The sequence below is a fragment of the Biomphalaria glabrata genome, chromosome 6 (assembly GCF_947242115.1).
Source record: "Biomphalaria glabrata chromosome 6, xgBioGlab47.1, whole genome shotgun sequence".
Classification (NCBI taxonomy): domain Eukaryota; kingdom Metazoa; phylum Mollusca; class Gastropoda; family Planorbidae; genus Biomphalaria; species Biomphalaria glabrata.
In genome coordinates this window covers 38822885-38949943 of record NC_074716.1, presented here as the reverse complement: position 1 = coordinate 38949943, position 127059 = coordinate 38822885, and the positions used below count along the sequence as shown (strand labels likewise).

The window sequence follows — 127059 nt, the reverse complement described above, 5'->3', positions numbered from 1 at the left end:
TCGGCAAAATAAACAATTTGAAATAAGTGTACCCTGTGGCAATTACTGCTCAAACTTACAATTTGAAATTGAGGCAATTACCAAAGATAGCATTGCAGACAGTCGAAAACAAATTATATGATATTGTTGTCTTTACAGAATCCCAATCTGCTCTGCTAACACTTAGCAGCACCTCAACCAGCCCAAGAGAATTGACAACACTAAGCAGGATAATCCATCAGACGATGTCAAAATTAAATATAAAAATCACATAGGATCCCTGGACACATTGGCATCATGGGAAATGAAAAGGCCGATAAACTATTAAAGGTGGCATCATCTACAGCAAAACCAGATAGACCTGTAAACTACCTAATTCTAAGGTCAATGTTAGTCAACAACCACAAAGAGATCTAGCTCAACCAATGGGCATCAGGAAACACAGGCAGCGCCATGTACAAAGAAATTACCATGCAAAAAAATTGGACATTATTAACTTCCTCCCCCTGCAAAGAGCAATCTACAATCTTTTACCTAATAACAGGACACACACGTCTGTTAAATTACCATCTTAACAAAATAAATTTCACACACTTACTCCTTTGTAGACACTGCATCCTCTTTGAATGCCCCTTCCTAATCCACCTTAGGCAGACCCTACTACCACTACAGACCAACATAACCAACACTGTATAGCTGAACAACTGAAGAGAACAGCATACTATTTTTCCTTGGCACAGTCTGCAAAAGAGCTGACAGCAGCAAAAAGCTGTCTAGAATCTAGCATCAATACCAGTACATAAGATTTTTTTGAATGTAATGCATACAAAATAAACATTTTGCTACAACTCTTTAAAAAATCCTGTACATCAGGCATGTCAAACTCATATGGTGTATGGGACACATAAATAATTACTACGACATGAGGGGCCGCAGCAAAAAAAATGCTACTAGTAAATTAGAAAAAATCAATAGAATACAATAATTAATAGCATACCTGTCCCTTAGTTAGCTAAATTTGTAGTACTATTTTGCAATTAAAAATTATAATGATTAGCATTATTTTGTTTGTCCTGATGCTTGACATTTTTTCTGGGATACAAGTTCATGAATGTCAGGTTGAAAGTTTGTTTGCCACTGACACTTTAATCACTGATGACAAATTTTGATCTGATAATCTCGAGTGGTGAAGTGTTTTTGTAGCTTTCATTATGTAAACAAGCTGCTCACAGAGATCAGTGCTTGCAAATATAGCAAGAATTCTGGCTGCAAATTTCTTCTCAGGTACTGTAAATAAATGTAAAATTTTGGTTAGCCAATTCTAGATACTTCGATTACAACAAAGAATCTGACTGCTATTCTATCAGCTCTAGTTGCATATTACCAGCAGCATTTTCAGGAGCAATTGAGAATGGAGATACTAACAACGAAAATTCTTGCTCGTATGAAACGAAGTCACGAAAACTAACGATTCCAGGTGTAGGACATATTTACCAAATGTTGCAGCAGTATTTAATCTTTTTAGTTCCTGACATGCTGTGAAGTGAACAAAGTTTTCTCTTCATATTTGGAGATACTAACAACGAAAATTTTTGCTCGTATGAAACGAAAGTCATGAAAACTAACAATTCCAGGTGTAGGACATATTTACCAAATGTTGCAGCCGTATTTAATCTTTTTAGTTCCTGACACGTTAAGAAGTGAACAAGATTCTCTTCATATTTGGTTTATCCACAGTCGCAATTTTGCTTGAAAGCACTTCACATGATTACACGCAGTTGTTACAATTTTATCTTTACCTTGAAGTTTCAAATTCAAGTCTTGCAGGTGACCAGTGGGATCAACTGCCAGTACCAAATCCCGAACCTATTCGTCAGTTTGGAAATGTTCAAGAGGTTCACCTTTCATGTTCAGAAACAATACAATTTTCTCAAGCAGTGCAAAAAATCTCTTCAATACTTTATGACAAGAGAGCCAGCGGACTTCGGTGTTGTAGGGAACACAATCAAATTTGTGTCCAATGTCATCCAGAAACATTGAACATTGGCGAGGATTTAAAGAGAGCGACTGAAACCAGTCTTATGACATATTGCAACTGTTAATTGCTTTGCACATAATGTTTCTTGGTGAATGATAAACTGAAAATTAGCAAATTTAAAATTAACATTCTCGCTTGTTGTGGTGTTATGCAGAGAACAGAGCTGAAGTATCTCCTCATGTATCTCAAAATTCCTGTCACAAGCCCTTATGAATATAGCCAACTGTGCTATACCCGTTACATCAGTTGACTCATCGAGAACCAATGAAAAGAATTCAAAATAAACTTTTTTGCTCCTTAATTGTTCACGCAATCTGGCTGACATGTTATTTATTCTATCTGCCACAGTGTTCCTAGTTAACGCTATTTCTTTGAATGTTTTCACCTGTTCTGGACAAATTACTTTGGCAGCTTTAACGACACACTCCTTCATAAAATCACATTCACTAAATGATTTGCTATGGCTTGCAATTAAGTTTGACAAAATGAAGCTTGCTTTCACTGTAGACTTACTCTCGTTGTTTAGTTTAACAAATACTATTTTTTAATTCAAGTAGCTTGTCATCTCTTGTTTTCCAGCGTAATAGTTTAGCATTATTTTGATAATTTTTTAGGTGATCAATCGGGCCGAATGCGCCCCCTGAACGCTGTGTTTGACTTGCCACATCTTAAAGCTTTTGTCTAATGGAAGTGACTTAAGTTTTTCTTATTTTCTATACGGTTAGGAAGAAACTAGAAGATCCTCTATGAAACAACAGATTTTGATCATGCAATTTTAAGGAGGTGACATAAAAGAGCTGTCATTTTTTTATGTTGAACTAACATTGACGAAGTCATCAAGGTACAACAGCTGTGCTCTTGGAAAGTTAAAGACCAGAACAGATGTCATCTTACTTATGCTTTCATTCTGAAGAACTCTTACAACACAACATTAGTGAGACCCTAAGTAAAAGTTACTGCCAAAGATAATAAAAAGTGAAAACAATGAAAACCAAGTGGGATCAAATATTTTTAATGAATTGCTAAAACCGCACGTTTCTTTTTTTTCCTTTTGACTGTAGCGTCAGCAAACATTTTGATTCCTTTATTCTCTTCAACATATTTTTTCATGAACGCCAAACCTGCAGCATTAAATGCAGTTAGATCCTGGGGACAAATAATGAACAATTAGACAGACAAAATGGCATCACCTTAAAAAAAAGCAAAAAATTGTCCTGTTCAAGAAAACACTTTGTAGTAGCTGAATAATGTCAAAATATAAAAAGTTATATTTTAATTGTTAAAAATATAATTTCTCTTTAAAAAAAAAAATATGTAGGATCTATTCAAATTGATGATAGCGAAACTAAAATATATATGTCTCAGATACTTGTAACATGGGTCATTAGTTTATGATTTTGAAATTTCTCAGTTGTATCATTCTTCACCCACAATTGCCCATGAGGTTATAAGGCAATTGTTTTTTAAAAAGACTATCACAAAAAGGCACACTTTTTTTTTATTGCCTTTGAAGGTAAACACAGCAGATAGTGTTTATTGTTAAGTATTTATACAAATGCAGATGAATGTGCCTTCTGTACACAGCCTTACAATCTTTGGGAAATATTGAAGAGGTGAAAGAGATTCTTAGACCAATGATATAATAGTTAGTATTCATCAACTGCTTGCTTCAGAACTTCAGAGAACATAGATGTTTGAAAGCAATGAAATACCCTTTGTTTTTTAACAGCCTGCACTGTATGATCTTTTAATTTATCTAGAATCTTGGCTTGACTTGGGTTGGAAGTTATTTCCCCTTGATGTATCCTATAATTTAAAAAAAAGATATATATATCACAAAATCAAAATATTTTTGTACCATTTTTCAACATTACTTTTGAAAGAACTTTTTTTTTTTTACTGTCAATATTTATGACAAATAAGTATTTACTGTTTTAGGCACTGATAAGAAAGAAGTTAGTGTCATGCAGAAAGGTGTGGCTGGAGAGGGATATGGCATAGAATAGAGGGCTAAGAAGTTTTTTAACAAGAAAACAAAATCAACAACCTAAATCTTCAGGAAATGTCCGTACATGCATGCAATAGGACCAGTGTGCACTGGGCATATTAATGCAGAGACGGACTGCTCTTACATATTTAAAAAAAAAAATTAATTTAATAAAGAAAAAATTATTATTTCGAACAAGGTGTTTGAAAAAGCAATGAACAACTTACTTGAGCAAGAAGTTGACACACTTGGACATAAGCTCAGTTTCTCTCTGCTGTGACAAACAAATGTCCAGAATAGGCAACAGTTTAGAAACATCAGAAAATGGTAAGGCCAATAATGAACCCATCAATTCACTGCCAAAGTCAATGGTGAAAAAATGCAGTGAAAATAACTGAACAAATAATTCCTTAAAAACTACAATCTTTTTTATTATGTTAAGTTGTCACTACTGTAATGACACAAGATGCGTAGAAGTTGATGTGAATCGGGTTTTTCCTAAGTAATGTGACGAGTAAGAACAGAGTAGGATGATGAACAAGAAGAATAACGGACAAGACGCCTAAGAGGACGACGCTAGGCTAGCGACGACAGAGGACTGTGCCCTTTTTATTGTTTATTAAATTGTTGAAGTTATCAGCCTGCGTTATTAAGTATATTCTTGATTCATTCTGTTGTTGTGTCATATGGACTCGCATGCACCAGTAACATATATATACTCATCAACAAAATAGACCATCAACAGATGTGGCGACCCACGACGGCCAGGGCGTCATTTTGATCTACAATCTAGTTAACTTCATGTTCTGGATATATCTATCTACAATTCTACACTTGGCGAAGTACACTGGAGAAGTACTGGATTAACATTCGTTTATTTCTACTAGATCTACCCTACGTCTGTGCTAATTATCTGGACTGCAGCTGGATTTTGGCATCTTTGTTCCAGTGGATCTAGACTTTCTATTAGAGAAAATTCGAAACCGTTACCAGCGTCTAGCTTTGTCAGCCATGTTGGATATTTTTAGATTGAACTTGGATCTATATTGACTAGATCTATATCTATTGTGTCTGAATCCAGAACTATTTCGTCCGTTGAAGTGATTTAGGGCAGTCCGTCGTCAGTATACCTCTACCTATATACCTCAAGAGTGAAGATACCTCATTGTCAGGTTTATCTGTTTATTGTGAGTACGGAAAGTCATCTGAGTCTACATATCTAGTATCTACAAGCTGACCGTTGGATCGAGTCACCTTGTCAGGTTTGTTTTTCAAGCTATTAATTGACTGTTGCAGTGTTGCTGAGCTTACAATCTAATCTACACACGAGTGATGGTATACCCTACTACCACACTGCGTGACCATCTAATCAACTTGTAAAGTTGACTAATTTATATTCATCAAAAGAGAGAGTTGGACTTTGTCATTTTTTTTACCTCTCTGGAGACAGCACCACCAGCTTGTCTCAGTATTGACTTATGTTCCTGACCTGAAGACAGAAGCCAGCACCAACAGATCATCAAGTGGAACCGGAACCTTGGAACCCTACCAGAGGACTTTATCTGAGAACCGTACCATACTGTGGCAGCAACAGGAGAGATTGGCCTAACTCAGTACTGCCTGTCGAGTAGCCATTGTGGGAGCACACCTTGCCTTGCCTAAGACAAAGACAGTGGGGAACTTGTGTGGAACTGACCGTTGTAGCTCCGTGGACTGAACAAAGGGGATCTAACTAAAGATAAGTTTATTTTTTCTCTCCATTATTATTAAACTAAGTCTATTAGGGACAGTAGATCTTTGTTAAGAGCAGGTTGCCTGATAAGGGCGTCATTATAGGACACATTAGAAAGTGGACCTGCTCCATTTAATAAAGTCTCGATGATTGTTTAGATTGTCTTGTTTTGTTCGTATCCACGTACATTTTATTTTTTTTTAGAAGTCAAGTGAAGTTATCTTTATTTGTCTCTTTCAGTGTATACTTCCTCTAAAAAGTCTCATCTCATTAGAATAGATTTATTTTTTTTTGTGTCTTATTACGTTTATTTTACACTATTCTTATTATATATTAGTAATTTTATCTTAAGTAGATAAGGTAAGCCACGTTTAATCTAGATTATAAATTCTAGATTGTTTCCAGGTATTAACTAAATTGTTATACCTATGAGAGCCTTAGATCTATTTTATCCTGAGGACAACTGAGTCTAAGGAGTAATTATTTATATATAGATCTTTTGTCCCGATTAATCGGTTGACATTATTTTATAGATGTGTTTAAACACAGTCTAATTGGTCAGAATAAAATTTTTTGTCAGTATCACTGGATTGTGATTTACTGTTGGAGGTATAATATTGATTTATCTATTTGAAGTTGTATTGAATCTAGACTAGTGACTAGAATAGTCCTAGGGGTATTTATTGGCAAGAAGTAAGTCCATTGAATTAAGTATTGAGGTATTGATATTTGTTTATGTGGTCTAAAGTAAGTCCACTGAATTAAGGTGATATAAAATTTTGAGTTGTATTCAAGTATTGTGGCTGTGAGTAAGTCCACTGAGGTAATATTTGTTAATATAACATTGAGCAAAGGTATTTAAATATATATATATTACAAGAAGTATTTGAAAGTGAGTTTTTGTGAAAACTAAATTGGGATATTTAGGCCAATAGGGAGGCCATATCAAAACTATATCGAGACATTGTTTAAAATAAAATAAGCATAATGGCAACAGCTCCAAACTTTGATTATATGGAGACTTTTCGCCAGCAAATTATTGCTGAGGCTAAACAGCTAGAACTTAAAGGGAAGGACCTAACTAGCTATGTGCAGCAAATGGTGACAATAGAGAGAGATAGAATAGATAAAGAAAGAAGAGAAGAAACAGAGCGTAGAGAGAAAGAAAAGGATAGGGAAGCACAATTAATAAAAGAAGAAGCAGATAGGAAATTACAATATGATCTTGAGAAATTGAGAATTGAAGCTGAACAAAATAAACAAAAAGTTAATAGCAATAATACTAATGATAGATCTAATACTAATACTACCAATGCCCCAGACAATCACATTGAAACCAATAATTGTAATAATCACACAAACAACACTAATATTTCAAGTGATAACAACCATTGGTTGAGGAAAAAACTACAACCCTTTCAGGAGGCTAGAGATTGCATTTCAGACTACCTAAAGAGATATGAAATTAAAATGGTTAATTGTAATATAAGGGAGGAAGAGTGGTCTCAAATTTTGTTAGACTTTGTACAAGGGCAAGCTCTTACAATTTGTCAAAACCATAATCATACTGTACAAAATAGCTACCAAATTTTAAAAAAGGAATTGCTGAATGCATATGGACACAATGCCAGCACATTCAGAAAAAAATATTTTGAAAACACACCTTCCAATCAGATAGAACCACAAACCACTATAAATTTGGAAAAAGACTATTTTAATAAATGGCTGGGATTTGAGAAGATTGACAGTACCTTTGAGGGATTAAAAAATTTTATATTGCTTGATAATTTTGTAGCTAAGTGTGACCCGCAATTACAATCATTTATCAAAGAAAGGAATCCCAAAGTTTTGGATGATGTTACTGAGATAATAAGAACATATAAAAATGCCTATCCCAACAACCTTTTTTCATGTAAAGATAAAAAGAATATTGATCTAGTGGGATATACACAGGAAAACAATGAAAGAAGTAGAAATAGAAGTAGGGATAGCCAACATTTTAGATATAGCAATAGTAGAGATAGGTCAAACAACAGGGATGTTACATGTTATAGATGTGGGAAAAAAGGACATATGGCTATGAGATGCAGGGGAACACAAAACAGGTCAAACAGTAGGAATAATTATAATAGATCAAGTAGTACACATAATTACAATAGGACAGATAGTAGAAATAATTACAGAGCAGACAGTAGGAATAGGTACAGCAATTACAACAACAATTACAATAATAACACATACAATAGGAGTAAAAGCAGGGAATATAAAAATAGAGATTCTGACAGAGTGTTTTTTGTTAGGGAAAATAAAAACAATTTTGCTTTCTACCCAGCTTTTATTAACAATGTTCCAATAAAGGCAATCCGAGATAGTGGCTGTAACACACTCGTGGTTCGGGCTGATCTCATTGAGGCGCAATATTATAGGGGATATACAAGGAAAGTGGAGTTGGCAGATGGCAGTATAAAGGAATTTAAAGTATTTAAAGTGTTTATTGAGACACCTTTTTACACTGGCCATTGTGAGGGAGTAGCCATGCCTAACATGAGACATGATATGTTAATTGGAAACTTAACAGGTTTGAAGGAATGTTCAAGACAGGAAATTGAAGCATGGGAAAAGAAATATGAAAGGTTACAGCAGAATAGGAATACTGAAACAGATAATTACATTAGTAATATGGTAATAACCAGATCTAAGAACAAGCCAAAACAAGAAACTCAGGAACTTATTGATATGAATGATGAAATAGTTAATGGTGAAGAAGATAAAGAGAAAGAGGTTGAAATACAAGGTCAAAAACAAGACGAAACGCAAGCAGAAAAACAGAAAGATGAGAACTTAAATGAAAAAAGAAAATTAAGAACATTGGAGGTAGGAGACAAGGTATTACTTTTGGTAATTGACTTAAAAAACAAATTAGGAAAACAGTGGAAGGGTCCATTTGTTGTTACAAATAAAACAAGTGAAGTAAACTATAAGATTAATATGAATGGAAAAATAAAAACATATCATATAAATAATTTGAAGTTATACAATGAGAGAAATGAAAATCAATTTCAAAATTTGGATACAGAAGTAAACAATGAAAATCAAACTCAAAAGTTAGATACAGAAACTGTGGAAAATGAAAATCAAGTAGATGAATGTTTAATTGTTTTAATCAATGAGGAAACTAATGAAAATGATATTAAAAATATTCCTATACTAGAAACTAAAGATAACCAAACATGGGAAAAACTGAATTTAGAAAATTTATCTCCAGAAAAAACAAAAGACATAATAAATGTAATCAGTGATTTTAAAGAAATTTTTTCCAGTTTGCCAGGAAAAACAAATATCATAAAGCATGACATAAAGTTAACTAGTGACAAACCTATTTTCATGAAGCCTTATAGGATTCCATTACACTTACAGGGAAAAGTTAAAGATGAAATAGACAACTTATTAAAACTAGGAATAATAGAACCATCCAATTCAGCTTATGCTTCACCAATAGTTATAGCAAAGAAAAAGAATGGGGATATAAGGTTATGCATAGATTATAGACAGTTAAATAAAATAACTGAATTTGATCCTTACCCTATGCCTAACATTGATGACATATTACACAAATTGTCCAATGCTAAAGTATTTACAAAATTGGATCTGACAAAAGGATATTGGCAAATTCCTTTAACCAATAGAGCTAAACCTTATACTGCATTTATCACTCCTTATGGAATATTCCAATGGAACTTTATGAGCTTTGGGCTTATAAATGCTCCAGCTACCTTTAATAGGATGATGATGTCGGTTATGGGTCATAGAAAAAATGTAATCTGTTACTTAGATGATATATGCATTTTTCATGAGGATTGGAAAGAACATTTAAAAGGAATTAGGGAGATTTTTGAGTTAATTAAACAAAATGGTCTAACAGTTCAAGCAGAAAAGGTAGAGATAGGCTTAGAAGAAATCACATTTTTAGGACATAGAGTTAAAAATAATACTATCAGTCCCATTGAAGATAATGTAAAGAAGATATTAGAAATAGAAATACCAACAACACAAAAACAGATTAAATCAATACTAGGGATGATAAACTATTATAGAAAATACATACCAAATTTAGCAGAGATAGTTGATCCATTAAACCAGTTATTAAAGAAAGGACAGCCTAGAAAAGTGACTTGTAATAGAAAGTGTGTAGAAGCTATAGAGAAAGTTAAGCATATTTTTTCTACAAATTTGATATTGAGATTACCGGATGTTTCTAAAATATTCTATGTCACTACTGATGCTTCTGGTAGTGCTATAGGAGGTTGTTTGATGCAACAGTATGATAAATTACACCCAATAATTTATGTAAGTAGGAAATTATCTGATACTGAGAAGAGATACAGTGTCATAGAGAAGGAGGCTTTAGCTGTTGTTTGGGTTGTAACTAAGTTGGAAAGCTATTTACTGGGAAACAAATTCATATTGTTATCTGATCACAGGCCTCTTAAGTTTATGCAAGAAAAAAGTATTAAAAATGGTAGATTATACAGGTGGTTTCTAATTTTACAAGAATATAATTTTCAATTGGAGGCTATTAGGGGAGAAATTAATATTGTAGCTGACATGTTGTCAAGAGTTACAGTGAGATAAACTGTTGTAAATAATGATTATTCATTTTGATTTGTTTATGCATGTATATATATGTATATGTTCTAGTCAATGGGTATGAATAAGTTGTTTATATATGGACTATATATATTTTATTTCCTTTAAAGGAAGATAACTCAGTAAAATATAAATTGGGAATTTTATTAAATCAAGGGAGATAACTATAAAATTTCAATAATTGAAGTCAAAGGTGTAAATTAAAGTAAGTATGATCATCTACAGTCATATTTTTTTATATAATCATTATCATCCATTAGTAAAAGGCTAGGTCAGTTTGGAAATGGTAAGTGGAGAGAAAATATACTTATTGGTACCCAACAAAAAAAGTTAGGTAGAATAATTTGGAAAGTTGTTTTGACACAAATATTACATTTTGTCTGACAGGAGGGGTTTGGTGTGATATGAGGCGACCGCCAACGTACACATAGCCAATAACAGTATTTACTCTGAAAAACTCTGTTTTATGCCTATGGAGTCAGCAAAGGCATCTTCGTATGTGGACTATATACATGTGTATTTACTCTGAAAAACTGTTTTACGTCTGTGGAATCGACAAAGGCATCGTCGTATGGGGACTGTATACATGTCTTGATGGACTTAGTACTATTGGTTGGTGAAACTATTACACTGTACTATACTATTTTATCGTCAATGAGTGATGATTAGAACACCGCATACCAGATATTTTCTTACTAATAACTGTATTGGAACTGTATTGTTTTCTTGGTGTCAACATTCAACTACAGTGTGAACTTTGTGACATAGGAACATGGACAATTTCACCAGGGAACTGATGAAGATGGGAAACATGATGATGTCCATCAAGATCAAGATATATGTTTGTTTTGTCTTTCCCCAAAATTTTGGCCATATATATTGTACAGACATGACAGTAGGGATAGTGTTTTAGACTGAAAAAAAAAAATTGACAAAATTTTTTTTTTTTTGATAAAGGGGGGAGGAAATATGTAATGACACAAGATGCGTAGAAGTTGATGTGAATCGGGTTTTTCCTAAGTAATGTGACGAGTAAGAACAGAGTAGGATGATGAACAAGAAGAATAACGGACAAGACGCCTAAGAGGACGACGCTAGGCTAGCGACGACAGAGGACTGTGCCCTTTTTATTGTTTATTAAATTGTTGAAGTTATCAGCCTGCGTTATTAAGTATATTCTTGATTCATTCTGTTGTTGTGTCATATGGACTCGCATGCACCAGTAACATATATATACTCATCAACAAAATAGACCATCAACACTACAATTACCTGGCACGAATGCGCCTGATAGTTTCTAGAACAAAATCAACTGGAGTTTCACTCTGATAAGCCATCATCATAGGATGGGGGGCTGGTGGGGCAGACTGAAAGGGAAAAAAATCACAATCATAATAGGCAGTCAAGGAAAAGCTCAAGCTTGTTGTTTCATAAAATCATGTGAATGTAGGTCCAGTTTAGATTGACCTCACATTCTGAACAAGAATGCAGAAAGAGAATATGGATGAAGAAAAACAAAATAGCAGAAAAGTTCAAAGTGCAATGATAACAAACAAAATGACTAGTCATTCTGCATCACAGACATAATGTATCCAGTTAGACTACAGTTTGTCTGCATATTATTGAACTAGAGTACAAACAAATAATTGGCTTAATATTACACACAAGATCATCAATGCTAAAACAGAAAAGCAAAATGAGTTACAAATTTGTTTACCTTCTTTGTCTTTGCTTGCTGGATTGCTTCCAACTGAGTTTCATAAATTTCTAGAGCTTCCATTATTTTCTCTGTCTAAAAGACAAAACAAAACAAGGTTACAGAAGACAGTTTGTGTGGAAACACAAACTCAAAATCGGCCCCCGAAGAGGTCCACCCAGGCAGGCTTCAATATTTTCAGAAAGAACATCCAAATGAAATTATATCAAAGACAAATGAGAGATAAGAATGGAGAAAGAAGGTTGACAGATCTTGTGTAGTGCCCCAACGGTCTATAGGGCAGATGATGTAAAGTTCATCTGTTTTTGTGGCCTACAGTTAGCGAGGGTGTCATGTAGCCAGCACAATGACCAACCGCCTAAACTTTTCCCCAACTAATGTCAGGTACCCATTAGAGCTGAGTGGACTCAGAGGCCCCCAAAGATTTCAAAGTTGAAAATCCCAGTCTTCACCAGGATTCGAACCCGTGACCCCCGGCTCGGAAGCCAAGCGCTTTACAGCTCAGCCACCGTGCTCCCCTAGCCTAACTGATGTCTTATAATTGATCTAATTGTTTTGAAAAGGCTCAATCTTTTATTCGAATCCAAAAAAAAAAAAAAAAAAATTCCGCAATAAAAAAAATGTTCAGAAAAATGAAGTTTATAAGATTACTATTCATTTTAAATTAGGTTTTACTTATAATGCATACTAATTAGCTTTTTCTCTTTAAAAAACTGCTTGCATAACTGATTTTAAAAATTAGATTTTTCACTTTCAGAAAAAAAAAAGAAGTAGCCGTTGCATCAGAACTTTGAATGGTCTAAAATATTGTGATGTCGGATTTTCAATATCTTTTCTAGTTTACGAGATCTAAACGGGACGGACAGACAGACATTTCGCACAAAACTAATATCGTCTTTTCCCCTTTTGGGGGCCGCTAAAAACAGGTAAATTTCTCAAAATCAATATATATAAATATAGTAATAATAATAATAATCCTTGTCTTCAAGTCCGAAGATTAATGAGGAATGCAGTATTTCCCATGGCTATGCAGCCCTAGCTGTGACCTACACATTTTGCCACATCCATTGTCCGCTTTTCATCGATATTAAGTATGGAGTTTCAAATCTTTATATATATATATATATATATATATATATATATATATATATAATTAAATTTCTAGACTATTTGTATGTTAGAAGAACTTTGCAAGTAGTTTTAAGTAATATCAAGAAAGAAAAATGAAACATAAACTTGATTCATTTGTAAAAAAACAACAACAACAAACAAAGTTAATTGCAATGCTACTTAATTGAACAAACAAAAAAGAATTCATACATACCCCTTTAATACTTTCTAGTGTTTTCTTTCCAGCCATTTTGACTTCTTCTGTAGTCTCACCAGGTACCTATAGACAACAAAGTCTCAAATTAAGAACAGGAACTCAGTCTAAAACACATTCAGGGATAGGTCAAAGTTATTATGTCTGTATTTGATAGATCTCTTTACATATCAGCATTAGATTTCTTGCCACTTCTTTAACTTTATATGACCAGTACTCTGAAGTGCTTGCTGTAGATGACATGAGATTTTCTGAATTTCTCAAATGTAGGAAATATCTGCCTAACTGGTTAAAAGAGCAGCAGACATAGCTTGTTTTCAAGTGTTGATAAAAGGTTGATAATAAAGGTAGGTAAACTGTCTGATTAAAATAGTTACACTGTAAAAGTCTTAAATCAACACAACTCACAACTTCTCCAGTTTGTAACAGAGCCTCATCCTCCAGTTTCTCTCTCTCCATCTCTCTCTCCTCCTCTAGGACGAGGGGCTCCTCCGTCTTCTCCCATATCCTGAGACTCTTGTCACTAGAGGCAGTGACCACAGTATTCCCAGATGGGCTGATGGCCAGACTTCTAATTTCACCATGATGACCCTGGTATAGAAACACATTAATAAAATATTTCTGGCTACAAGTTTTCAGTAAAATACCATTAACTGTGTCGGTTCAGCAGCTTGTGTTAATATTGACAAATAAACTAATGTTTCAATGTTTCAATCTAACACTAAACAGTTTTAATAATAATACTAATAATAATAATCTTTATTATCCATAAGGAAATTTGTCTAACAATTTGTGTATTACACCAAGCAAAACATTATAACTATAGAAAACCAAAGTATACATTCACACCAGACTCACTCATAATTTACTTGTGAAAAGTTGATATAGCAGTATGGTACAATATTTTTTTTAACAATATGATAAAAGAACTGAGTTTTATTTTTTAAAAAAACAACAACTGAAAAGGAAAAGAATCAAGAATAAAAGAAAAATTCATATAAGACCATCACTTTCTGTGAGCATTGACATATGTAAAGTAAGAGTGTCTAGTGATAAATGATGATTACTTAACCAAGTCCAAACCCTAACCAAGTGTTAAGTCCATACAAGATACCAAATTAATTCTGGCTTGGCTAGATTTAAGTTTTTCATTCCCAAGTTAAAATCTCTGTCAATATAAGAATGCATATGAAATCTCCAAGAAGCCTTCTACTAAAACATAAAGTAGTGTGAAGTATAAAACTTGTCCAGTGTACTCACCACAAGGGTCTGGATGTTCTCAAAGTTATCTGCATCCCACTGTTTGATCTTCCTGTCTTTACCTCCTGAGTAGAAGAGGTGAGTTTTGGGAACAAAGGAAATGCAGGTCACACTGGAGAGATACAAGAAGCAACATAGAAAGAATATTGCCCTGATAAACCACTTGGTAGAGACAATTGATACCTACAGCCTTGTGGCCAAACATTAAGAAGCATGAAGCCTACCTTTCATCATGAGCAAATATAGATTTGTGGCAGTCCCCAAAATCTAATCCCCAGATTTTGATGTTTCTGTCTGCAGAGCCTGTGACAATTAAAGTGCTGTCATATGATATATCCATACACACCACAGGCAACTTATGACCATACAGGGAATTAAAAAACTGAAAACAAAAATCAAATCAAATACATTTGAATAACTTGGTCCTCATTAATTTAAGCAATACAAGACTAGTTCCAAGTATAAATGAATTTATGATAAACCAAAATTTAACTCTAAAAATGTAATGCTTACAAATATATGTTAAAATAACAAAACAAAAATAATTCACAATTCTACAATAGAGTGTTTTCAAGAAGCCCTACATAAAGAATGCAGTCAAACCTCATCCAACTTAATCAGACTACCTCAATAGTTATTTTATTTGATTTTCACTATAATATTAAAAACACATTTATAACCATATAGATGTTGTATGAAACTTATAGAAAACTGTGAAATAGAAATGGCTTTAGTAGTCTAATAATTATAGCTGAACTGACAGAAAGAATTGAGAGCTTTGTTGATAACCACAAAGGAGCTGAAGGGTCCAAAGAAAAATCACAGACTGATAAAGTTTGGCATAGTATCTGTCAGAAAGTAGTACAGTGTGTGACAAACAGGGAAAGAGTTACTGGCTTCTGATTTTGGTTTTGCTGCAAGGCAGTGAAGTTTTGAATTTAGGGTTTTCTCTCTCTCTCTTAAGCAGGTGGCTATCCAAGACCAAAGAGCTTCTCCTGCCTTTATAAAAACCCTGTTTGATATAATCAAAAACTGAAGATGTAATTTAAAAAAAAAAAAAAAAAAAAAAAAGAAATGTATAATTGATGAATTCCACATTTTCATTTTCCACATTTTGAAAATTGGTAGCATTTTTACAAAGCTTATATCAACTCACTCAATCTGTCTGTTAAAAAATTTGTACACGTTATTTCTCTCACACCCTATGAACAGGCTGAAATTTCGCACAATTATTTCTTTTACCTGACAACACAAGAATCAATTTAAAAAAATTGACCAATTAGGTAATTAACTATTTATTATTAATTATATTGTTTGGTATCTCAAACAAGGGAAAGAAATTGTAATTGACTGAAGAGGTAGTATAAGCTGAATTAGACCCCTTTACAGGGCATCCTCTGAGTCTCAGTGAACACAAACCTGAAAAATAGGATGAGACTATAGAAACCATAGATAACTATACAATCTTCCATGTTTATAAGCTCTTCATCAGCAGAGTGGTTACCGTGTTAGCTTGAAAAGCTTAAGAAGGCTTGAGCCATGAATTCAAATTCAAGTTGTTCCTCCACCATTTTTATTTTTATAACTGTTTTTTTTATTGTTAGTCTATATCTAATTACATGACTGATCCAAACTAATTGATACAAGTACACTTAATTAAAGCTTTGTTTAAAAATTATAATTAATTTATTTTTTTTACATTTTCTTGTTTAGGGGGTGCATTACTAAATTGATGTCAATAATGACTTTTCTCTGTACCCCTTACAATTCATTTAGTTTAGTCAACATGAACAGATGAAAAGAAGAGTGGTAACAGAAAAATTGGTGAACTAAATAGAACTAAGTCTGAAAAGCACTGACTGCTAGGGTGCAGCAGATAAACTGATCACATGTAAGAAGATGAAACTTAAACTTAAGAATAAACTCTACAAACCTTCAAAGTATCTGTAAAAAAAATCTTGACTGTACTGTCCAACAAGGCCAAGGCCAGCAATTTTTGGTCAGGTCTGAGTAAAACAGATACAAATACTCATTACTGATTGGACATCATGAGACTTAAAATGGTTCCCTTGCAATACAGTACAGAGCAACTTACGTAAACTTGACACAGAGAACATCCTCATCCATCTTCAATGTCCTTGTGTGCTCGAGAGACAAAACTTTCCTGCAGACAGAAAATAATTTATTCAAAAATAGGATTTAAGAAGCAAATAAACAAACAATTACAGTTATTGCTTATAGGGAAACATGATTCATGAAATGAAACACATTTTTGCTCATTTTTATACAGACATTGGTTCAACAGAAAACTGCATCTTCAAGGGTTAGGGTTAAGTCCTCTTACCTTTTAGATTGTGAATCCATGGTAAGTTCATAATTCCAGAACTTGACCTCATGGTCAGCACCTCCAGATACAAGCCCTCTCTGTAAAATAAAACAAAAACCCATAGATTGATGTATAAATTTACTGTTCAAACATGTATAAACTTTTTCTTTTTCACACTGCTAATCTGTGATAAGACATACAAATGTAGGGGTCAGTGACACTAATAGTGAGAATTTTTGTATTCAAGAACTTGTAGGATACCAAACAGAATGCAACTTTTACTTTTCTCTTTCCTTTACTACACAATTTAAGTTCAAAAATATAGAGCCCTATAATTTAATTATAGTTAGAAATAACTTATGTAAACCTAACCTTAACTGTTTTTAAATAAGATAGATGTTAAACTTTAAGCTCTTCATGACACTGCTTATTGCGTTGTGATTTATTTGAGCATTGATTAAAAAAAAAGACTTTGAATCTACATTATTACAATGAAGACAACTTTAGCTTTAACACAAAGAACAAAAGTATCTTTCTAGATCTATCTCTTTATATTCTATAAATCACCAGAATCTATATTTTCAAATTCAACATTAGACAGATATTGCAGTAAGACTAAGAAGTTGCAACATCCATCTATCTAGATTTGAACTTTTTGAAAGCCAAGACTACATCTAATATGTAAAACTCCCTAACATACTTTATCTAATAAAAATCTAACTCCCTGTCACAGGCAGATTTGGCAATGAGCAAGAGGTGTAGCCTTGAACTTATTATCACTGAAAAGTCTAACTACAATGACATCATAAGCTTAAGTATCATATTATTTTCAGTGGAAATTCTTGTATGGTCAAGACACTTGCAGAGATTGAGAATGATAGAGGAGAGACTACAAGATCAAAAAAATAAAAAATAAAACCTACATAAGAAAAGATGAGAATTGAGATTCATTTTGATTCAGATGAATGGTATGACTAAGTTAGGCTAGAAAATTTGAATTGAATATTGTTATTGTTTAAATTTCTTTAATTATTATTAAATAGTCTGAATTTATTCATTATGGAGTTGTTTCAAGTCTATATGTGAACAAAGAATAATTTTGATAGGATCATCACAAATAAAAACCTACATAATTCAACACCCTTTATAATGACATCTTACAATTGAAAGTCCACTAGACTCAATATCAGATAAGCCCTAGTATTTAAATACGAAGTTTTGTGGGTGAAAGATAAAATCTATCTTAAATACCTGCCTTTCAATAACAAAAAAAACAATGGGCATGTTGCTTTTTCTAATTTTCACATGGAACTCAAAAGTTGTCAACTGTCAACATTTTTTTTTATATCTAAAAGATATCCTTGGGTGAAAAATAAAAATGTATATGAGCAAATGGGCTGTATTCTTATGTAAAGATTGCCTATAAATATAATTGTATGAAATGCCTGGTGATCTCTTCAATCACAAGTTTAGAGTTACAAGTTTAGAATGAGTAGATTTATAGGAATTCAAGAATTTGTTGAAAGTAGAAAAGTATAGCTAGTTAGTTACCATACAGACCTTATCTGGCATTGGGGCCACAGACCAAACAGCTCCTTGGTGGGCTTCAAAAGAATGCAACATTATGCCTCCATCAATATCAAATAACTGTAGTTTGCCTGTCTGTAGAGGGAAGACAACAAAAATATTTCATCACTCATAGTTCACATTGATTTAAATATTCTGCACAACTGTTAAAACGTCTTTATTTTGTTTCATACAAGATTTGCTAAATTAAAACAAATAATTCTGCTAAACTATGCAATAATGCATCAAATAATTCTACTAAATTAAGCAATATTAAATCATAAATCCACTATGTTAAGCAATAATACATAAAATAATTCTAGTCAAATAAACCATTAAAAATTGAACTATTATTTGGCAAGTAAAAACTTAAATAATTTAAAACAAATCTGAGAAAGTTAAACTGATTACTTGGAAATCTCAGGTAAATTGAGATCCAATGTAAAGAAGTGATAAACTATGGGATAAGGTGAAGCATGTATATATATTATATATATCCAGGGGTGCCACCCATGAGACCAAGTAAACCCTGAAACCAGAATTTCCAAATTTGACAAACCCTGAAATCATAAACCCCAAACTTTACCAACCCTGAAACGTACCGCATATACAATTTAAGCATCAAAATTTTACGAAAGAAGAACAGTATTAAATTACTACCTAGATCTGTATCATAATATGCCCCCCATGTTTTAAATATGTAATTAGTAAGCCTATCATTATAATAAATAGAGTTTGTGTGTATTTATTGATAAAGCTTGTAATACAAGTTAAGAGGATTTAGTACAATTTTATATTAACAATGTTTGTAAACCCCCCCCCCCCCCCCAAACACACAGTTATTTTAAATGATGTTTCTCTCTTAACATTTTTTCCCTCATTATTCCTTTGAAGCAGCCTACTTTAATCAACATTGATAGAACTGATTCCATCAATGTACATGCATGGACCTGTAAATCTATTGCAACAAGATAAAATTGATTTTGAGATTTAGTACAGATCTACTCCAAAATGAACATTACGATTTAGTTTCTAATATTTAAATGTAGACCTAGATGGCTAGAATGTGCTGGACTGCCTATACATAATTATAATTTATTTGTATAAATCTATTGACCAATCGATCTATTTTTTTTAGCCTTCAGGGGAACGCAAACTTACTAATTTAATTCTTCAATCATTGATTCTAGTTCTGATCTAAAAATGATGTAAATATCCTAAATCTAGATCCTACTTCTATAATACTCTTGACATAGGCTAAGGCTCTATGTCTATATGGAACCTATACAAATTTTAAAATATAAAACACGAAAAAAAAAAAAATTCTCACTCGTGAATTTTTTTTTCTTTCTATTTCTAGATCTAGGACTAGCCGCTAGGTACGCGAGTAGATCTAGACTATATCTATACTAAATACAAGACTTTACAGTCTAGATCAGATCTAGATTGATCATAGAAATAGATCTAGACTCTAAATCGAGCCGATTCGAGGCGCGTTCCGTAGATCTAGAAATTCTTTATAGATCTAGATCTAGAATGTTTACACTTTTTTGTCACTTAAAAAAAAAAAAATACTGTACCGGTAAATAAAGCTTAGTGCGCATGCAAAGTGAAAGTCTCGCGAATAGCGAGATATGAGACTGGTCGATTTTGTTTAAAAATGGCGGCTCGCGCGATCGGAACTAACAAACTAAAATTAACGGGGGAAAATGACCAGAAATTTCGAAAAAGTCTAAATCAACTAAACCCTGGATTTTTACAAAATTGTAGAAGGCAAACCCGGAGGGGGGGAAAATCGGACCCCTCAAAACCCGGATTTCCGGGTTATTCCGGAAAAGTGGCACCCCTGTATATATCTGATCCTAACAATCAATACTTTATAGAGTTAAAGCAAACAGAGCTAATTACTTAACCAACTGAACTAATTCTAGTTAAATGAGGAGTATTATAAAGGTCAAACCTTTTTAAAACTGTAATAAAAAAAGTAACTACACAAATTCAAATAGCAGCATATAAGGAAAGACAAGAATAGACTCAGGATTCACTTTAGTTCAGATGCTAATATGGCTTAATTAAGCTATTACATTTGAATTGAACCTTTCTATTTAGAAAAAGAATTAATCTGAATTTCTTGTATTTTGAAGTTCAATTACAACGCTATCAAGTACTAGTGAAACTAAGAAAAAGAAAAAAACATTTACCTTAGTTCCTATAATAACATGCTTGTCGTTAGCTGCAAACATATTGCACAGAGCATAGTCACATTGAAATGTGCGAATACATTGTTGAGTATCTCTGTAAAGTAAGTAATACAATAAGAAAATATGTCAAAACTATATGGGAGATTACTGTCAATCAAACAGTCAATTTGCTGGTGACTGTCTTAAAAATTATTAAATAATTTACTTCAAATATTAATCAATTTAAATTACAAAACTAGGTTCTACACTGAAGGTGAAGGGAGTTCACTCATTTCAGTGTTTAATGATTGACATGAATGAATTGCATCTCGTACAAAAACAGATTTACTTTCAAAGCTAAAATAAGGTACACATTTATAACTAGATAAGATCAGGGTTTTAAAATTTGACCATGTCAGTAGCAACAACCATATCTTCACCTGGACATGAATCAAAGATTTTCTGATCAACAAACCAACAACAGATAAATTGTTATTACCTGTTCCACAACTTGGCCTCCTCAGAGCTGGCAGACAGAATCATAAAATTGTCCGAACTGAATCCTAAAGTTCTAACATCAGAACGGTGTCCAGTATGTGTGTAAGCCACAACATTGTTTAAACTGATTTCATGCTTAGCATAAGTGAATGTCCCAGTCTCTAGTTTGTTGTTTGCAAACAGTGCACTAAACTGAAACAAAAAGAACATAACAATTGAAGCCTGAAAGCTTGTGTAAAAAGATTTAACAAAGAACTTTTGAAATATACGGGACTCCACATTGTCCAGTAAATGGTTGAAGTAGGTCAGAATAGAAAGAAAACATTAAGGTCAGAATAGAAAGAAAACATTAAGATCAGAATAGAAAGAAAACATTAGGCCCAGAATAGAAAGAAAACATTAAGGTCAGAATAGAAAGAAAACATTGCATTCAAGATGTCCAATGAAACTTAAAAGTTGTTATGTAAACAGTTTTGCTGGTAAGCAGAAAAAATGTTTCAAAGAATATTTGGAGGAAGGGTCATGAATAGTTGCAGTATTTACAAAGATCTTAATGGGAGACAATAAAAGAAAAACAGGGCAAGATGTCATGGTTCCTTGAAGTTCATATGAAGGTTCATCATAGTTCACTGTTACTATTAATCATGTCATATTGCCAGTGAAGCTACATTTTGGTTTTAATACTTAGATTTACATCTGTGGTTTTAGAGCATGCAATTTATGCTATTGTTGGATGTCTATTCATTGTCTGTTGATTGACTTTGAAAGATATAAACATCCATCAACTTCAACACACCATGTCACTTCAATGTATCATTGAAAAGAACTAACCCTAACCCTAACCCAAAATTAAATGAACAATGCTCAACTCTCAAAAGAGAAAGCCAAACTATGAAAACAAAAACTAGCATGTCAATTTTTCAATTTACAGCTAAACAGAAACCTATTTTTAATATTGATAGCTTAGTCTTAAAGATAAAATAATTTGATCAAATTCTACAAAGTGCATTAAATTAAATGATACTAGAGACAAATAAAAATGATTTGATTGTTTACATACACGCAGGTCATGTCCAGTATCGGAACAAATGTGGACTGACCAGAGCTTAGATGAGAAACGGAACGTCTGTAAATGTTTCATTTCGTCATTCAGTTGAAGTCTGACATTGCTGGTGTCCACCTCAGCACCTGACTCTCTGAGAAAGTGCAAAGTAAATAATGGTATTTAATAAGTTAAAGTCCACACTGCTTCCTCTTGACATTATTACAAAGGTATCTAACTAAAAAGTTTTAAGGAAGAAAAAGAAGTGGGCTACACAAAAAAAAAACAGATACATGTAAATTGCCAACTATAGCACTAGAGTCAAACAAGAACTTTGGTTTCCTCTAAAGAAAAATAGCCATCACGTTAACTGGATTGATGAAATATCTAATTGATTTAATACTTGTCACTCTCACAATGGTTTACAAAGACTTTCAACCAGTTACACAAATTATTAAAGGTTAATTATAAATTATCAATAGCAGATGCCAACTCACAAATGTTTCTTCCTTAATTTTTTTATTCTCTTGGCTATAAGTTTGTTCAACTCATCATCACTTGGTAACGCAAACACTTCCAAATTTTTGTCATTTCCCTAGAGAATGTCAAAGTATAAAATCAAAAATAATTAAAAGTTCAGTTTCATCAACAACAGTTCAAGGTGTAAGCAGGTGGGGAGGAAAGGGGGGAAACTGATTAGATGAAATCAGCATGAATTTATCCTTGACTGGATTAGCAGGAAAACATGGCCAGAAGTTGTGATCAAGTTTACAAGAGAACCTTGACTGGATTAGCAGAAAACATGGCCAGAAGTTGTGATCAAGGTTCCTGGACTGGAAATGATATACACAAGATGTTACTTCAAAAAAAGAAGATAATTAATTACATCCTACGCATTTCATGTTTCAATCTAGTCATGTATGTTAATCAATGACTTAAACTCTCTTTAGTTATTGATTTTCCTGGCTGATTCAGACAACCCATTCCATTGTACAAATTTTTTCTAGCGTATGGAATAAGAAATTTGCCTCTATCTTTGTGTCTTTCTGAGTGTTTCAGTAGGTTTTTTTTTTTTCATTTGTAAATTATGGTTCAATGTTTTATGTATTATAGCTACTTTATTTTTTATTTTTCTGTCCTGACGTGTCTCTTAGTTTAAGTGATTTTATTAAAGGTGTTACTCTAATCAAATTGAAATATTCGTTTGTTATAAATCTCACCACTCTATTTTGTATTTGTTCTAGTTTCTTTGTGTTTTCTTGAGTTGACGGGGTCCCAAACAAAGGATGCATATTTTAATATTGGACTAACTAAAGTTGTAAATTAGAAGCAGTAGTGGGCCTAAGACTATTCCTTGAGGTTCACCTGAGTTTACTATTATAATTGGTTTTGATTTAGAGACATTTATTATTACTTACTACAGTTTGGAATTCATGAATTCATTGATGTAATGAACCATGCCTTAGAAAAGTCTAATAAGATTTCATCTACTTGCTCACTATTATCTAATTCCTTAGAAAAATCATCAATTAATCCTATTAGTTGAGTTTCACATGACCTATATTTCTTAAAGCCATGTTGGTATGGAGTGAGGACATTATATGTATTATATGTTCTAGTATTTGACATGTGATACTAATGAGTGATACTAGTCTATAGTTTTCTGGATCCAATTCTCATTTTTCAAATAGGGGGGGAGTGACATTAGCTGCTTTCCAGTCCCTCTGTACCCTGCCCTGATTTAGTCATGCCTGAAAAAGTATTTTGAACACTGTGCTAGCTTATGGCTTAGTTCTTTGAGCAATCTAGATGGAATACCAGTCAATAGAAAAAAGTGATGCATATTTTACTTACATGACAAAATAAAAGTTTTTCTTCAGGGTCAGTGCACATTGTAACTAGCCTTGACCTTCCCTGTCTCATCACTGAACCAAGTTTCTTGCAAGTTAAGATTTTCTTTAATAAATCAAATCAATTAATGAGTCAACTTCTATAGCAATCCATTGTTACAAAGTAGATGTCTTTTAAATAATTAAAAAAAGAAATATGTACATCTACTGTAAAATATAATAAAACTAACTAGATATTTAACAAATTAAATTATTTAATAAACACAGACACCTGACAATACATAGTATTAGGTGGAAATAAGCAACAGAATAAAGAAAAAAAATAGATGATTAATATCAAATGAATGGACCAGCCTATACTTTGCAGACACAGTTGTGAAAGAGTCCACAAAGATTCCTAAACCTCCATTTGGTCTAAGTATAGAAGAAGTGTCCTACCATTGCTTCATCTTCTGCTTTCTCAGTCTCATCTCTTTCATCAGAACTACTTTCATCTTCTTCAGTCAACTTTGGCTTTTTGACAGGAGGCCCTGAAGTGCTTTCAGAAACCTCCATTTCTTGTTCCTAAAAAAAAAAAAATAAAAAAAAATTGCCATTTTTGTCAACTTTTGGTTCAAGGTTGAGGATAAAAGATTCCTTATTTTGTATAAACTAAACTAAATTGATGAATTTTTAATTTTTTGTTTTTCATTTCATACATAGATTATTGAGTCTTAACAAAAAAAAAAAAAGCTATTTTTGAGGTTAACTCACCTGAGATTCCAAATAGTTTATTTCCCAAACCCTGAGTTCGCTATCCGCTGATCCAGACACCAGTCTTGTTTCATTTCGCAACAGAAGAAATCCATAAACTTCTGTTCTGTGACCAACTACAGTGTAGAAACAATGCTGCGTTTTTAAATCCCAGAATTTTATAAATGTGTCTTTAGAACTAAGAGAATAAAAAGAAAATAAATCAAGCTACAATCAGAAAGTTGGCAAATGTGACAATATGTATGCATGATATGAAGCACTTTGAAATTGACACCATCAGTCGGAACAAAAAAGCATAGGACAGGCTCTCATGGAGGTCGTGGATCGCAGATGGTGAAAATTCAATGAAACAAGCAATAGTTTGAAAATGCTGCAGACTCTGGTATTTTTGCACTTGTAACCATGCATGTGTGATTGACAGGATACATTTGATAGTTATTATATTAAAAGGAGTAAAAATTAATATACAGATCTTAAACACATAATTTTGACTAAGCTAAGCATTTAAAAGCTCTCCTAACAGTAGCAGTAATTCAAACCTAATCCAAATACTGACAAGCACTATACAGAACTGTGTAGTATGTTGCAAGACATGTAAGAAGCACTCAGGTTTGAAATTTGGTTTGAACTGACCTAGATACAAGTATATCTCTGTTTTTCAGAAACAAAACTTGAGTTATCTCCATCTTGTGTCCTTTCAGTCTGTACAAACCTGACTCACTGACAACATCCCAGACAATCACATCAGTGTCCTGCAGACAAGATAAATAGGTCAACTTGTTAGGGAGAGATTCAATTTCAAATAGAAATAACAGAGTCAAGAACAAAATAATAATGGAGCTCTAAACCCATAAAAAAAGCAATCTACTATTTGCACAGTGGTAATTTGGTTATCACTGTAGTATAAAAAAAAGCAGTTTTGTTTAAAAACAAATGTTGACATTAAATGTTACACATACTTTTGATCCAGAAACTAATCTCAGTCCATCTGTATCATAGGATAAAGTAGTCACAGCAGATTTGTGACCCTGAAAAGTGACTTCACACTGGCATGTGTCCATATTGAAGACACGAATACTGCCATCCATGTAGCCCACAGCTAAGTGTTCAGATTTAGGACTTTTAGCTAAGGAGGTGACTTCAAACTTCTCACCAGCAAGAGTCAATACCTTTGAAGACAGAAAAATGAAAGTATTATTTTAAAACTACTTTTAATAATTCAATATTTAAACATAATCAAAAGATATTGTCACTTTCTCATGTATTCAATATACTAACATTTATTTATTTTTTTCAATATGTGTTTTGTTAAATTTGTTTCTTTGGTCTTTTCTAGAATATGTGAATCCTGTCTCCTAGAATATGTGTATCTTGTCTCCTTGTTACTAATAAAGAACCAACCAACTCCTGTAGAAGAAGAAAGCATAAAGAAAAGACGGGGCTGGATTGGGCACACTTTGTACAAATCGTCAACTAGCATTACAAGGCAGGCATCAAAGTGAAACCTCACAAGACAAGAGAAAGAGAAGGCATCCTAGAAGCACCTGGCAATGAAAACTAGATGCAGACACATTAAAGTTTGGTTACACCTGGAATAAGATGGAAAGGATAGCACAGGGCAGGGGACTACGTAGATCTATTTTAGGCAGCCTATACTCAATAATGGTGGTGGGTTGTAAGTAAGTAATAACTATCAGAGCTCAATACCTCACACTGGGATCGTCCTTACTTTATGGTGATGGTACCTATTTCAAGTAGAATGGAAAAACTAAGACTAAGTCAAAAAAAAAAAAGTCCACTACTAACTAGATTTAGTACAATCAAGTCCACCCTGCATTTTATATATAAGTTGGAAATCAATACCTAGCTCTGAGATTAGGAACCTATGTTTTCTTTTATTATTATCAATTTCCTTCTTCTGAATCCTGTTGTCATGTATTCAAATGTTACCACCAAAATGTGTGCTCTTAAACAAATATATATTTCAGGGTTGTTTTTTCATCCCTATAGCAAATTAAAACTATCTTACAGAACTAATGGTTTACAAGAGTAATATGTGAATTTATGGAGAAAATAAGTCTATTGAGCTTGTTTTATTACAATGATACTTGTAGTTTACTTAAATTGTTTTAATAAACACATTATTTTCCTATATAACTCCCAAAGTCTTTAATTCTTTAACAAGCCTAGACTTGTTTGTTTATTAAGTCTTAATAAAAGTTTAAGTCAGGAACTTACAACAGATAAAAAAAAAAAGTCAAATAAATAATAACAAATACATAAATATATAAACATTTAGGAAAATAGAGTAATAAATAAATCTAGTATAATGAACCAAATGATGCAATTTTATAACTAAAATAGTTACTTTTTCTTTAGTTGTTAGATCATAAATGTAAACATTTTCACAAGCACCAACAACACATCTGGATGACTTTTCTTTTCTTCCAGGCAGGCTGATAATGTTGGAGCGTTGGCTAGCTACCACACCAAAAACAGGGCCAGGGCAAACTCTCAAATATTGTTTGGTGAGCCCCATGACTATGAAAGCCTCACAACAAACTGCAAGACAAACAAGAACATGTAATATTGTAATGCTCTTCTTGAAATTATGATTTAAAAGCTTTATAAAAGTTATTCAGTTTGCAAAGTTAGTAACCAACTAAAAGTTAAAGCAATGGGCTGAATGAGTTACATCTTCTTGTCTTTGGCTGGCATTTAGTTTAATTTGAACTTATTTTCTGTATTATTCTATTACTATTATTTATATTATATTAAATATATATATGTAGTGTCTACATTTAGTATAACAGAACAGCATTATAACTTAAATATCACTATTGAAGTTCTTTACTACCAGAATGTTTGTTAGTTGTATAGCTATTTTCATGACTTTTGTCAATTCGGCTTATAGCATAAATATGGCAGAAGTGAGAAGTGGAACTTCCACTTCCACAGGAAGACAAGTCAAATGAGAATTTAGTGTGACATTACTTTACTAAATCATGACTGCAATGTCACAATGTCAATCACCAATGTGATTGAATGTGATTCAGTAAATGTCTTAGTCATCTAACTTTTACTACAGTAGATTCTTATATCTGAAAACAGACTTTTGGGAACTAGGTCAAATTTTTAGTATATTTTTTTATTTGGTGAAGGTTTAACTTACAAACAAAAAACTGAAAGCAGATTCTTATTCTTCAACTAATGGACAATAAAAATAGCTGTGTTTCTTTGAATTACCACTCATAGTCAAGATTTTATTTGAAAATAAATTGGGTCACTTCATGCTCAGATACTGAATGCAGTTTTTGTGCTTTCCCCTTCTTTGGACACTGAGCACAGTCAATGAACACCACTATGTAATTGCTAAAAAATAATACTTAATTATAATTAAAAATTATTTAGATTGTATTAAAAGAAGTAGATTCACTTCTGCAATATGTATTTATAGTATATTGCCTCTCTCTATATATATATATGCCAACCTATATAATCTAGTTGTAGAAACAGACAGAAATAAATCTATGTAGACTGTAGATCTATAAATTAATTATTATAATTTAATAAACATGATATTTTCAACTAGGCTACATGTATTCTCTCTCTCTCTTTCTTTTAATTCCCATCCATGGACCCTCTTCTTGTTTTCATAATTTGGATGTTCGTTTTGTGACACCTTAACACCCCCTCCCTCCCACAGATGCTTATAATTCTTTTCATGACTCTCTCCCCCTTCCCTCCACTGCCTGTTTGATAGGTAGTGACACTACATGCTCAGTGTATACATCTCCTCACCGCCAGCTCACCTGGCGTGATCATCTGCAGTGGGCATGGTCTCTGGCTTCAAATAAGCAGCCCGCACTTTTTCTTTCATTCATAAATTATTATATATTCTAGATATTTCAATCTAGGTCATGTTTATTCATTGAAAAATCATAGATTTATTAATCCCAATAATATTTCTTATTACGATTTTGCCGTGTCCAATGAAGGAAAATGAGTTAAATTCATTAATATTTGTTTGGACAGCTCCTTTTTTATTTTTATTTAACAGCTAACAGTATAAATGTGATTGGAATGTCTTTCTTAAGATGTTTGGAAGCTTATTTTGGTATGCCGATCAACCTACGATCAAACAGGCTCATAATATAGCCCTCATCCCATTATGGGTGTGAATTGCCGGGGAGGTTAAAACAATAGCTTTACATACATGGTTACAGAGAATCTAAAAAACTGCCATCTGGTTTGGAAAAGCGGAACAAAAATACAGGAACTTATCTAAAATTGGACATGCCAAGTCCCAAAATGTCGATTTTTGCTCCAAACATAAAAACAAATGAATTACAAACAAAAAAAAAGTGACGCGTTCAATGGAGGAGAATTTGATGGGGTGTCCAAAATATAAGAATAAGAGCCTCCTCTAGACTCTAGATAGTAGATAGATCTTAGTATCTAGAATCTAGATTCTACTAGATTATCTAGAATTCTAGATTTAGATTTATGGTAGATTCTTATAACTGAACACCAACTTTCTGGAACTAGGTCAATTTTTTATTTTATTTTTTTATTTGGTGAAGGTTTAACTTACAAAAAAACTGAAAGCAGATTCTTATTCTGCAACTAAAGGACTATAAAAATAGCTGTGTTCCTTTGTATTACCACCCATAGTCAAGATTTTATTTTAAAATAAATTGGGTCACCTCATGCTCCTATTTTGAACGCAGTTTTTGGGCTTTCTCCTTTAGTTGAACAGTGAGCACCGGTGTTGAACACCACTATGTAATTGCTAATAAATTATATCGGTGTTACTTAAAAATTATTTAGATTGTAGTAAAAGAAGTAGATTCACTTTTGCATTGTGTATTTATAGTTTATTTCCTCATATACTCTCTCTCTCTCCATATATATATATATACGATATATATATATATATATCGTATATAGTTTATTTATTTAAATACCTTCTATATAATCTAGTTGTAGAAACAGACAGAAATAAATCTATGTAGACTGTAGATCTATAAATTAATTATTATAATTTAATAAACATGATATTTTCTACTAGGCTACTTGTATTTTCTCTCTGTCTTTCTTTTAACTCCCATCCTAGGACCCTCTTCTTGTTTTCATAATTTGGATGTTCGTTTTGTGAAACCTAAACATCCCCTCCCTCCCATAGATGCTTATAATTCTTTTCATGACTCTCTCCCCCTTCCCTCCACTGCCTGTTGGATAGTTTGTTCCACTACTCGCTGAGTGTATACCTCTCCTCACCGCCAGCTTATCGTGCGTGATCACATGCAGTGGGCATGGTCTCTGGCTTTAAATTAGCAGTCCACACTTTTTCTTTCATTCATAAGTTATATATTCTAGATATCTCTATCTAGGTCATGTTTATTCATTGAAAAAATCATAGATTTATTAATCCCAATAATATTTCTTAATACGATTTTGCTGTGTTCAAAAAGGAGAATGAGCTGAATTCATAATTATTTGTTTGGACACCCCCCTTAAGTTTATTTAATAGCTAACGGTATAAATGTGATTGGAATGTCTTTCTAAAGATGTTTGGAAGCTTATTTTGATATACCCATCAGCCTACGATCAAACAGGCTCATGATATAGCCTTCATCCCTTATATGGGTATGAATTGCCGGGGGAGGTTAAAACAACAGCTTAACAACAGCTTAACATACATGGTTACAGAGAATCTAAATAACTGCCATCTGCTTTGGAAAAACGGAACAAAATTACCGGAACTTATCTAAAATTGGCCATGCACATTCCCGAAACGTCGTTTTTAGCTCCAAACATAAAAACAAATGAATTACAAACAAAAAAAAAAGCGACCCGTTCAAAAAGGAGAATTCGATGGGGTGTTCAAACTATAAGAGCCTCCTCTAGTAGTAATCTAGTTAATTAGACTAAGTAAACTAAGTTATGGATGGATGCCTGGTCATGCGGTTTGCGCGCTGGACTGTTGTTCAGATTTATTGATAGTCCTGGGTTCAAACCCTGCCCGCTGCCATCCCCCGTTGTCCTGCAGGAGGTTTGGACTAGTCTAGGAAGTAATTATCTTCAACTCTGAATGAACATCCAAAACATTTTACAAACATTTTTAGGCCCTAGGCGGCATAGGGTTTGATAGGGCTAGGTCCCGCTAGGGCCTAGGGCTAAGGCAACCACTATTACAGTGATTACACTAATTACACAGTATTTGAGTATTAAGTCTAGACTACTCTAGACTCTTCTAGTCCTCTAGTAGTTAGTAGGCTCTAGTGAGGCTAGTGTCGTGACAGTCCAAGTCTAGAACTAACTAGTAACTAGACTCTAGACTTCACACTTGGTGGTGGTAGATTCTAGATTAATGATTATTAATATTAATTTAATTATCATTATTTATGATTATTTATTTATTATGATCATTAAATTAAATTAATAATTCTAGTCTAACATAACTGATAACATTCAAATCATTCATAATAAGTATAAGTTAATAAGATAAAAAAAAAAAGATTAGATCTAGAAATCTAGACAGATGATATCATGATTGACATGATTATGATGATAATCATGAGTATCGAGTCTACTGATAGATTTCAGATAGATCTAGGCTCATCAGGAGCACAACAAAACTTCATATCTTCACTCTTTATAACTTACGTATTTTAAGATCAAGATTATTTCTAGACTCTATATAGTATATAGATCTAGATATAGAAATAATAGATCTACAACAAATAAAACAACCACAAAAAAATGTAAACAGTGGCCTAAACGTGTTTTACTTCATTTCCGGTGGAATCCAAGTTTTTTAAAGAAATTAAATCAGCTAAAATGTTGGAACAATATTTATTTGGATGTGATTTGGATCTATTGAATTTGAATAGATCAATATTTACCTATTGATTTCAATCTGGAGGATGGTTGTGTGCCTTCTCCACAGGGACGTGCTAGCAATAAGAGAGGGGGCGTAGTCTCTTTTTCATGAATTTCTTTTGAATTTGCACTGCAGTTATAATGATTGAGATCAGTAGGCCTATTAAATTTTTATTTTTTAAATATAATTTATTTCCATTGTTTTAGAACTTAAATTTTGACTTAATTATTACATTAAGTGACGTTGTTTTATCTTCCGTCTTTGCAGTAGAAACTTTCATATTATTTTCGCAAGAGATGTCTTCAGCAAGATCGGTTTGAAAGCACTTTTAATACAGACATTTTAATATACCTTCGCCAGTCAGAGTCTACTCGTCTTACGTCAAGACAGTGAAATCTGCTCCGCTGTAAGCACCACCATTCTATTGACGTCTTCTTTGCGGGAAAAAAAAAAGCCAGATACACTTTTTGCAGACCACGAGGATATTATTTCTTTCTTTCTTTTTGGCTTTGTCTTGTATTTTATATGTATTGTCCAAGGGGTGTAATCGTGATAATGCAAACAAACTATGATAATGTTTAACTCCCTGTAGAACATTTTTTGTAGCTCCTGTCGCTTTTCGAGCAACATGGAAGCAATGATGAAGTGCGTATCAATATCGGGCCTGGCCTTAAAATACAAACCGGATCCACATATTGCATATCTTCCTCATAATAGATTTTTTTTATAATGCCTCTTATATCTGTAAGCGTCACAGTTCTTTTGCTTAAATTTAGAATAGTTTATTAAGTTTAATAATAAAACTTGTCATAGATCAAAACAAGCAAAATACTTTTGTTTAAAAAGCTTTTATAAGAGAAATAACTGCACAATTACTGCTATATCACTCAATAATGCAAAACCTATCTCCCTTTTTCTGTATACAACAAAACGAATCAAATAATTCGTTCATTTCATTGATTCGTGTATTGCCATTGATTCAATAATTGTGTAACGTTTCAACTTGATCCGAGAATGGGAAGTGGGAGAAATAACGTGTTTACAAGATTTGTACCAGACAGACAGAGTGAGTTGATATAAGCTTTGTAAAAATTAAGGATGACTTCAGTATCTCACTTTGGTATGGGGGTTCTAGCCGAGATCTACATATTTTACCACGTCCAGAGCAGATGCCCAGTGGCGTAGTTGGGGTGGGGGGGGATGAGGGGGAGAATCTGAAAATCCCCCTTGAGGGGAAGTGTTTTTTTTTACATTAAATATTACGAAAATGCAGGGGCCCTCAAAGAGGCCAGGTCCCCCCGGGCCCACAAAAGATGGAAAATTCCTAGCTACGCCCTTGCAGATGCCAATAGTCATCTTTTTTCGCAGGCCTCTGCAGTAGAAGATTTACTTTGATTTCTCATTTAAACAGGTGTAATCAGATACAACATGCTATTTATAGTCTATACCATGTATTGTTTTATTGGCATTAAATGTCTTTAGAATTATCTTTAAATGTGGCTAATTCTTTTAATATTTTATCCTCTGCATAACTTTAACCAGTTGTTCAATTTTCCCGCATTTCTATTGCAGCGAAAAATATTTCCATTTCCTGCTTTATAGATTATTATAAAATGAAGGTAAAAACTATTAGTATAAATATTAAAGATAATGCCTCAATTGCATATACTGCATTAAACATTGTTTTTATTACCTCCCTTAGTCAATCAAACGATGAGAGATTCGTGAAGTGTTGAAGGTCAATGGTCGCCCCATGTCTGTGCGATTGAAGAGATGGTCCCTAACGCTGACTTTGACGATATAGATATTTATTCAATTAGGTTCTTGTGTTCCTCTGTTTTCCAAGCTTTAAACTAAAACAGTACACGTACATTATTTCTATTACTAATTTTAATCAAGCATTGTTTTATAAGCTTGTTGCTTACTAAGAAGTCATTTTTAAATAGGCCAGCAGGGCCGGCTTTAGGTAATTGGAGGCCCTAGGCGAGGCGAATAGGGAGGCCCTGAGTGAAGTGAACAAAGTGGCCCTGTGTGAAGTGAATAAGGTGGCCCTGAGTGAAGTGAATAAGGAGGCACTGGATGAAGTGACAAAGGAGGCCCTGGGTGAAGTGAATAAAGTGGCTCTGTGTGAAGTGAATAAGGTGGCTCAGGGTGAAGTGAATAAGGTGGCTCAGGGTGAAGTGAATAAGGTGGCCCCTGGGTGAAATGAATAAGGTGGCCCTGGGTGAAGGGAATAGGGAGGTCATGGGTGAAGTGAACAAACTGGCCCTGTGTGAGGTGAATAAGGAGGCCCTGGGTGAAGTGAACAAAGTGGCCCTGGGTGAAGTTAATAAGGAGGCCATGGGTGAAGTGAACAATGTGGCCCTGGATGAAATGAATAAGGAGACCCTGGGTGAAGTGAATAAGGTGGCCCTGTGTGAAGTGAATAAGGAGGCCCTGGGTGAAGTGAATAAGGTGGCCCTGGGTGAAGTGAATAAGGTGGCCCTGGATGAAATGAATAAGGAGACCCTGGGTGAAGTGAATAAGGTGGCCCTGTGTGAAGTGAATAAGGTGGCCCTGGGTGAAGTGAACAAAGTGGCCCTGGGTGAGTTGAATAAGGAGGCCCTGGGTGAAATGAACAAAGTGGCCCTGGGTGAAGTGAATATAGGAGGCCCTGGTTGAAGTGAATAAGGTGGCCCTGGGTGAAGTGAATAGGGAGGCCCTGGGTGAAGTGAATAAGGTGGCCTTAGGTGAAGTGAATAAGGTGGCCCTGGGTGAAGTGAATAAGGTGGCCCCAAATGAAATAGAAAAACGAAACAAACAAAAAATACGCAATGAATTACAAACTGTCCTGTATCACCTGCATCTAGATCTAAATCAACACAAATAGAGCGCCGATATCATGAAGGTGCTGCATGGACGATTCACCATCACCAGACAAGAAATAACGTTTTAACATTTCACCAAAAGGAAGAAGTAATGGTCGTCTAACATGGTATATGTAGTCTAAAGAGTAGATCTAAACATTCGCGAATACATTGTGAATCATAGTAGAGACTTAAAGCCAGGCGAGTAGACATAATAGAGCTAGGCGAGTAGACACAGAGCTAGGCGAGTAGACACAGAGACACAGAGTTTTGATGTGTTTGAGATTTGATCCACGTTTCACATTTTGTGTCATTAAAATCAACAATTCTCTGAGTCATGTGCGAGGCGAGGCCTCCTATATATACATCTATATTATTATATATATAAAAAAATGAGTACACGCAGCAGGCCGTGTAACCACGTGATGACGTTGATATGATTCTGGGTTGCGCTCTGGTGGCACTAACATTCAAGCGATGATGCAGATTCATTGTTGGAATAGAATTCCAGACAACTAGCACAAAGGTATTTCATTTTAGATGTTTATGAAAATTAAAAAAAAAAAAATGGCCTCCCCGGCGGGGAATCGAACCCCGGTCTCCCGCGTGACAGGCGGGGATACTTACCACTATACTACCGAGGATACAATGTAGTTGTAAAGTTATTTTGAGTCAACAAATCATTTCAACATCATTGTACATGTAAAGCCAATACATTGTGTACAAACCGGTATAAACTGCACATAACATATATATATATATACTTTCTTCTCACTCTTTTCTTGTCATCTCTCTCACTCTCTTGTGACTTTCTTTCACTCCATCTCTCACTCTCTTTCCCTCTCTCTTGTTTTCTTTTTAAATAAAAACATTTAAAAATAAATAAATATTTTAAAAAAAATCTTCTATTAAGTGTTTAAATCAGTCTTGGACTTCATTCACCAATCGTAAACAAACAACATTGAGCCACGTGATTCTCTGTCTCTTCGACACAAATTACAATTTAATTGTAATCAAGAATGATTATTACGTGACAGTTTTTTTTTCCGTAGTTTTATTATTATTATCACATGACCATTCGTTTTGGTGAATTGGTGCTATCAACCTAGACATAATACATCTGTGTGATAGAAATATTTTTACCAATTGTTTTTGTTTAGCTTTTAGCTTTCTCAATGCGCTCTGATCCTATCACTTGTCTGGACCAGTTGGGAAAGGAGGAGGGAGGAAGGGGGTATCATGATTTTTTTTTAATACATAAAATGTTTACTAAGGGTTCAAGAGTCCTCAAGGAGACTAATTCAACTTATATCACCACATCTGTCAAGTACGATTTCTTTGCCTTGTTCAAGATACCAAACAAAATAATTATTTACCAATAGTTAATTAAGTAATTGTTTTTTTATTTATTGATTCTTGTGTTGTCAGGTACACGAAATAATTGTGCAAAATTTCAACTTGATCCAAGATTGGGTGTGGGAGAAATAACATGTAAAAACTTTTTGACAGATATACAGACAGGCAGAAAGAGTGAGTTGATGTAAGCTTTGTAAAAATTCACCCCTAAACAGTCGGCTTTATTATCTTTCTCACCATTTTTTTGTTGTTGTTGTTGTTTTTGACATCTTCACTAAACGTTCAATTTTTCACTGACCTTTATAGACCATCAGAAACAAAAAAAACGAGCGAATGTTATGAAATTTAGGACCTCGAAAAATGGATGTGAAAAAAGAAAGATGATTTAGTTTTTTGTTTGATTCTTTAGGAAGGAGACTGATTAGACGCCTCGTTATTGAAACAGAGCAAAATACATGGCTGAAATGTTAGGATAGACTATTTCCTTGCACCAACACCGATGTGCATACACCGGATTATCAATCAGTTCTAATGGTTACACAGACTGGCTAGCCTTGATTCTGATCAGACACCCAAAACTTACATCGTGACGTAGAGATGTACACTTCTGCTGCGCCAGCTACAGAAGAGTCAAAATATTAGTATCATATGTCAGTCCATGGAATGGAATTTTCAATGCAAAGAAAACAAATCTATACCTCTACACAGAAATTATTGCCAAAATAAAAATTCTCCCCTGCGGGGAATCGAACCCCGGTCTCCCGCGTGGATACTTACCACTATACTACCGAGGAGTGATTAAATGATACGATAATAACTAGACTTGACTTAACTAGTAATAATATACAGTGTGTGATATGACGAGATCTTAACAATGACAGGATTTGAAGATATTGATTATTGTTACTCTTCTACTCGCGATGTTCATTTGCTTGCATTGTACCTATTGTACCTATGTGTAACCCAAGACCTAAAAATATGGTCCGTTCAATTTACTGTGAAATTTAAATTTTATCTTAAGAGGAAAGTTATGATAACTTTAGTTTAAGAAAACTGCCTTTTTTAGTCTTTATAATGTAACAATGTAAAATATGTGATATACAAACAAACAGATTACAGATTATTAACTCTAAATGACTAGATTATATTTAAAAAAAAAAAACTCTTTAAAGAATGAAATTGAAACATCACAGTTTCTCGTGTATGTGTATTCTGTTCCTAGACATATATGTCTATGATTCTGTTATAATTTTCGAAAACAAAAGTGAACAAAAGCAAAAATAAACACTTTATGAGGCTCTATCTCAATAGAAACCGAATTATCATAATGCAATAAATCAGATATTTGTAATATACTTATTTCGTTTAATTAGCCGGTGGAGAATGATAATTGTAAATAGATAGATATATACAGCCTATATATATGTAACTAAAATATGAACAAAACTTTTAATATATTTAGATTACAGATGTTGAGAAAAAGATAAATAGATGGCTCCCTCTTAAAAATTTCTTATCTGTAAATAAAAGGAAATGCAAACTCCGAGATTTCCTGTAAAGGATGATAATACTGAAAGTTCCTTTTGTTTCTGCCATATTGGAAAACTTTGGTTGATGACATCCTCTATAGATTGCGGAAATCGAACAACGGGCCACATTTTCTTAGGGCCCATCCCAAAACAAAAGTTACATTGACCCCGACAATCCTAAGCTAATAGTTTATCTGATTAAACATTTCCACCCGCCCCGCCTCAACAAGACGTCTTTGTCCAGCGTCTGACCACGGGGCAATAAAACACGCTCCAATAAGTCACCGCCTCGGACTTTGAAGAAAACAGCATCCACCACCACCACCACCCCTCTCTGCCCCTCCACATCTCCTCCGCGACCTGCTCGCCACGGATTACGTCCAGTTCCCATGTCTAGCGCGGCATCAAGGATGGTCATTGGGAACGGTGACTCTCAAACAAGACCACATGGGATGCGAAGCTTGCCCGGGGACGTGTTATCCTTTGATGGACTTATAGGAACAAATATCAATCAGCAATAAAGTTTTATTGGTGGAAGGTCTGTTAGTAAAAACCGTATGTCCACTGATTGGTATTTTACTTCATTCGAATTGATTATCAGAACAGTGGAAAAATGGACTAAATAGCTCCATAATGTAGTTTAAAATCTCTTTTTTTTTTAATGAGTTATTTTGTATGTTGTTGTATTTACGTTACGAATGTTCCTTCAGAAAGGAAGATCTTACATCTTGCAGGATGCCATGGTAACGGAAAAGGTTCCACAACTGATCACCATTGTGAGGGAACGTTGGGATACTACATAAACATAACGGCTAAAGGGTTGGGGAGTGTACAAATAGGATAGGATTTGTTACAAAGGGTGAGGGGAAGTCTTAACTCTTTCTCTCCTAATTGACGATAGCTTCGTTGTTTTAAACTCATTCAATTAATGTTTGATCTTATCAACTTGACTTTGTCTTATATAAAAAGAGCCTGCATGCCTCTTGGATTCGAGACCAAATAAAACATTTTTTGATAAACGAAAACGTTAGTGAAGCTTAATTTAAAAAAAGAGATAGTGAGATACTACTGAGCAAAGGAAAGATTATATACAAGGCGGAAACTAATGATGGAAAGAGTTAAGATTTGTTACGTAACAAAAGGAAAAAAATGTTCAAATAAAATAATAAGTACTGTGGTCCCTTGACGTTTGCAGATCTAACTTTTTCATAAGGGGTAAATCTCAGGTTTTAAAAAAATATGAATGAAAAAAAAAAAGTCCGCGTTTTTCTTTTAACTCTATGGGCTTTCCGGCCTACGCCGATGTATATTATAAGTATTGCGTAAAACTTGCATATAACGAAGCGCCGAAAGAAGTCGATAATTTTCCTATCATTTCTATCGATACCTTGATATGATTTGGAAAGATGATTAATCAATAAGTGTTTGGCAAAATTCAAATTTTCTTAAATAAAAAAAAAATTCTTGAAAAAATACATAACTTTTTTTGAAGATCGACTGACCTAAAAACGAATAATTGACCACTCAAACTTTGTAGACACATTAGATGTATGACATAATAGTTTGAAAACATCGGTTCTGTTAGGGTCCCGTCAAAACCAGGCAGTGATGCTGGTTGGTTTTATTAGACCCAGTTCATCCCCAGACCCAGTTACATCACACCGTTAAGGGAGAGAATTCGCAATCACACAAGAAGACTATTCTTTTTTTATGATCGCCGATGAGGATCAAAAGTTTGTTTGATTAATGCGTCTGAAGTTTGGGACTTTCTTTGGCACACAATCTAGTCTTTTTCATGACTCTAAGACATTATTACCAGAAGAGTCATAAAATCTGTAAATAGTATGTGTCCAGTCCAAGAAATCTTGTACTTGCTTTAGCTGGGGAAAGTGGGGGAAGTTGGGCTTACAGACTAACCAGCGCTTGATACTCCATTCTAAGTAGTCAGTCATTCAAAAGAAAAAATGAAATGATCTTTAAAATTAGTGTAGCATTAGTAACTGTAGACTATTACCACGGATATCAATATAAATACATTATATGTGCATTTGGGATGCAACAGTGAAGATAAACTGTGTGCACAGTCCAAAAGAATGTATCCTAAAACCAATAACAACACCTGATTTTAATATATTCCTTGATCTGAAAGGGTACTTTCCTTGTTCTCTTTACTAATATCTACTCCATTTCCAGCACAAAATTATAAGATTGGCGCATTGTAATTACATGTGTTTTTTTTTTCCATACGACTTAACATATAACTTCCAGGACTTAACATATAACTTGCAAGACTTAACATATAACTTGCAGGACTTAACATATAACTTTCAGGACTTAACATATAACTTGCAGAACTTAACATATAACTTGCAGAACTTAACATATAGCTTCCAGGAGTTCCTTTAAAAAAAAGAAAGACATATAATGACAAAAAGCGATTGATATTTAGTTAATATTAAGTTATTTTATTAAATAAGCCACTTATATATGAAACAATCGTACCTAATAGTGCTGAGTTGGCTGAATTAAGAACTTTTAAGTTTACAGAACCAATCAAGGTGAAAAATAAAAATTGGTACTTAAAATGAAATGTGATGGATGACACAGATATCATACCTCAAAAGATTAACTAAATTTGGACTTTTGATCATTTTATTTAATTTCTGTGCACTTATCTGAAGTTATTGTACTCTATGTGAGTCATACCATATTTGTTTAGAATAGATTTAGAAATATTTAATATTGACCAAAATATAAAAAAAAGGAAACATATACAGTCCGGACTGTCGTCACGAAATATATTTTTTAAAACTCATATTTCATTTTACCCTTGCGATAAACATCATAATGGTACAAGGTAAACAATGTACAACAAATACATAATAAATATATTTACTTGTCTACCTGACATTTAGAACACATTTCGGTATGGTTTGGTCACAGTGTATGTAGAGGTGTGGTCGGGTAAAGTCCCAGTTTTCCACTGTCCACATTCAACCTTTTTTAAATGAACACATGTCTTCTATGTTTTTGTAGACCTCCTTGATGCGCTAATTATTTATTTATTTATTTTTTTAGGAGGGATGTACGGGGTGGAAGTGACACAACATAAGAATAAGTTAAAATATTAATAAGTAGAAAAGTATATTCTACATTAATAACTAATTATGAACACAAAATGTAGCTTCGTCTTCACCCTAACCCCCACCTCTTTCCAAACCCGGTCCTGTTGATAATAGGACGTAAGTAGAAAAGAACACACTTCATTTGATGTACATCTCTTTTTAATTTAAAGGCGGTAGAGTCTTTCTTTCACTCTAGCAGCGTATACGAACCATTATGTTGTCCTCACCAGATACACAATTGATTATTATTTTTGTTTCTTTGTTGTTCTTATTGTTTTACCTCAGAGATCTAGAGAGTAGATTTGAGAGCAGATAGATCTAATTGTATAGGTCGTATTTATTTATTGTCTCACTTTGGCATGACTCAAGTCCTAGATTAACCCAACCAGCAGTCGTCACCCACCAGACGTATTGCCATCGCTTTAATCTGATCGGGTACTTAGGATAGATAAGTGATAGAGATAAGCCACGCAGGGCGTAAAAAAGACACAACGCTAATAGCGGTGGCGACAGCTAGGCGCCGTACTGTAAGAGGAGACCTCATTTATCGGTTACAACAGTGTCCGTCCGCCCCAACTCAGACAGGCCTTGAGTCTCAAGTACGGCTTTTTTTTTTTTTTTAAGTTGCCGGTCAAAGTCTTACGAAACACTTACTCTGTACTAGAAGACATTCTGAGACAGTAGAGAATTAAGTATAGAGAGTTTAGCATAGAGTGAGATCGGTTGAGAGCTTACAGTAGAATGGGCATACAATTATCTACATATGCATGCTGATTGTAGCCAAAAAAAAATTTTGAACATTTTATGTATATTGAATTGTGACAAAAACTTGTATTAGATATCATAATACAAAATGATCTGTAGTTTGGTTTAGCGTAAGCAATGACAAAACTATTATTGAAATTGTCAAAATTGGAAATATGGAAAGCAAAAAGGGAGGTAGGCGTCTCCCTTCGATCATGACCTTCATGAGATATTACTGGAACAGAAATTTATATTTTTCTTACTATTTATTTTTGCTAGGTAGCCAGCTCCTTACTCCTAGTTAGAGCTTGCATGGTCATTGCTAGGGATTCCGAAAGGGCTTGAACACTATTGAGTAACAAATTCTTGTTTATGAGAAATGTCCACATTATAGTTCAGTATATATGCGGTACCATGAAGTTATTGCAGAGAGTTTAATTTCACCACCATATCGCAAGGGCTTGGCACAACATGGCATGAATTGGCACAATATGCCCTAAATAGGCACAACATGGCATGAATTGGCACAATATGCCCTAAATAGGCACAATATGGCATGAATTGGCACAATATGCCCTAAATAGGCACAACATGGCATGAATTGACACAATATGCCCTAAATAGGCACAACATGGCATGAATTGGCACAATATGCCCTAAATAGGCACAACATGGCATGAATTGACACAATATGCCCTAAATAGGCACAACAAAGCATTCATGGCATATATATGATCGACATGGCCTAAATAGCCATTGCCTAAACAATATGTCAGTAACTAAAAATATGTTTTCACTCTCTTGAGGTACACGAAGGTTGTCCCCCGAGTTCCATCTACTGGCAGGTTGTGGTAGATATCAGTCACTAACCAGGCTCACTAGCCAGGTTCACTAACCAAACTCACCAATCTTTTCAGATAACATTAAAACAGGTGTATAATAGAAGGAATAGTTACAAGAGAGAAGGGGTGGGTTGCACGGGAGAGAAAAGGTTGTCGAAGTTGTTTGCGTGAGTTGTGGAGTGAGTGATTGTTAAGGTTCATAATAAACGCTGGGGCCACAGCCCTAAACGTACAGGCTAGTGATGGATTATGGCCTACGTGTAATGACAGTTGTGGATGTGTACCGCGTATGTATGTGAAAGTCAGGGTTGAAATAAAACAAGGCAAGCTGTCAGTTTATAACTATCTACCGGGGCGGCTTCAAAACGATTCGTTCTAGGCCCTCGGGTTGCAATCAATTATTTATAGCGGCGTTCTACCCAACTATTGTTTTATAGAGTGAAACATAATAATAATAATAATAATAATAATAATAATAATAATAATAATAATAATAATAATAATAATAATAATAATAATAATAATAATTTGATACCTAGGATGATTCTCTTTAACTGTCAGAGGACAGTACTGCAAAAGACTACAGACAATTCTTCAGTGGACACTATTAAAACGGATTACCATGAATTTTGTTTTCTGTTAACGAATCTTGATTCTAATAGTTCCAGAGAATATTAGTTCTTTGTGTGTTTGAAGTCATTATTATTATGTCTATAATTTCATCTATTTCTCGCCGTTAACTAACACAATGAGGTTTACGGAGCGCTGAGAACGTAGAGACACGCATTGAAAAACAAATTGCAGCAATTTTTGGAACAGTCTGAATGTCATACACGGACGTATTGATGAACATAAAATCTGAGGACAATGGAATTCCAAATACTGTATTTCTCTTAACAAGCTTTAAAGACTAGTCTCAAGACATATTTATATATGAACTGAGAGAAGTCCAATAACTAGATTAGAATGTTCCAGTGAATGTATGCCATTTCTTATGACGGGGGAACAGGGGCAGTGTCGGGGCTGTATTTCCTCGTCTCCAATAGAGGACAGGCAGAGACAGTGGGCGGAATGAAACAAAGAGATTTTGAAATCTTGAGATAGTGAAATGGTACTTCTAGAGAAAGGTCAGATATTTAGGATACTTAGACTTAACAGTTTGATGGAAAGTAACTTTGTGGATATTGAATATAAGACGAGACATCTGAATAATTTATTGGATGTAATTTATTGTATATCTAAGGTTGTATATCATACTATGTAGCTGAACTGCACGGATTGATTTATCATTCTCTATTTTATATCGAATGTTCTGTCATTTAATTGTATAAGTGTACTTCAATAAAGACTTAATACAGCCTTAAATTTTGGAAACGATTTTTACAAGTGTCAAGAATAGCCTGTGGTGGAAATCTTCTGTTTTTAAAAGCAAGTGTCATTAAAAATATAGAGAAAAAAATGGTTAGTATGGGAATAGAACCCACGACATTGTTGTTATTGCAAAACGCTCTAACGAGCGATCGATCGCGACTTCTGCAGCATATTGCATGCAAATCAAACCCTACACCCCAAAAAAAAAAACAAAAAAAAAAAACAACTATGACTTATGACCTACATGACTTTAAAATGGACATTGGTATTGAAGACAAAAAGCTATTTAGTGTCTATATAGATCTAGATGTAGAAATAACATCTAAATTAAATGGAAAATAAAATGGACTCCAATTTTGTTTTCTTGTACTTCTTTCCAGATAACGTAAAAGAATAAAATGGTTTAATTAACTCAATAATTAAATCTGAAATTGTAATCAAAAGTCACGCAGATCAAAATTGTATGTGTGTGAAGTGTCAGCTCGATAAGAGAATGTAAAGTTGTCCATAGAAACGACTCCAATCTTTGACTAGCATGAAAGTGTGAGTAGGACTTGAGCACAAATATAAACTGAGCCCAAAACAGAACGTAATACCAACCTACAAGTGAACCAACTGTTTCTGTTCTAGTGAGACAAAGTATCTGAAGCAATATGGAGAACTTGTGACTAATCACAAAATGTGTATCTATTGGATTATACGGAGTTTTGTGTTCGGGTACTCCTGTTATATACGTAGTTTGTATTTGGGTATTCAAGACATTCTGATGGCTTCCTGGTCATAATGGATAACAGACATCTTTTAAATATTGTTGAAATTTAATTTAAAAAAAGGGGGTGGGGGGGGCGGGGGTGGTTTGATCGTTGTGCTGGCAACACTACACGTTTATATTAATTGTCTATAAAACGTATACACCTAACTAATTTTTTTTTAATGAAGAGGAAGCTGGATATATAACTCATTGTTGTATTTCTGAGCAAGAAACTGAAACAGCCAGAAACAGAAACAGACAAAAAATAAAAGTCAGAAACAGTCAACACCCCTGTAACTCACTTACTAATGGATTATTGCATGTTGTCGTCCAGACCTCGTCCCATTCAGTGACTGACTTTAAAACCTGCTATGTGAACTGATTCACACCCAGACACCGCAAATCAAACTTTTATAGATTTGAACTCACTTTTTAAAACGTATCTCGGCGCGGGCGCAGGACTCTCTCACACCTGGTCGTCACATAAATGAACAGAGTTCGATAGATGTAGACAGAGATTATGTTGTAGTCGAAACCTATCAACTACTACATGCACGCAGCCACCGGACACTGAGTGAATAGAAGGGAGGGGGGTTAACAGAAGGCAGAAGAGGGGAAAGACATCTCAACAATAATAAAGATTTGAGGATGGGGGGGGGGGTGATGCAGCATTCGACAGAGAAGAGATTAAAAAAACAACAACATGAACCCTTAATAAATCCACCCCCCCCCCCAAAAAAAAAAAAAAAAAAAAAAAAAACAAACTAGGGATTGAAACGTCCTATAAAGGTGAGTTTGTGACAACGTGTTGGGTCTGTAAAAAAAGGGGGAAGGAGGTAATCGTAATAATTTTTTTTTTAGGAAAACGAAAGTGAAAAACTTATAATGATATAGACGGTTAGATAGAAACAACGGAGTGACACCTTTACCCACATGTGTGTGTACGTATCAACAGGGTTAGATAGAAACAACGGAGTGACACCTTTACCCACATGTGTGTGTACGTATCAACAGGGTTAGATAGAAACAACGGAGTGACACCTTTACCCACACGTGTGTGTACGTATAAACGGGATTAAATGTAAGTACAATAAAACTGTTGTAAGAACATGAATAGAAGAAAAACAACAACAATTTTAACCCAAAGTATTATATATTTATTTGACAAGTGTTATAGGCCTACGTTCCTTCCGAAATGAGGATTGTTACATTTCAACTCTAACCTCCTCAGGGTAGCTGGGAGGTGAAGGTTGAACTCTAACACCATTAGAGAATGTTGATTACGTCTTGCAAAGCTGCATACTTAATCAAGAGGCCAAACAAGCTAGTGACCCCAGAACACCCATTTATAAGTCTTACTGTCTGAAGAACTGCCTGATCTGGACACGCTTCAGTAAAGGATTTAACAGAATGAGACTTCACGTGTTCCGTAAGATGTAAATGGGAATTAGCAAAACATAGCCCATGTGATGTGTCACCATAGAATGCTGTCCACGTCCTGCATACTTAATCGAGAAGCCCGAACAAGATAGTGGCCCCAGAACACCCCTTTAGAAGTCTGAAGAACTGTCTGATCTGGACACGCAGTTCATCTAAGATTGAGGAAAAGTTATCCGAAGAGAGTTTCAGCTTTAGGATGAGATCGAAGAGGTAGGCCTAAGACGTTATCAGAAGAGTTTCAGCTTTAGGATGAGATCGAAGAGGTAGGCCTAAGACGTTATCAGAAGAGCTTCAGCTTTAGGATGAGATCGAAGAGGTAGGCAACAAGCATGTACATTATGAAATAACAGTGACTGAACTACCAGGTGATTATGTCAAGATGACCCTCTGTCTCTCTGAATGCAGACATCAAAGGCGGCCAGTCGATTCAATCAAATGAGGAGAGCACAACACACGTCCCAGAATTCTCAGAACCTCAACAGTTTATTGCTTCCCCCCCCCCCTTCCCCCATAACTTCCGGTTTCTGTGAACTGCGGACCAGCTAACATAGGCCCCGCATGCGAGGCGAACAATGGAGGCACAGTTGCAGTTGAAGTGAATGACACGTCTGTGTGTGTGGGGGTGTGCATGCACCCCTAGATGTAGATCTACTTTTGTTACATTTCATGGGATCAGGGTATCCGACCTCTCTTCCCTTAGATGCAAGGAAACATTTCTTTTAATATAGCCCGTGCCCTATTGTAGATTACTTTTACGGGGGGAAAAAGTGAAAAAAAAATGTACGTTCACACATAGAGGACTCCACCCCTCCCCCTCTCTATTATGAATGTAGTTTTAGTGTCTTGAATATCAACCCGTAGAAATAATGATTCGAATGTGCAAGTCTTAGCGGTTGAGAATGTAAAATAGAAAGTAACTGCATATGTATCTTAACACACAAACACACACACACATACACACCAATGATTGTGATAGTTGAAAGGATTATAAAATCCAATTAGACCACAAACATCGAAGTAAATCAATCAACGAGTGTAGCTCATAGTGACAACAGATTGCAATTTATAAAACTTTATTCTTCATAAAGGCGACAGACGGACCAGACATTACGCCATTACATTCATGAACATATTCGCACCGTTCTGCACCGTTGAAATAAAGGAAAGTAACATTAAGAAATGTAACTGTGGGGTGAAACATTGCACCGCAACACTGTGTTCATACAGTCTGAAACTAAACACGTAGGGTTACCAGACGTCCGGCAAAAGGAGGACATGTCCTATCTATTCCACCTTGATTATAACTCCATAGACTTCTATATGACCCTGATTATAACTTCATAAACTTTATATGATTTTACATACAAGGTTTCTCATCAGTCACGTGACGATACTGCTGCCTCATCATGAGACAAAACACCAGTGGACATTGGAAACTACTAAGAATTGTTTTTCCTTTTATTGAATCTTGAGCCTTCAATTGATAGCGACGGAATATTAGTTCATGATCGATTGTAGATGGTCAACTACTGCTACTATAACTAATAGCAATGATAAAACAATACAAGTTATTTCTATAGCTTATAATTACTAATTAGCGTCTCTGTGTTTTGTGTACAGAGAGACATAGACTTTAAATAAACAGTAGGCTCATAGTGAACATTGCTTCAAAATAAATGCATTGGACTACCAAGAGAGGGAGAGAATGAAGGAGAGTGAGAGATAGGAAAAGAGAGAGAGAGAGAGAGTAGAGGGAGATGAGGCGAGGGAAAGAGAAGAATAGAGAGATGGAAAGAGCGTTGGGAAAAGAGCTCATGGAGATAGACCGGGGTGTGGGGTGGAGGAGAAGTAGAGAGTGGAGATTACATAGAGAGAGAGAGAGAAGGTAGGGTGCGCAGTCTGTGACTTTTCTTTTTTTTTAAAAAAGGTATATTTTTGTTTTAAAAAAGTGTATATGTTTGAGTTGTGGAGGGCTAGCCCCCTGGTAGTCGCACTGCCGTAAATCCGGAGCTGAAGCGGTATTTACGTATTCCGAGCATGTTACAAGCGGACACTTCTAAATCACGACATTGGTGTCACCCGACGTAACATTTAAAGTGTTAGCCTTAAAAATGACCAAAAAAAATGTTTTCATCCTTCGAAATTTCGATATATTTTTCACTTTTGTGGAGTCATCTATCTATCTATCTATCTATCTATCTATCTATCTATCTATCTATCTATCTATCTATCTATCTATCTATCTATCTATCTATCTATCTATCTATCTATCTATCTATCTATCTATCTATCTATCTATCTATCGAATAACGAAAATATCGATCTCTGCCCCCCCCAAAAAAAAAACCATTTTATCAGTTATCAATATTATCAATTATATGTATTTCCATGAAGAAACAAAGTGTACACTTAAAAGTGTTAGCCTTAAAAATGACCAAAAAAAATGTTTTCATCCTTCGAAATTTCGATATATTTTTCACTTTTGTGGAGTCATCTATCTATCTATCTATCTATCTATCTATCTATCTATCTATCTATCTATCTATCTATCTATCTATCTATCTATCTATCTATCTATCTATCTATCTATCTATCTATCTATCTATCTATCTATCTATCTATCTATCTATCTATCTATCGAATAACGAAAATATCGATCTCTGCCCCCCCCCCCAAAAAAAACCCATTTTATCAGTTATCAATATTATCAATTATATGTATTTCCATGAAGAAACAAAGTGTACACCAGTTGTGTTGTTCCTAAGGTATCCACGTCATCTGTGGACCACGTGACCAGATTACCTTGCTTGGTAAAATCATTCACACTTTAAGAACATAAGATCTCACTTGAAGACTGGATGCTGCAGCTAGAGCAGCTGGCATGGAAATCACTGCTGAAAAGAGCACACTACTAGTTTGTGGTGGAGATAGGTGTACAAGATGTGGCATACTGTTTATTGACCAAAGGTTGAAAGAAGTTGACTCATTTAAATACTTAAGCCCAGACATAAAACTAAAGACGGATGACAAATAAGAGCTTTAAGCTTGGCATCAGCTGCCATGAGCAAACTGTGGAAAATATGGAAGAGTAACATCAGCTTCCCAGTAAAATTAAAAACATTGTATATCCGTAGGCCTATATGGTTGTGAAAGTTAGATAACGAACGCTGAAGCTGAAAGAAGAATCCAATCTTTTGAGAGCAAATGCTATAGACAAATGCTGGGTATCAGATATCAGGAAAAGAAGACAAATGAGTTTGTACTTGTACAAGTCAACACTGTGGCTGGCTAAAAGGACAAACTCCGCAATAGTATGAAGAGATGAAAGCTGAGCTGGTTCGGTCCTATTGTAAGACAAGACTCACTATCAAAAGTCATTCTTCAAGGTACAGTGGAGGGAGGACGAGGAAAGGGACGTCCAAAGAAAAGTTGGCTGGAGGACATAAAAGAATGGTCCTCTTAAGAGCAGATGACCGGGAAAAATAGAGGGATTTGGTTCCGCGAACTGTCACAGCACCCCTACTACGAACTGTCACAGCACCCCCTACGACGAAAGTCAAGAGACAGATGAGATGATGAGGATGTTTAGTTGACTGCAGTGGTTTAGTCTTGATTAGATAGCTGCCTATTCGTATAGTATGCGCTCTTTCTTTGGTCTTCGATGGACCCGGGCCAATCTGTCCGCTGCCCTGCGTGAGGTTTGAACTAGGATGTAATAGTCATCAAATGTAAAGAAACTTTGGAAAACATGCCAACTAATAGAACAAATGTCGTGGGGAGGCTGTTTTAGTGGTAGCAGTGTTTTGTCTTGTAATGTAGACATTAGGCTTCATACAGTTTTAACTAGACCACGACCCAGCCACTCCCTACCCAACGAATACTTTAGTTTCCTTCGCTTCATATGAGCATCCCACTACAGGTATAGACGCCATAATGTATGGACGACAATTCAAATATGCCAGTGGAACTGGTTCAAGAAGGTGTAAATTGACATTTCAGAAATGAGCAATCTACTTTCACTTCACTGGGTGAGCACGTGTGCAACAGCCCCCCCCCCCCAATCGCACGCCTCTTCTTTCTTTTCATTTCTATGTGCAAATGTCATTTTAAATAAATACAAGTAAAAATTCAACATGCCAATGACCGTGTAACCAAAAACTAACCAAACTTTAAGTTCCCAAGAATCGATTTTCCCCCCTTCCTTTTATTTTTACATTGTCAAAGACTGATTCCCGCCCTTTTTTTTTTTCCAGACCATAATTATTCTTTGGCTCTTTACTGGTAGAGAGCTTTCTGTCCTAATAAGAATGGGGCAGGATCGATACTTATGTAGAGTGGAGACTTGATCTGCTTGCTTGGTTGCGATACATGGGTAAAGTTTGGCAGAATTCTACCGAGTGGCCAGATCGAACATTTCTGATGATCTTTCCTGACTTCTTCAGACCACGATGAACGAAAAAAAAAATGGTTTCAATGGAGGGGGGGGGATTGTAAAAGAATGGGGAAGCGATTCGCAGTGCGCCGCGGCTAATGCCAAAGGTGACACACAAGGAGGCGGGAGACCTGGGAAGAAACTTTTTCTGACGGCCTCGCAAGTTTCTTCGAGCAGCCGACAAACTCTCGTCCAAAACGCCAATCATCCTCGCGCGGGGGGGCACTTCCAATGACAGGGCCACGCAGTGTGGAGCATAGCTCCGCCCACTTCCCCTTTTTTTTTTAAATCGCGTTCAGGTGATAGGTCGCAAGACGGTAACGAACGCCTGGCGATTAGGGATTTATGCCTTGAGGAGAGGGGGAGGGAAGCGAGGGGGGAGGTCCTTGACCACCCTTGTAAACACATGTACGTCCTTTAGGTACTTTAGTATCACCGTTTTCAGCGGAGGAGTCAAATCGTACTGTGTATCAAATCTTCACGATTCTCTGTGGACAAGACCATCCGTAGTTTTTTACGTTCAAATCTTATACTCTTCGTGTGTGTGTCTAGTTAGATCTAGTACCCGCGTTCGCCATATTGTGTAGTTGTTCTGGTCCAAGATTTGTGTTGTTTTGTGTGTGTGTGTGTGATTCGGGTGCGTTCGTGTGATGTGAATTTCGAAGGAAAATAGCAAGGCACAACGCTACTCTTGTATTGCAAGCAGTGACTCCATGTTAGATTCAACACTGAAGTGTGAGTTTTCTGACCGCAGCGAGGGGGGAATGAGCCTCAACAACAACATGGCGACGCTGCCGTCCATGGACATCAACCATCTCCTTAGCGCCGTGGAACAGGATTTACCAGCACAGCAGCAGCACGGAGACATGAAACACGGCGACAACAACCCGGAGAGGCATCTGAACGTGGTGCTGGAAGACCGGGAATTATGGGAGAAGTTTAAGGAGTTTACTAATGAGATGATCGTCACCAAAAATGGCAGGTCAGTGTCAATAATAAACAATTACATTAACATAAACCTGTATTGGTTCATGCAACTATAAAGTTATTATAATAATAATTACACCATACCTCAGGTCTTATCTTTTCATCAAAGTGCATTGCAGAGTCTATAGACCTGGTACAAAGTCAGATAAGAATGTCGAGATATTGCTCGATTCGCTCTGCCTGTTTCCAATTCACGCCAGTTACATGTGTTCTATTTTAAAAAACTGATGGCAGAGATTATATGTTGAATCAATATGTGCACTATGTCTAGCATGCCTCACCCCCCCCCGCTTGTTCACAAAAGATTTTTATATATAAATTCATGTCATACTCCCATATCGTTAATACTGAGTTACATCTGTAATACACTATTGGATAATTTGTCGAAATAAGTACTTCATAATGAATACGATAGATACAGTTTTAAATTTCAATGAAATAGTTTGAGGGTAACATAGTTATGATATTATCTCGTGTCAGATTGTGTAACACAGGACACGAGAGAACTTGAAATAGTTCTAACCTGTTTGGTTTTTTATGCAAGTTTCTGAGGTCTAGCAAGAGATTCATTACATTCTTATTTCAACGTGTTCAGGTCATCACACCTCGCCAACGACCGCTATGTATCGAATAAATACACTGTAAGGCATTGAATTGCAATAAACTTTTAGATTATGAGTTACCTAGTTGTGTAAAATATAAGATTAGCTTTATTGTATTAATTTGGTGAAACCTGTACGTTTAGAAGTACATTACATTGTCACATTAAAAAGGTTGTACTTGTAGTCCTTAGGTCTATGATGTTACAGTGTATTGTAATACTAAATTGAAAGTTTAATAATGCTTATTGTTATTACTTTAGTAGGTCCATGATATGTGTTCTGCTGGTTGGCGTACCGTAGATTTGAGTAGATCTATTAGGTCTACGGTTTTAATAAGAATTAAGTCAATTACAAAAAGTATTTAGTAAAAGCTTCCAGAATATTTTTTAAAAATATATAACAATTACGATATTACCATCCCATAATTCAATTATTTTAGGGACTATGATTCTTACGTAGAATTAGCTTTCTTACATATAATTCTTGCAATTGTCTGTAGTGAGATATGACGTCATAACTGGCTATGTGTTAAAATCTTTAATAATGAATTATAATAGAAAAAAAAAACAACTAACTTTGATGTAAAAATATGTATAGTGCTTAGGAAACTAGTTCAGTCTACAACATCTTCAGCTGCAGAGAATGCCATGCACTCAAACATCAACAAATCCAATTTCTCTTTGTAACAACAACAACAACAACAAAAAAGACCTCAGAAAATCAGAACAAAATCATGACCATAAGCAGATTTTAAAGATTGTTTTAAAAAAAAAAGGGGGGGGGGCTCGGTTAATTAAAGAACATGGCTGCCCATCAGTGTTGAATAATTGAAGAGAAGAGTGAGACAAGTCAGAGGGAGTGATCCCAAGTTCCCGACTTGTCACCTCAGCGCGAGAATATGTAATCAGTTATGACAAAAGAGAAAAAAGAACATTTTCTTGTCAATGTAATGGACCTTACATCCATGTCATTCGAGTATTTGGTGCTTACACGTAGGTCTTGAATTTTCATACATGGCACATACAACTGTTAGATCTATAGCATGTTAGAACATCCAGAGCTGTTGTTGTATAGCACTGTATTTGTGTTGGCTTAAGTGTTCCTGTGTATAGTGTTACGAAATAGTACTAACTGACAAAGCTGTCATAGTCTTATTTTTAAAAAATGAAAATCTACGGATGTAAACAAATACAAATACATAGTCTAAGCCCGAGGCCTAGAATTTATCATCAAAATTTCTCAAATATTTACTTGACATGACGTTTAGAATCTGATTTGTTTCTTTCTGTTTTAATGGAATTATTGTTTATTTTGGGATGGGCATAAGGATATTATAATTGGATATTTATGGGATGTATCGATTATTAGTAATTATTGGTTGGTGTGTATTTTCTTTGGGTTGATTTTATATATGAATTCACTATGTTGTCATAGTGTGTTTGGTTTAAAGTCCAATCACTAACAGATTTACTTAATTCTGTGCTCTACATATCCAGGTATGATTTTTTTTTCGCGTTCCATTACATATAACTAGACATCCATTCAACTCAAATTTGGTAAGCTTACATAATATTTAAAAAAAAAATTATTTGTTTTAAAAGTTTTGGACGTCTTGTCATAACTCCTGTAGGATAGAAGAGCCGGTCACCACCGTGACGACTGTCCACCAAGTTCGGGAAGGATAAAGGGGGTTGGTTCTGCTGGTCACGTCGTACCTAGAAACAAGTGAAACTTACGTCCGCCTGTCCCATCCCCAGCTCTATAGGAACTTAAATGATACGATGTTCTGACGTGGGTAACAAATTAGTGTCAACTACTACAAGTTTAATCCCAAGTATGGCGTTTGATGCCAACTGCAGCTATTTTGTTACATTAGAAACCGTCGCCCCTTAATCCTTGACTGAGGTCGTATAGCTGACGTTAGGGCCATAGATTTCTCGTGTGGTAACTTTCAGTTCCAGAAGTTATTACCATCTGGATTTGAAGTTGTTTTCATCTCTCGGAACGAAATAAATTGGAATTAAATACGTTTATTATACATTTCTTATCATTGTATTGTATCATTGTTCACTACCATAGCTAACGAGGGGACAAATTAAATGTAAAGTTATTCAATGTGTCCAACACCTAATTACTTTCAGAAGTCACATTTTCATTCGAGCCCAGGACATTTTTTTAAATGATATCAATGAGCCAAAGTTCTATCAGCTAAAACATGTCTGTACTTTAGGACGGCTATCACTATTTCGTTGCCAGTGTTTGCTATACTATTCTATATCACATTTAATATTACGTGAAGGACAGTCGACATGTTGTTTGATTGGTCATTGTATTTTGATTGTAGGCTACTAAGCAACATAAAGTGTCCAGGCTTAACACATTTGTAGTTAACGACAACAGCTGCTAATTGGGCCCCCGGGGGGGGGTGTTAACGAATTGACAGTGGTCGCAGACGTGTTACATGTTATTTTTTAAATACGATTAACGTCACTATTAATCTTATTAATCATCTTTTTTTTTTACAAGTCTTATGTTGTTTTTATCTATGAAATGTTACACGGCGTCATTACAAAATAATTCTACAGTCGTAAGATAGATGTCATTTTTCCTGAACATTTTATTTTCCCTAGTGAAACCTTGCAAAGTTAATGTTAGATGTACTAGTGGCCACCCCCCCCCCTTTTTTTTTTTTCCAAAGTAGACTCAGTAGAGCATACAAAAAGTGGTTTGCTAGTTAGTGTTCTTAGACTATACAGACGTATACTGTGCTAGACGTGAGTGTTTATTTTCTACTGTCTATCAGTATGTACAAAATCTAGACCTAAATGATGTTAAAATTATTTTTAGATTTGTATTTATATCGTAACGTAACCACTCATCGAATTGTAGCAATGCCATTGACATCATTAAAACACGGTTTAAAAAAATCGAGGAAAATGGAATTTCATTTCATAATCTAGAATCTGGATATATTTTCACATTTAGAAAAGATTCACTTGTTTTGGTACATGTAGTATTTTATTTTCTGAACTAAGGATAGGGTAGAGTCAGATTTAGGTAGAGTGCACTATTTGTTTTTTATTCAATGACTATCTTCAATGATATCGTATTCATAATTTATAGTCATAATTCAATTATAAACATAATTCAGTAAGAATATGTTTCTTAAGTCATAATTCAGTAAGAATATGTTTCTTAAGTCATAATTCAGTAAGAATATGTTTCTTAAGTCATAATTCAGTAAGAATATGTTTCTTAAGTCATAATTCAGTAAGAATATGTTGTCAAGGAATTCGTGTCTTACTCCAACAATTTTTGTCAATGTTATCTTCTAGTCGACTACCCAAATCTCTTTCAATGTTGGCCTCGCTGGATTTTCTTTATATAAATAACTTACAAAGCGGTTCTTAAAACGGTTCTCGTGTTTAATAAAAGAATTTCAGTGAGTAGGTTTCATTGACAAATACGTTGGTAATGTCGTTCTCGTGAAAGTTCCTCGTGTATGTTGGTATGCTATTTATGTAAGATAGTAGGCCTATAGTTCTGCGTTTTAATGAAGTCTTCAAAAATGATAGTATGATCTTTGTAAAGGATATTATGGCCCTAGTATGATTCATTTAACAACCTTTAATTCTGTTAATTTTGTCTATTTTAATATCAGAAAGTAGAACTAATTTTTTTTATAGATTTAACAACTTTGGTGGCTACATGTTTATTAATGACATTTATTGAGCGCTGCGACATGTCGCCAATTCTTTGTTTGATCTTGTAATTAAAAAGTTCAAGTCTATTGAAGTTTATCTCTTGGGGAGACTACAAAGTTAACAAACTAAACGTTTTATTCATTTTAAAATAATGTATTAGAAGAAAACAAATAAATATCCAAGCTTCCACCCAACCCCGCCCGGCCTTTCATTTGTGTAGGAAGATTGACGTAGTCTAATTAATTAATTACCGTTTCTTTGAAGTTACATTCTTTGTTCCCACATTTCAAGATAAGTAAATAAACTTATACACATATATTCTAATTATTATTGATTGTATATTAAACACCGATAGAGCTATTAGATAACAATCAATAACAGATGAATGGATAAATACCAACTGTTTCAATTATAGATGGTGTCTACCTTGGCCACTTTTTCAACTACTTTATGGTTTGTTTGTTTTTTTGAGTAGATTTAGGATCCTCGTGTAGTCATTTGGGCTGATGGGACTCTTAGGGTATCTCTTTGTACTATATTAAGAGTTTAAGACAGGTGATTATGAATTATAACATAAGCTATGTATTATTATTATTTTTTTTTTTTTTTTGCCACGCGATGGGTGGGTAGGCCTAATTGAGAAAGTAATATCTGAAGTTACACGAAGATTTTTTTTCTTGCTTTTTTTTTTTTTTTGTAATTCTGCGAGACGTCGCCTCTTTGTCTTCAGATGTATTTGTGTGTGTGCGTGGACAGGATGTGATAATGTTGCAACTAGTCTGATTAACTGTCACTCCTTTTCGTCCAAGCAAAATGCGATACTGACCCGTCCAGTGACTTATTTTTTAGTTCAATACAACGTTAGGTTAATAGTCGCATCCTCCCCGTTCCCATCCCACTCTAGGCAGTGTCTGGCACACTGATAGATAGACAAAAGGTCCGGCGTAATAATGAGCCCAATCTTTTGATGGGCCAGTCGCCGGCGATTGATAAGTGACCAAGCCCACCATTGTCCGATGTCTGGTCTCGAGTGAAACAACAAAGGACGCTCGTCCTTTGGGCCCATGATAGGTGCCCTTCTCCCCTTAGCCGAGGCGCCGGAGATCTGATTGACTTGTCATGAGGACCCGCGCTCCCGTCCCCTTCCCACCCTTTCATTTATATTTTGTTCAATGGGCGCCACACGGGATCGGTCATCGCGTTTTACGTCCTTAAATTAACATCTCCCCGCGACCAGCTCGAGACATCTAATTTTGTCTGCCCCCTTGGTGGACTGGGTGACGGCATTCTCGGGATCAGTGCTTAGGTTATAGACACATGACCGATAGCGACACGTTTTAGGTCAGTGACACCAAGACTTGAGTGACGTGATAGACTACGGATAAACAGAGGAAGATGTGTTTTGATTTCTACGGAATTCAATAGACGATGACACGTCTGGATAGTAATGGGAATGATGGGTTGACTTTCTATTGTTTGATTTGCCGATCACGTGACGATTAAGAACTGATGCAGTAGCTTATCGGAAGATTGAAAAAAAAAAGCAAATCCCATCACCGTTAAATGGTTTAATAAACTTATAAAATACATTTAAATTAAATTGTTACATAATCTACTACCATTAAGGAACATTTCATTAGGTTTAAGGCTGCAGTAAAGCTGTAGTATGAAAGCTCTGGCTGACACTTCTGTGGCTTATTCTAGCAACGTGTTTCAAGTAAAGCAAAAAGTAAAATTCAGACCACGGTTAACAAGGGTGTCATGTGGCCTGCACAACGACCAACCACCTTTCCCCAAACTAATGTCAAGCATCCATTAGAGCTTGGTGAACTCAGTGGCGCCCGGAGATCCCAAAATTAAAAATCCCAGTCTTCGCGGATTCGAACCCGGGACTTAGGGTTAATATTTTACGGTTTACACAAAAACAGAAATGCATGTATTGTCCTAATTTGGGACATATTCAGATTGCAATACACAAGAGACAAAAAAAAATCCTTATATGTTCTAACAGATGACAGATGTTTAAAAGATATATTGATTAGGAAATTGGATCTAAACATTGTATATAAAGCACTTCATATAGTTAGATCTATAGATCTAGTCTCCCGCCCAGATATTCGCTTAACTCGGATACATCTTAGAGACTGTTTACCTGAGCTCCGGGCTCTGAACTTTCACTGTCAGCGAACGTGACAAATACAAATAGTAGATATGGTGTAAATGGTTTTGTCTGGTCAAATAGAAGATAACTGTTCCACTCCTGTAGATATCTTGCATCTGAACTAATTAGATTCTGTAACATACTCTTGCCTAGGTTCATTACAAATATCTGCACAATGCTCATATGCAGTCTGGAATTATTTAAAAATTTAATTGAACATGTGTTACAAAAAGACCACTAGTAGTCAGAGTGTGGTACTGATGCAGACCTGCGCATCATTAGGAAAAGCTTCTCATAAGACACTAACTAGGGGACTGCACTGAATGTTGTTTCCCTTTAACGAATCCCAATCCTTGTAGTGCTGAAGAATAAGTGTGAGATGTTTTAAATTATTCAATTAATTCTACACCTAATTTAATTCTTGTTTTATGATGACATACTATAATCCGAAGATTTTGGTATTCTACCACACGGTGTATAATTATAAACTATTTTAGCTTATCTGTATTGTATTTGGTCGAAATTATTGACCTTAATCTTAGATGGTTGAATTAATGTTCAAGGTTAGCTAATTGTTTTTACAACTAGTATCAACTCTAAAGTGTTATAGTAACAAGAAAACAATTATTGTTGTTTTCTTTCTCGTAGCTGTAATAGACAATGTGAGCCCGTTAGTTGAATCATGGGCGTAGCCAGGATTTTTTTTCGGGGGGGGGGATTTTTTCTCTCCCCCCCCCCCAGCGAAAAAAATATATGTATGTATGTGTGTGTGTGTACATAATCTTTATTACATTTTGATCCTTCATTCTTTCGGAACACGTTTATTGTGCCCATGTATTGTTCTTCCTGTAGTTAGTGGAAAAATTGTAGACTCCCCGCCATTGCTAGCAAAGGGGTCTGTGGGAGCGCCAGGAGCTCCCCCAGCGCGGGGCGGAGCCCCGCCGCCAAGCACTATTTCTGGTATTGAAAGCCAACAAAATGCATATTCTGAGGTATCTACAGTGCAATTTCCTGCTATTAAAAAGTTTAATTTAAAAACCTAATGTGCTATTCTTACTGACTTAGACCCTCCCGCGTCGTTCGGCGCATTTGCCGTCAAGCTGTTTCCACAAAAATCTGTCACTGATAATGTCTAAAGCCTCTTCCCACCTGCTCTGAGGACCTCCATAAATTTGTGTTCTAGGATGTCATCACAACTCTTATTATGCGTAATTCATTTTGTCGGAGAACATGTCCCCCAAACCTCATGCGACGCTCTGTTACAATCTTACTAAGGGGTCGACTCCCAGTTCGGCATGGGATTCCCTTGATTTAGACCCGATCTCTATAATTGACTCCTAAAATCTGTCTTAGCCATCTTTGTTGAGCCACATTTAGTGTTTTTCAATTTCGGCAGATGACTATTCACTGCACTTTATTAATTGAGCCCCGCCACTGATACAAATTTGTAACCTCTCTTGGCTACGCCCGTGGAATTAGGTGACTGTAGTTTGCTTTAGATTTTAAATCGAAAAGGGAAGTTTTATCGTCAAAATCATCTGTTGGGGTTTTAAACTAAAAAATCTCAAGACTTGGTTGTTGTTGTTGTTTTAATTCAAAACCCCATTTAGCTACGAGCATAGAATATGGTAACTGTAGTTTGCTTTAGAATAATATTGAAGATAGAGGTTTTCCCACCTCAAAACGCTCTGTTGGGGGATTTTAAACTCAAAACCATCTGAAGGAGAGGAGTTTAAACTCAAAACCCCCAATTGGCTTGGCTACGCTCAAATAATTTTAGTGTGTAATTTGCTTTTTTATATTGAAGAGGTATTTTTTAGCATCAAACACTTCTGAAGGGGGATTTACACTCATAGCATTTTGATTGCGTAATTTGCTTTTTTTAACATTCTACGCTCATAGATTGTAGAGTGTGTAATTTGCTTTTTTTTAAATTGAAGATGTATTTTTTAACTTTAAACTTCACTGGAGGGGAGTTTAAACTTAAATCTGAGTCAAAACCCATTTAGCTACGCTCATAACATTTTGAGTGCATAATTTGCTTTTTTTTTATATTGAAGAGGGGTTTATCGTAAATTTTGGAGGGGGTTTTAAAATCAAAATCTTCCTTAACTGTGCTATTGGAATTTGGGGATTGTCGCTTGCATTTTTTGGAAAAACCCCTGGAAGGGGGGTTTAAAGTCAACCCCCCCCCGGGAGGCGTTTTTAAACTCAAAACCCCCTGAGGGGTTTTAAACTCAAAACCCTCTTGGCTGCGCTGGAGCAAGTGATGGTTAGTATTAAAATCTCACCTAAAATAAACAAAATCAAAGCAAAAATCAGTCACTAAAGCCCGTCTCCCCCCCCCCCCCCATGGGGGGATTTCATTTCGGGGGGGGTTGAACCCCTAACCCCCCCTCCTGGCTACGCCCATGAGTTGAACATCATTCTCTAGTTCTCTCGCATTGCAAACTCAAAGTCAAAGGGCTGGTCGAGTCGCTTTCATTTCTACCAGATCTAGGGGAATAAACTTAACGTATGGACGGCTTTCATACGCGCCAAGAGTGGATAACTTTGTAAATCTACTCTCGGCGTCCTTCGCCAGCATTCAAATGTGATTTCAAATTCCACAAAGCTCAGTAGAGTAGAGTCACTATTGCGGAACAGTTTGCAGCTACTTTTAGTTTTCTATTTTGTGCTCCGTAATGGTTAGACCTATGGAAAAACTGAGATTATCTAGGCATTGCCCATCCATTTTCCGATAAAAATAGACTCATTGTTTAGTTTTTCAACAGGTATTAAAATTTTACATTCAAATCGACTGAGATATGGTCACTCACAATTACGGAACAGGATTTTTTAAGAAGTCGGAACAAAGCCTATATAAAGTATATATTTATTAGTCTTATATAATACTTGAACTCCTTATCCTTTACATTAATCTTATTTTATTAAAGCTTTAGACAACACATTGCCACTTTTTAATCCTTTACCTCTTTAATTTAATTGACGTCACACTACCCTGATTTTCCTTACAAGATTTTATTTTCCAGTATTCTTCAATTCTTTTTTGTTATATTAATATTATATAGGCCTTTATGGTATATTTGATATTATGATTAGTCCTCTTTTTGCTGGACGTCTGGTAATCATAAATTATATATTATATGTAATATTATTGTCTAAATGTTTTTAAATTTGTTTACTAATACAAACTCATATTTAAATTCGGATAATCTAAATCACTATGTAAATATTAAGCTAAATGCGGTCAAATAAATGACATCTATAGTGTTCCACAATTGTGACTATCTTTAGAAAGGTAAAAACTGGGTTAACACCTCCCAATTTTTTTAAAATTAAATTCCTGGTAGCTGGCTACGACATGAAGTTTTTCCACATCTATTTATAAACCTAAAAATAGGTGTATCATGCAGGTGATGTGTCATTATCATTTAAAAAAAAAACTTAAGCCCTGACCTATGCGGGCCCCTGGTAGGTGAAAAATAATGGACGATTCCACACCTGTCAACTTTAACCTGGAGTCAAAATTAATTTTTTGCTGTGAAAAGAAAACCGTTATATTGGAAATGTAGAGAAATGGACCATGCGCAGTACCGTTACATTAGTTTAGCAGAAAATTTCAAAAGAAAGTAAATTTTAACTAATTTCGACGATCTGTTCCGCAAACATGCCTGCTCCGCAATAGTGACTCTACTATATAGCTTATTCCATCACCCCAGGGTGCCCTTTCACACCTTTCGGTATCGTAGAAATGACCGATAGGGCAAAGGGAGTGAACAAGGGAGGTGTTGCCCCTTCTGAAATGTATATATACACAAGGCTTGATGGCTTTTTAAAAATACATTGCATTAAAAAAATTATAATTAGGGTAACTAAAATGGTAGAAATAGATGATCCAGGGCAGGGCCGGCCCTACATATTTCCGGCCACATGCGAATTGAATTACGCGGGGCCGAGTCTGGATAGGGATAAGGATAATAAGTGAAAATTAAGATTTTTGTCTTTGCGTTTTATTCATGCTTTACAAAGTGCAAAATCACAATGAAACTAACAATACGAGTCATCGACAATAGAAGGTTAACGAAAAAAAAACAGATAAACATTCAGATCTGCCTTTTAGATTTACTATCGACTAGCAAAATATCGCTTTTGATTCTTTAAAAGACATCGAGATAGATTTAAATCTATATTTATATGCCAGTGACTATTACAGTAAATTAAATATTGGAACTTCCTGTTCTGGTTAAAATTTGACTTACTATTTGTATTGAATGAAAGCTGACAACGCAGATGGTTTTTTTTTAATCGCGAGTAAGATTGGCGTTTTCCATTTTAAATGACACCCCAAAATGACAATTTTGTCTATTTTTAAGTCATGTTTTGAGTTTTCAGAATATTTTAATAATTTCAGTAGATTTTCATGACTTTTTTCGTATGCTTTGCAATTTTAGGAGATATACAGCAGCTCCTAGAAAGTCAGGAGGCCGCCCCTGTTCTAAGTTAATATGGTTTCATTTAATCATTTTGTTAGCGCGAGGCCTATGAAAGTGCTGAGCCCACTGCGGCAGCTTAGGTTGCAGTGCCCTAAGGCTGGCCCTGATCCTGGGTGATTATAATGGAAAGAAATGGAAATGAGAAGAAGATGAAGCTAAGGTTTGTTTCTATAAATAGACATCAATTTGAGGTCAAGTTTGTTTTTAGCATTGTCAATAATTATATTATAAACAGAACTATGGAAGAAATATGCTAGGTACTTTACTAGTTGATTATGATGTTGGTCCTACAGTAGTGTAGTGCTTTTTGTGTAGTGCTTTTTAAATTCCAGTTTTATCCCCATGGTGTCTCGTCGTCTGACAGGTCGCTGGACTCCATTAACAGGCTGACTAGCAGATTTGAGATATGACCTGCACTTTAGTTTTGGTTTGTATGAAGAACGGCTATGGTGGCAGGATAATGCGCTGTGGATACATCAGAAAATGCATTTTTGAAATTCCAAATAGCAAATGAAAATGGCCTGAAGAAATGGGGAAATTTAGAGAGAATAAATGAGAAAATTATACATAAATAAATATAGGCTATCTCGACATGACCAAAGCATAATTTTTCGACTCAGACCCGGACACTACAGAATGAGACAACATGAGTCCCGGAAGCTAAAAGTCGGGACGAGCGAAACTTGCCCTTGTGGAGCAACACTAGAGAATGCTGACCATGTCCTTCAAACCTGCATAGTTTATCAAGAAACCCGAAAAATACACTGGCCCCAAAATCCTCCTATAGAAGAAAAACTATACTGAGAGCTGGAAACCACAGCGCGGTTCATCTCATATATAAGATTACTGATCTGAACTGCCTGATCTGGAAACCACAGTGCGGTTCATCTCATATATAAGATTACTGATCTGAACTGCCTGATCTGGAAACCACAGTGCGGTTCATCTCATATATAAGATTACTGATCTGAACTGCCTGATCTGGAAACCACAGTGCGGTTCATCTCATATATAGGATTACTGACTGATCTGAACTGCCTGATCTGGAAACCACAGTGCGGTTCATCTCATATATAAGATTACTGATCTGAACTGCCTGATCTGGAAACCACAGTGTGGTTCATCTCATATATAGGATTACTGACTGATCTGAACCCTCCGACATGAAAAATGAGTACAATGAAGAAGAAGAAATTCCAAAGGAAAAAGCGCTCTCCCAGACTCCTAAGCTGACCCCCCCCCCGTCTACTTTTCTTTCATTAACTACAGAAAGAACCTCACCTTGAAAAACTGAACGGGCTGATTGTAATGAACACTTGTTTCGTACATTTACAGCATATATATATGGTGACGTGGTGGCTAGCTGGTAAAGCGCTTGGGTTACGAACCGAGGGGGTGAAGAATACGAATTTGAATCTAATGGATACCTAACATTAGTTGTTGGAAAGTAAAGGCGGCTGGTCGTTTTGCTGTCCACATGACACCCTAGTTAACCGTCGGCCAATTGAAAAAAGATGACCTTTACATCATCTGCAGTAGATCGCAAAAATAGACTCATTATAAGCAAATTTTTAAAAAATTTTATAAAGAATACGTCTGACATCCAAATTAATTGATATAATTACACTTACAATAAGCTTTGGGTTTTTTCTTTTGTTTTCTTTTGATTTTCTTGTTGAACTATTCAAATATTTAATATTTGCTATTCAACGTCGTATTTTTCGCATCTAAACTGTTGTAAATAATATTATGCAAATCATAATAAACCTAATCAGAGTTTTACGGGTGGTTGAAGGTAAACGTATTAAATTTGTCTCTTGTTGTTCATAGAAGTCTTCACCATTTAATTTATATTGCACCCAGATAATAGTGGTAATGTTCGCATAAGATTCATTACGAGATTAAATAAGTCATCTGACAGTGTATATTATTCCGATTAACGTATTCTACATAGTTCGGTAATCATAATTTTTGTTAAAACCATAAACATAGATATGATCGACATAAGACTTGCCTACAGACCGCAGAAGTTAGTTTTTTTTTTAATTCAAATTTTTAAAAATGTTTCGCAAACATTTTATATGCAGTTTTATTACCAATTTTATTTAATACAACTATTTTTATTCTCAGTCTTAGAGAATTTAGGATCAGTGTTACAAATGGTTACATTCCCAGTCTACAGCATAACAGAGTTTGTTTTCGTCACGTCGGATTAGCCTTTGCCTTGTCAATGTTCATATGTTACAAAATGTCAAATGTTTCTATACTTGGGGGGGGGGGGTGTAGGGGCTCTCTCACAGAAGACCAAAAATATCCGTAGCCATCTATTTTGAGCACAATACAGACTATGGTGTTATCAGATTCTAAATAGTACTTTTTAATTTTCACATTGTAGACCTCACAGGCAAGCAGCCAACAGCGGAGGAGCTAAATATGTCATGTTGTTAAACAGCACCTTAATCTAAGAAGTCACATCTTCATATTTGACATATTTAGTCTTATGTATTGTCATGTATTTTATATATGCGGATTTAACTTAATTACTTTAATTTTTATTATAGTTTAATTCCGCAAGTTTTTTTTTCTTACAAAAAGACATGAAATAGTTTATGTTAACAAACCTAAATAGAACAACAAACTCGTAGGCTTTCCCTTTGTTTTTGTGTCATGCCAACACATAACGATGCATACAAACTTTATTTGTTATATACAGCTTTTCATATCGTGGCTACTGAAAAAATATTTTAAAATACCTTATAAATTCTTTTCAAAAGATATACTAGATATTTGCATACAATGTGCGTACTTAATTCAGTAATAAAAGTGCACGCTTCAGAGATAGCATGGGGCAATTGCAAGTTTAAAAATATTTTACACACGGTAAAGACTTTCTGAAATTATATCTTAGTATATCAAGATCTACGACATTAGACAACGTACATCGCGAACTGCTAAGTTTAACAATTAATTGAGAAGTAAGTGAATAATATAAAGCAAACATTGACAGAAGGCAAGTGGATCTTGTTTTTAAAATAATGTATATTTATGTGCCATACATTACTTCTAAAAATGAAGTGTTCGCTTTTAAAAGAAACCTTTGCATTGAGTAGTCTACTTCTAGGTTTTGACATGGAGCACGACAACTTTTCTTACGAAGTAGACGACCACTGCAAGTTGGCACTTCATTTAAAGTGTGGATAGGTTTACACACTAGCAATGGAGTGTCTTGGAAATTTAAAAAAGTTGACAGACGTTTCTTGTCAAAGGGCTTATTTAAAGAAACGGATTAATATAGTGTTACATTAATCTAAACATTAATCTATTCTTGCCTTGCATAAAAAAGGGTAGCCATGACCGGATTTACCTATAGGAAATACAAGCATTGGCTTAGGGCCCCCAAGAAATATTTAGCACTGACATATATCTGGACTTATAATCTCAAATAGCCTCGGGTCCTTTCTTTCAAGTCCATATATTTCACTGAAGGTAGCCAGTGAGTAACCAGTGAGCAAAAAGTGAGACATGAGACTACAATAAGAAAGCTTTATTAGTTTATACCTGTGCTGACCAACCGGAACCGAGGCCATTTAAATTTCTAGCACTAGAGTCACTGGCCAACGGAACCGGCGGCTTCATTGGGCATTATGGGTAGACGAGCTGCCGAATTTGTCACAAGCCGGATGTGGACGCGGGTTGTGGGTTGGTAGCACTGTTCTATACCTCCTCACATAAGCTGATATGTTCGTTTAGTGATTTAAAAAAAAAATCTCTATTGATATATCGTGATCAGAGTATCGGTCACAGCCCCTCAGTAATTTAAAAAAAATCTAAATTTCTTGAATAAAAAAAAATGCTTTTCCAAAAAAAATCTCTTATGAATTTTTAAGGAAACTAAATGTTAAGGATGAAATAAATGTAACTAATATTTTAAAAAAGAAGACCTATTTTAAAATAAAATTTCAAGTACAAATAATCGATTACGGAAAAAAAGAAATTGTTGTACCTCAATGTCAGCATCACTTTCAGCAGACGTCAGGCATTAATTATGCATGCAAAGCTCACTACAATATTGATGGCGTTTAGTTTTGTAAACCGATACGCCACCGCTATCTGGTGTGGGTCATTCAAGACTAAATGCGTTCCGTAGGAAAATTTTTGAAGTGTGGTGACTTCGTAGTGGTCTCTAACGCCATGTTTCATTGTCATTGTCTTGTTCCATGATGTTCATCTCTCTAAAGACTTTGTTCATGGAGTTCAAATTATTTTCTGTCTCGACTTATTTTCTTGACCTCGCTTCTGCTGGTTGTCAATTTATTTGTTCTACATTATCTTCGATGGAATGCTTTTAAATTTGTGTTTCAATTATCTGTAGACTTTTGGATGATTCAGATGTATTGTAGATTTTATTAAGGGAAACATACTTTCTTTTCCCATTGTTTCCCCTTCATGCTCGCCAGTATCACTTCAAATCTTTGTAAACTATTGCACTTAAAGATATTGATACATTTTTTATTAATCCCACCGCCATGAAAGGTCAAAAGAAACATTCTAAGCGCTTGGCTTCCGATGACACCCTGTTCGTTAACCGTTGGCCAAATAAACAGATGACCTAAACATCATCTGCCCTATAGATCGTAAGGTCTGAAAGTGAAACTTTACTTTCGTTTAGTATACAGCGCTTCTATATAGCCAAAAAAAAATGGAAGCCATACAATGAATTACGTTGGGATGTTGAAGGGTTTAAAAAGAAATATGACACAATTATTTTCTGTTTATTTTTTTTTTTTAAAGTTTAACGCCGATTTGTTATTCGTGGTTAATTACACAATTTAATATTAAATAAATTATTTTCAATCTTGAGATTCAGTGTTTACAACTTAATGACATATCTAGGAGTCTTTATGTAGGGACGTGATGTTTGAGTTGTAAACCGCTTGGCTTCTGAACAGAGTGTTTAGGCGTTCAGATCTCGTTTTAGGACGCATCAGAATCCACCCACCTCCAATTGGTACATTACAGACGTTAAATTTAGTTAAGGCTGTTAGTCGTTGTACAGGCCTCTTGTCACCCTCGTTAACTAGCGGTCTTTTCCCCACTCATTGTTAACCTTCGCATCATCTCCCCCCCCCCCCCCATAGATTGCAAGGTTTGAAAGGGAGTTCTTTATTTAACACCGTAACAGACCTACATACTATTGTTTCTACTACACTGTACTTAATTTTCTTTGTCCAGATTTGGCATGTTATATCATACCGATACCTACAAAGATGATGTTGCAACACCTGCATGACTTTTTGAAATGTTCATGTCCCCGAAAACAACTAAATAAAACGACATTTCTCGGGGATTTTCTTATCTTTCTGTTTTTGATGTTTTCAGCTATTCCCTCGATCTCGTGTTTATGTTTGCGAGATCTGATTTAAACTTCAATTTGACAATTTTGCGTTTAGAAAGACGTATTTACTTTTATGTAAGAAATATCAAGTCATCTAGGTCAAACTTAGTCACGTGATGAATAATTTAACAGTTGGTTGAGAACGACAAAAAAGTTGGACTATTTGATAAACTTATAATGTGTAAGCTGATTGAAGTTGAGATATTTTGTAATGTGTAAAAACATCACGCATCATTTTTTGCCAATGAGTAAAAATTGGATCCAATAACGACTACTTGATCAGGCTAATGTCAGGTTAATGTCAGGCTAATGTCAGGTTAATGTCTGGTGATTTCAAAAAACCTTATAATTAGTTGTTTGGCTTTTTTGGCCTGTCAGCTTTACTTTCAATCACTGTACACCTTGTTACTTTGGTCCCAATCACCTCACATTCTGAAAGTCCACCCCACTATCTAAACTCTTTTGTCGTTCTCAACCAGAAAAAAAAATACAGAAGATGGAGGAAATGTAAAGACAGAACAGATAGAGACTCTTTAAGTACACAGCTATTGGAAAAGTTGGTTGTGATTCTTGCTTTCCATCCCATAGGAAACAAAGTACATTATGTATAAATGATTTACATTTTACAAACATAATTGGAAACTTGTATACTTGTATTTCTTATTGTGTAACTTTTTTTTTGTGGGTATATAGTCATTTTGAATAATACTTTTTTTTTTTTATAAATTATGAAAAGTTTGATTCGCATAACTTGTAATGTTTGTTTCTTTTATTTTTTCCAGGCGCATGTTCCCAGTGTTCCGGGCCAGTGTTTCCGGTTTGGACCCCAATGCTATGTATACTCTACTGTTAGACTTCATTCAGATTGACTCACACAGGTACTGCTCACACGATTGTTCTTTACTCCCTGCATGATACACATGTACTCACACTTATTAATACTAATACTGGTAACGACATTGGTTATTTATTTATTTTTTTACTGGACTAGCTACGCGACAATCTGCACAGCCAATAGACATCATTTTTGGTACAAATAAGCCAAAGAGTACTTCCCAGTTTGGTAATAGCTCACGTGACCAACTGACAACTGAGGACTTACCATATGACAATAAGGGTTGAGATTTCTGCGCCCTCCTAATGACCTTTCACCAGCCCCCTTCTCAAACTGCTGTAGATCAACCCGCATACTTAATGGGAATGGACAGGTTATGTAATAGGAAACTTCAAAAAAAGAGGAAAAAACTCTCAATGGAAATAATAAAAATAAAAGATGACGAGAGAAAGTGAAGTAACTTACAAAATAAAATATCGATTCAATAAGTTGGTGCTTCATTTACGTGTTTAAATTATCACAAATTGCATCTTTCATTCAGGTCTGTGTGAGCTGTACTTTAATATTTTTAAAAATGTATTTTTTATTCTGTAAAACTAGCATCGCCCACCACTTCGCCCGTTGATTTGTTCCAAGGCTATATATTGTTTATTTTCTCAGTGCCCTCTACCCCTACCGCCGGATCAACTTTTTTGAACTTTCAATAAACCTGTCCCCTTTCAACAACCCTCCCGTCTGTCCAGTGTATTCTAGTCTATGTTACGTTTAATCAAGTGTTACAACTGTATCTTAGGGTCGAGGTTATAAATTCTGTTTCAACTTTTATGTAGATCGAATGAATAATTTTAAATTGTGCCGAAATTCTTTTAAAAAATATGTGTATGAAAAAAAAATATCGTGCTCTTAGAGATTTGAACAACTGACCTTCTGCTCTGATGCTACTGAGCTATTCAAATCAGTGGAAATTACCCACAAAAACCATTAAGTATAAATTTGTAATTGCGGACTTCGTAAAAAGTTTGGGTCGAAATTACAAATGAAGAATAGTTTTCGGTTAATTTAACCTCTGCGGTTTAGATCGTAAAAGGTGTTTAGTTTTTAAAGACACACAGAAAGTAGTAACAGGTTAAATTTTCTTATTTTGTCGTCCACGGCAAGTGGGAGAATAAGCGAGTCAGCCGTAAGTACGTGAATCAGGGCCCTTAGGAATATACTATAGATTATTTCATTTTTTTCTTAATCTGACTTTTAAAAAAAAATTACTTTATAAACGGTCTTTTGAATATAAACCGGAGTTATGATTGGCTCCAAATCCACTGGTTCCCAAAGCATTGACTTTATTATTTGTATTTTTGTTTTAAAATTGCTCTAACGGAAAGATTTGATGAAATTTTTCTGAGAACAATTTTTAAGAAACTACGCTTTAAAGTCTTTATGATTATTATAAGCAATTTCAATTAATTACAATAATTTGTATTTGAAAAAAAATTATCCTGATTATTGCCATATACGATTTTCAGCATAGTGTAAATCACAATGGGAAATTATTCCAAAACTATTATATGAGAACCTAACTAAAGACATAACCTTACTTCAAGTACTAAGTCGTCTACTAAAAGATATGTACCTGGTATTTCTTTGTTACATTTTACTAAAAGATATGTACCTGGTATTTCTTTGTTACATTTTAATAAAAGATATGTACCTGGTATTTCTTTGTTACATTTTACTAAAAGATATGTACCTGGTATTTCTTTGTTACATTTTACTAAAAGATATGTACCTGGTATTTCTTTGTTACATTTTACTAAAAGATATGTACCTGGTATTTCTTTGTTACATTTTACTAAAAGTTATGTACCTGGTATTTCTTTGTTACATTTTACTAAAAGATATGTACCTGGTATTTCTTTGTTACATTTTGTTACGACGTGTCCAAGCCAATCAGTAACAAAACCTTTTCGGTGTTTCAGGTGGAAGTATGTGAATGGAGACTGGGTACCAGGGGGCAAAGCAGAACCAGCGGCGCCCAGCTGTGTGTACATACACCCGGATAGCCCCAACTTTGGTGCTCACTGGATGAAGGAGCCGGTCAACTTCAGTAAAGTCAAACTGACCAACAAATTAAACGGGGGAGGTCAGGTAAGTCCACTCTGATATTAAATTGTCAGTTTCTTGCTAGGACATGGACTTATGCTACAAACATGTTGCATCACACAGCGCATGCGCATTAAACGAATACAAGAGAAATCCATTTATGTAACTTAGGATTAGTCCAGTCTTTCCTTCAACTCATTCTGTGATAGTTCTAGATAATAAGATGTGTAAGATATTCTGTCTGGGATCTAATATACTCTATACTCAACTAGCCAAACATATCGAACAGAATTATAAAAGCACCTCAAGGAAATGAATGTTAATGAATGAAGTTAATCAAAGTCCTATTTAACTATGGCGACTGCATTCAATCTGAATGGCGTCATGCAATTCAAGAATCTTGTCATGGTGTCATCACATTCAAGAATCTTCTCATGACGTCATCACATTCAAGAATGCAGTCGCATCGTTCCGCACCAAAGGGATCAAGGATTGCAACTGAGTGTCACTTTTAACCACAAACTCCTCATTCCAAAATCTGATCTACAAAAACCTTCTCACCTTCTTAAATATAAAACGAAACCATTACGACAAAATACGAACTTGTGTTTGAACCTATACACTTCTCCCGGATAGCGGCGGATTGTTGCTAAAACATATCACACTACCTCCGCAATGATCTAACATACTGTTACCAAAACTATGGCCCGTGCCCGCAGGCCAATGGTTTATTTACAAGAGTTTAAAGGTACCCAATGGTAATTTACAAAATATAGTTTAGCAAAGCTGGTACCTAACCCTTTCCGGCCTTTAGGCCAAATAAATTAAGCACAAATTATCGCAAATAAGTCTTCAAGTTGTGGAAAAGTTCCTCAGTATGCAAATGTGTAAAAAGGGGCAGATAGCACTACGTGACAGGCGGAATATATCCCGCAGGCTGTAGGTTGGGCATCACTGGGTCAGATGGTAGCGTGAACAAGTGTACAAAGCACACATGGACGCCTTATGTAAGTTGCCCATAACATTGATAACATTTATGGGCAACTTACATGGCGAACTCACAAACACGCGTCGGCTCTGGTTAAGCTCAACGAACTCTCACACTACGACTGAAAGCGGTTCAAAGAGGTAGGAGATGGGGAGATGGGCGGTGGGTACAGCACGCCACTAAACGCTTCTCTCTGCAATCTATGCCAGAGGTGTTCCTCTCCCCTTCCTGCTTCTCTCAATCTATGCCAGAGGTGTTCCTCTCCCCTTCCTGCTTTTCTCAATCTATTCCACCCGATCACCGCCAGGTAGTCGCCCAGGTAAATGGCGTTGACACCTCAGGCCGAGCGGGCCGTAAAGGACCCAAGTATGCCTTTAAAGTTTCCCTGATTTTATTGGCGCCCCTCCTCATGACTGCCTCCTCGCCCTCTTCATCTGTCGCCACTGTATACCGTCACGGAGGGGCGCTAGACAGCCCCCTTATCGCGATATTGATTCATGGCTCGGGCACAAGGAGCGGGTGGTTTTAGCCTCTTTCTCACTCGCCCTCCCCTCTCTTTCCAATTGAAAAAAAAATATTCCTATGCCAACTGGCTTAAGAAGAGAAGGGAAAAGCAATCGATCAATGCACATTACAATAGTATTGATTTATATAAGTGTAAATAAAAAAAAAACCTCATTACTTTCTTGATCGCAGTCTGTGTACTGTCGTATTGGTTCAAAAGTGAATTGTTTAATGAATTCATTTAAATACGCTTGCATTTAATAATGAAAGGATTTTTTTTTATTTTCTGCGGAACTTTGCTGTGTTTTTGTGGCAAAGTAAACATTAAAAGATAAAAAAAAAACAAACAAACAAAGATATCTATTACATTGTAATTCAGTAAGTAATGTATTTAAAAACGGTTAATACACATGAAAAAAAAAGATATTAAAGATAAATTGTTAGAAACAAAAGCTCGTAGGCAGCCCAAGGAGGTCAAATACTACATTGTAGGTTGCACACCTCAGATTTATATGTAAAAGATAAAAAGTTGCGGATAAACAACCATTGTTTATTTTTTTTTTAAATAAACACCAAAGCTTTTTTACAGAATGAATAGCAGTCTAATTATGTGTAAAAGAAAAACACTAGAGATTAGTTTCATTTATAAATATTGCTGTATGCAAAACAGTTTGTATAAAAAGTAAAGGTTACGCGCTCTGTACTTAGAGCATTGTGTTTCTGAAGCACTTTTAGTTTTTGCGATCTAATGGCAACGGACAGACAGACAACGCAAAAAGGATCACGACTTTACTTTTTCGGAGTTGGCATGCATTTCTCATATATATTTGCCAACTCTGAAGCACTGCTGCCTCCTCATTGGGTTTTGTTTGTTCTTCAAATGCAATCAAAACTTTTGAATGTTCTTTTAATTTATTCGGCTGCCAAATCAAAAGAAACGCGTATTCCTTTAAAGAATTTGACCCCCCCCCCCCAGAAAAAAACTGAGTTGTGGACATACAATTTTTAATTTCCTCACTGTGGACTGGTCTGCTAGATAAACTTCTACTATAATCTTTCCCTTACAGACTTTGATTTGACCCGCATCTAGAAAATAACACTGCCACTCCACTCTGCCCCACAAACACGCGAGGGTCTACCGCACAGACTTTCACACACATTTCCATAACCAGGATTCCATTTTGATAATCGAAGTGCGAAAAAAAATTCCGCTGACACCCAATCGTGGAGTTCGATCAATCGATATTGATTCGAAATCGCGCACACCGCTTGATTATTTATATTGCTCATTAAATCGATATAACAGAACATCAAAACTGACTAGCTCTTAACCTCGAGACCTAATGACATCAACAAGATTGACCTAGTTTGACCAAACTAAAGTTCGTCTTTGGGTTCAGTTTTGTCCCGGCGAAACCTTTCCCATTGTTTTACTGGCACTATGACTAGTGGGATACATGCGGTGTCATCATAGTTTTTATCGATGAGATTTTAATGATTGAACAGAATAAGATTGGGGTTGAAACACTTCCCTGAGACCGGAGAGTACATCTAAGAATAGATCAAACACAACTATAGTACTAATGAGAACTAAAGGTTTGTCTAATACTAGACACTTGTATTTACCATTAATTTATACTAATGAACACTAGGATTCGAACTCATGCCAAGAGACTTATGCATCTCCTCCTGTGTAGTGAATTATAAAAAAAAAAATCAATATATTTGAAAAAAAAAAAATTCCCCATCTCTTAACCACTGCCGCCGATTTTATTAGTGTTAACAACAAATAAGATAAGATTGAATCGTCATATCGTTGGTCGAAAACAACAACTGAATCATGTGGTGTTTATGTTCTGCTGCGTGCAAAAGTCTGCTCTTTATTGTGTGCTGTTATTGCATTTATACTTTCCAAATTCAGCCAAGATATAAAAGTATCCAAATAAAATTCTCATAATTAAAATAATAATAAAAAAATACATCGTGTAAAATGAATAAAAGTTTGTAGAAATGAATTCAAAACTCGCAGCTAATTTCAGTAAGTATATTATTATCTTCGTTTGAAAGGGTCGAGAACAGAAGATCACTACGTAATCCACTTTATCGTTTCATTCAGTCCTGGGGGTTAATTCTGAAATCCTCTTTCCCAGACATACATTACACACATATAAGACTGAATAAAAACTTTATTGGATACCTGTCGTCGTGTTTTGTAAATAAAGTTGGAGGGTTGTTGTGCTGGCAACCTGACACCCTCGTTAACCCATTGGCCACCGCAATTATGGACCTATTTTTATGTTTGGATTACGTTTTGCACTTTAAGGCACACGTCACGAATGTTGCCCCCAAAGTTTTGTGTTGAAGTACATTCTCTTTATTCCTGTGGTAAGTTGCTGACATGCTATCGTCTGCAAGATCGTGCCCACGGATCTCATACACGTATTCGATTCTGGAGTATTGGGCGAGCCAAATTGCGCTTACATACATTGACACGTGTCCCCTAACTCCTGTCTCTAGTGTTATGGAGAGTTGCTTCTCTTGGGTACGGGATTAGAGAACTCTTGCCACAAAGATGTTTGCAGACTGGGAAACAGTCTTCCAATAACGCTTTTATTTTTTAGCGCGCATGTGCAATTTTTTAAGGAGTGCGCATTTATTTGTATGTGTGGTGAAAACCTGCTTCTTTCCCTTGAAGAAGCTCTTCTATGACCTGCCCTTTTTTTTGATCAGTTCTCAAAGAGTTGAAGATACTGCCAAATGTACACAAGACAATCCACTCCAACACGTGCGGGAGGAAGCCATTTTGAAAAGGTTGGAAGGGAGAGCACTTGAAATATTGAGCCGCAGAAGTTGGTGTACAATTAGTTCGTTGTACGCAAATACGGGCAAGAACAAACAAATGTCAGAGATTTAAAGCATGTACACGATGTATAATTAAGATCATTTCTGACTCTATGAAAATAAGTTAATCACTGTTATTTATAGATCTATTTCTTATGGTTTTAAGCACTTACTGTGTTTTCAACACTAGATCTAGATTTTTTTAAAAGTGCGTTTACTTTGTCTTTAAACACTAGATCTAGAAACTTTAAATTACATTCTGTGTTTTTAAACACCAGAGCTAGATTTTTCTATCTTATTGTTAGTGTTAATGGTGCAACCATTTTTTAAAGAATACTTTGTTTTCAAAGACTGGCGGGAAATTGAGTGAACGAGAAAGTATTTGAATCCGGTTATTGTCAGACGTGACCTACTTTTTGAGGACATACGAGAACAGAAGCAAAAAATATGGAATATGCGTGTGTATGTGTGTGTAATTATTTACTAGATATGAATCTATCAATTAGTGACTTAATGAAAAAATCTGATGAATCTGTACGTAAGTACAGCGCCAGTTAATTTGAAACTTGTCTGATGTAAACAGAAAAAAAAACTATAGATTTTATAAATTCATTAAAAATTCTTTCTTTTAACCTGCAATTTTTTTTTTTTAATTTCAATTTAAAGATGAAACTAATACAATGTGTGAGTGTGTGTGTGTGTGTCGTTAATAAGATTGAAAGATCTAATACAACGTGTGTGTGTCGCTAATAAGATTGAAAGATTGACTTTTGATCTTCATGCCTATATTTACATATGAAAATTACAACCATCGTAAAGGCAGAGTGGGAGGTAACTCTAGGATGACTGATTGAATAGCTTTGAACTGCGCACATCGAGGCGCAACTGATCTACTGGCTTGATGATTCTTTGAATGCTTTAGATCACTCTCTGCTTTTGTCCTGCTTTTCTATTTCTCTAAGCCGGCAATGCATAAACTAGGAACAATAGAAGAATGGAATGTCTGTAACTGAGACATCCTCCCCCCTGTTTTTTTCCCCACTCACTTTCCCAACGACTTTTCCTCTCTCCTAACACTAAGTTGAACCTTTTTTTGATTATTTACACAATTTTTTTCCGTCCCTAGTTTTCACACTTTTTGTGTCAGACTAACTTCAAGACCTATCCAAGTTTCTTCAAAATAATACCCTCCCCCATTACCACCAGCCACAAGCACGATTGTTGATTGAAAATATACGAGAATAGAAAAGTTCTTTGACGATTCTGAGATGGTTCATTGAAGACCACCTGGTTAATTTTCTACTCATTAATTTACTGTAGGTTTGTGTGTTGCGGAATTGCAAATGACAGCATTGAATACTATAAACCATACACGTTATTACAGCTCATCATAGAGGTCGAATAGTTGACCTTGAAGTGAGTATACAAAGCAACTTCAAGGACGCAAAGTTTTATTCACATCACAAATACACCATAAATTATTTCATTATGAGACTTAGTCTTTGTATATTGTCTTTGCAACCAGAGATAGTTTAAAACAACAACAACAATAAAAAAAAACAACCTTTTCGCATTGCAATACCTGCCAACAACTACCGGTAACTCTTTACAAGCCCAATATAGCAAATACTTATTCTAAATATTGCTGTCCAAAACAGTTGCTTCCCTTGACCACGTGAATCATGATTTCATTCTGTAGTATTCGGCTACAGTTAGTCTAGTAGACTCTAGTAGCAGTACATCAATGTCAAATAGTGTCATACAATAGGTGGTTACCATTAGATATCACATAGAGATTAGTCGGCACTTTTTTTTTTCATTACCGAATAGCACAGCAGCTTAAAAGTGCTTTTCGAGTACTTATTCAATATACCTAAAGCTTTTATTAACGTTCTCTATTCTGGACATTAAGAAACTAGAACAGACGCCATGTAGTGAGGTATATGGTAGAATAACATTAACAATATGACTAAAGTAACACTAAAATCACTTAACAGAAAAACGCTCTAGGACAGAATAAACAAGAAAGCAAAAAAAAATTTTTGGGGAGGGAAAGGCTTATTTTAGTATAATTGTATCAATTAGTTTGGATCAGTCATGTAATTTTATGTCAGATATGTACAATATTCCAATGAAACCTACACACAATATATATGTATGTATTGTTTTTGTTTAGCTTTTAGCTTTCTCAGTACACTATGATCCTATCATTGATCTAGGACAGTGGGTATCTTTTTGAATGTTTACATTTTTTTAAAATACATAAAAAATGTTCACTCAGAGTTCAAGAGTCTTCAAGGGGACTTTTATCACGACATCTGTCAAATACTATTTCTTTCCCTTGTTCAACATATCAAACAAAATAATTAATTACCAAATTGGAGAATTGTTTAAATTGATTCTTGTGTGGTCAGGTCATAGAAGTAGTAGTGCCAAATTTCTGCTTAATTCGAGTTTAGGTGTGTCAGAAATAACGTGTACAAACCTTTTACCAGACATACAGACAGACAGAGTGAGTTGATAGAAGCTTTGTACAAAGTAAAGTAGGATACATTTAAGAATACAAAAACACAATGTTATAAAATAGTCTGAAAAGTCTCTTTTTATTTCTTTGGACCAATTCCTAGTGCCATTAAAGCAAGGTACGGGTTGCCTGAATCAGGCAGGGAAACTAATGGCTACGCGATAGTCATAGCAAAAATGTAATTTGTTAGGACCATAAACTACCTTAGTTAGTTATTAGTTAACACTTAGGTGATAGGTCCCACCTTTTAGTGAATTGTGAACATTACATTTTTATAATTAACTAGTGAACGGTCAAGCTTTGTCTTAATTCTTTCTATTAGGTCCTAAAAATATAGGTCCTGATTGATTATTCCAATAGAAGTAACCTTAAGCTAGGTCTTGATTGATAGATCCTGATTGATTATTCCAATAGTAGCAACCTTAAAAAGTTAGGTCCTGGTTGATAGATTACTCCAACAGAAGTAACCTTAGAAAGGGCCCATAAGATCATACCAATACCTGTACTAATTCTATAGTCACTTGCGTGCTTCTTACCCTGACTACCCAGAAAGTCATTAGATTGTATTTATTGTTGTCAGTAATGTCAGTCTGTGCGTGCGTGTGTGACTGTCGAGTTTGGCACAGTGCCGTCTTGTCTGAATTATTCGCCAAAACAAAACAAAAAAAAATCTCATAAAAATATCTTCTAGCTGCATGTGATCAGCATTTGTGACGCCCAGGCCGCGTAAATCTACTGACATAGATGACACGTTGGTGAGGTCAACATCTTGGACCTTGTGTCTGGTCTGGTTATTAGCTAGACAAAATAAAATTATGGCCTTTTCATTATAACGCCTAGTCATGGGATGTGTCCGCAAGGATTTTTTTTTTCAGATTTTATTTGTTTCTGTACACATAAATACTTTATTTTATTTTATAGACGTTTCCATATTGGTTATATATAGGTCTTATATATTATATAAAGATCATATTATAATATATATATGTTAAAAAATATTATATATATATATATATAGTATTTTTATATAGCTTATATTATATATAGGTTATATTTACTATAATACGTAAGTAGATAAATATACACTGTTCTTTTTAATTTATGTATTATATTATTAACAATAGAATGCAATGTGTAACACTTCCTAACTTTGTAACAGATGATGTGAAAGTAGGTTACAGCACGAAACAAAACCGTAAAACTTGCGCCATGTATTGTGTACCTGTTAAAATTATTCAAACCATTCACGAGTACTGTAAGATTGGAATATTATCTTCTGAGCCGGAGCTAGCTCTGAACATCGCCCTAGACTTCTCCCGAGGCTTCCTCATTCATTGAATCTTTTTTTTTTTTTTTTTGCGTCTTTTAAACAGACATGTACAATGTTGATCACAATAGGATACACAGTAACACAAAGTAAGATAAAGAGTATGATATAAAAAATACAACAACAACATGAAAATGATACCAGGTATGATACTAATCATGAAAATAGTATTGAGAGTGCCAGTATGATGTGATCATCCTCATCATCATCAAACTCCATTTGAGTGAGGGCCTGAGAGGCTCAAATCCTCTCTTGCAAAAAGCCCTGGACAGAAACCCTGCTGTCTTGCGTAGTGCAGTATGATTTGATAAGGTGCTCTATATTTTTCCAATTAGACTTTCCATCCTGATTGGTAGATGTGTATTGTGTATGTGTGTGTGTGTGTGTGTGGCACCTCCTGACGTGTGAGGCTACACTTCTCACCTATGCCAGAGATATATTCAGTCACGTGACACAGGTGTACCAGGACATTGATAACTCAGAACACGCCGCTTTTTTTTAATCGAACGTGAGCTTTGCAACCCGATAGAGCACTCACGCACGGCATTGCGTCATCTTGGAGTCCACTTTTTTTTTTTACTCACCGGAAGAGTGTCGCCAGTGAAGCCGAAGAAGTTCAACACTAAAAGAGGGGCGGAGAGGGCGCTGCCAGCGAAATGTTTTTAAGCCATGCCCGGGTAAATGTTGAACGTATGTCCGCCCAGGAGATTGAGAGAGCACTTGGCGCCCCTAGTCACCCTCCTCTCCCGTTTAACGTAACCACCCACATTAGAAATTAATGCCTGGGGAAGAAGAGAATAAAAAAAAGGGGAGACAACGAGGCGTCAAACCGCTAGTTCCTGACGTAATTCCTATTTAGTGGGAAGTAGAGAAAGTGGGAGTAGGCGAGAGTAAAATTAACACGATAAATTATTCCATTTAATGTTCACCAACTCCTGTTCACTACATTTCTATAAATAATTCAGGAACAGAGCACCCGTCATTGCATGTTCTCGCAATTTGTTGGAGGCACAGTTCAAACTCCAAAAACTTGAAAAGTATGTTGAAATCAGGATGAAAGTGTCCCACGTTACGACTTTATATCGAATGCAATCAGACTTCAGTGGCATCAATGTGCATTGTGGGAAGAAGCGTCTAAGGGATGCACAGCAGATGGGTCGTAGGACATTGCCTTAGGACATCTTTTGGATATGGCCGTAGGCATCTAGGAGACTAGGCATCATTGCCCCAGGAGACTAGGCATCATTGCCCCAGGAGACTAGGCATCATTGCCCCAGGAGACTAGGCATCATTGCCCCAGGAGACTAGGCATCTTTTGGATATGGCCGTAGGCTAGGCATCATTGCCCCAGGGCATTTTTTAAATACAACAAAAGGTTCTATTAACATTAGAACAATTTCACGTTTTAGTTTTGTTCAATATCATTCTGTTACAGAGGAAGTATTTTATACAAACTAAAAGTACTGTGTACTGCTAAATATTCACCATTTACTAAATGGTTATTTATTCATCGCGTAATGTGAAGTCGGAAAACGTCGTCGATGGATATTGGATATTTTCACTCGAGCATGTAATTACAGTCGGGGCCTAATCTGTTCTTTGTTTCTACTTATAAAATTTCGTTTACATTCTTTAATTAAAGCAATAAATGAAGAGAGAAAAGGAAGAGAAAGCGGTACGAAGAATTGTGGTGGCGCTATAATGAAGCCTAAAGACAAACCATATTGAAATCTCACAGTCGCAAACTAAATAATTAAAAATATAATAATGCTTCAAGCGAATAGATTCTACAATCCTGGAAAGTCAGATAAAAATTATTGTATTATATTAAATTAAATTGATTCGCGTTTTATATTAATACTTTTTTTTTTAATAAATATTTTTTTTTTACTTCGGATACACCAAATTTGCCTCCATGTTTAAAAATCTGTAATTGTGTACTCATTGTGTCTTTACTGTATTCATGCTCGCTAATTCTGCTCAGAGAGTACTTTATACTAAATGTGTACTTACACTAGACGTTAGTTGCCTAACTGTTCTTTGTACTGTAAACTAATAGTATACTTCTTGACTAGCTGTGTACTAAATTGTATACTATATCCCAAAAGGCTTCATACTGTATACGACCTAGTGCAACAACAAAGGTCCAATATAGTGTGTATGAATATATATTGGTTTAACGATATTCTATTCAAAGAAAAGCAGTTAAAACACAAATGACATCAATTAATGCAAATAAATATATGGATCTAAGCTATTATAGTAGTTTATACAATACAAATAGCGCGCCGTCGTGCAAGACCGCCTGCCTCCCTCCCGCAGGGGCAACAATACCTTCGACTAGGGAGGTCTAGCGCTCTGGGTTTAAATGACGCCAGAAAACGATCCTATCGCCTTAGTTAGGAGGGGGGCGTCAGCACAGATCAAGGCCCGTAGTAGGGGCGATGACAGGGTGAGAAGGGCGCCGAAGATCAGTTTCATGAACGCAGGCGGAGTGGAAATGGCGGGGGGGGGGGTTGTACGGATGACCCATGATAATATCAGTTAATTAACTTAATACGCCCCACCCCCTAATCTTTAAACTGTCATTTATTGCCCCCTCCCACCCCCACACACTTTCTTTTGATAAACAAATCAATATTTGTTAGCATTTTTGTCGATAACAAAGTTTGAAAAATATATCGGTCTATCTATCTATCTATCTATCTATCTATCTATCTATCTATCTATCTATCTATCTATCTATCTATCTATCTGTCTGTCTGTCTGTCTGTCTGTCTGTCTGTCTGTCTGTCTGTCTGTCTGTCTGTCTGTCTGTCTATCTGTCTGTCTGTCTGTCTGTCTGTTTAATCTACATCTAGTTCCTTGTGTACTTCAGATACTATATAATATAAATATAATTTCCAAATATTTATTCCGCCCCCCCCTTTCCCCTAAATATCGTCACACTAGACAGATACAGTCAACATTAATGGAGGGGAGGGAGGGGTACTGGAGTTTATGGTGTCAGCAATCTATCCGCCTTTTCTTGGTGACATCGTGAAGACGTGGGTGGGCCGACACCAGCGCCGAGCGGCAGCGCTGATCCTCGCGTCAGATTAGCTCCTTCATTTTTTTTCTTCACCTCCTCCCTCTTTTCTTCTTTTCCTCCTACCACAACCGGGCCCACTGGAAGCGTGGACCCTCGAACGGCACTCGGCCAGATTGGCGTCCCGTTGTGTCGACGGAACCTGTCTACGGACATAGATAGCTTTAAAATAAAAAACGCAAAAATAGTTCTGTGATGTGGAACGTATCCTTAAAAAAAAAAACTCAAAGAATCCCCCCCCCCTTTTTTTTTAAATATAAAGTTCAGGCTGAATAAAAAAAAGGGAGGGGGGAGACTATATTCACTTATGAAATGTTAAAAGTGTTTTTCATTGCGCATGTAAAAAAAAAGAAGCGTTATTGTCTGAGCCATGGCTTTGTTTCATAGAATAGAGCCACGAAGTGTATTTGCCGGCTCAATGGACCCCCTCGGATCTTGATGAACTGGTTTATGGTTCATATAAAATGTAGCTTATTTCAATGCAAATATGTAATACTGGCATGTCCATATCTAATGTCACAATCATTTCGTAGACAAAACGTTTATGGTTGGTCATTAAATACATTGGATGTAGAGATACTGGAATGTAAGCAGGAACATGTACACAACAGAACTCAACAATTAATATTTTTTTACCCAATACTTTTTGGTAACTGATTTATTCTTTAGACATTTAAGAGACTTTATTTTCCCTAAAAAAATATCATAAAAGAGAGAAGGAGAAAGAGTCATATACACGACAAACATGGGCGCCTGCAGGATTTTTTCCAGTGGGGTGCAAGTTGCCACCTAAGGCTCAAAGTCTTAGCTTCAACTTTTTTGTAACGGAGAATATTAAAGAACTGCAGAGGTTGACAGTTTCTGCAATAACTTTACTAATGAATTAGTTTTCTTCGCGACAGACATGCTGGCGATGAACGCTTATCATGTACAGTGCTGAGAGTCTTCTTCACGTTCCAGCTCTTGCATCTTTTAGGATGAAGACAAAACAGGTTGAACTGAGCATTGGTATTGCTTGAAAAGCGAGACATTAATGAAGAAAGTAACCAATCAAGATACAGCCTACACCTGTTAGTGACATGGGGCGAGCAGCAATGAAAGAGTTAAAACGAAACATGATGAAACAACGCTCAGTAGTTACAAATGAGTATTGTAGAAAGATAACCATTTAATGGACAACCATATGCCTTCACTTTTTCAGTCAGGGGCATTGTGATTTCTGACACGCGTGTGAGGATTGATTTCATAGTTCCTCTTATTTTCCCCACATGTTCTCCTGTTGTTTGTAAGCCAGTTACCCACACGAATGGTCTGGGAGGACCACGTCACGTTTGGATATGACTCGTGGACTGCATAGAGAACATTACTAACTAGTAGATCTAGTGGTGACTAGACATAGATCTAGTGGTGACTAGACGTAGGTCTAGTGAATTTACGTTTAGTTAAAGAAAACTAAAATTGAAAGGTATAAACTGTAGCCCTAACGATACCATCAACGACGTCAACAAATAAACATAGTCCTCCTCATTGGACAAGTTGCCATGGAAACCAAATCGATGTTCTTTAAGAGTAATCGTGTTCTTCGCATGCCAGGATTTAATCCCATTGATCTACTAGAAACTTCAAGAACCTGGCGAAGAAAAAAAAAAAATTGGAACAATTCTCTGTATGGATCGACTCCTGTATGCTTTTATTGTTCTTATTTTCTTTTTGCATTCCCTATTGGGATGTACTTGTGCGGCCCCTGTAAGGCATGATCCCCCCTCCTGCTGGGGGCTCGTTAAACGCTGGTGTCTCGTCTTCCACGAGGGGGTAATTACATCTTGGCACCTAGGTCTTAATTGTTACGTTGAGATGGTGCGAAGCGACAGATCGGTCCATCCCATGCCTGGGAGACACGCGAGGGATCAACAACGGCCCCACGGACCGCGGAAGGGGCCCGTCGAAATTTCGCGAGCAGTCGTGAGTCGCGATGGCGTTTCCGGTGCCAGAGTAGTGAAGGAAAGATTTATGAGGCTCCACGCGAGCTAGTCAGACTTTGGGCAAATCTGGCAGCGAGAAGCTCGATTGTTCTAGCCTTTACGCTGACCTCATTTAAACATTATCGTAACTTTGTACTATAAGTTTGTACAAAATGTTGTAATTTTGTTATACCGCTATCAGAGACATAACATTTCTAGACTGACGATTATAACAATATTGTACAAATAGATTATTTTAAAACGGAAAAACAAATATTTGATGTTTGTACATTTTGTGAACATATAAAACATTTGTACACCAATCTATAATGAAAATATAAAAAACAAAATAAAAAGGACAGGGCTATGGTTGGCTAGAGTTGGCTAGGGTTGGAGACTGATTTGATGAAATTAATTTGAACAATATTTTAAGATAATTCTTATACGTTTAGATATGTATACACAAATTATTATTTTTTCACTTTGCGAGTGGCCCATGTACAAATCAAGAGAAAGCATTAAAATGTAGTCTTTAATAATTCAATGAAACAAAGGTGATCTCGTGTATTAATAAAACATACACTAGTAATCAACACATTTCTAAATTGCTCTAACAACCTGTATAAAATGGTAAAAAGTTCTATATAAGCGTTCAGTTCATTGGAAACAACACTTGTTGTACCATTCTAGTTAACTGGCTCGATTGTAGTAACACCCAATTGTATAATTTGTCTTGAAACAACTTTGGAAATAGACAATTTCAATAAAACTTAAGTGGAATAATTTGTTTTCCCACGACTGGGTCGTAGACTTCTTTACTGGTGGTCTAAAGGCCAAGTGTTAATGTCCAGCTAGTCGAGATTTACAGCGGTCAGATTTAACACTTGTTAACAGTATATACAGTAAAACATTGAGGTCTTTGATCTGCCGCAGATTTACGACTACTAACGCCACGATGACCACTCCACAGCGATTGTCCGGCAGGCCAGTCATCTGTTACCGATACTGTTTTTTCACGAAAATTGTGTATAAGGGGGGAGGTCAGGACTTGCCCTCTAACTGGCGACGATCTTCCTTGAGATTGAGCAATTATCCCATATCACAATGGCGACACAGTCACTAGCATTACTTGCTCAAGTACACTACGGATCAGGTGGGAGCTTTCTACCATCTCCTCTCAGCGATCAGTGTCCGAATTTGCATTCAGACTACTCAGACGTTCACGCCCCGTTACAAACATCAAATGAGATTTCCCTTTTGATTGACCGCCCTGACTTGATGGATACAAGCAGTCAATGTGAAGATCTCTCCAGCCCGCGGGACAAAAACACCTTGGTCCTCCTTTTTTTTTTGTTTGGCCTCACCAGTTCATCTTTCAATGTCCATCTTGACCAGCAGACAATTTTCTGGTCCTGTTCTCACAGTCCTCTCCTTTTGACCAATTGACCAAAATGACGCGGTACTACTACAAGTGATTTGGTCCTACTATTCCCTAACACCATGGATGTATTTATGACCTCAAGTTTTATTTTTAAACTCGACGGACCAAAGTGAAAGTTGTTATTTTTGTGAGCTTCATTTGGTTATTACCATCTGGCAAGGACTCATGTTGACTATGCTCATTAGTACCAGTGTGGGCGAAGTAAATCCGGTTGGTGGAAAACATTAACCCACCAGGCCCAAGGAGGAGGTTTGGAAGTAATTGAAACAAGTCTGGACTATTTAGAGTATCGATATATTAATGACAAAATAAAAGTGCCTTTCTTTCTGTATACAAAAATGTCTGCAGTTATATTGACATTTGACATACATGTATAGTAATATTTGTAAATGTTTGAATATCTTCAATAGATTGTGTTAGCTTGCAAATCAACATTTTAAATGTTTAATCTGGACAAATGTCCACTTTGATATCGACACATCGCTATCAATGTATACAGTCGTCGTCTTTGTGAGGCTAACGGGCAAGTCTTGTCATTTGTCTTTCTCTTTCAAACACACACACACACATTCAAGAGTATTTAAAAAAATTAGGCAGATGCCTTGTTTATGGGGCGAGGAGGGGTAAAGCTTTTGGCTTTAAAAAAAAACAAGAGGTCTCGAGTTCAAATCCCGACGAAGACTGTGAGATTTTCAGGGTGTCTAATCATTAGTCTAATGGAATCCTGACATTAGTTGGGAAAATTCAATTTGGTTGATCTTTGTTGACGACAGGGGCATCTTAGTTAACAGCAGGCCATAGAAACGGATGAGCTTTATACCATCTGCGTCTGTGTACACATCCAGTGTTATCAACATCAGTATCATAGAATACCATGGTCAACATAATGACAGATAGTTACACACACACACACTATATGTAACATACATTCACGTTCTAGCAACGATTCCCTGCCACCCCCCCCTCCCATTTGACATTCTTTAACACGTCATTATATTTGTTGGTTTCTTGTCGGCAGATCATGCTGAATTCACTACACAAATACGAACCTCGGCTTCACGTGGTCAAGGTGAACTCAAGGACGCAGAAGAAGACCATTCTGACCTTCAGTTTCCCAGAGACCCAGTTCATTGCAGTCACCGCCTACCAGAACGAAGAAGTGAGTAGACTTGAGTTTCAACAATTCACCACTTTATATGCACTGAATCTAACCTCTTTCCAAAACATAGATAAATGACATGAAAACTAGATCAATAGCACAGTGGCGTTGAAGGGATGTGAATCACACCGGGTGACACCTATTAGGGGTTGACATAGACCTTTTGCCAAAGTCGACATTTTTTTTGTTGTTGAAAGGATTGCTATTAGATATACGACGAAGTCTCTGCATGTTTTTTAATATCTTATTATTAGGTAGGTGTGATTGGTGTGGGGCAGACATATTTAGCTATTCGCATCTGGTGACACCAACCTAGCGACGACTCTTCATTAGACAGCAATAACTCTTCAACGTTGGCTAGCTATGATGTCAAGACACTACAGAAAGCTCAAAATAAAAAAAAAATTCATTGCGAGTGACCAGTTTGGGGAACAAACATATTTATTTAAACAAAGATACTTTGTTCCAATAGAATTTTCGACACACAATATTAATTGCTATCGTATAAACTTATGAATTTTAAACCTGACAGAAAATTAACATATTAAAAATAGAACAACTCCAAGTATTATATTTTCTTAGTTTTAATGACCTGCATTAAGTATCAATGGTCTATGATAACTGAATTGAGAAAACGTTATCCACTAGCTTACAGTTGTTCTCTACTCGCAATAGAAATACTTTACTAGTTTGTTTTTAACAAGAGTAGAACGGGCCCTACTGAAACGTACTGTAAGTTACAAATCTCAAAAGTCTAAATCTCAAAAGTCTAAAGTTCGGTAGTTATTAATGACATGGATTCTTCCAGAGGACAACAAATTGGTGCAGACACGTCTTTTGAACCGACCATCTTTACAATCAGTGCTCTTCAAATTAAGTCGACGACAAACTAGAAGATTGTGTATCCCTGCGGTGGCCCGTGGATCTCAAGTGGACCGACAGCAATCGTGTTCGTGACACCGGATCTCAGATTTGAACTTAACGGGGTCTTCAAATCTCGTCTGCTTGGTAGATTGGCGGAGGCTCGGCAAGTCGTAGTATCCTCTCTCTATCTCCTGGGGCGCTAAAAATTAATTAGTAGCACTAAGAGTGACAATAGTCCGTTGCATAAGTAAACAGTAATGTGAGAAGTATGTTAATTCCTAGCATTGTAGATATTATCTTCGCAGACGATATGTGCTAACAGGGGTGAAATAAGGTCAAGGTCGATGACTTTACAACTAGAGCCTTTTGCTCAAGTTTTGACGTTGTCCTATAAGAAGCATCTATCATAGGGCCAGGACCTGACAAATGTTGTCCTATAAGAGGTACCTAGCATAGTGTCTGGACCTGACAAATGTTGTCTTATAAGAGGTACCTAGCATAGGGCCAGGACCTGACAAATGTTGTCTTATAAGAGGTACCTAGCATAGTGTCTGGACCTGACAAATGTTGTCTTATAAGAGGCACCTAGCATAGGGCCAGGACCTGACAAATGTTGTCTTATAAGAGGTACCTAGCATAGTGTCTGGACCTGACAAATGTTGTCTTATAAGAGGTACCTAGCATAGGGCTAGGGCCTGATAAATGTTGTCTTATAAGAGGTACCTAGCATAGTGTCTGGACCTGACAAATGTTGTCCTATAAGAGGTACCTAGCATAGGGCCAGGACCTGATAAATGTTGTCTTATAAGAGGTACCTAGCATAGGGCCAGGACCTGACAAATGTTGTCTTATAAGAGGTACCTAGCATAGTGTCTGGACCTGACAAATGTTGTCTTATAAGAGGTACCTAGCATAGGGCCAGGACCTGACAAATGTTGTCTTATAAGAGGTACCTAGCATAGTGTCTGGACCTGACAAATGTTGTCTTATAAGAGGTACCTAGCATAGGGCCAGGACCTGACAAATGTTGTCCTATAAGAGGTACCTAGCATAGGGTCTGGACCTGATAAATGTTGTCCTATAAGAGGTACCTAGCATAGGGCCAGGACCTGACAAATGTTGTCTTATAAGAGGTACCTAGCATAGTGTCTGGACCTGACAAATGTTGTCTTATAAGAGGTACCTAGCATAGGGCCAGGACCTGACAAATGTTGTCCTATAAGAGGTACCTAGTATAGTGTCTGGACCTGACAAATGTTGTCCTATAAGAGGTACCTAGCATAGGGTCTGGACCTGACAAATGTTGTCCTATAAGAGGTACCTAGCATAGGGCCAGGACCTGACAAATGTTGTCTTATAAGAGGTACCTAGCATAGTGTCTGGACCTGATAAATGTTGTCCTATAAGAGGTACCTAGCATAGTGTCTGGACCTGACAAATGTTGTCCTATAAGAGGTACCTAGCATAGGGCCAGGACCTGATAAATGTTGTCCTATAAGAGGTACCTAGCATAGGGCCAGGACTGATAAATGTTGTCCTATAAGAGGTACCTAGCATAGGGCCAGGACCTGATAAATGTTGTCCTATAAGAGGTACCTAGCATAGGGCCAGGACTGATAAATGTTGTCCTATAAGAGGTACCTAGCATAGTGTCTGGACCTGACAAATGTTGTCCTATAAGAGGTACCTAGCATAGGGCCAGGACCTGACAAATGTTGTCCTATAAGAGGTACCTAGCATAGGGCCAGCACCTGACAAATGTTGTCCTATAAGAGGTACCTAGCATAGGGCCAGGACCTGACAAATGTTGTCTTATAAGAGGTACCTAGCATAGGGCCAGGACCTGACAAATGTTGTCTTATAAGAGGTACCTAGCATAGTGTCTGGACCTGACAAATGTTGTCCTATAAGAGGTACCTAGCATAGTGTCTGGACCTGACAAATGTTGTCCTATAAGAGGTACCTAGCATAGGGCCAGGACTGATAAATGTTGTCCTATAAGAGGTACCTAGCATAGGGCCAGGACCTGACAAATGCTGTCCTGATTACAGAACATTTTGAAATAAAATTACTTTTTTTTTTGGCTCAATGTTAATAGATTCAATCGGGTTTTCAAAAGTCGTATGTGTTTCTTTTGATGTAGATACACCGAGTCTTCACAAAGGCTGATGTAGATTTACTGAGTTCTCATAAAGGCTTTTAACTTAACTATTGACATTATCAAAATCACTACATCGTAAATGTCTATATCCACAGATTACAGCTCTCAAAATAAAGCACAATCCATTCGCCAAGGCTTTCCTTGATGCCAAAGAGCGGTAAGTTCTCCTTTTTTTTCTCGCTAATAGATCTAGATTGTGTCCCTCCTTAGTAGCTAGAGTAATATGCTTGCATTTGTTCTATTGCATTGTAATGCTTGCTTTGTATTCATATACGTTACCATTGCTTGCTTCAAATAAACACACAGTATTATTGTTTGCTTCATATAAACACACAGTATTATTGCTTTCTTCATATAAACACACAGTATTATTGCTTGCTTCATATAAACACTCACTATCATTGCTTGCTTCATATAAACACACAGTATTACCAGTATTTTGCTTGCTGCCTGGTATATTATGTTCGCAATTGCATGATTCTCGTCAGGGAACTTCCACTGTTTGTGCTATTTAGCATACATTGTTTCATCTTTTTACTGTAGTTTTTCTTCAGACAAAGGACCATTTTACTATCAACATATATACTGTGTACTTAGGCATTACTAATATGATTCCGGAATTGCAAACAAAAAATAAAAATAATAATTAAACAAATCAAAACATTATCAAACATCTGTTTTATTTACTTGGAAAATTTTTATCTCATTGTATCATGCTAAACAGTTGGGAACTAGATCTAGTGAGCGCTTAGAGTATACTCACACCTGACACACCAACATCGCTTCACGCTTTGTAGCACTTATATTCGAAGCGATAAATAAATAAAAAATCGTGTAATTATTCATGGTTTAAAATTTTTTTTTGCTGTCCACACACATACACCACAGGAGAGTTACAACAAAAGTATTCGGTATATTACTGAATTTATTACCACTAGACGTTAAGGATATATACAGAAGCCCACTGATTAATGTTACTAAAACTTTATACGGAACATTACACCCATAGAGCATGTCACTGCATACATTGTCAGAAATGTAACTAACAGCAAGTGGTGAAAATCAATTTCCTAAACCATAAGTTGACTGTCATGTCTGTCTCGTGACCGGAAGTGTTGATATACCATGACGTCATACGAGACTGGAAAAGAGAAACGTTGAAAAATGCCTTTTCGTTGTTACCTCTGATAGTGATTGAACTGAATGTAGCATCCTGTGAGTCTAGGTGTAACACTAGTCAAATGATTTCAGGCCAGCTAATTAGAAATGTCGTCATGTGTGTGTGTGTTATCTCTATACGTTATGTTCAATATGCTGTATTATTCTCTCGTTCATTTCCCACATGACAGCAGCACTAACCCAAACGCTTACCCTTACCTGTTGCCTAGTCAGATTGAAGCGAAACAACGCGAGAGGTAAGAGAGTACAGTGTGTCACTTAATAATGTGTCACTCAACACACCCGCACATCATGTAGTACACTACACATCACACATTGTAGCCCATCACACAGTGACATAGCACACCAAACATGATGTATAGAACACTAAACATCACACGTCATAGCACACAACAAAACGCATAGCACATCACACATCATGTAGTGCACTATAAATCACACATCATAACACACAACACATCATGTAGTGCACTATAAATCACACATCATAACACACAACACATCATGTAGTGCACTATAAATCACACATCATAACACACAACACATCATGTAGTGCACTATAAATCACACATCATAACACACAACACATCATGTAGTGCACTATAAATCACACATCATAACACACAACACAATGTGTAGTATACCACACATCCTGTGGCACATTAATCATTATAAAGCACACCACATTTCTTGTAGCACTTCACAACTAACACTTCACAATTAGCAACACTCCATACATTACCAATCCACCTTAGTATTCGACAGCCATCTTTAGCCTATATAACGCTACATACAGCAAATAAAAACATCTAAGTTAGCGTACAGTTATCGGATTTGTATTTTCCCACTTTTTTGGTAAGCAAAAAAATTGCCAACTTTGATGTTTATCAAAAGTTGTGTAATAATTTTAATTCAAACATACAATAGAGCTGAAAACATTCAAAATACAATAACTGCACATCATTTTAAAAGTAATTATCATCAATCCTTTCCAACCAACGACTGTCCAAGTGATGGAAGATCTCATTGAATTGTCTTTAACTACGCCCTCTAAGCATCCTTTAGTAATTAGACGATAGCGTTATTCCTTTAGTTGAGTGACTGAAACTATAAGTCACATACCAAAACAGAGAAACACATATGCGAAATACATTTCATTGGAAGAATAACAACTGTGAATCGCATACAATAGAAATATGTTTAGCTCACGCTCTCTTTGTGCTCACCATCAAAGCATGTGATTTGGTTTTCGAAACTTCTAGAACGCGGTCTTTCGACGCCCTGCAGGACCACTGCAAAAATTACTTAGCGTCCACATCTGACGTCCAAAACAGCAGTAGCAGCAGCCTTGAGGAGCCCACCGCTCACACGACGTCGCCTGTCAATGAACCATATCCGGTTCATTCGAGTTACTTCGGCTGGTTAAGGTACTGAGCCTGGTCTAATTCGCCATCTTATGACCAGTGTCCACTTGGAATAGTTCTCATTTAACTTTTAATAACTTTTAATAAAACAAAAAATTAACCATTCAACATTATACTAACTTTGAATTCTTGGATCTAAATATCTACTAACAAAAATAAAAACAAAACAAAATAAAAAAAAAAAAAAAAGAAACATACGACCTTTTTTAAATTTGTTTTTAAATTTTCCTTTTGTAGATTTGAGATGAAGTTATCTAGGCAGATTTTTTTATCTTTAGTATTTAAAACAGAAAATGAGTTTTTAAAGCATATAATCATATTTATATAATAGCAATAGTTTGTGTGCTTTGTAACCTTTTACTAATTGCTAATACAAGTATGTTTAGTTAACATCTGCACTTTCTTAGTACCACTAAACAACGCATTTGACATTATTTCTCTTGTTATAGTTATTTATGTAAATTAAGTTATAGTTATCCACACATTTATGTTCGTATATTTGAATTTATTGTTGATAAATATTAATGTACAATTTAATTTAGAGTTGTTTAAACGCCTAAATACTATGTATTTAAATTAGATGATTACTGTTATTTTAGCTATTTTATTCTTTTTTTTTTTCAATATCAATTTAGAATATTATTAGATAATTTTTGTTGGAGTGTTACTATCTGTAGTTGATGATAAGGCTCATTTATAAAGTAAATACTAATGTTACAGAAAACGAAAATAACAAAACAACCACAAAACTTTATTTCTTCTATAGCCATCAATATTTTAGCAATTTATTCTTGGTCTCAATGCATGCATCTGTTCTTTAATTTTTGTAACTTGGAGTTTGGTTGAAATACACAATTTTGATTTAATATATAATCTTAACATTAGTGAGATATATTTAGTACTTACTAAAAACTCTTATACACAATGTACTGAGAGAGAGAAGGGGGTGGGGGAGAAGATTTCACAATGAATTAATTTTGTTTATAAACTTTTATTAGAACTCTTCTGAACAGTGGCGTAGCTAGGGGAAGGGGAGATGGAGCCAAATTTGAAATTCCGCCCCCAGGCCTATACTTGAGGGGGGGGGAGCAATAAAATTTTAAGCCACTGCCATGTTATCTTTCTACTGACGTTTTTATATAAGTTAGTGACCCTGTTTGCATGTATTCTACACATTAGAGTTATATATTTATTAAGTTTATTATCTCATGTCATGCCCAAAGGCAGGGGGCCCTAAAGACGCTAAGCCCCCCTGGCCCCCAAATCCCTAGCTAGGCCACTGTTTCTGAAGTCAATTATTTGAAAACACACTCTTACACTCACTCACAAGAAATATTCTAGCATCATGTCTACAGTTTCTTTTTGTCTCTTTCCAGGCCTGACCAGAGAGACTTCATTGATGACCCTTCCTGTGGTCAGGACAGAACCTTGTCACACTGTAAGTTTTAAGTTTTAGAACAAAAAAAAACAACAAAAACAAACAAATAAAATATCTCATTCCAGTGTTACTTTAAAGTAGCTGTGTGTGAGTGTGGAGGGGAGGGGGCTGAATGATCAAAGAGGCTGGAAATGTATAACATTGCTTATGGTCTTTCTTGGTAATCGGGAGGGGGGCTGAGGGTGTGGCTTAGATTTTAAACCAATGCAAAGAAAATAGAGAATAAATCTTTCAAACGTTTTCACCTCTAAACACACCAATAGATAGACGTGTAATGACATGTTTGTATGTACAAGTCAAAGGTCATCTCCATTTCTTCTTATCCATTGTCAACCAGCATAAAGATGGCGCTGAGGGGTAAAGGTCAGCGACCCGTAATATGAGAACAGGTCAGGTCTTTACCGGACAGTGTTGCGTAGGCAAATGTCACCGTGTTTGCAACTCTAGTCTGACACACGAACAACAAGACAATGGACAGCACTTCCTACAGGGTGTCCGCTACGTTATGCGCACCAGGTCGAGGAACGGGAGGGGGAGGAGGGGGGACGCTGTGAAGATCATAAAACATCCCACCTTCTGTTTGTATTCTCTGGTTACCGTTTGCCACTTCTCGCATTTTGTCATGGTCAGGGCATTTGATTCTGTTGACCAACGTGTCTCAAAGTTGACCAGTGACGATCTTCGAGTGTAATATAGTAATACCAGCTTTATTTTTTTTTTTTTTGACTATTGAAAAAAAAAAACAACATCGTTTGTTTAACTTCTTTTACATTTCAGTTGCTACGCCATGGTACCTTGCGCCCTCTGCCGGCCATCCTCTAGTCCCACCGCCAGCTCACCAGTTTGCTCCGCACTTAGGGCTGGCCAATCCACACTGCGATCGCTTGACCTTCAGGAACTCGCGGCAGCACACTGGATATCATCCGTACCAGCGGAGATCACCACCACACCCGGGTGAGTTATGGATTTAGTGTCAGCAAGGGCGCCCAGGCGTTCAGGAAGGGGGTAAAGGATACGCCGCAAGAGAGTGAGTGTGTGTATGTGTGTGTACGCGTGTGTGTGTGTGAAACGAACGCAGGGGGAGGGAACTAAAACAACAAAAGAGAGAAAAAAAAATGCAAAGTACTTTTAAAGGTGTGAGGATTTGTTTAAGTGAAGGAAAGAGAGGAAGAGGGAGAGAGAAAGAGAGAGAGGGGGGAAGATATTAAGTTGGAGAAAGATAGAAAGGGGGAGAAGATATGAAGAGAGGGGGGAAGATAAAAAGAGGGAGAGAGAAAGAGCAAAAGAGGGAGAGAGAGATTGGAAGAGCAAAAGATAAGAAGAGGAATAGATAGGCAGAGAGAGAGAGAGATTTAATACAGAGAAAGAGAAGAATGATTGTAAGAGGGAAAGGAAAGAAGAGAAAAGTGAAGGACAGACAGAAAGGAGCTTACTTTCTGTTGATCTTGACCAGTGTGTAAGGATTAGGATTCTGATTACATTGAACACTCATCTTGCCTCGTCTTTTAACTAGACAAATTATGCTAGAAAATTTAGAAAGGTTTGGCTTGGGGGGGGGGGAGGCTTGTAGCTCCAGCTAGTACAACTAATCCAATGTAGGCGTATTATAATTTAATTTATTAATTTATAATATTTTCAATAAATAAAATATAAATAACGTGAACAAACTTGTCTTGTGAACAAAAAATCTCAAAAGAAGTTTTATTAAAATATTCACAAAAGATAGTCTGTCGTCCTTAATATAAATTATGACTTTTTCCAAGCCCAAAAATGAATGCTCCCTTTTTTTCATCATCACCTTGGAAACACACTTCATAACAGGGGAGAGGGAGTACGTACCGCTATACTTGGCAGCTCCGAAAGGGGGATTCATTTTGTACAGGTATATACTGTGACACACAGGCAAGCGTCATTTCAACTGGTTTCTGAACACGTAGTTACAAGATCGGTCTAGGACCTTAGATCTATACATCGAACGAATATTCAACGAAATAATCATAGTATAATTATTAATTACCTGCGTAGAAATAAAACCCACTTGTTTCTCACTGACTGATCTACTAATGGTCGATACTGACTCTGATTTCTATGCTCAAATGAACTGCATAGTAAGCCTTCACCCGTTACATTTTTTTTGTGTAATTGAAAAAAAAAAAGAAAAAGAAGAAAAAAAGTAAAATGGTGGGAAATAAAGGGAAAGGGAGGTAATGGAAAGGGAAAGAATAATTCCTGAGTTAGTCCTCTGTCCTCTCACCAAATGACCTAAATAGGAATATTTTTCAATTTTCTCTCGGAATGTCCTGCACCCCCCCCCCCGACACTCACCCAGGGAATACCTGATGAAAATGTCCATTTTGTTTTCACACGTACGGGGAAACAGCTCGCGGGCCAGGAGAACTTAGTGTCAACATTTGGTAATCCCCCTTCACGTGGTAGTCGCAGGGCTGGGGAGGAGGGCGCTGAGGGCGCAGGCTTCAATAGCATGCAGATTGTTACTTTTGAAGTATTTTTTTTTCTTTTTAATTATAATCGCCTCCCCATTTTATTATTTTCAGCTTTATTAACTCCCCTTTTCTTATCTTCAATACTTAAATATAATATAAGAATATATTTAAAGGCGACGTTTCTTCTATACAAATATTAAAAAGTGCCTGCTTGGTAAACTGAGAGCGATATCGCTGTCACTCTCTGGACAACCGGAAGTAGTCAAGACCAAGATTTTCCTGGCCATTAGTCACGCCACTTCCGTCAGACGAAAGTTGCCAATGTCGTAGACATTTGAAAAGTCAGACCCGAAAATTAAAAACAGTGAAATGAACATTTTAACAAACAATTACTAGTTGAACATCCAGTTTGTATTACTCTTCCCCCCCCCCCCCCATCCGCCCTAAAGAGTTCGTAAATACTGTAGAATCTGCCTGGATGTCGGGAACGTGCTTTCAATGTCCAACCAGAATTAGTTCCAGTTAAGATTTTCCATATTCTTTTCCCTCATTTTGAGTGCCTCTGAATATATTCTCGTGTTTACGGAGTCCAAAAGTCGTTTCAATTTCTTCCAACACGATGCATAGTCTTATTCTTTCGGCTTCTTCCAACACGATGCATAGTCTTATTCTTTCGGCTTCTTCCAACACAATGCATAGTCTTATTCTTTCGGCTTCTTCCAACACGATGCATAGTCTTATTCTTTCGGCTTCTTCCAACACGATGCATAGTCTTATTCTTTCGGCTTCTTCCGACACAATGCATAGTCTTATTCTTTCGGCTTCTTCCAACACGATGCATAGTCTTATTCTTTCGGCTTCTTCCAACACGATGCATAGTCTTATTCTTTCGGCTTCTTCCAACACGATGCATAGTCTTATTCTTTCGGCTTCTTCCAACACGATGCATAGTCTTATTCTTTCGGCTTCTTCCAACACGATGCATAGTCTTATTCTTTCGGCTTCTTCCAACACGATGCATAGTCTTATTCTTTCGGCTTCTTCCAACACGATGCATAGTCTTATTCTTTCGGCTTCTTCCAACACAATGCATAGTCTTATTCTTTCGGCTTCTTCCGACACGCTGCTTAGTCTGGTTCTCTTGGGTCTTTCACAGAGTTTGATTAGCATTTTGGGACTCTCTCCGAAAATCTCTGTCCTTCAAGATAGTCTAACTTTCATTACTTAGTGCACAGCACGTACCCTGTGCCGGAAGGTGGAGAGGTGGCGTCTATAACTGAAATAATCGTATACATCGTGTGACTTTCTCTTAATAAAACCACGACAAAAGTGATTTCCCCTTTCGCCACGTGACCCCACCCCCTATAGTCAGTTTTTTGTTGTTCTATGTAACTAATCTTGTCTGCCATTTATCGCCATGTTTGAAAGGAAGATAACTAGATGATAAGCGATTAACTCTGACATTTATATATCGAAGTATTAGATAACAGTTCACTCCCATGATACAACCACAACCCACCCGACATTCTAATTTTTAATTTCTATGAAATAATTATTGTTCTCAGCAGAGCGGTAAAAAAATGATGTGTGAGAGATGGGGGCAGAGAGGGGTGAAAACGAGGCTGGGGGAGGTGGATAATTATCCAACACTTGTGTGTAGTTCCTGCCTGATACTGATACCTCTCTATTAGAGAGTCTAGAAACGGTTCTAGCGGGAGGCCACCCGGGTATAGCCGAAGCCACACACCACGTCTGTCGGTCTGGCCTGCACGCCTGAATGAGCCGACTTCTCCGATTGGTGGAGCCTATATGACAACTTAATATATACAAAGACCACAATAAAAAAATATTAATAGACAATGATCAGGAACAATTGACGAAATGGGGGGGGGGGGGTATACATATGACATATGTCTATGTGATTTTGAAATATATCAATTGAAAATAGAGAGAGCAACTGTCGCTGTGGAAATAAAAGAGGGTGTGTGTGCACAAGTGGGGTAAACCAAATAATTAAAAAGTACCGATTGACCTGATCGACACGCTAAAACCAGAACACGGTAGACTCATTGTTTGTAATTTATGTCGCGTGGATGTCAATTTGAAGTTGATTTTATTTCGGGGTTCTAGAAGAATAGGTCTTTTTTTTCTCTCTCCCCTTCACATTGTCTTGTTCTCTCTCTCCTTCCCATTGTGTCTTTCTCTCTCTCTCTCTCTCCTTCCCATTGTGCTTTTCTCTCTATCTCTCCTTTCCATTGTGTCTTTCTCTCTCTCCTTTCCATTGTGTCTTTCTCTCTCTCTCTCTCTCTCCTTTCCATTGTGTCTTTCTCTCTCTCTCTCTCCTTCCCATTGTGTCTTTCTCTCTCTCTTTCCTTCCCATTGTGTGTGTCTCGCTCTCTCTCTCTCTCCTTTCCATTGTGTCTTTCTCTCTCTCTCTCTCGCCTTCCCATTGTGTCTTTCTCTCTCTCTCTCTCTCTTCTTTCCATTGTGTCTTTCTCTCTCTCTCTCTCCTTCCCATTGTGTCTTTCTCTCTCTCTTTCCTTCCCATTGTGTGTGTCTCGCTCTCTCTCTCTCTCCTTTCCATTGTGTCTTTCTCTCTCTCTCTCGCCTTCCCATTGTGTCTTTCTCTCTCTCTCTCTCTCTCCTTTCCATTGTGTCTTTCTCTCTCTCGCCTTCCCATTGTGTCTTTCTCTCTCTCTCTCTCTCTTCTTTCCATTGTGTCTTTCTCTCTCTCTCTCTCTCTCTTCTTTCCATTTTGTCTTTCCTTTGCCAATGGCGTCACTAGGGTGGGTGTCACTCGGTGCGGTCAATTCATGGTGTCACCATCAAAACAAATTATTTTTTGTTTGTTTGTTGAGCCATAATAATAAATAATACACATAATTTATAATTAACTACATTAATTAATTGTTAAACAACTATAAATGACAATTTATCTATAGTTCAATTTTGCAACAATGGAACCTTAAGTAAATTACAAAGTTTTTTTTTCTTTTCTGGATTTCAAACTTGAAAACGTATCAATCACTGAGAATTAAAGACTTTAATGATTTCATTTTTAATCAAAGTGCCCGTTATGAAAGTGTCGTTTCTTCGTTGTCACACCTTGTTGTGCTTTTGGTAAAGAAAAAGTTGGTTTAGCCACAGCTTTGTCAATAGCTTAAAGGTAGGCCTACTCGTTTATATCTTTAGCCTTCTATTTAACCTTCCCCGCAAAAAAAAAAATAAATAAAGCAAAGACAGGTAAAATAAAAGACATCTTGCAACAGATCTTAAGCCTTAAGCTGTGCCTCTAAAGGCTGTATTTTATAACAAATTATTTCCATTGTACCTAAAATTTTAACGCAAGAAGCATTTTCTGAAAAGAAAGTTGACCATATAGATAAAGTGAATGTTATTCACATTTTTAAACAGCTTTGCTGATGGATCTTAAAATTTCTTGTACTCCTTTATGGCTCCATACACCGAAGCTGCATTTTGTTATATATCCCTGAGCTCGACATATAAATTCAAGCTAACCCCCTTTCTAGACATTTAAACTAATATAACTAAGTAAACCTCCCAAGCTTTTTTCTCCCTCATAATCGTATAACTTATGAATCTGATCAGTGTGCACTTTGTTAGGTGTGCACTATGTCAGGTGTGCTGTCAAACAAAATACAAAGGTGCTTACAGTATATCTTTTACGTGGTTTTCTAAAACATTGATACACTTTTCAACATGATTTGGTTTTATTCACACAACATTTCCACCATCTTATGGACATTCTATATTCAATAAGGACTAAATAAATGAGAATTGGACCAGCTCACGTTCCCTATACAAGAAAAACGACGCCTATGATAAGCCTAAGCTATCTCGACATGACAAACGCATAATTTTTTGGACACAGAACCAGACACAACAGAATGAGACAACTTATGTTCCGGAAGCTAAAAGTCGGAGCATCGCCAGAGAATGCTGACCATGTCCTTCAAAGCTGCATACTATATCATGAGGCCGGAAAAAAACTCTACCCCCAAAACCCTCGTATAGTGTAAAAACTATACGGCGAACTGTCTGATCTGGAAACCAATGTGTGGTTCATCTCAGATATAAGATTACTGATCTGAACCCCCTCTCCCAATTGTTTTTTTTCTTTACATCAATCAAAGCAACGAGTTCTTTGTATTACTAGCCGGATGCTCTTGTTTTTCGATTTTTCAATCCTGATGACTATTCTCCATGCGTCTTTTCATATTCCAGTTTCGGACTTTATTTTCACCAATTATTAAGTTACTCATTTGAATTTCATTTTTACAGAATTAGATGAAAATAGTTGACAACAAAAAACTTACAATTTCTTGCTATTGCTATCATCCCCAATAAAAAACATCAGAACCATTCTTTTAACAACTGGCGTACTTTTCCTTTGTGACATTGGCCCACGACAAAAAGAAACCATCCCCTAAAATGTTTAAGTCTATATCATTCGACTGAGTCACTGTAACTTTTCCTTCATCTTGGCTAGAGTTTCTTTTACATTCAACATCTGAAATTACATCATCTTCAGAAATCTCAATTGTCACTTATTTCCTTGCCAACTCTACAAAATGTACATCTATTGCATGTGAGATTTTGATAATATTATATGCCTGAAGAATGCCATTTGTTGAACAGTGACTATTAGTTGGCATTCTGATATTACGATGCTACTTACCATTTCAATAGATTCGATAAAAACATTGTTGAAAACCGGAGCACTGTCATAGTAAGGTTTCACATCTACTCTTAATATAGAGTATGATGTAACGTTTTGGACTATATGTAGAATTTCATTAAAAAAATAAAATATGTTTCGCCGAAATATTTTAAAAAAATGTATTTATCATAAGATTTATCATAAAATGTATCCTATTTATCAATTGTGAATAACATGTTCCAATATTTAGCCACTGACACTTACTTTTTTGTAAATTGTCAGTTATTCCAAAAATGCATTTTTTCACTTGGTTGTCACCCCTCTAACGGGTGTCACCCGGTGCGGACCGTACCCCCCCCCCTAGTGACGCCATCGTGTCCTTCTCTCTCTCTGTCTTTCCTTTCCATTGTTTCGGCAACACGAAACCCTTGGGATACAATCCTCACAAACGTCGGCTTGGTTCACAAATAAGGCTTGAAATTTCTGGCGTTGCTTTTAGTAAGATCTAGTTTGAAGTACTGATAGATGTATGTAGGTTAGCTCAATGAGAGCATCGAGTGTTATAAGAAGCGAGATAACTCAAGATAATGTTTCCCCACCTGGTTGAAAGCGATCTTTTGTCTGAAGAAGAAGATGCCAATGTGTGACACCTTGAACCCTAAGCTACTTTGCCCAACATCCCATAAAGACCTTCCTGTTGATCTTTCTCTAACCATCACCGCTTTAAGGGTCCGCAATTAGGGAAGTTCTAGAAGCGGCTTGATGGATCCTCAGGCTTTCTCTCATCCCTGACAAGTGCAATGAACTCGGTTCCATTTTTCAAGTCATCGCGAAGCCATTTTTTCCTTATGGGCCTATTCTTTCTGCTATGAAAGTTGTCACCCGTAGGGAAGGGCTGGGAAACATATCCGTAATTATATCCTCCTGCAATCAGAATAGTTTGACTCTCAGTGTTAGTTCTGTCCTCGTATCGTTCTACGTCTCTGTTAGAATCACTACCCTACTATGTTCCTGGACACACAATTTTTAATCTTTAAGGATACTTACAAAGTTCTCAATAAAATCTTTGTCTCCTCTATCACCAGCGTTATTTTTAGATCATGTTCATTTCGATGCCAATGTATTATATCTAGAGCTCCAAGGGCGAGAACTGACACAAGCGTATTCCCTATTTCCCAGCTCCAGATTCTTCTTTTGTTACACTTCGCTCTCGCCATCAGCATAAACCATCTGCTTCGCACCTTGTCACAATCTATTATCTGACATTCAGTATTAGATTAGTATTTGTTTAAATGCGCTCATTAATGTCACGGCGATTTAAAACAATAGCTGCACCCTCCATTCTTCAGTGGCGGCCACACATAATTTTTGTGTCGGGTGGGCAGTGGTGACACTTTAAAGCTGGGTGAAACCGCTTCCCCCCTGCTCCCTTCTGAGATATTAAAAATGTGTTACTGAGTAATGGATACAACAGTCATAAGAAAACGATGTCTTAATTTGTCTTCTTACTACTATGTGTGGGGGGGGGGGGAGCCAGTGATAGGATGAAAAGCCGTGACGCCAGATGAGGGTGTCGATCAAGATGGGCGTACCAAGGAGAAAAAAAAAATTATGTTAATTGTTACATAAGCTTGAAGGGCGCAGCTCTCGACATCTTCCTTCTCACTTTTCCCAAAGTGTTCGCCCCCAAGACGAGCGCCCTTGTTATATCCCTATCATCCTTCCCCGCTCCCCAGCTAGCCCCCCCCCCATCCCGCGCCCAAAATCTCACCGACAGTGTCAGTGGATCAGATTTGATTTAAGCCTGTATTAACAGTGCAACCCAATCTGCCACACATGTGAACCTGTATCCCTACCCCCCTCTACTAGGTGTAAGTGTCTAGCCGTGTCTCCACACCCTCTCTCCCCCCAAACGTCACCCAAATGTCATGGCGCTACTTGTCACACACCCTTCCCTCCCCCTCCATTAAAAAAATCTCTCATATTGAGTAAAATATAGTGTCACGTGACAATCAGAACCCGCTTCCCCCTTCCTTATTCTCTATCTCAGACTGTCACAAGAATGTGACGCTTTGGACATGACACATCCGATTTTGACATGTCACATCCGATAACTTGCAGAAGCGTCGTCTTTACGATACGAGCGCCCCCAAAGTAAAAAAACAACATACACGCTGTTCTTCTTTTTCACACTGTGCACCTCTCTTTTGTCTCTTCTTCTGATCATTGCCCATGTTAATAGTTGCATGGCCCTCCCCCTCTCCCATCCCTCCCCCCAAACCAATGCTTTATATATTTATATGTTTAACATAAAATGTTTGCTCAGTCGACAAGCTCCACCCACAGCTAAAAATAGAATCATGCTCAAATTTTGACCTGATTTAAACCAATCAAATTTGTTGTTTTTGCGGAGTTGGGTGACAGAGCTTAAAAGCTAAGCTAGTTTGGAACTACTAAACCATTTAGAGACGCCCACAATAACATCCGACAGTTTTATTCCTATTTTAAAAGGGTGGAGGGGGGTGTAATTATTTTTGAAAGCCTCGGTTCCATTGACGCTGAAGGTCGCCATGGTGCTGGCAGAGCGACCAGGGGTGTACTCTATAAAAATGTCAGACGAGTCTTGGCGACAAGGAAGGCCCACAACTTCTCTAGCCATATCTCTCTAGCGTGCCAATTGTAGCCTAGAAAAGAGCCTTTGTATGCCAGTGTGTCACGTGTCTTCTTTAAAAAAAAAAAAAAGTGTACTTCTGGAAATCTTGTCTAGAACAAAGGTCATAGGAAGAAGGGGGGGGGGGAATCTAAGGTTCATTCGTTTAGTAATTTCTTTCATCATTTATACGAAACATCTGTGTATTAACGAATGAGGGAATTTACTTAAGAATGTGGACCGATAAAAAAATGATGTAAGCTTTAAATAATAACAGGCCTTAGGTTTTAAAAAAATCTATTGCGATACCCTATATACTTGTAAGCATTTTAACTCTTTCTCTCCTAATTAACGATACCATCGTTAATTTGACCCCATTAAATTAAATTAATTTTTGGTGCATAAGCGTGTATTTGTGTTGTATAAAAAAAAAGAGCATGCATTCTCCAATAATTCTATACCAAAAGTAACGTTTTCTGATTACAAACAAAAATGTTATTAAAGTTTAATGATAACAGGGTAGAATGTATAAATGTGAAACATGAAACAATTCTGTTAGAACATGGAAAATAATTACGAAGACAAAGAGTTAAAGGAAAAAATCCTAGCAACATCTTGAAGTCATTACAAATTACTTCGTTGTCTCAAAAAAAAACCGTTACAGGCTCTAAAGACTTCTTGAAGACTTAGCAATGTTCCGAATTAATTCTAGCCATAAAGTGCCACGATGATACGTCTTTATGTCCTACCAATATCATAGATAGCGATGAAACCATTGAATAAAATCCAACTTTCTGTACATATTAGTGTCAGTGAAACTGTGGTATGAAAGTATATTCTGCGTGTTGTATAATACATCAGCTCTTATGAAGTATTTTTGTGTAATGCACAATTATAAATTTCTTCATTAATTAAGATTATTACTATTATTATTACTATTATTAAAACATCTTTGTTTTTATATCATTTCTTTAAAAAGTCTTTTTCTTTGTCTCTGTACAGGAAACTTCCAGCGAGACGTCGGCTCTAATCTGCCCATGCTGAATCTGGCCTCTGAAAACTGGGCCAACATGTCCATGGGTGGTGCCCACGGGATGCTCGCCCCCGGGCATGCCTCCAACAGCCAGTACGGGATGTGGATGAGTGGCGTGAGCAATCTATCGCCTAACCAGAACTGCGCCATGCCGTCGTATCTCCGCAGCCCTGCGCCTTACTCTCTAGCGCCCACCTCTGGTTCGAGTCCTTCTCTAGCAAATATTTCAGGGGTAAGATTTTTATTGATGACATTTAATTAAAAAACAACATAGAAATTACAGGAAAAACAAAACGTTTTTCATATTTGTAAAAAATACATTCATTTCAATAGCTTGATGCAAGCTGGGTAATTACCTCGGAAAGAAATAATTTCCTTACTTACAAACGATTTAAATGAACGTAGTGTTAAACCAGAATTCAAAAGGCCAATCATTAGGAAGGCCAATCATTAGGAACTGGAAGGCCAAAAGTAGCCACTTCAACATAATCTATATGAAGCACGATTACAGTGATAATGAAATTAGGTTATTAATTGCGTAATTAGTTTTTGCGACCTTAATTGTGACAGCCATCCAAATCAAATATTGAAAATAATGTTTGCTATAAAGTTTAATTTTCCAATGGTTTTAGATGTAGCAAATTAATTCATTCCATCTCCTTTATATTACCCTATGTAAATAATTCGCAAATATACGTATAAAACATATATGCCAATATGATTAAGCTTGTAAAGAGTTGTAGTTTAAACTAAGCAATTAGACTTGATTGATTTTAGGATAAGTAGCTTGGGGAGGGAGTGCCAAGGGTGACGTGGATAACAAAGTTTTTTTTTGGAGGTGGAAGGGTAGTTGATTACCACAGGGGCTTACACCATCTGCTGACCACACTTACCCTCCTCCTAGCGACATCTGATTGAAATGAATATGATTTTGGAATTTAATGTCTCTAAAATGTTTTTTTTATTCAACAGAACAGCGGCGGAGGGGGTAGTTCTAACAGCAGCCCCCAGAACAGCCACGTCCCCACTGGCTTTGAGCACCCTTGCGACCTGCAGCTCTTTTCCCCAGCCACTCGACCAGTTGACGCCTCAAGGGGGAGCTGGAGCCCGTTGACGTCACCACACTTATGACAATCAGCATACAGCCAGCCAAACTTCCTGTGATCCCCAGATCGCCACCCTGCATGGTCCACAGATCGCCACCTAGCATGGTCCATAATTTCAAAACTGGCAAAGTTTTCCTGGCTGTACCGACACATTTCTTCTAGGTCAATCTAGGCTGCTGCCTTTTTTTAAAAAAGCTTCTTTGCTGAAACACCTTTGTTACCTAGAGATCGTTAAGAACAAAGAAGGCATCAAGATTTATCTACTTAACTGAAAATGTAGGCTATGTGTTCTAATATTGTAACTCATTTGGGCACTTCAAGAGGTTTCAGGTCGTGAAGTATTGTCATTGCCTTCTGAATATGAGATTCATGTAATCATCTAAATATTTATCATAGTGAACCATTGCGTTGGATTCTATTGTGTATTATTTGAACAAGCCAATGTTAATCATATGGTGCCCAGAATACGGATAAACATTACAAAGTTGTGACCAAAATATGGATAAGCTGTCCAGAATATTTATTAATGGGTTAACCCCAAAAAAAATCTGTGTGGACATTTCCTTTGACAATATTTGTGATATTTGTGTGAGGACAAGACTTTTCTTCTCAATGCCCTGGAAGAAGTCTGTTCAAATCCATTCCATCGGCTACTTACTATCAGTGCTTAGAAACGAACTTGTACTTTTAGAGTCACGTTCAGTCAGAACAAGTAACTCGTGATTGGCAAGACTTCAATGCTCGGGCGCTATGTTCGCAGCTAGATCTATGTTTGCAGCTAGATCTATGTTTGCAGCTAGATCTATGTTCGCAGCTAGATCTATGTTTGCAGCTAGATCTATGTTCGCAGCTAGTTCTATGTTCGCTCAAAACATTTGTATCGTTTATGGTGTAAGAAGTGAATTTGAGTTATTTATACTCCTTTGAAAAAAGTGCAAAGTACTTTTACTCATATAAGACAGTGCACTGCAGAGCACTTTCAACCAGAGGCTCATGTATGATAGTGTGCTCTGCTCTATGGGCTTGGTGTGCCACATTTGTCAGCTTATCATGTCAGTGTGATACTGCCAGAGACACTGTGACAAAGTGTGTCGTGACTCAGCAGCATGGAACAAACTACTAGGCAAGCTTTACTTATGTGTACATAATGAACATGTTAATTTTATTTCTGTACAAATTATTTTACTTCATATTATGCCAAAGTTCAAGCTGGATTCCTGTAACCAAAACTTTTAGTGTGACATTGTAGTTTACTCTGCTACGTTCACGATTGCATTAATTAAAAAAAATCTTTTTCTTTTTCTCATAATTAAGTTCATGTAAATATTTTGTGTCATTAATATTTAAACATTCCTTCAATAATTTGAGCTTCTAAAATGACATTTAGTGACATGACATTCAGTGTTTCAAATATAGTAAAAAGTAAAGTACTCCTTCCAGACCTATGGGGTAGATGATGTAAAGGTCATCTGTTTCTGTGACCCCAGGTTAACTAGGGTGTCATATGGCCAGCACAATGACCGATGGCCTTTATTTTTCCCAGACAAATGTCAGGTACCTATTAGAGCTAGGTGGACTCAGAGGAGCAGTCTAAACCAGGATTGGAACTTGGAACTTTGCCACTCAGCCACCACCCCTCCTAGTGTTTTCAATATAATCATTGCATTTAGAAATAGTTTGCAATAACTTTTGTATAATTCCATCCAATTTAGAATTACTTATTTTTAAGAAAACAAAAAAGGTTGAGATGAATGGGCATGGGTATTCAAGGCAAGCTGCTTTGCTCCAACTGCAAGTGAACATTGCCATACTCGAGATATAAAGAAACACTTCAATCAAATTAAAACTTTTCTTTTTTTCGCCAGCCATATTAATTCATTCCTCACAGCCATTTTAATTTTATATTTTGGTTTATGTAAATATCCTCTTTAGTCTGTATGTTTTGCAAATAGGCTAAATGTTTACCATGTGACAAATAAAAGGTGCAAATCAGATCTTTCTTTTTTTTTTTCTTTACCACAAGGTTTAAATTTTACATAGATCTAAATCCATGAATACAGGTCAATGAGAGGTCATCTTCTATTAAAAGTAGGCCTAATTTAATAAATCCTCAAGGCTATTTATAGAACTTTGTTAATGGACCACTTTAAAATAAGGTGTTGCCAACGTAGCTACTCATTAACCATTATAACTTGAGCTGTAAAATACATTTATTTAATAAAATGGTTATTTATTGAGCTTTGTGTATCTATGACTTTGTAACTGGACCGCTTTAAATTGGGGTGCTGCCAACGTAGCTTTTTTCTAACTATATCTACTTAATGAAGGTTCGTCTTAGCTAAGAAATTGATCTCATGCATATAGGAAACGTTGTACTTAGTTGGCAGTTCAAGTGATGAGACCAGTGCTTCCCAAACATTTTCCTTAAAGGAACACTTCGCACATTCTAAATATTTAGCCGAAAATTTGCTTTTTTCTTATAGAGTTTTCGATTTACTTGGTGGTCTACTAGTTATTTATTCCAATCACGGACTTTCCAATAGTTAGTGGAACCCCTATTTAGGAGCACAGTTTGGGAAACCCTGTGTTAGACGTTCATTAGGCGATCGATGTCCATAGAAAATATTCCTATCTGGTTATCTGAAGCTGTCAATTTAATGGGTTTAGTTTACAAATGTTCACATGAGATCATCTCTTAAGGCGTAGCATTCACGGCTGGGAGGGATAATCATGTCCAGGATATGCATCAGCACACACACACATACACACTGATGTAACAGCTGTTGGAGATTATAGACAAACTGATGATGAGTGTTTCATATCGTGAAACTGTGTGAGCATGTATTTGAATGTATCGACCTAAGAAGTTGGGTATTTGGTGACCTATAGGTTGTAGCGCTTTGACTGAAGAGATTGAGCATTAGGTGAACCAGAGCTAAGAGCACTTGACTGAAGAAGTTGGGCATTTGGTGACCGAAAGGTTAGAGCGCTTGACTGATTGATATGGGGCCTAGCAATGGATTTGGGGCCCCGGGGGGATTGACCTCTTTGGGGGACCCTTGCATTTTGATATTGGAATCATGACATGAGATAATGTACGCAAAAATGTATAAGCCCAAAATCAAATTGGTTCAGTATATCAGTAAAATTAACTAAAATTATCACAGTTCAGAAATGTCACCTTTAATTAACGTCTAACAGACATAACACAGGCCAGACCTATAGCCACTTATTGTGGCTGCATTATCATAGGTTTAACTTCTGCGGCACGCTGTTTTAATTTCACAAATAAAAATATGCCATGATTGTGAAATTTCCTCTGACGAAGAGACATACATTTAGGATTTTTTATTCATTTTCGCACCCTTGTAATTCACTGTTTTATCACTCTATAAGAATAGGTTGTTGTTTTTTTTTTAATTTAGAAAAGCATGTGTCCATTGGATTGAGGAAAGATGAATAGAGAGTGTGAAGTTTAATTCTGAAATTATAGGAGCCAAACCCGAATAATGGACTATTCTAGCATTATTAAGAATAACTATTGGATCTGTTATACCCGATTTAGTACATTTTTCTTCAAGGTTAATTAGCGTAACCTTAAAATACTCGCCATTTAGATATAGTATTAGTAACAAAGAGAGAAATATTTTTAGTTCTTGTTGCACATGTTTGATCTCTTCGAGACAAAATAAATCGGCAACAAATCTATTAAAGATTTGCGTTCTAAAATTTAAAACTTAACTTTAAAAAAATAATTTGATCTCTGTGTGAAAAGAATATTTTTAAAATGTCAAAAAGGTCAACTTACTGATAGACCCAGATCTAGGTTTAATCTGTGTTATAAATTTAATCCATAAATGTTGAATAAAGACTCCCGTTGACCAGTGGCGTAACTAAGGGGGGGGGGGGATGGGGGGGGAGAATTTTAAAATCCCCCCGGGCCCCCACCTAGGGGGGGGCCCCCAAATGGGTGTCCGAAATTTATTGTAAATACATAAATTAATATATTCGATTGACAAATAGTGTCAACGGGTGTCTTTTTTTTTTCAACATTTATGGGTTTAATTTATCACAAAGACTAAACCTAGATCTAGGTCTATCAGTACGTTGACTTTGTTGACATTTAAAAAAAAAATGTTCTCACAGAGATCAAAGTTTTTTTAAAGTTAATTTTACATTTTAAACCTTGTTGCCACGAATAAAACTGCATGATATACAGCGAATTCCAGGTATCTTGTTACCTTTACTAATAATAGATCTAAATGTCGAGTATTTTATGGCTACACTAATTAACCTAACCTGGAATCAAAATTTACAGAATCGAGTATAACAGATCCAAAAGTTATTCTTAATAATGCTAGAATAGTCCATTATTCGGGTTTGGCGTCTATAATTTCAGAATTAAACTTCACACTCGAGTTGTTACCCTTCTATTCATCGTTCCTCAATCCAATGGAAACTCTCTTTTTATTTCCATCTAATCCTTTTGCTTTCGCACAAAACATAAACAACAAACAATGATGTAATATCATATAATATTAGCACATCATTCCTTTTGAAGTTATTATCACATCCTTCCTTTTAAAGTTCTTAAAAGTGATATCTACTAGCAGGGCCGCCCTAGCATTTGCTGGGCCCTATGCGAAACGGATCGCGCGGGGCCTAGTCTGGGTAGGGATGAGCATAATGTCAAAATTATTTTTTTTTAATTAGAAAATAGGCCTACTTTCGTCTTTGCAATAAATTTTTATCAAATGAAAGCTCGCAATGCCACTTTTTATTTATAGGCACCCCAAAATTTCAATTTCGTCTATTCTTCAGGAGATTTGAATAAATTCAAAAAAAGTTCAGGACTTAATCGTATATTTTGCCTTTCATGAGATTTCCTGGAGGCCCTGGAAAATCAGGAGGTCACGAAAACCCTGTTATTTTATATACATTATAATGGTTTAATTTAATAATGTACACTTAGAATTAGCGCGGGGCCTATGAAAGCGCGGGGCCCACTGCCACCGCATAGGCTGCAGTGGCCTAATGCCGGCCCTGTCTACTAGGAACTTTAACAATTCGTCCACTTCTGGTTGTCTTGACTGGCACAACAAGTTCTCTAGACGTTGGTCTATAACTGTCTGTTTCGTTTGTTTCAACTTTTGCAGTTCATTGTCTCCTCGGTATCATAGTACCCAGAGATGTCTTCATCGAAACTCTTATTCAAAAAGCATTGATTTCTTCTGTATGTTTTTCCGTTTGTCTTTATGATGTAAGATCTGGGTGCTGAATGTTTTTTTTATGACAACTGCTTTCTGCCATGTTTGACCTAGACGAACTCTCCGACAGTATAATCTTTAGGTAGTCTTGCTTTTGCATTGTATTTCACTTTGCTTTTCATCTGTCGTTCGTTGAGTAATATCTCTGCATTTTCAGCTACCGATGGTTTCAATAGTTTGGGATCAGTTGGAATGATTCCCTTAGTCTTCTACTCGTTAGCAGTTGTGATGGTGAATACGGCAGTCCACTTATCGGAGTATTTCTATACTCGAGCATAACGAGATATGGATCTTTCCCACTTTTGTATTTTCTGAATCCTTTTTCTTGCGCACAAAACATAAACAACCAACAATGACGTAATACCATATAGGCCTAATATTAGCAAAGAATCTTCTTCATGCAGTGGAAAATTAATAATTTTTTGCCTATCTTGAATTCTTGTCAAAGCTCTTGCGCCCAATTAATATAGTTCAGAAGAAACTACAAAAGTCTGGACTGCATATACGGAAGCTGCTAAAGAAATTAGTACCCTTTCATGCTTTCTGCAAAATGATGAGAAACTGACAAAAAACCAATCCATCGAAAAAGCAAAAGAAGGTAGTGAATACTATGGATTCCCTGTAATCAAAACAACCAGAAGAAAGAAAAGACTAGATGGGAAGTTGAGTTCTAATGTAGGACTGTCAATAGAACTGCAATTCAAACGTGTTGCGACAGAAGTGCTGAACAGATTTAATATGGAGATGAAGAGCAGATTTCAGAGGTTGGAAAGAAAATGGATACCTTTGGGTTTTTTCTTGAACCAAGACACCTGTTAGATGAAGACCCGCTTATGACAAACTGTGCTACTTTTCCTGTTTGTATGATGAAATAAATGGCAAATCGCTTTTTCAATGATCATTGATGCACGAGCACTTTTCATCAACAAACCAGTAATACAACCACCAATAGACATATTGAGGAAACAGGCTTCATATGGTAATTACGTGTGCTCAAACTTTGCAACCTCCTCCGAATACCGCTAACTCAGGCCACTTCCATTACGTCATGTGAGAGATCATTCTCAAAGCTCAAGTTCATCAAAAACTATCTCAGGGGCACAATGACACAAGAAAGGCTTATCATGGCTTTAATGTCAGTGAAGTCACAAATACCAGAAAGTATCGATGTAGTTGATGTTATAGATGTCTTTGCTGCACAGAATGCACGACGTGAAGCGATATCAATTTAGATTTGTCACTTGTGCATTATTTAACTAATAAACAACGGTATTATTCATTAAAAGAGTCTTGATTACTTTTTGTTAAGTTTACTGATATACTGAACCAATTTGATTTGGGGCGTATATATTTTTGCGTACATTATATGTCGAATGTCAAAATGTAAGGGGCCCCCAAAGAGGTTAATCCCCCCGGGCCCCCAAATCCCTAGTTACGCCCATGCCGTTGACACTATTTGTCAATCAATTTCGGACACTCATTTGGGGGGCTCCCCTCAAGTGGGGGCCCGGGTGGATCTTCAAATTCTCTCCCCCCCCCATCCTCCCACCCTAGCTACGCCACTGATTTGGTAAATTTCTAATGTCAACACAACTCATCGACCACTGTTCGAATCAATCAAAGCAATGGTGGACGAATTATTGATAAGTAATAAATAAATATCATCAATATTATCTTATCTTATCTTATATAATACAGACATTACTTCAAAAAAGAAGATGATTACGTCCTGCGCGTCATGCATTTAGTCATGCAAAAATGATGTAAGCACATGTGGGATGTATGAGGGGTATTTCTTAGACAAAAAAAAGTGTGTTTTTTTCTAGTTTTTAAATATTCTAACACTATTAGTTACCGTTAATAAAAAAGGTTTAACCTATAGAGATCGGATCTGGGTTGTTTTGTCTCTCCGAAACAACAACAATATATTCATTTTGATTATTGTTAGAATATTTAAAAACTAGAAAAAACAACAACTTTTTTTGTCTAAGAAATACCCCCTTTACCGCGACACTGACCCGTAGTTTGGACAACTCTGTCCACTGTGCAGCCTCGTCGAGTAAGTTGTATTGACAAGACTGAGGTGATGTCTATCCTTGAGCTTCTAGCAACGAATTGAGGATCTTTGTAAACTTGTAGGATACCCCAGTTTTGCTTGTGACATCAGTTGTCGAGTTGTTTACATCCTAGTAATTCTTGGGCTTTTGACTCTTTTCTTTTGCTTCTTTTGTGGGCTTTCTTAACCTCTTTTTTTTTTTGGGGGGGGGGGGGCTTTCTGTCTCTTTTTTTAGGCTTACTGTTACTTTTTATATTTTTTAAAATTAACACAGAAAAAATAAACACATAAGTCACATTTACATAATAAATTAAAAAAAATATTAAGGTTAATCAAAATAGAACACACAAACATAGTAAGTATCATAATGAAACATATATATCATGAACCGGAGTACATACTGCTAAATAATATTTACAACAATTCCATCTTATGCCTTTTGTTACCTTATTTCGATCTTCGTTCGCTCATAAGACCTATATTCTCTCCCTTTCCTCTTTGCTAGGCACATTTGGTCTTATCATGTTCAAAGCCTTTTTGAAACAATTAATTGTTATACAAACAGAGCTTATTTCTTTGAATTTGTGAGACAAGAGTCCAACTTCCTTTAACATGACGATTGATCTCCCTGGGTCAGATGACATCACTGACAACCAAGATGACAAATCAAGTCTGATAGAGTCATTTATTTTTAAAGGAGAATTTTTGGAACATTTTTTGTCTTTCAAGATATCTTATAACCACTGAATATCACAAGCTGCGTTATTTCAATATTATTTTTAAATTGGTTTATGCATAGGCGCATCCAATTTACAAACTAAATTTTATGTCACGATCTTTAATGTTGTACTGGATGTCACGTTGAAGATTATCTTGATCTAAACAGCACAATCAATGATCGTGGTTGCCGAGGATCTAGAAATCGTCAGTTGATAGGATGATCATTTAGAAGTTGCTAGTTGATAAGATGATCATCTAGAAGTTGCCAGTTGATAGAGGATCATCTAGAAGTTGCTAGTCGATAAGACGATCTAAGTATGTTATTATTATAATCAATGAAGAAACTTCTCCTCGACAAATACAAATACTTTAATTCAAAACTTGGAAAAGCTATTCACAATAGTTACAATGATATACTGTGATTGAATATGACATATTATGTATATTTCTACTAAATTAAATGATCTACACCAGTGATGCCCAAACTACGGCCGCGGGCCTAATCCGGCCCGCGACGCGCTTCTATCCGGCCCGCCAAAACATTGGAACAAAATGTAAAAAAAAATGTTAAAAAATTAGAATGTGAAAAAAAAATTCTCGCTCTTTCCTTGAAGAATTCCATCTTTATGTTTGGTATTCTAATATTTATAGTTAATACTTTTTTTTATTCTAAGAACACAAGTGTTTGGGTTTTTTTTCAATGACGATAAGACTTGACAGCTATTTTTAATTTTTGGATTATTCCGCTTCTGTCTTGAGCTAGCCGTGTCATTGAAACCTTGTGTGTGAAACAGAGAGCATCATTGAGGCACCATTTTGGGTCGTTTTCTTTTGATATCAAAGCGATTGGTACCGCATTGTTTAATGTTTGTAATTTAATGAACATGTACTTACATCTACACACGTCAAAGTCCACATTAGTCCACATACATCCAACATGTGCTTACATCTAGACACGCCAAAGTCCACATACATCCAACATGTGCTTACATCTAGACACGTCAAAGTACACATACAACCCCACATGTGCTTACATCTAGACACGTCAAAGTCCACATACATCCCCACATGTGCTTACATCTAGACACGTCAAAGTCCTCATACACCCCAACATGTGCTTACATCTAGACACGTCAAAGTCCTCATACATCCCATATGTGCTTACATTCAGACACGTCAAAGTCCACATACATCCCATATGTGCTTACATCTAGACACGTCAAAGTCCTCATACATCCCATATGTGCTTACATCTAGACACGTCAAAGTCCACATACATCCCATATGTGCTTACATCTAGACACGTCAAAGTCCACATACATCCCACATGTGCTTACATCTAGACACGTCAAAGTCCACATACATCCCACATGTGCTTACATCTAGACACGTCAAAGTCTACATACATCCCACATGTGCTTACATCTAGACACGTCAAAGTCCACATACATCCCCACATGTGCTTACATCCAGACACGTCAAAGTCCTCATACATCCCATATGTGCTTACATCTAGACACGTCAAAGAAGCAAATCTCTTGCTTTGAAGGTGTAGATGAGCACAACATTATTATGTTAGTATGTGCCTGAACATGCTCGCATGTTTTATGTACTCATTCATACGTATAGTAACGTACTCGCATGAACTCTATCGAGCACTAGTTTGATGATTGGCTATTGCTCTTGCTTGCGGCTTTGAGTATCTTTGTCTTCCAGACTAGCTGATACTCGTGCTACGCTACGGTTGAAGTAGTTGTATAGGCCTATACATGGGCGTAGCCAGGGGGGGGGGGGTTGGGATTCAAATCCCCCCGAAATGAAATCCCCCCACACGGGGGGGGGGGGGGAGACGGACTTTAGTGACTGATTTTTTTGCTTTCATTTTGTTTATTTTAGGTGAGATTTTAATACTAAACAATTACTTGCCCCAGCGCAGCCAAGGGGGTTTTGAGTTTAAAACCCCTACCAGGGGGTTTTGAGTTTAAAACCCCTATCAAGGGGTTTTGAGTTTGAAACCCCCTACCAGGGGTTTTTGCAGTCAAATCCCCCTCTTCTATAAAACAAAACAAACAAAAAAATGCAAACGACAATCCCCAAATTCCAAGAGCACAGTTAAGGAAGATTTTGATTTTAAAACCCCCTCCAAAATTTACAATAAACCCCCTCTTCAATATGAAAAAAAAGCAAATTATGCACTCAAAATGTTATGAGCCTAGCTAAATGGGTTTTGGCTCGGTTTTAAGTTTATACTCCCCTCCAGTGGAGTTTGAAGCTAAAAAATACATGTTCATGCATAAAAAAAGCAAATTACACACTCTAAAATAAATCTATGAGCGTAGCCAAAGGGGTTTTGAGTTTAATCCCCTCGCCAGCGGGGTTTGAAGCTAAAAGATACATCTTCAATGTAAAAAAAAAAAAAAAAAAGCAAATTACGCACTCAAAATGCTATGAGTTTTGCCAAAAAGGGTTTTGAGTTTAAATCCCCCCCCCCCTATGATCGTAGCTAAATGGGGTTTTGAATTAAAAAAAAAACAAAAACTACGTCCTGAGATTTTTTTTTAGTTTAAAACCCCCAACAGATGATTTTGACGATAAAACTTCCCTTTTCGATTTAAAATGTAAAGCAAACTACAGTCACCTAATTCCAATAGGTAGTCAAGAGAGGTTACACATTTCTACCAGTGGCGGGGCTTCATTAATAAAGTGTAGTGAATAGTCATCTGCCGAAATTGAAAAACACTAAATGTGGCTCAACAAAGATGGCTAAGACAGATTTGAGGAGGCAGTTATAGAGATCGTGTCTAAATAAAGGAAATCCTATGCCGAACTGGGAGTTCACCCCATAGTAAGATTGTGACAGAGCGTCGCATGAGGTTTGCAGGACATGTTCTCCGACAAAATGAATTACGCATAATAAGAGTTGCGATGACATCCTAATACAACTTGGCGCCACACATTCATGCAGGTCCTCAGAGCAGGTGGGAAGAGGCTTCAGACATTACCAGTGACAGATTTTTGTGGAAACAGCTTGACGGCAAAAGCGCCGAACGGCGTGGAGGATCTACGTCAGTAAGAATAGCACATACGGTTTTTGAAATAAGACTTTTTAATAGCAGGAAAATTCACTGTAGATACCTCAGAATATGCATTTTGTTGTCATTCAATACCAGAAATAGTGCTTGGCGGCGGAGCCCCGCGCTGGGGGAGCTCCCCCATACCCCCTTGCTGTCAATGGCGAAGAGTCAACAATTTTTCAACTAACTACAGGAAGAACCTATTCTAGGGCACAATAAACGTGTTCCGAAAGAATGAAGGGTCAGAATGTAATAAAGATTATGTACACACACACACATATATACATACAAATATTTTTTAGCGGGGGGAGGGTGGTGAGAAAAAAATCCCCCCCTAAACCCCCCCCCCCGAAAAAAAATCCTGGCTACGCCCATGGGCCTATATGTTTTTTTGCCCTGAACACTCTTAAACCTTTGAATAAAACGCCCCCCATTACATCGCCCAACACAATTTTCTAACCATCAAATTCTATGTACTTATTTTTTTGTCTCTTTCATTTTACAAACGAAGGCCCCGCAACCCCCCCCCCCCCCCCCTGTTACAGTGTATGCACAATACTTCCTAGGCCCATCAGTTGTAGCCTTCCATCTCCCTGCTTTATAGTGCCCCCCACAATATTTTCCCATGAAACGCCCCTTCCCGTGGAACAGTTTGAAAGAAGAAACTCTTCGCATCTTAGTTTACTTTATGCAAATGTATTTTTAGTGTGTCAGTCGTGGATCTAGATTGAGAGAGACACCTGGCATAGATTAACCCATCTATACACCCCCAAACAAAAAATAAACAACAGTCAAGGCGCGCACACTCACACATTCACTGTGACAATGTTTAGGACTTTTAATTTTTGCTTTAAAACAAAGGCTTACTTGTAGATCTAGTCCTTTTAAAATTATTCTACAGAAGATCATTAACTACAGTATTTAAATTGAATGAAAGAAAGTTACGCATCAATAAGTTAATAAGTGCTCAACGGAAGGAATTATTGATTTGTACTTTAGACAGCTTTCAAATAAATAGTAGATTGAAATTGCGAATAAAAAATATTTCGACGTGAAAATTGGTTAGTTGTCCTAGGTTTGAGTTAAGCAAGAACAGGTTAAATTTTTGTATTTTATTGTCCACGGCAAGTGGAAGAATGAGTGCTTATGAATGGTCAGGTCCAAGAATGTTATATTGTAGATATTGTCTTTTATTTTTTTCCCAGAGAATATCATTCTATCTATATTCCAGAGTATATCATTATCATTCTATCGATATTCTAGACTATTCTAGAGTATATCATTATCATTCTATCCATGGCCGTAGCCAGGATTGTTTTTCGAAAGGGGGTTGGGGGGGGATTTTCTCCCGTCGGAAGACGTTTATTGTATCCTAGAATAACTACTTTCTGGAGTTAGTGAAAAAATTGTAGATTCCCCGCCCTTGCTAGAAAGTGGGTCTGGGTGAGCGGGGTTCGGGGCGGAGCTCCGCCGCCAAGCACTATTTCCGGTACTAAAGGCCAACAAAATACATATTCTGAGGAATCTAGAGTGCATTATCCTGCTATTAAAAAGTTTATTAAAAAGAAAAACACAACTAATTTGCTATTCTTACTTACCTAGATCCTACCACGCCGTTCGGCAGATTGGGTGGCAAGCTGCTTCCACAAAAATCTATCACTGTCTGAAGCCTCTTTGCACCTGCTCTGAGGATCTTTATGAAAGTGAGGCGCCAAGTTGTACTAGGATGTCCCTGTTTGCGCTGTCCTCGTAATGGCCTCCATGTCATCACAATTCTTATTATGCGTAATTTATTTTGTCGGAGACATGTTCCGCAATACTCATGCAACGCTCTGTCACAACCTTATTAAGGGGTCGACTCGAAGTTCGGCAATAGGATTTCCTTGATTGAGATTCGATCTCTATATCTGACTCCTAAAATCGTCTAAACCATCTTTTTTGAGCCACATTTAGTCATTTTCAATTTTGAAAAATTTTAACTGCACTTTATTAATGGAGCCCAGCCACTGGTAGAAATTTGTAACCTCTCTTGGCCACGCTCTTGGTATTGGGTGACTGTAGTTTGCTTTAGATTTTGTATTGAAAAGGGAAGTTGTATCGTCAAAATCATTTGTTGGTGGGTTTTAAACTAAAAAATCGCTGGAGTTTTTTTTCTTTTAATAAATTGAAAACCTCATTAGTTACGCTCATAGAATTTGGTGACTGTAGTTTCCTTTAGAATAATATAGAAGAGAGAGTTTTCAACCTCAAAACTATCTGTACGGGTATTTTAAATTCGAAACCATCTGGAGGGGTTTTAAACTTTAAAAAAGCCAAAAACTCAAAAACCCCCCTTGGTTTTATAGAAGAGGGGGATTTAACTGCAAAATCCCCTGATAGGGGTTTTAAAACTCAAAACCCCCTTGGCTGCGCTGGGGCAAGTAATGGTTTAATATTAAAATCTCACCTAAAATAAACAAAATCAAAGCAAAAAATCGGACACTAAACTCCGACCCACCCCCTTCCGGGGGGATTTCATTTCGGAAGCCCCTGGCTACGCCCATGATTCTATCTATATTCCAGAGTTTATCATTATCATTCTATCAATATTTCAGAGTATACCATTAGACCTATCATTCTATCTATATTCTAAAGTATATCATTATCATTCTATCAATATTCTTGAGTATATCATTATCATTCTATCAATATTCCAGAGTAGATATTGTATCTATAGTCTCTAAAGCTAATTCATAGGTCTGCAGCTTGTTTCTTGTTTATTATATGGCCTATCCATCGTCAACGTCTCTAAAGGATATTTGGAAGAAGCTGCTGCTTTACAGGATACATTGAAATCATATCAGCACTGAACCCTATAATGTCTTTTATAAGTATGTTATGTGACTCTTACAAAGGAGTATCCTTCAAGATGGAACACGAAGTCTATTCTCATCTTTTAATTATAATAGAAAGAAAAAAACATTTTAAAAATACATTTTTCAAAAGACAATATTTACAATAAAATAAAATAAAAATAATTAAAACAAAAACTTTGCTGAAGCCGGGAATCGAACTCATACTTCATCACAGTTCGCTCAAGGTTCTAACGACCTTAGTCACTGACCTAAAGCTACAACAGTGTAAATGTGTCATTATTTATTGATACTTTGATTATACAGAACAACCTAACATCTAGCTAAATTCTGATTTACAGCTTTGAAGATCTAGTCTATATATGGATCTACAAGATCTAGAATCTGTTATCTAGATTTAGATTTACGTAAAAACATAAGCAAAGCTTAGACAATCTATCGATTAACTGAAAGCAACATTAAATTTAATAAACATATCAGGTATCGGTACACTACGGCTGAGGACGTATTGTTTTTTTTTTTTTGGACAAATTTAAATTTTTTTTTTTTTTTAACTTGAAAAAATGATAACGGTCAAACCAGAGTTTTTCCCTTGTGGCCAACGAGCGAGTAATTATTTTCTCGTTAATAAACATCAACCGTTAAATTTCTAGGACAATCGTTAGAGCCGTTTTTGAGATCCGTGTCCATGTTCCATGAAGCTTTGATTGTGTTAAAGGTTACCTTGTGGTGGCCGTCTGTGTTTACGAGATCGATGTTAGTAACACGCATTGATTCCCATTTCATTTAATCTGAAACTCCAATGTTATAGGGCTGTACATTGGGTTAGGATGGGGGATGAATTTAAGAGGCGAACAATCAAACCCGTGGCGATGACGTGTGACTTGGACAAGACACCCCATTCAAAGAATGTATCATCTCTTTTTCCTTTCCGCACACCCCCTGTCCATCCATCGCCCATACTCCTCCCATCCCATTCCATCTCTCTCTCTCTCTCTCTTGACAAGTATTGTCAACAAGCCCCAGCGCTATACCGTTCTGCTCAATTGCGCATCTACAGAGCGCGTCCTTTCATCAACCCTCAGGGAGGCCCCGCTTGAAATGACTAACGAACGTTTCGCCAATGCTCAGTTCGACGGGCCGTTCAAAGCCCTCCCAAGACGAAAATAGTGAACTGTTAAATATACCTCCAGTAGCCTACCTCCCCCCCCCTCTCCGACCCAGGTTGCTTCCTCACTTCCCTTTTGTATAACTATCGTTCAAATATATTCAGCTCTTCTGAAATGATCGCGTCTCATAGATAACACACACACACACACAAGTATGATTGTATTCATTTCATAAAGACTAATACACACACACACACACACAAGTATGATTGTATTCATTTCATAAAGACTAATATTTTCCAAAAAGTGCCGAGCCCTGTGGAGAGGAGGGGGGGGGGTCAGGATAACTTCATCATTTTTTAAAAAAGACTTCCTAAAGTGTTGGTTTTGTTGCTGAATTAGCGATACGATGTCTCCGTGACACACTGACTCGCTAGGGCCCTCTTTCCTTTTTTTTTTAAATGCTCAGTTTAGACAGTAATACAGTGAACTGCTTTCACCAATGTTGGCTGAATGAAGACACAGACATATACAAGACCATACCCGCGATTGCAGTTTTGCTCCCCCCCCCCTCCTAATCAAATGGTTAAAAGGATAGAGTATGGAGTGACAAATCATTGGTTGGTGATTTTCAGTGTCCTGTTTTTTTGGTAAATAGGGTGAGTTGGCTTGGTGGGAAACCGCTCGGGTGCCGAACTTAACATTTTGAGTTCGAATCGTTGTTGGGACTGCTTTTAAATGGGTATTAAAAACATAACGAAGGAATCTGACTGCAGTCAAAGAAAACACAGAGTGACTTGATCCTGTAAATCATGACCCCAGCAAGGTGAAGGTCAGAATGTTCACTCTGAAGAAGCTATTTAAGTGGAGGAGCTGACATTGTTCTAACCGAGAAAGATTGGAAAAATCCACTGAAAATGGTTACATGGTAATAACTAAGAGAGGTAAAGAGCAGGAATAAAAACATTACAACTAGAGCTGCCATCTTTTTAAAGCACCCATAAATGCTAAACAATCAGACCGTCAACCCTAAATTTAAAAAAAGGCGTTTTCTATATTAAATCCTTGAAGAAAGTAAGTAGATTTTAGAACAATAACGAGACCTGCTCATCAAAGGACTCAAATAGCGTACGAAAATCAAGAGAAAGAATACCGCTAACAAAATGAAAAAAAAAATATGGGAATGAGCAAGGCACAAATACGTCCCCTTCCATCTGAAAGAACTATATAAACCAACATGGTCCACTAACTGAAAAAAAAAAAGGGGGGGGGGGAAATTGTTTGTGACAATGTTTTCTGGAAAAAAAAATGATGTAGCAGACTGGCGCATAGAAGTTGTACAGGAATCGGGAATCTCCTAAGTGACGTGACGGTATTTGAAAAACTTGACGCGGAAATAGCTTAGTGACTTAAAAAAACGTGAGTTGTTCTAGAGATTTTGAGACTTCGTGGAATACAGAGACATTCAAATATCATGTTGTTGTTGTTTAACTCTCAGACTTTAGTCAATTCGATCTGTTCAATCGTGTGTGTGTGATAAGTTATTTATTTACTTAGTTATACATTTATCAAGAAGTCGGGTCAACAGTAATCGACTCGGCATATCAAGACGTCTCATCAACAGACAAATTAGAATCAGTAAACATGCACACGTGAGCTGGCAGCAAAAAAAAAACAACAAAACAAACCCTTCTACCTTCAGTGTAGGAATACGAAGGAATCCCTGAGGGGATCGGCCTCCAGCCTCGCATTGCTAGGGAAAGTGGACTTGTCTCAAGAGGTCAAGATCATACAATAAACAGATGTAATTAAATGTTGTATAACGTATACCCCTTTAAAACCCAAACTAATCTAGAAAAACCTAGAACTAATTAGTTTGGTGTTTCTAAAACTTCTGCTGGTGACGTCCTGACAACTAGGAAATTTGAGTTTGTAACCTTTTTTTTTTTTTTTTTTTTTTTAGCCAGATAGTGATTTGGGTTGGCTCACCAGCACGAAGCAGTTTCTGGTATTCCGAGTTTCAGACATTCAGTCTACTGGCGTCTACAAAACAGTTTTTCATGTCAACAGTTTGTCATGGACAAACCAGGACATGGAAGGGTCCGAAACTAACATTTTGAGATCATTCGAGCAGAAGAACGTGTGTGTGGCTTTGACCGTCTTAGGATGTTCAGCAAGACACTTTATGTCCAGGCAAAGACTGACAACAACACAAGGACCCTACTTCAATCGGGAGACATTTGACCGATCTGACGTATGAAACCTGTGACAACTCGACGATCACCTTGTCCTAGACGTATGGAAATATCTTCTGTAAAATAATGTTTTGAATTCATCTTCTCGTAAACTCAGTTTACAAAAACGGTGTGAAAGGTCCCTCGGTGTTTCTAAAACGTCTGCTTGTGACGTACCCCAAGCCAGAAAATATGCGTTTGTAACCTTTTCTTTTCAGCCAGGGGTTTGGGATGGATCCCCAGGACGAAGCATTCATTTTCTCGTAGACTCATTAGGACATTCATAATAATATCGCTTTTACTGGGTTGATGGTTAACATTCAAATCTGAGTTTTAAAATACAGAAAACAGATTCTATTTAACTTTAAAAAAAAAACCTTCGCGACTCCCGTGACAGCACGTTACGACTTTCTGGGGAAGGGGTGGGGGATAGCGAGGCCCACCAGTTTAAGAAACGCTGCATTACTTCAGCCCTTAGTGGTGAACGAAGAAAAACATGGTCTTGTAAACCGTTATTACTGTCCTGTTTTAAAGAAGTGGGGAACAAACTACAACTTTGTCCACGCACTAACCAGAGTACACCTGTCTTAAGTAAAAAAAAAAACAAGGGCAAGTTACGACGACCTTCACACACGTGACTATAGTGAGTACCGTAAAAGTTAAAAAAAAATAACGAAATCGTTCTGGTTCCAAGCGGTCAGCTGATTTGAAAAAAAGAGATTCAAATTAATTTAGAGTTTCAAACCGCACTCACTCACAGACACACACACACACACAAAAACGACAGGTGACGTCATGCAACTTTGATTGGAAAAGCACAAGGAGGAAAACTGTTTCAAAAGAAAGAGTGGGGTAAAAGGGGAAACAACTCTATGTAAATAACAAAAGTTGTCACCCCTTAGCACATCTGTAGACTTATTATTTTGATGTTAAATAAACGGAAGCCAAGTTCGCCCAGTTGCTAAATAAGGACACGAGACGTCTAACATGTCGCTCTCTCTTCGCCCCCTCCACCTCGCTCTTCTTTTGACCAGGTCGAGGTCTATACCTTTCCCACTACTTTCACCACTTTATTTATTTTTTTTACATAGAATCTACTTCGGTCGCAATTTTCCATGAAACATAATTTCTTTTTAGCGTTCAAACTAATCTCCAGTCCAATATCTCTAGTGGAGATGCGAGGACGTGGGTGTAGACTCTGTGTGTGTGTGTGTTAGTTGAGATGTGTGTGTAGGGTGTGTGACAGGAAGAGGGTGCATTTTTCTCAAAGTCAATACCTATTGGTAAGCTTTCAAGTCATTTCACTGTACTTACCTCTCGCTGTGCACCTGGCCTAAACATTGAGAAGATATGTACCTTTGTGAGGTGTTGCGTGGATGCAGAGTAGGCGCAAGAGTGATAGTCCCCCCCCCCCTTTTTCCAGTTTATTGAGTAACTAGATTTTAAAAAAAATATTTGGCTCTATTAATGGTGAATTGGCACGAAGAGGGCGCTCTCTACACTCGTTAATTGAAAATGTGTGAGCAAATTTGATGTGCAGCCTACCTGTAGTGTACAGGGAAGTACGGGCCCTGTTAGGTCAATCTACCAGCACCACACCCTCTCCCAAGCTGTAAGTACTTAGTGTACTAGGCACTTAATACGTTTTACCCCCTCCCCTGCATGTACTTTTCATAACCTATCAGAGACTAATTTTTTTTTTTAATTAACAGAAAAAAAGGAGGTGGGGGTGTCACACACATACACAGTGTGTAAATATAAATAAAAGCTGCTCAATAGAGATTCTGTTCAATTAGCGCCTCTCTAACATTTAACTAAATTCTAGCAGACGGTGAAGGTATTTGGATACCAATATAGCGGGAGTAACTGCTTTGGTTGAGTTGTCACAAACAGTGTTTTATGATCAGGCTCTACTTTTGGAATGATCTTAAACTGTTAGGTGAATCGATACAAAATGTCAAACCAAGATATAGTGTGGCTTCCATTTTTACACACAAATGTGTTGCACAGGATGAACGCTTTCCACCGAAAGGATTTGGGTTCAAGTCCGATTGTAGACATGTGGATATTTTTCGTGGATTTGATTTTTGAACTGGTCTCTGGCCTCAGCCAGAATAATTGAATTTTGATGGTTGCATTGACAACCCAAAAACTCTCTTTAATTGCAAGGCGTTGTGGCCGAGAGATAAACGATTGGTTCGAGTTCAAATCCATGTGAAGAATAAACAACTTTTGTGGATGTACATCAGTACACGAGTTCAATCACCTGATAAGAATACTCTGGGGAGTCGTGCTGATCACATGATTCCTTAGTTAACCGTTGGCCTTAGCAACAGATAAGCTGCATCATAATCATAGACCATAAGGTCTTAAAGGGAACTTTTTTTTTTCTGTAGACCGTAATGGGACTTTGCTTTTCTTTATTTTTTAAACTAATAATTACTATTTTAATTATCTATTTTAAACGTTAAAGATAGAAAATACTTGACTAGGTTGTTATAGGTTAAGGTCGGGGGGCAGGGAGAAGGTTGACCAATACAGCTAAAACAATGGGGGAGATTCAAGGTTGAAATTTCTGTGGGAATTTTTGTTAGTTAATGATCCCCCCTCGCTCTTTACGTGTGGTGGCCCAAAACGAAGTCTCTTGTTGGCTGGCCGTCAACCAGCCCAGGTGTGCACTTGGTCCCGAGGTTTGCCTAGTGGGAGAGGTGAGAGGGAGAGGGGGTCAAGTCCAGTTTGCTTGGTTAATCCCCGTAACACCCGTCACAAAGCGACGGCCCGCGAGGACGAGGCTGGAATGGGGGGACAAAAAGGCACATCTTAGTGAGGCACCCTGAACACTCCCCCCACCTCTCTCTAATCTAGCAAAAAAAAAAAAAGGTGGGCGGATGAAAACGTCGACAGACTAAAAAGTGAAAGTAACCAAATACCAGCAGGAGTGAGGGATAGAAGAAACGGCCGAGACACGGATAGAAATATCAAAAGAACGACAGCTCGCATTTACAGAAAATTAAAATCAACTAAACGATACTGAAAAATGTGAAAGAGTTATCTGTCTTGAATGAAGTCCACACAATAGCTTTAGGTCAAAGGCAAGGGCGGACCTTTGAACAGAGAAAGGCTTGATATGAAAGGCATTACTTCGCAAATAAAAAATCTAGATTTTGAGATCTACTAGCTAAGCAGAATGATAATATTAGAGAGTTGAATGCAAGGAAAATAATTTTATTCTAATATAGATCTATAATGTCGCCTGGTAGTCACATTTCGTGTATTCTCGTCAGTCTATCTATCTATCTATCTATCTATCTATCTATCTATCTATCTATCTATCTATCTATCTATCTATCTATCTATCTATCTATCTATCTATCTATCTATCTATCTATCTATCTATCTATCTATCTCTGTCTGTCTGTCTGTCTGTCTATCTATCTATCTGTCTGTCTGTCTGTCTGTCTATCTATCTATCTATCTATCTATCTATCTATCTATCTATCTATCTATCTATCTATCTATCTATCTATCTATCTATCTATCTATCTATCTATCTATCTATCCTATCTATCTATCTATCTATCTATCTATCTATCTATCTATCTATCTATCTATCTATCTATCTATCTATCTATCTATCTATCTATCTATCTATCTATCTGTCTGTCTATCTATCTATCTATCTATCTCTCTATCTGTCTATCTATCTATCTATCTATCTATCTATCTATCTATCTATCTATCTATCTATCTATCTATCTATCTATCTATCCATCTATCCATCTATCTATCTATCTATCTATCTATCTATCTATCTATTTTTGCCTCTTACCCCCACTCCCGTGACTCTTTCCCTCAAGCAAAGCCTGTAGTTGAGTCACTAACAGATGGTCAAGACTTTAAGTCAAAGTGTCAACTCAACGTTCCATACACATACATTTCACTCACGCCCTGATCGTCTGCTCAGTCTAGATCTCGTGGCTCTATTTAAGTAACAAATACTGGCCTAAGCCGGCTCAATAGAACACACACCAAAAAAAAAAACAATAAGATAATCACCTTGTATTTTAGTATGGTATTATGGGCGTCTTTCGTAATTTGCAAGAGTTTATCAAGTAGACACTACAGATACTTCGAGGAAACAAAAATGGACCAAAATGTGGAATAAGATTTGGAAATCCACATATTACTAAATAAAAACTTTATTTACATTTTCGACCAACTATTGATGAGGTAAGTGAGTTGTCCAGGGGGGGGGGGGTCACAGCTTGTTGAACAATTGCATCTTAGTTCAAGCCTTCATTGCACTGTAACGCTAGGATTTTCTATTAAATACTTCATATCCCTAACATTGAAGGAGCACTTTCACCTGCCCGTGAAGTCCGCATAGGAAGGTGTTCGTGTTGTGCCATTTTGACCAGGTCCTTTATTTCTTTTTG

The 127059-nt window shown here is 36.4% G+C and overlaps 2 protein-coding genes and 1 non-coding gene across 5 annotated transcripts; 1 reads left to right on the top strand and 2 right to left on the bottom strand.

Annotated features, from left to right (window-relative positions):
• Nucleotides 1-3013: 3013 nt before the first annotated feature.
• LOC106056470 (WD repeat-containing protein 3-like) lies at nucleotides 3014-32155 on the bottom strand. Of its 3 annotated transcripts, none has more exons than XM_056033998.1 (24): nucleotides 32137-32155; nucleotides 27268-27461; nucleotides 25859-26068; nucleotides 25533-25651; nucleotides 24900-25077; nucleotides 24585-24710; nucleotides 24151-24252; nucleotides 22794-22891; nucleotides 22315-22450; nucleotides 21256-21446; nucleotides 20778-20871; nucleotides 18571-18672; nucleotides 17029-17108; nucleotides 16780-16848; nucleotides 16618-16690; nucleotides 14909-15066; nucleotides 14685-14796; nucleotides 13833-14015; nucleotides 13425-13490; nucleotides 12101-12175; nucleotides 11656-11750; nucleotides 4232-4360; nucleotides 3730-3823; nucleotides 3014-3163 (listed from the first exon to the last, which is right to left on the bottom strand). In XM_056033998.1, exons 2-24 carry the CDS (start codon nucleotides 27436-27438, stop codon nucleotides 3029-3031), a joined length of 2796 nt encoding a protein of 931 aa, XP_055889973.1. In that variant the 5' UTR covers nucleotides 27439-27461; nucleotides 32137-32155; the 3' UTR covers nucleotides 3014-3028. The 3 variants fall into 3 exon arrangements, with proteins under 3 accessions (XP_055889973.1, XP_055889974.1, XP_013068706.2); XM_056033999.1 differs by lacking the exon at nucleotides 32137-32155 and adding an exon at nucleotides 31694-31737; XM_013213252.2 differs by lacking the exon at nucleotides 32137-32155 and adding an exon at nucleotides 31569-31707.
• Nucleotides 32156-35203: 3048 nt separating this feature from the next.
• Nucleotides 35204-35275, bottom strand: Trnad-guc (transfer RNA aspartic acid (anticodon GUC)). The gene has a single exon. It is a non-coding gene; the product is annotated as a tRNA-Asp (tRNA).
• A 15285-nt stretch (nucleotides 35276-50560) lies between these two features.
• Nucleotides 50561-107303, top strand: LOC106059939 (T-box transcription factor T homolog 1-like). Its single transcript, XM_056033918.1, has 9 exons — nucleotides 50561-51203; nucleotides 68349-68444; nucleotides 70375-70543; nucleotides 86191-86331; nucleotides 89452-89513; nucleotides 93336-93397; nucleotides 94175-94351; nucleotides 104175-104437; nucleotides 105178-107303. The coding sequence occupies exons 1-9, from the start codon at nucleotides 50935-50937 to the stop codon at nucleotides 105334-105336; spliced, it is 1398 nt and encodes a 465-aa protein (XP_055889893.1). The 5' UTR covers nucleotides 50561-50934; the 3' UTR covers nucleotides 105337-107303.
• Nucleotides 107304-127059: the final 19756 nt, after the last annotated feature.

Excerpts from the sequence above, each read along its gene's own strand:
- LOC106059939 (XM_056033918.1), top strand. The coding sequence starts at position 50,935 with ATGTTAGATTCAACACTGAAGTGTGAGTTTTCTGACCGCAGCGAGGGG. Across the intron at positions 93,398-94,174 it reads GGACAGAACCTTGTCACACT|TTGCTACGCCATGGTACCTT; the intron begins GTAAGTTTTAAG and ends TTTACATTTCAG. Across the intron at positions 94,352-104,174 it reads GAGATCACCACCACACCCGG|GAAACTTCCAGCGAGACGTC; the intron begins GTGAGTTATGGA and ends GTCTCTGTACAG.
- LOC106056470 (XM_056033998.1), bottom strand. The coding sequence starts at position 27,438 with ATGGGGCTCACCAAACAATATTTGAGAGTTTGCCCTGGCCCTGTTTTT. Across the intron at positions 25,652-25,858 it reads GATTAGTTTCTGGATCAAAA|GACACTGATGTGATTGTCTG; the intron begins GTATGTGTAACA and ends TCTTGTCTGCAG. Across the intron at positions 11,751-12,100 it reads AGCAAGCAAAGACAAAGAAG|TCTGCCCCACCAGCCCCCCA; the intron begins GTAAACAAATTT and ends TTTCCCTTTCAG.